At 50.7% G+C, this 124,397-nt stretch overlaps 3 protein-coding genes across 6 annotated transcripts; 2 read left to right on the top strand and 1 right to left on the bottom strand.

The window, feature by feature from the left end:
• Positions 1-12,197: 12,197 nt before the first annotated feature.
• On the top strand, positions 12,198-50,723 carry Pnpla1 (patatin like phospholipase domain containing 1). Its single transcript, XM_051152510.1, has 10 exons — positions 12,198-12,717; positions 32,831-33,063; positions 34,545-34,610; positions 35,815-36,024; positions 36,839-36,899; positions 39,741-40,403; positions 41,184-41,262; positions 43,027-43,149; positions 44,522-44,627; positions 50,406-50,723. The coding sequence occupies exons 1-10, from the start codon at positions 12,513-12,515 to the stop codon at positions 50,721-50,723; spliced, it is 2,064 nt and encodes a 687-aa protein (XP_051008467.1). The 5' UTR covers positions 12,198-12,512.
• Positions 50,724-52,852: 2,129 nt separating this feature from the next.
• Bnip5 (BCL2 interacting protein 5) lies at positions 52,853-104,830 on the bottom strand. Its single transcript, XM_051152509.1, has 15 exons — positions 104,780-104,830; positions 104,336-104,684; positions 95,019-95,185; positions 86,700-86,791; positions 63,507-64,102; positions 62,367-62,468; positions 59,918-59,982; positions 59,491-59,728; positions 58,301-58,432; positions 57,430-57,491; positions 56,966-57,215; positions 56,066-56,191; positions 55,599-55,663; positions 53,738-54,001; positions 52,853-52,937 (listed from the first exon to the last, which is right to left on the bottom strand). The coding sequence occupies exons 1-15, from the start codon at positions 104,828-104,830 to the stop codon at positions 52,902-52,904; spliced, it is 2,595 nt and encodes an 864-aa protein (XP_051008466.1). The 3' UTR covers positions 52,853-52,901.
• Kctd20 (potassium channel tetramerization domain containing 20) lies at positions 104,506-120,714 on the top strand. 4 transcript variants are annotated; one of them, XM_051153409.1, is made up of 8 exons: positions 104,526-104,588; positions 110,127-110,296; positions 114,421-114,694; positions 116,170-116,272; positions 116,606-116,726; positions 117,403-117,600; positions 118,628-118,738; positions 120,369-120,714. In XM_051153409.1, the coding sequence occupies exons 2-8, from the start codon at positions 110,146-110,148 to the stop codon at positions 120,659-120,661; spliced, it is 1,251 nt and encodes a 416-aa protein (XP_051009366.1). In that variant the 5' UTR covers positions 104,526-104,588; positions 110,127-110,145; the 3' UTR covers positions 120,662-120,714. The 4 variants fall into 4 exon arrangements, with proteins under 4 accessions (XP_051009367.1, XP_051009366.1, XP_051009368.1 ...); XM_051153408.1 differs by lacking the exon at positions 104,526-104,588 and adding an exon at positions 105,389-105,530; XM_051153410.1 differs by lacking the exon at positions 110,127-110,296 and having other exon boundaries at positions 104,506-104,588.
• Positions 120,715-124,397: the final 3,683 nt, after the last annotated feature.

Genomic DNA, 124,397 nt, shown 5'->3' with positions numbered 1-124,397 from the left:
TTCGAGACAGGGTTTCCCTGTGTGGCCTTGGCTGTCCTGGACTCACTTTGTAGACCAGGCTGGCCTCGAACTCACATCGATCCTCCTGCCTCTGCCTCCCGAGTGCTAGGATTAAAGGCGTGCGCCACCACGCCCGGCTGTTTTTATTTTTTAATTAAAAAAAAAATCTTTTGGCAGGGCATGGCAGCACATACCTTTAATCCTAGCACTCGGGAAACAGATGTGGATCTCTGAGTTCAAGGCCAGCCTGGTCTACAAAGTGAGTCCAGGACAGCCAGGGCTACACAGAAAGACCGTCTCGAAAAACAAACAACAAAAACAACAACAAAAAATATATATAATAAGTATTTTTATTATCATCATCATCATCATTGATGTCCTCTTCTGGTATGCAGGCATACATGCAGACAGAGCACTGTATAAATAATAAGTAAGTCTTTTTTTAAAAATCTCATTGGTATGGTGAAGGGGAAGGTCTTTATTGTAGATATGAAATAGCCAGAAGCATCTGGAAGAGTCCAGATCAGAGAAAGTCGGAGGCTGGACATGACCAGTGGGTTGGATCTGGCCCTGAGAAGCAAGAGCAGAGCAAAAGGGGGGACATAGAGGGAGAGCAGTCAGAGCCTAGCCAGCATAGGATTGTAAGGAGGCGAGTGGCTGGGGGAGGGAGGCCTGTGAGCTGGAGTGGAGGGGGGGAGAGGGGAGGAGGGCTTGGATGCTGGCATGGACTCTGAAGCATTTAACAGGTACTTGTGATATCGAGAGAGCCTAAAAGTCAGCATGCACTTTGGCATGCTAATAGCAAGCCACTTGTCCCTTCTGCCTTTTGGAGTTTGGAGAAATGGAGTTTCTTTTTGACCTGACATAACCACCCCAAATGTGCCACTAGCCCGAGACCATGTGTTTAAACGCATGAGCTGCTGGGGGACACTTTACACTCAAACTACAAATGGGCCATAGACCAGATTCCATTCTGTGTGGAAACATCAAGGAAAGATGAGTCAATAAATGGCCATGTAATTCTTTGCTAGCTTGGGCAGTTCCCGTCTCTGTCAGCCATCAAGGGTGAGAGGTCACCCCTAAGTGGACACATCATTTCTTTGGAGGATAAATCTGAAAGGCCAAATGGTTGGTCAGAGAAGCAAAATTTTTTTATTAATTTATTCTTATTACGTCTCAATGGTTATCCCATCCCTTGTATCCTCCCATTCCTCCCTCCCTCCCATTTTCCCCTTATTCCCCTCCCCTATGACTGTGACTGAGGGGGACTTCCTCCCCCTGTATATGCTCATAGGGTATCAAGTCTCTTCTTGGTAGCCTGCTATCCTTCCTCTGAGTGCCACAGGTCTCCATGAGGCACCAGAGTGCGTGTTAGAAGTCCAATGCGCTACCCATTGCGCCACAGAACCAGGCGAGAAGCAAATTTTGGGGGGGGGGGGCGGTTCGAGACAGGGTTTCTCTGTAGCCCTGGCTGTGCTGGAACTCACTCTGTAGACCAGGCTGTCCTCGAACTCACAGAGATCTACCTGCCTCTGCCTCCTGAGTGCTGGGATTAAAGGTGTGTGTGTGTGTGTGTGTGTGTGTGTGTGTGTGTGTGTGTGTGTGTGTGTGTGTGTGTATTTACTCTGTAAGGCAGAGCTTCACTATGTGGCCCTGGCTGTCTGAGATCTGCCTTTCCCTGTCTCCCAAGTGCACCGCTGGCCAATACACGTGTCATTTGATTGGCACAGATGCCCATTTCCCTTTGGGGTGACCTCAGGAGTGACCTGTGGGCCAGTTGTAGTTTATCCTCAGTAGATTCTGCCACCATTCCCTGAGTCAGTCCTTAAGTCTGTGCTCCCAGGACTGAGCTCCCAGGAGCTCCCAGGACAGGAGTGCTCCAGGGCACTCACTGCCCATGGTGGTGTGAGTCCACAGCTACCTCAGGGCAGTCATTGCCCACCTGTGATGACACGAGCACCGTGACACCACAGACCTGCTTGCTAGCTACTTCCACAAAGCTCACAGTTGCACATCTGGGAGCGCTGGCTGGGGAGGGGAGAGGAGGAGGTGGAGGAGGGAGAGCTGCCCTGGAGGCTGGATCCTGGCTGTGAGGCGAGTCTCTTGTGGACCACAGTGGCCCTCAGATCCCCACACCAGGCTTTTGTAGGATAGTTCACACTGGCAGTTGAGGGTAGCACAGTATCCCTTGTCCACATCTCATCTGGGCTACTGGGCTCTGGAGGGCACCAGTCCTCCTGGTGACAAGCAGTGGAGAGGGCACCCCTTAACCTCATGTCTGCATCTTCCCTTGGCTACAGGAATTTTCTTAGTTACCTGCCTCTGCCAAGCACTGGGATTAAAGGTGTGCACCACCACGCCCAGGCAAGGCAACTTATAAAGAAAGTATTGAATTGCCGGCTTGCTTAGAGTTTCAGATTGATTGATTGATTGATACAGTGCTCTGCCTGCATGTACACCTGCATGCCAGAAGAGGGCATCAGATCACATTATAGGTGGTCGTGAGCCACCACGTGGTTGCTGGGAATTGAACTCCGGACCTCTGGAAGAGCAGTCAGTGCTCTTAACCTCTGAGCCATCTCTCCAGCCCAGCACTGGGCTTTTGAAACATCGAAGCCCACTCCCAGTGACACACCTCTTCTAACACCTCCTAGTGTTTCCCAAATACTTCAACTAACTGCTGACTAAGCATTCAAATATAGGAGACGGTGGGGAGCACAATCATTCAAGCCACCGCAGCCAAGTTCATACTTAGTAGGTGGTCAGAGGGCGACCTTGGGGTCCCAGGGTTTGAACTCAGGTCATCAGCTTTGTTGGCAAGTGCCTTTACCCACTTAGTCTTCTTAGTGGACCTGATTTTTTTTCTTTAAGTTGTGTGTGTGTGTGTGTGTGAGATTGCATGACAAAAATGTGGAGGTCAGAGGACAACTTTGTGAAATGAGTTCATTCCTTCTACCCTCATGTGGGTTCCAGCACTTTCATGCTTTTACGTCTCAAGGTCAGAGCAGTTCTCTTTGTCTGTCTATCTGTCTGTCTGTCTATTGCAAATGCTGGGATCAAACCTGGGAGCATGCAAAAGCCAAGCAAGCACCCTGCTACTGAACCACCACTTCCTGTCTCTGGTTTCCCTGCCAGTTGAACAAAGCAGGTTCTACCGAGACAACAGGGCAAGGTCATCGGGCCCAAGACTGAAAAGAGCCCACTCCTGTTAGCTGGCCTTGTTCGCGTGCACACATCTCAGACAGCGGGGGTGGGGTGGGGGATGGGGGGTCGGCGAGGAAGGGCCAGGAGACTGAAGTGACTAGGGCAGGTGTTATCAGAAGGAGGGTTAGGAAGATAGGCTATGACTGGAAGCTTTGTGTGGAAGCCAAGTTCTGCAGACCCTGCTGGGACTGAGGCCACGGTGTGGGCTAAGGACAGGAACTCACGGCCTGTCCTGGGTTGACCAACTCGGGTCCCTGTGCCCACCTAAATGGCTGCTCCATGATTAAGGGAAAGATTTTTATTGGAGATAAGAGAGACTAGCCAGAAGCATCTTGGGGGAATGTGCAGGGCTGTCTCTCTCAGAAGCTGAGAGAAAAGGTCGGGGGCGGGGGGGAGGAGACTGGCCATCGTTTGGGCTGTGGGAGCAAGGATAGAAAAAAAACAAAACAAAAAAAATGGTGGGAGAGCCCTTCTAGCCATAAGGGGTTATGGTGCAGGGGAGGAGGCAGGTTAGCTGGGGTACGATGGGAAGCAGTATGGGCTGGGATCTGTAGGAGGGCGCGCCCCCCCCCCCCCCCGTCCTGGGCTGGGAATGAGACACGGTTCTACACCTCAGCTGCTTTCCCCTTGCCCGCACCACTCTGTCTTCTCTCCTTGGTGAATCAGAAACCCAAAGTCCAGAGAGGTTCTTTGTTGTTCCCCTATTTCTACTTCCCTTCTCACTTCAGGGGCCCCGGGATTATGGATTCGTGTCACCCTGCGCCTGGTTTTATGTAGTGTTTAGGGATTGGAGCTGAGGTTCCTCACATGTGCACCACGTGAGGTTTACTCACAGGCCTTCTGCCGACCCCACACCCACACCTCATAGCCCACATTTTTTTTTTTCTCTTGAGACTGGGTCTCATGTAGCCCAGGCTAGACTCAAATTCACCTCATAGCCAAGGCCAGCTTTGAACTCCTGATCCTCCTGCCTCCACCTCCCACATTCTGGGATTACAGGCGTGAGCCACTGTGTCCGGCCACAGCTTGCTTTCCTTGTACCCACAGTGACGGTCCTGCACCATCACAGTGGGTGGGCTGGCTGTGGCATGCGTGCCGAGTTCACTCCTGAGGGGGAGCAGTGCGGCCTGAGTGCGGCCTCGCTGTAGATTGAGGGCATCTGTTGCTTTCGATGATTTGCTCCTCAGAGCAATCTGTTTCTCTAGGGGAGTCTGTGGAGTCTGGGTTAGGATTTCCGCAGGGCTCAGGCAGAGAGGCCTGGGGAATACACGGTTTGTCCAAAGTGGTGGTAAGCATCCTACACCTGCCAGGAGATTCCCGTGGGGCATTGTGTTTTCCAGACTCTGCTAGATAAAACGTTGACTTGACATGGTCCTTCCTCCTCACCCTGGCTAGAGAAAGATCTGCCCCACCCCATGACAGTTTGAGTTTGTGCGCTCACCAGCTGGTGAGCGATGGACGCCATGCTGGCCCCCGGACACAGTCGGTTCTGCAGCAGTCAGCCTTGGGGATGGCCAGCAAATGCTGCTGCAGACTGTTCAGAGGGGTGCACAGGTAACTCTGGGGTGTAGCGATGGAAATGGAAACACTTTTGCCTCCTCTCTAGCCCTGTGCCACCTGTTTCCTCTGATGTCCTGAGACATGGCTCCTCTTCCTTTGAAAACTGATGCTTATGTTTTTTGTTTTCCTTTGTTTTTTTTGAGACAGGATTTCTCTGTGTAGCCTTGGCTGTCCTGGACTCACTTTGTAGACCAGGCTGACCTTGAACTCACAGAGATCCGCCTGCCTCTGCCTCCTGAGTGCTGGGATTAAAGACATGTGCCGCCATGCCTGGCTGCTTACTTTAAAAAAAAAAAAAAAGAATATAATTTTATGTGCATTGGTATACGGTGTCAGATCCCTTGGAACTGGAGTAATAGATAGTGCTCTTAGCCACTGAGCCATCTCTCCAGCCCCTGATGCTTACTTTTCTAAGACTTGGAGTAGACAAGATCTTTTTTATTTTTTATTTTTTTGGTTTTTCGAGACAAGGTTTCTCTGTGAAGCCTTGGCTATCCTGTACTCACTTTGTAGACCAGGCTGGCTTCGAACTCACAAAAATCCACCTGCCTCTGCCTCCCAAGTGCTGGGATTAAAGGTGGGCGTGCCACCACTGCCAGGCACAAGATCAATTCTTTTTTTCCTCCCCTGTTTTGCTTTTTCCTGAGTGTGGTTCTCACTGCCAAGAAGGTTACATCATCCATCTACTTTTGTACTTAGACTGAGCCTCAGAGAGGGTGAGGGGCGTGGTGAAAGTCACACAGCTGGGAAGTGGCAGAGCTGGGATTTTAAAGTCTGATTCTAGATCCCCTGTCTTCTGTTCCTCTCCTGCTCCCCACCCTCACCCCTCATCCCCCACCCCCAGTTTTCACTGTCTATCATTTTCTTTTTCTACCTTAATAAAGTTTCTATGACCTTGAAAAGGGAGACCACACTACTCCAGTCATACTCCCCACTGTCCATCTGGGTCCAGATGCTGGATGCGTTTATTAAGGGGTGGGGCATGTGGCAATACCCTCTGTGCCCAGCACACAGTAGGACAGCACTCAGCCAGGGTGGAGCCGGGCCCGCTTGCTCTCTCCTACACCCCTTCTTCTTGAAGGGGCTCAGGGTATGTCTTGGCTGGCAGTGTTTGCCTAGCGTGCTCATGGGCCTGGTCTCTCTCCTCAGCAACCCAGAAACCCCAGTGCCATGATGGGCACAGGCCTCTAATCCCAGTGCTCCACTCAGCAGATGGAGAGGGAGCCTGGAGGATCAGAAGTTCAAGGTCATCTTTTGCCTTGTAGTAAGTTTGAGGCCAGCCTGGTTGGTGCAGATGAAACCTTGTCTTAGGAAAAAACAAAAACAAATGAGACGCTTTGTTATGGTGCTGGGAAATCCTTGCCAGAACCCTAGAGAGCTCACTCCCACTGCCAAGGTGAGCAGCACAGACTTGGGGTGCCCTGGTGTGCTGTTGGTCATATTTGACCTTTCTTGGCCACCTTATGGCATGGAAGCGGCCCAGGACCTCTGACTTGGTGCCCACATCTGTCCCTGTGGCCACACTGCCTCCCAGTGGCAGCCTAAAGGCAGTTAGACAAGGGAGGATAATTCCACATATGGGCGTGCTAAGGGTTGTTTATTTGCCTGCAAAGATCAGGACGATGAGAACACACAGCCTAGAGTTTGGGGGCACCTCCCCTGCGGGTGCGTCTGAGCTCTTGTTTCTCAGAAGCAGAGCAGGCAGGTGTCGTTTCTGTCCCTGCTGTGCAGGTGGCTGTATGAGAGCAGCAAGGCAGAGCCTTGCTGACTCCATTCTGTTCCTGTGTTCCGTTCCTGTGGCTGACAGGCAGGACTGTCTAGTTGGATGCTTCAGAGAGAGCAAAAGGACTTCACTCATAAAAAGCCAGCTGTCCACGGCCGGCTCGGTGCCCTGTGTCTGCCTTGGGTGGGTATCTTCTAGGTCTTTTATTTTTATTTTGTTTGTGGAGTTACAGATGGTTGTGAGCCACCATGTAGGTGCTGGGAGCCAAATCCAAGTTCTCTGTGAGAACATTTTTTTTTCCTTTTTTAAAGATTTACTTATTTATTTTGTGTATCTACATGTATACCTGCAGGCCAGAAAAGGGCATCCGATCATGTTATGGGTGGTTGTGAGCTACTATGTGGTTGCTGGAAATTGAACTCAGGACCTTTGGAAAAGTAGTCGGAGCCCTTAACCACTGAGCCATCACTTCAGTGCCCCGACTCCCCTGTGGTTCTTCTTGTAACATGAGGCTCTTCCCAAATGCAAACGTGAACTGTGGTATTGATGGCTTCAGCTGAGCCACCTTAGAGGGACAGGACATTTGCCTTAGAACCACGGACTATAGTAGGAAATGTGTGTGTGTGTCTGTGCGTGTGTGCCTGTGTGTGCGCGTGCGCGTGCGCGTGCATTTTACACATGTGTGGTGTTGCATATTGAACCTAGGGCCTTACATATTCAACAGGCAGGTATATTTGTTTTAAAAACAAAAATTGAGGCCGGGCGTGGGAAGCAGGTGGATCGCTGTAAGTTCGAGGCCAGCCTGGTCTACAAAGTGAGTCCAGGACAGTCAAGGCTACACAGAGAGACCCTGTCTCGAAAAACCAAAAAAGGTAAAAAAAAATAAAAATCGGGGGCTGTTCTTTCACATGCTCAGTTCCCAGCATCCATGTGGTGGCTCACAGCCGGTTGTAACTCTAGTTCCTGAGAGCCCATGCCCTCTTCCTACCCCCACCCCACCCCACCCCCGACTCTGCAGGCAGAAGACAGTCACTCAGTGCACATTCATGCACTCCGGCGAGACGCTCATACACAATGTGGTGGTTTGAATAGAAACGGCCCAGCCCCATAGACTCTTGACTCCTAGGGAGTGGCTCTAATAGGGGGTGTGGCCTCTTTGGAGGAAGGAAGTGCGTCACTGTGGGGGCGGGCCCTGAGGTTTTATAAGCTCAAGTCTGGCCAGTGTGGACAGTCCCTTCTTCTGTCACCTTTGGATCAAGACGTAGAACTCTCCTCTGGCACCATGTCTGCCTGCGCGCTGCCATGCTTCCTGCCATGATGATAATGGACTAAACCTCAGAAACTGTGAGCCAGCCTCAGTTAAATGTTTTCCTTTATAAAAGTTGCTGTGGTCATGGTGTCTCTTCACAGCAATGGAAGCCCTAACTAACACACATATAAAAGATAGCTTAAAAATATTTAAAAACTTTTTTTTGTTTTGTTTTGTTTCTTGAGACAGGGTTTCTCTATGTATCTTGGCTGTCCTGGACTTAAATATTTAAAAACTTTTTGAGACCAGGTTTCATTCTGTCTGGCCTGGAAACCCTCTTGGCAGATGAGGTTGACCTCGAACTAAGCGATCTCGTTGCATCTGCCTCCTGAGAGCTGGGACTAAAGGGGTCCTCCACTATACCCAGCTTTTGGAGAGCCATGGAAGGAGAAGGCTCAGTGGGGAAACATGCTTGCCACCAAGCCTAGGGACCGGAATTCAATCCCTGGAGGCATGGTGGAAAAAACAGACCAGCTCCTTCAAGCTGTGCTTTGGCCTCTGCAAGAAAGGTGGCATATGTGTACTCCCACCTTACAATAAACAAATAACAAATTTAACAATTTGTTTAATTCTTGATTAAAAAAAAAAAAACTTAATTGGGCCAGGCATGGTGGCGCATGCCTTTAATCCCAGCACTCGGGAGGCAGGCAGATTGCTGTGAGTTCGAGGCCAGCCTGGTCTACAAAGGGAGTCGAGGACAGCCAGGGCTAACATAGAGAAACCCTATCTTTTTTTTTTTTCTTTCTTTTTTTTTTTTTTTTTTTTTTTGGTTTTTCCAGACAGGGTTTCTCTGTATAGCCTTGCCTGTCCTAGACTCACTTTGTATATCAGGCTGGTCTCGAACTCGCAACATTAACTCTCCATAAACCTAGCTCTCCATCTTCACAGTGGGTTTAACTGGATCTGCAATTACCTGGGAGACACACCTCTGGACCTGTGAGGTCATTACTGAGCAGGGAAGGCCCAGCTGCAACGTGGGTGTCCCCATGCCATGGACTGTGGGGTCCCCCTGACTTAGCAGAAAGGAGAAAGTGAGTTGGACAGCAGCCTTCACCTCCCTGCCTCCTGTCTGCAGGTGTGAGTGAGCAGCCACCCCCATCCTGCCCAGTGTCTTCCCACCGTGGATAGACCACACCCCCAAACCAGGAGCCTGCACACCCTAGGGTGCTTTTCTCAAATATGTTGCCACGGCAGTGTGAGAAGTCACTGACACAGGCACTTGCTGTGTACCGTGACGAAGTTCTATGAGGGGTGTTACGATTAAACTAGGCACAATAATATTTAAGAACTTGTGAGTCTGGGTCAGCAAGATGGCTTTGTGGGTAAAGGCTTTTGCTGCCAAAGCCAGGCACCCAAGTTCAATTCCTGTGGCCTGGGCCCTCTCACATCAATTAACAGTTGAGAAATGCCCACAGACCAAGACGATGGGGCAATTCTTTTTTTGTTCTGTTTTGTTTTATTGTTGGGTTGTTTTGTTTGTTGTTTGTTGTTTTTTGGTTTTTGTTTTGTTTGTTTTTCGAGACAGGGTCTCTCTGTGTACCCTTGGTTGTTCTGGACTCGCTTTGTAGACCAGGCTGGCCTCGAACTCATAGCGATCCATACTTGCCTCTGCCTCTTGAGTGCTGGGATTAAAGGTATGTGCCACCACGCCCAGCTTGTTTTTCTTTTAAAGACAGGGTTTCTCTGTGTAGTCTTCACTGACCTGGATTCGCTTTGTAGACCAGGCTGGCCTCAAACTCACAGCAATCCACCTGCCTCTGCCTCCCGAGTGCTGGGATTAAAGGTGTGCATCACCACGCCCGGCTCCAAGATATCGTAAGATGGATGGATGGATGGACAGGTGGATAAAATCTTCCTTCATCCAGTTTCCTCGGCCGTGTTCCAGTTTCTCAGTGTGCCTACCCACAAGCTGAAAGCCAAGTATTATCCGTGAATCACCCTGCTAATCTGGACCATCCCACATCCAAAACTGTGGCAATAGCTTTGCTGACTCACCCAGCATGGCTACCCTGTATTCCTTCCTGAGTCACCGGCCCTGGTCTCACCTCCCTCCCAGGCTCTCCAGCTGGAGCGTGCTCTGGGCCCTGTTGTGTGTTACCCCGCGGCTATGTGTCTCTCTTCTGGCCTTGCCTTTTCCAAGGACTCCAGGGCCCAGCTGCTCCAGAAGCCTGACTTTATTGGCTTTTGATAATGCTAGGCATGCCACCTGCCAGGCACTCGCCATTATCTGCTGCCTTTATAACTCCTGTTAAGTGTGGGAATTACTGCCTGGTTTGCAAACAGGCAAAATACCAATTGTACTGTGTTGGTCATAGGGCACCTAAACAGCAGAGCCGGGGAGTCAACCTGTTGTCTGACCCCAAGACCTCCTCCTAAGCCTCTGGTTCCATCACACCTCCCCTCCCGAGGAAGCCCATAGGTGTCCCTGCCCCCCATCATCTGCATCTCTGGTCCCCAGCTTCTGATACTGCAGTTCTCTCTGCTCCCCTCTTCCTCTTTACTCCCCCATCCCCACCCCAGCAATCAGTAGTTAATTACAGGGTGCCTGGGATGAGTCTCTAGTTATTTCACATTTGTCTGTGAGATGCCCCAGAAGCCTGTTAGTATCTGGTTTGGGGGAGCTGGGGGGCACGTCTTGTTCTCATTGCTCACACACCTCTGCTTCTTTAGCACACACACAAGAGCATACACACACACACACACACACACACACACACACACACACACACACAGACACCTATCAAAAAGCTGCCTTCCAAATCTGACAGTCACGTGTCCAAGGCTGTCTTCATAAGATGGAGCACTGGAGCGCTCTGTCCTTAGCGGATGCTGAACGTTGCCTTTACTGTATTGTTTACAGTTTGGGTCAAGAGCATTATCAGCGTTGGTGGGAGCTCCAGGAAAGACACTGATGTCACCACCTACAGAGAGGCTGGGGCCAACTGGGACTAGGAGGGGGACAGCTTGGTGTCTCAGTTCTAATTCTGGTCCTTCTGCCTTGTGGTGATGGTGTCGGTTGGATGGTAAAGGAGGAAGGGGCGGGGAGGAGAAGATAAAGAAGAGGAAGGGGAAGGAGGAGAGGGGAGGGTGATGGGAGGATAAAGAGGAGGGGAGAGGGATAAGGAGGAGTGGGAGGGAAGGGGGGGGAACTAAGAAAGCTTTTGCTGCCTTAGTGATCTGTAGTGACATTTTTGGGCTGTGAGGAGTCATGCTAGGCAGCCCAGGAGCTAACCCTGGTGCCCAAGCCCCTGTTCCTTACCAAAACACCTCTCTGCCCTGACCCTGATGTCCCCACATGGGAACCTCATGACCACCCCCCCATACACACACACACACACACACACACACACACACACACACACACACGGTGTTTGTCTATGTGATCATCTTGGACTGACCCAGCTTTCTCCTCTCTCTCTTCCTACACACGTAAGAGACAGCACATCAGCCGGAGAGATGGCTCAGGCCTTGATGCTTTCTGTGAGTACACAGGTTCAGTTCCCAGCACCTACATCAGGCAGGTCACAACTGCCTAGGACTTCAGGTCCAGGGCATCCAACGCCCCCTTCTGGCCTCTGGAGCAGGCACAGGGCTCGGAGGCAGGTGATGGGCAGAGAAAGGGAGATGGACATCCTGCTGGCTGGCTTATTGTCAACTTGACACAAGCTGGGAAGGAGAGGATCTCGGCAGGGGCATTACCTTCATTAGATTGACCTGTGGGCAAGTCTGTAGGGCATTTTCTTGATTGATGATTGATGGGAGAGGGCCTCGCCCACTGTGGGTAGGGCCACCCCTGGGCTGGTGGTCCGGGTTGTGAAGGAAAGGAGGCTGAGCTGTGGATAGGGAGCAAGCTGGTAAGCAGCACTCCTCCATGGCCTGTTGTTGCTGCTGCCCTGACTTTCCTTCAAGATGGACCTTAAGCTGTAAGCTGAAATAACCCTTTCCTCTCCGCGTTGCTCTTGGCCAGAGTGTTACCACAGCAACCAGGGCAAACCCCCAGAGTCAAACTTCTCGGTTACAGTTTGGCCCTCAGCTAATCCTAATGTAAGAACAAACAGAGAGGTGCTTATGTTATTATGTAAGAACTCATCAGTAAGAACTTGTTTCCAGAGTCTGGGGAGGGGTGTGGCGGGGGAGGGCGGCAGGCTAGGAAGGAGTGGTCCAAGTTACTTCTCCCCTTTTGAAAGCTGGAGCCACCCATCAGCCCGTCCTGGGTGTGAGAGGGACACTGGGCCTGGGGGTGGGGGGGATGAGGCTTGTCAGTGAGGGAGGTACAGGGTGAGGCACTGGCAGAGATTATGCAACTGGATGCTCAGGACTGTGAGGCACCGCCTCTGTGGATGAGGCCCAAAGCAGAGAGCAGGGAATACCTCACTCCGGGTGCACTCGGGATGGGAGGAGAGCGTGGAGGAACCTGTGGCAGACATGAGTTTAGATAGGCCATGAAGCCAGCATGGGGTCTGCAGGACCAGGACCCTGTTTATGACTCCTCTGAGGACTGTCTGCATTTCATCCAGGCCTTGAGGTCTCCTATAAGCCTTTTGGGGTACTTCTTAGCAGAGCTAAACAGGCCCAGGCAGTGGCTGGATGAGCCACCCATGGGTGCCTGACTGGACCGGTAGAGTTGCCACATTCCGGGCTGTTGGCTGGCAGGGAAGGAGAGACTGAACCCCGGCAGACTAGTGTGGGTTCCTCCTCCACTGAGAGGCCCTGAAGATGGATGAACAGGTGTTCAAAGGGGACCCAGACACCCCACACTCCATCTCCTTCTCAGGGAGTGGGTTCCTCTCCTACTACCAGGCTGGGGCGGTGGATGCTTTGCGAGATCTGGCCCCGAAGATGCTGGACACCGCTCATCGCTTTGCAGGGACGTCAGCTGGCGCAGTGATCGCAGCCCTGGTCATCTGCGGCATTGAAATGGGTAAAGACGGTTTTTTTCTGGGGTCTCTGAAGGGGGCTGGCTGGGGGGACTCCTAAGAGCAGAACCTATACAGCTTTGGAAAGGCTCTGGAGGACAAAGCCAGTTCCTGTCATGAGTGAGGCTGGGGGAGGCTTCTTTTAAGATGCAAAGCCTAAGAAGGTTTGAGGGGTGTCCAGGGAAGCCAGGAACAGAGGTGGTGCACAGTGTGGAAGCTTCTTCTTTGCCCTGGTGGTCCAGGGGCCACAGGGCTGACCCAGGGATATGAGCAACATAGTCCTTGTCGTAGCAGTGTACAGCACGGGCCTGGCCACTCCCACCTGCTCAATGCCAGGCTGTAATGGGGGCCCTTATGGAGCCGAGAGTTCTAGCTAGAATGTTCTAGGAAGAAAAGACAAATTAAAAAAAAAACAAAAAAAACTTGCAAATAGGAATGTCTCTTATGTCGTGATGGGAGGAGGAGGGGGAGGGGAAGGGGCATCTGTGTGAACAAATTGCAGCTGACTGGGGATGAAAGGAGAAAGGGGACAGCGTTCAAAAGATGTTCAAGGGCAGCCAGGTTGAGGAGGAGGCATCTAGGTGACACTGTATAGAGTAAGGGGACATGTGGAGAAAAAAACATTCCTGGGGCCTAGGGTGAGAGACCTGATGGGGAGGACTCGGCGTGAGGTTGGAGGAAGTGATTGAGGGTCAGATGGCCTGAGACTACAATGGCCAACTCCAACCTGGTGCTGTCACCTGTGGGGTGCTGAGTGTACCCTCAAACTGAGCCCTAGCCCTGGCATTTCATGCTGTACACACAGAAGCCAGTTGCTTAGCTTCCCGTGCCTCAGTTTACCCCATCAGGGCAACCCTCATGCTGCCCTGACTGGGGTTGCCAAAGCGTGAACTGTGTTAATAGAAGTGAACTGCTTAGTGGCTGGGGCCCTGAAGTGCTGGGATTTGCCTGCTAACTAGGTGGGTGTCTTAAGGATCCACAGCTGCTGAGCAGGTTAGGTTGCAGGGAGTGAGGTAGAAACCAGCTGAGAGACGAGGGCGGGCACTCCGTAGGCAAGGATGAGAGACTGGGCTTAGAATGTGCTAGAAGGTAGAGCTGGCTAGGCCAACTGGAGTGTCAGCTGTGGTTCTCTGAGATGTGTAACAGTAGCACACTCACTAGGTACCACTTATGGACACGGTGCTTTTTCCTTTTTAATAGCTCGTTAGAAACAATGGGACAGTGCCGGGCATGGTGGCGCACGCCTTTAATCCCAGCACTCGGGAGGCAGAGGCAGGCGGATCGCTGTGAGTTCGAGGCCAGCCTGGTCTACAAAGTGAGTCCAGGACAGCCAAGGCTACACAGAGAAACCCTTTCTCAAAAACAAAACAAAACAAAAAAAACAAAAAACAATGGGACAGTAGAGTTAAAAGTTCTGCCCATCCTGCCCCCCCCCCTCCAGTCCACACTCCCTCCCCAAGCCCGGGCAAAGAAAGGAACAATGATCCTACCAGATCTTTCTTAGGCATGGGCCCTCTCAATTGTCCCAGTTGTAACCTTCAACTACAGTGAGAGTAGTTACACTCGCCATCTCTTTTCACCCAGTGCAAAGGATGTCAGGCCTTCAGAGAGGGGCCGGGCTAAGAGTGAGCCCCTCCTGGGGCTGCACACTCCCTGCCCTGGGCTTTCCAGACCCTGCACATCACTCGCCTCTCCCTCTCCTCTGTTTTGTTTTAGACAGGGTCTCATGTAGTCCAGGCTGGCCTTGAACTCGCTGTGTAACTGAGGATGGCCTTAACTTCTGATCTGCCTGCCTCTTCTTCCCAGGGGTTACCATCCTGGACTTTAATCCCAGCACTTGGGAGGCAGAAGCAGGCGGATCTCTGTGAGTTCGAGGCCAGCCTGGCCTTACAGAGTAGGTTCTAGGACAGCCAAGGCTACACAGAGAAACCCTGTCTAAAAAGAAAATTATATATAGTCCTAATGAGTTTATGGCAAGACCTTTTAGGATCAATTCAGTTTACTCAATTGGAGAAATAAGAAACCTGCTTAGATGGCTCAGAGGTTAAGAGCACTGTCTGCTCTTCCAGAGGTCCTGAGTTCAATTCCCAGCAACCACATGGTGGCTCACAACGATCTATAATGAGATCTGATGCCCTCTTCTGGTGTGCAGGTGTACATGCAGATACAACGTTGTATACATAATAAATAAATAAATATAAAAAAAAAAAAAGAAGCCTGCTTAGCCAGCCTGAGACCCCCATTGGATCAGAGGGGATGGGAGGAAGCCATGAATAGGCCTCTAGGAGGGATCAAGGCTTAGAGTCAGCATGGCTCATGAGTGTGCTGGGACGTAAGAAGGTGTGCAGACCAATTCAGTTCAGTCATTTCACTGCCCCGTGATTTCCTTATAACCGGGATGTCCTTTGTGTCAGGTCCTGCTCTGAGTTTTTAGCGTGTTAACTCATCCAGACCTCACAACGCCTTCTGAGGAGAAAACTATTATTATTCCCCCCTTTATACAAAGAAGGAAACTAAGTCACAGGACAATTAGACGGCTCACCTGAGTTGATACGATCAGTACGTGGGAAGCCAACCAGAACCTATCCTGCAGAGTGGATGCTTGGGTTGCCTTAAGCCATGGCGCCGCTGAGCAGACGGGACTCCCGTGGGATGCTGGCTTTGTGGCTGCAGCGTTAGCACTGGGGGCAGGGGGAGTTCTTACACAGACCTGATGCAGTGAGGGGGGGGGGGCTAGAAAAATGGCTCAGAGGTTAAGAGCACTGTCTGTCCTTCCAAAGGTCCTGAGTTCAATTCCCAGCAATCACATGGAGGCTCACAACCATCTATAATGAGATCTGGTGCCCTCTTCTGGCATATAGGCATTCACGGGAGAAGAATACTATATAAATAATAAATAATAATAAAAAAAATATCCTGGGCCTGGGCATAGTGGTGCATGCCTTGAATCCCAGCACATGGGAGGCTGAGGTAGGCAGATCTCTGTGAGTTACAGGCCAGCCTGGTCTCCAGAGTGAGTTCCAGGACAGCTGGGGCTATGTAGAGAGATCCTATCTCAAAACAAAAAACAAAGAAAATTTTGTAAAAAAGAAAACAAATTATAATAATATTTTTTCTTTCAAAGAAAGAATATACTTTGGGGAGAGCATTTACTAGACAGAAGGAGAACTGACGAGGGTGCTGATCTGTTATCAGAAGCTCAGTGGAGGCCTGGCCCCAAGTCTCCATGTGCCACTAACACCAGGCCCCGGCTCAAGTCATTGCTTTGTTGACACCGGAAGCCCTGTGGTTGTAAACAACTCCAGTGATAGGCTGCTGGTGCATGGCACGCCGTGACGCATGGACGCATGAGATCCCTTCTAGACTCAAGAGTAGCCTGCCATGGCTCTTCCGTGCCATGCTAGAGGAGTCTCTGAAGTGACTGTTCAGTTTGGTCCCTAGAGATGCACAGGAGTGTGTGCATGTGTGTGTGTGTATCTGTAAGTCTGTGTGTGTCCACGCAAACATGTGGAAAACCTCAGTGTCACACTCAGAAATGCCGTGCGCCTCCATTGAATCACTCCCTCAGCCACCTGGAGCTCACCAATTAGCCTAGGCTGACTGGCTAGAGAGCCCGAGGAATCCCCCTGCCTCTGCCTCTCCAGTGTGGGACTTTCAAGCACAGCCACACATGCACACACACACACACACACACATCCATGCACACACGTGCTGCCGTGCCCTGTATTTTCAAGACACCTTTTAAAAATGGATGTAGTTATTTCTATGTACATGGGAGTTTTGCCTGCATGTCCACGTGTGCTCCAGATGCGTGCCTCGTGCCCGAGGAGCCTTGCCGTCCTCTGGCGCCCTGGCTCCCTCTATCCCCTACTTCTTTCTTCAAACCTTGCCTCCGAGCAAGGTGGCGCACGCCTTTAATCCCAGCACTCGGGAGGCAGAGGCAGGTGGATCGCTGTGAGTTCGAGGCCAGCCTGGTCTACAAAGCAAGTCTAGGGCAGCCAAGGCTACACAGAGAGACCCTGTCTCGAACAAACAAACAAAACAAACAAACCTTGCCTCTGTTATTCTCAGCCACTTTGCCCTCTCCAACATGAAAAGCCCTGCTGTGATTTAATCTGGGACCATCCCTCCCTCGACAACCATAACCCGTCTCTCCACTCACTGTGGGTTGCTTGGTGTGCTAACGAGTTAAGGTTCTTTGCTTTGTTTTTGTCTCACTCTGAAGAATTCACGGTGATCCTCCTGCCTCATCCTCCGGTACTAGATTTATTTATGAACTTTTATGGCTTTTACTGCTGAGAGGGGGTCCCTTTTGCACAGCGTTCGCTGAGGCTCAGCACTGGCATAGGAAGGGTCCGAGGGCTTCCCTGCTGTCTTGGTTTGGGTTTTGGTTTTTCAAGACAACGTTTCTCTGTGTAGCCTTGGCTGTCCTGGACTCTCTTTGTAGACCAGGCTGGCCTTGAACTCACATGGATCCACCTGCTTCTGCCTCTCTAGTGCTGGGATTAAAGGCGTGCGCCACCATGCTCGGCTCTTCTCTGCTGTCTTCTTTGCAGGGATCTTGCACACATCTGTAGCAGCTGTGAAAGTGTGTTCATTACGTCATATCCTCATCTTCCTCCTCCTCCTCTTCGTCTTCTTCCTCTTTTTGCTCTTCTTCCTCCTCTTCTTTCTCTTCCTCCTTTTTTTTTTTTCTTTCTGTTTTTGCTTTCTCTAGACAAGGTTTTCTCTCTGTAGCCTTGGCTGTCCTGGACTTGCTTTGTAGACCAGGCTGGCCTCGAACTCACAGTGATCCGCCTGCCTCTGCCTCCCGAGTGCTGGGATTAAAGGCGTGCGCCACCATGCCTGGCTTCATTACCACATATTTTATATATGGTCATTTTTGTGTGCATATAACTGGAGATCTTTCACTTCTTAAAATTATTTTTATTACATTTATTTGTTGTGTGTGTATATGTGCATGCATGAGTGAGTGCTGGTACACGAGTGCCACGTTGAGCATGTGGTCAGAGGACAATTTTCAGGAGTTGCTTTTTTTTCCTTCCACCATGTAGGTCTTAGGCCATGCCCTGGCAGAGCCTCTGTCCTCAAACCCTGACTAGGAGTGTCAAGGAAATGCAGAAATGAGAGACACACAGAGCAAAAGAGGCTGTGCTGTGCTGGCATGGGCTGGCGTGGGCTGGTGTGGGCTGGCGTGGGCTGGCGTGGGCTGGCCTATCTGATGGAGAGACTGTAGCATCCTGGGAGCTTGGTGTGTTTGTTATGTACAGTGGAACACGGAGGCAGGGTAATTGCGTACAGATAAAGCTATTACATGCAGCTGGATAAGGAGGCCGGGTTAGGTTGTCTTGGTAGGAGCAGTCTCTCTCCGCAGGGGAGCAGGCTGCAGGCTGTACATACCAGGGGACCGAAGCTGTGGTGAACATTGTCTGCACACACAGACTAGAGGAAGCCTTTGCCACTCCCACAGGCACTGGGTCCTTTCGATGGCAGTGCCCATGTCAAGAGCACAAGGTCACTAGGGATTTCACTCATTTGGGGCTCCCTCTGCTCCCCACACTCCCAGGTATGCAACTCGGGACCATCAGGCTTGGCAGCCAGCACCTTTACCTGCTGAGCACCCAGTGGGTGCTGGGTTTTGGTTTTCGTTTTTTGAGACAGGGTTTCTCTTGTAATCAGGGTTTTTGTTTTTGTTTTTGTTTTTGTTTTTTTGGTTTTTTTTTTTTTTGGTTTTTTTTTTTTTTTTTTTGGTTTTTTTAAGAAGCAAATTCTTTCAGCTCAGCCACACTTCCCTCAAAGTTGCCCCCACTCAGGACTTCACCGACTGAGCCCGCTCCATTCCTGGGGAAGCTGAGGCTGCAGAGCGTCCACCCTCTGAAGCATCCACCTCAGTCTGTGTGAAGACAGTGCTAAAGAAGCACTAAACACCCTGCCTGGTTGCCATCGGAGATGACATCATCATCTCCATGACAACCAGTGGGGTTCCAGAGCCTCTGATGTGGGCCAGAAGTGGGACACATCCTTCTCAGAGCTGAATTTCCTGTATTCTGAAAATAACTTTCTTTTTAAGGTATTTTAAGTCACATTCATTCATTCATTCATTCCTTTAGTGTGTGGTTATGGGTGCACCAGGGCGTACCTGTCAGGGTCTGTTTGGGGAGCCTGTTCTCTCCTTCCATCGCGTTGGTCTCAGGGATCAAACTCCGGTCTTTCGGCTTAGCAGCAAGCACCTGTCACCCACGGAGCCATCTTGACAACCCAAGACTAATTTCTTTTTCTTATCAAAGGATAGCTAAAGATTTGGTGGCCTGGCAGCCCCACCCCCTTCAGCTGCTACTATAGAATGGCCCCCGCCAAAAGACTTTATGGCTAGCTTTCCTATTGTCTTTTGGTCTTTGGGTTTTTTTGTTTTGGTTTTTCAAGACAGCGTTTCTCTGTGTAGCTTTGACTGTCCTGAACTCACTTTGTAGACCAGGCTGGCCTTGAACTCACAGCGATCCGCCTGCCTCTGCGTCCTGAGTGCTGGGTTTAAAGGCGTGCGCCACCGTTGCCCGGCCCTTCCTACTGTCTATGCTCCCTTCCCTGCGTTTCTCAGGCAATTCTTTTCTTGAGATAGGGTCTCAGCTAGGCCAGGCTGACCTTTGTGTAGTCAAGGCTGGCCTTGAACACACTGTCCTTCCGTATGCGACTATGCCTGGCTTTCCACCACGTAGTTCTAACGTGAGAAGTGCTACCTGGGTCCTAGAAAGGCACGGAGTGAGTGAGGCCAGCCCCTCCAGTCAGGACTGCCTTGCAGGCTGAGCAGGCAGAGGCAGGTCCGGTAGGATGTGAGGCCTCCAGCAAAGATGTGGGAGGACAGGGTGACAGAGTGGAGAAACCTGATGTCACCATCTCGGGGGGGGGGGGGTGGATTTCAGTTCACAAGGGCTTAAGGAAACAATTGGCTCTGGGACAGTGTTTGACCCATAGGAGAGCCCCTTCTCCCAGGAGCTGCCCTGTGACCGACCCCAACCACCAACGTAAAAGAAAAACTTAGCGGTGCCCTGACCCAGCTTCACCAAAGAAGAAAAAGTAAAAGAAAAACTCAGCATGGTGCAGCACACCTATAGTTCCCAGGATTGGAGGTAGGAATGCCAGGGAGTTCAAGGCTAGCCTCTGCTACATGGGGCATTTGGAAGCCAGCCTGGGCTACTGGAGACTCTGTCTCAAACAAAACAGAAGTCGGTTCACTGCAGCAGCACAGGCTTTTTTCACACCTACATTTCTGCTCTCTGAGCCACCGTGGGGAAGGCTGCTCAGGGCCCAAGCCCCTGCTTACCCCACTGGAGAAGCAGCCTGTAGGGCCCAAAGATTACAGCAGGCATTTCTCTTTTCTCCTCTAACCCCACTTAAAATAACAAACAAAAGCGTTTTGTTTTGTTGATACATAGTTTACTTGGCATGCAGCTCAAGGCCCTTAAAGTCTATTTAAGTTTATCAGGGGGTTTGTTCAGTTGGGCAGCAGTCTTCCAGTCAGTTTCAGAACCCTGTAATTACCCCCAGAGGGACCTTCCACTTCCTTGTTGTTACCTCTGCTCCCCCAAGTCCCCAGAAGTCACTGGTCGGTCACATTTAACGTAAAAGGCCACAGGTAATGTGTGTGCTAATTTGCATCTGGCTTCTTGCCCTCAGCATGATGTTATCAAGGGTCACAGGGTGTAGTATGGACCAGTCGGTGCTCCATTCCTTTTTTATGGTTGAATAATATTCTACTGGGTGGATATACCACATCTACTTATTCATTCTTTTGATGACGAACATCTGGGTTGTTTTTACTTTGAACTGCTATTAATAGTGCTTTTGGGAGCATCCCTGTCCATTAAAAATATATATAATATTTTAACGTGGAAAAAGATTGAGCACATGATTCAGGATGACTTTGCAAACCCTTACTCACATCCCCGTTTTTTAGTTGCAACAATTGCTTTGTTACTGTAGAAGGCTTTAAAAAAAAATAACACTCAGTGCTGGGGATGTGTGGCTCAAGTGGAAGACTGTGTGGCAGGCCGGAAGTGAGTTTGATGGCCCACAGTACATAAGCCAAGCACCCAGCCTTGCAGCCCCTTCACCTGCTCTCACTGCACAGCAGCAGAGCAGAGAAGCTCCCAGGAAGGGTCCGATCAGGATCACAGCTTTGGAAACGCTGAGAACAGGAGCTAAGGGATTGCGGGCAGTCCCGGTGACTCACTCCAGGGCTCATTGTGGCCTTTCTGGGTGGGGTTTAGCAAGGAAGGAAAGGCTCCAGACCAAAGCTAGTCTGACCCCAGGTTACCCTCTCTCTCCCAAATATTATCTGGCCAGGGTGTGACCATTCTGGACCTCAGTTTACCTGCTGTACCATGGAAGAGACACTGGCCTCCCTGTTGGCTCGGAGTCCAACCCAAGCCTTCTGCAAACCCAGGAGGCTGTTGGGAGAGCTGTATTGACTGGGGGCAGCCCTCTACCTCTACAGCGCACGTTCTAGGTCCCCTAAGGTCTGTGGGGCATTCTCTATAGACCCTAAGCCCAGTCGCAAGACTCCACAAGTGTTATCAAGGTGTGCACAGGTGTTGTCCTGTGCCATGTAAGTCCACATTCCATCTAGTCAGAAGGGGATGCAGACACACCTCTTCCCTCTGAGGTGGGACTTGGAGGTGACACACATCTTATTAGCCCTCGTCCATGGATCAGAACTTAGTCACATAGCCTCACGTGGTAGCAAAGGAGTCTGGGAAATGCAAGCTTGCTTTCAGGAGGTCCCACATGCAGCCAAGGAATGGAGAGCCAATTGCTGAGTAAAGAGGGGAGGGCGGGGCCTGGAGAGATGGCTCAGCGGTTAAGAGCACTGTCTACTCTTCCAAAGGACCTGGGTTCAATTCCCAGCACCCACATGGCAGCTCACAACTGTCTGTAACTCCAGTTCCAATAGACCTGACACCCTCACACCAATGCACATAAAAAAAAAAAATAAAAAAAAAAAAAGAGGGGAGGGCGAGACTAATCTCAGGCAAGGACTGTTAACGGGTTTTTGTCTACAGTATGTGAGACCCTAAGTCCAGCCTCAGCACCACCAAAAAGAAAAGGGAAACTGTCCCCTGCCTGAGACCAAGTTGGAGACTAGAGAGCCAAAGCTGTGTTGCTGGGGCGGGACGTCTGTGGTGCCCTGGGCTTGCAAGAGGCCTGGGCAGAGCTTGCTCTGAGCCCCCCTGCCTAGGCTGCCAGGGCTCTCCTGTTCTTAGCAGAAATGAGTAATTATCATGGCTGAGAGTGAGGGCAGAACAAAGATGGGCAGGAGGACTGACCTCGCTCTGCCGAGGAGCCTGACTGAAGAGAGAGATTCATGGCTGAAGGGGGCTGGGAGGCAACTTGCAGGTGCCTGGCCACATGCACAACCCAACATGAAAGTGGGGTGAGGTGTCCGCGGTTCTGGCTTCGTCTTATGGGCTTTCAGTCATCCAGGAAGGGTATGGACAGGGCCAGGGTAGAATTCTACCTTGGTACACGACCTCCAAAGATGACAGCGAGGGGGTCAGGGCAGTGCTGACTCTGAGGTATTGGATGAGTCTCCAGAGAACTTTCTAGACATATTTATTCCCTCTGTGGTAGTTCAGCATGATCCATAAGGCTATGGATGTAATTGTGAGAACATGCCTGAATTCATGGGGAGGGGTGCACATGGGTGGGGAGACATCCAAAACTGTGTCCAAAGCAAGGAAAAGGGTCTGTGACAGATGGATAAAATTCCAGGTTAGGGACCCATTCCCATGGTGACTGGCGTAAGACTATCTGACTTTTGTTTGGTTGTTTTTGAGATTGGAGTTATGTAGTTTCCAGCCTCAAATTCACTAGGTAGCCCAGGCTGCCCTTAAACTCATGACAATCCTGCTGCATCAGTTTCTTTCTTTCTTTCTTTTAAGATTTATTTATTTACTTATTATGTATACAGTGCTCTGCCTGCATGTACACCTGCAGCCAGGAGAGGGCACCAGATCACATTACAGATGGCTGTGAGCCACCATGTGGTTGCTGGGAATTGAACTCAGGACCTCTGGAAGATCAGTCAGTGCTCTTAACCGCTGAGCCATCTCTCCAGCCCCCTGCATCAGTTTCTTGAGTCGGGTTACAAGTATGATACATCACACAACACTTCAGTGTAAGCTTAAAAAATTGGTAGTAAGCAGGATTTTTTCCCCCCAGAGCTGAGGACCGAACCCAGGGCCTTGCACTTGCTAGGCAAGGGCTCTACCACTGAGCTAAATCCCCAACCCCAGGATTTTTTTTTTTAATTGTGTGCATGCATGTGTGTGTATGTATCAGAGGACAGCTTGTGGGTGTCACTTCTCTCCTTTCAGGGCTCTGGGTCTTGGGGATCCAATACCCACCACCAGGCTTAGTGGCAGGTGGCTTTGCTAATCCCAGCTAAGCTTTTAAACTCAGTTTCCCAGAATACTGTGAGGGTCAGAGAAGGGTCTGCATGGAGGAATGTTACTGCCTGTGGAACATGGCTGTTGTTTCACTGTGTCATAAGCACTATACAGGTCAGAGCTCTTTTGCGTTTGGCTGAGTGCATCCAGAGCAGCAGTAGAAGGTGTGAGTTTTCACAGAAGGTCAAATTCTGCTAATATACAGTGTGACATAGAATGTGTGCCCACCCACTTATCAATCTACTCATCCATCCATCCATCTACCTACCCACCCACTCATCCACCCACCCACGTATGCACCCACTCATCCACCCACCCACCTATGCACCCACCCATCTATCCACCCCACCCACCCATCCATCCACCACCACCCACCCTCAGCCATCCCCCATCCAGCCATCCACCCACCCACCCATCCACCCACCCACCCACCCACCCATCCATCCACCCATCCAGCCATCCACCCACCCACCCACCCATCCATCCATCCATCCACCCACCCACCCACCCACCCACCCACCCATCCATCCATCCATCCATCCACCCACCCACCCATCCATCCATCCATCCACCCACCCACCCACCCACTCATCCACCCACCCACGTATGCACCCACTCATCCACCCACCCACGTATGCACCCACCCATCTATCCACCCACCCACCCATCCATCCACCCACCCAGCCATCCACCCATCCAGCCATCCACCCACCCACCCATCCATCCATCCATCCACCCACCCACCCACCCATCCATCCACCCATCCAGCCACCCACCCATCCATCCATCCATCCATCCACCCATCCAGCCACTTACCCACCCACAACTTTATCCATCCATCTTCCACCCAGCCAGCCACTTACACATCCGCCCATTTACTCAGCTTCAACCTTATCCTGGGCTATATAAACAGACAAATGTCGTCTGGGCTAGCATTTGTGTGTGAGGGGCTGCCTGTCAGTGTGTAGGAGTGCAGGTGCATATGCATTTGTGTGCACCTGTGGGGGTTGTGTGTCAGAAATCAACCTCAGACCTGTCTACCAGTTTTTGGTTTGTTTGTTAGTTTTTTCAGTATTTCACACAGAAAACTGGGGCTCTCCAGTTAAGCTAGGCTGGCTGGCAAAGGGGCCCCAGGTACCTAGCTGGCTCCCTGACCCCAGCGCTGGGGTTACAAGTGCAGATCAGTACACTCAGCTTTCGCATGGGATCTGGGGGCCAAACATGGGATCTCATGCCTTCCTAACAAGCATTTTACTCCCTGAGACAAGGTTTCTCTGTGAAGCCTTGGCTGTCCTGGACTCACTTTGTAGATCTGGCTGGCCTCGAACTCACAGTGATCCGCCTCCCTCCACCTCCTGAGTGCGGGGATTAGAGGCGTGCACTACCATGCCTGGCTGACCCAGACTCTTAGAACTATCCATTTCCAGGAATTTCATGGGGTTTCCTGCCTAAGATGGGGCCAGGCAGTATCACAGGATTCAAGACCCATCTGGTTTCAGCTGTTAACAGTCGTGCATTTAGTTGTTTTACATAGTTGATTTCCACTTTAGATTTGCCTGGTACAAAGCCTTCTCAGGCTGAAAACTGGCCATACCAGAGGAGAGGGTCCCCACGGGCTTTCCACCAGTGACAGGGTAACTTTAAGGCAAAGTGCTTTTCTCAGTGCCTTTGCAGTGTGTGATGCATAAACCAGGGTCAGGGCCCTAGGGTCTAGCTGTCAATGTGAAGATAAACAGACTATAGGTGGAAAAGCCTGTTTGGGTGGACCACTCTCATTAAGATAATAATAACATTTATTATTAGAATGTGGTTAGGTAGTCAAGATAGACCCTCGGGAAAACACAGCTGGGATTTCAGCCTACAATTTGGAGCCAGACAGGAGCCTAAGGCTTGCTGGGATTCCGAGCCTTACCTGGGCTTCCCTGGGAATCTGCTCACTCAGGCCTCCCCAGAGGCCACCTCGCCTCAGCTTCCCCTGAGCAGTCATCTCAATACAGGGGAGAGCTGGCTGGCCAACTGTGATTGGCTAGGCTGGAGGCTGTTGCTAGGTTACCAGCCCACTGAGACCAGGGGTGGGTGTGGGTGTGTGTGTGTGTGTGCATGTGTGTGTGAGCGCGCGCGCGTGTGCGCAGCCCCGGCTTCCTTCCCAGATTCATCCCACACAGCAGGCCTAATTCTTGCACACCCAGGAGCAGGATCCAGCTACTCACGGGATCCAGGGCACCTCCATCTCTGTGTGGGGAAGGGAAGACAGGCCTGCACTTTAACCCTCTGAGTCATCTTGGGTAGCTCTTTGTCTCCTTGAGCCTCAGTGGCCCTTTTTGATTTCTGGAGTTGGCTAATTTGCTCATTATCTACATATATGCTGTGTTAATTAAGAACACTAAGGATTCTTATGCTCGCTTTGTTCTTGGGAAAGGAGTAAATATTTCCAACTTAATTAAATGACATATAGAGCCGGGCGTGGTGGCGCATGCCCTGTAATCCCAGCACTCGGGAGGTAGAGGCAGGCGGATCGCTGTGAGTTTGAGGGCAGCCTGGTCTACAAAGTGAGTCCAGGACAGCCAAGGCTACACAGAGAGACCCTATCTCAAAAAGCCAAAAATAAATAAATAAATAAATAAATGACGTACATGTGTATCATGTTATCTCTCTCTCTCTTTTTAAAATTTTTTTTCGAGACAGAGTCTCTCTGTGTTAGCCTTGTCCACTATGCCCAGCTCCTAAAGCAGGCATTTTTACCCACATTAAAAATATACAACAAAGCCAGGCGTGGTGACGCACACCTTTAATCCCAGCACTTGGGAGGCAGAGGCAGGTGGATCACTGTGAGTTCGAGGCCAGCCTGGTCTACAATGGGAGTCCAGGACAGCCAGGGCTACACAGAAAGACCCTGTCTCGAAAAAAAAACCAATGTGTGTATGTGTGCACGTGTGTGCGTGCGTGCGTGCATGTGTTTACATGTGTGTGAATTACTCCTCTCCACCTTGTGAGTCCCAGGAATAGAACCCAGGCTTGGTAGCAAATGTCTGTACCCACTGAGCCATCTTGCTGGACCGGCTTTTCCTGTATTTTGTAGATGATAGAACTGAGGTTGGATACAGGTACTCAGCTAGCTAGCCAGTGATGCCCCAGAGGCCTTCTGTGACCCTGAGATTTGAAGCAAACCTGCCTAGCTTTGCAGTTTGTGTAAGTGGTCCCAGAAGATGATGAAACTCCCTGAGTTTCTGAAACTGGGTGCTGTGGCTTCCCAGTACCCTGCAGAGACTTCCCACCTCAGCATCTGTTGCCTCCATTTCCCACTGGACTTCCTTGCTCTGAAGTCCTTTGACGCCTGAGTTGGCCACACTGGTCCATACAGTTGGGAGATACAGGAAGGAGGCTTGGGGGCTGGAGGTCATTCCTGGACATATAGTAAGTTTAGGGCTGGAGAGATGGCTCAGAGGTTAAGAGCACTGGCTGCTCTTCTAGAGAGAGGTCCTGAGTTCAATTCTCAGCAACCACACGGTGGCTCCCAACCATCTGTAATGAGGTCTGGTGCCCTCTTCTGGTGTACAGGTGTACATGCAGGCAGAGCCCTGTATACATAATAAATAAATACATCTTCAAAAAAAGAAAAGAAAAAATATAGTAGGTTTGAGGCCAGCCTGGGCTACATGAGGCTGTATGTCATGACCGATCGTGTCACCTGTCCCTGTGTGACCTCACTGCCAGGCTCTCGCTGTGGAGCTGAGCAGCAGCTCCCTTTCCCTCAGCCGTTGCTAAGCAAACACAAGCATTCACCACTGTCCTAGAGACAGGCTGGTTGGCAGAACATTGGCCCTGAAGGATTCCCAGTCTTTCCTGAGGGCTTGCAGATACGGCATCCTGACAGGCCACTGAGGAGAGAGGGGAGTCTTCATAACCCTCCCCCAGAGAACTGCTGCCTCTGAACAGAAGTATATACAGCTAGCGTGGGCTGAGTGGGGGCAGTCACCCAGTTTCTGGAGTTTCCTGGCCAGGACACACTGAGCCCACTACTTTCAGCCCCCATGTGGCTGAGGTTGGTGTCAAAACCGAGCCGAAGGAGCCTGGAGATTGTCACTACGTGTAGCGTAGAAGGAAGTTTTGGCTCACAGTTTGAGAGTGCCGTGCACTGTGACAGGGTTGTCACCGGTGGTAGGAGCTTGAAACTGGCTGGTAAGGGAGCAGAGAGTGAGGCTGGCAGCTCAGCCCCCTTCCTCCTCAGTCAGCCCAGGACCCCAGCACATGCAGTGGTGCTCCCCCCACTTGTTCTCTCTCCAGCTAACTCCATCTAGAATGCCCCTGACACATGTGCCCAGAGGCTTGTCTCTTAAGCGACCCTAGATCCTTTCCAGTTGATGACAGTAACCACCACAGAGGCTGCTGGATGGGAGAAAGTGCTGGAAAGTCCTAGACATGTAACGAAGCGAAGGCTCCGAACCCTGCAGTAGCCATGTTTGATCCATTCTTTCTTGCTCTCTCTCCCTCTGTAGCTCTTTCTCCCTCTTGCTTCTCCCATGCCTGAGGCAGGGTCTCACTGTGTGAACACGGCTGGAGAACTCCCTATGTGGGCCGGATGCACTGTGAACTTGAGGCAATCCTTCTGCCTCTACCTCTTGGGCTCTGGGGTAACTGGTATGAACTATCACACCTACTGATTGTCCACCAAAGGACATTTGTCTGACCTGGCTACTTATCCATCTCCTCCCCACCACCAGAAAAAGATAGGAAGAAAGTGAGAGGGGAGGGAGAGGCAACCAGGGACCCTAAGGAAACACGCATACGCGTGCATGCACACACACTCACACATACTCACTCTCACATGCACACACATACACACACTCACACATACTCACATAATAAATACACACACACACTCACACACACAGAAGCCAGGAGAGAAGCAATAAGAAGTAGAGAGATGAGACCTTTCAGTTTGTGCCCACATTAAGCATCAAGGAAGAATTTTAAACCAAACACCAAGCTGAGAGAAACCAGACGACCGCCCCCTCCCTCCCTCTCTGGCTGTGTCTGGGTGGTGAACAGCTGATTCCCAGACCGAACCATTTTCAGATGTAAGGACCCTGAAAATGTCAATACTATTTTCATCCTCTCTGCTGATGATCGTCCCTGTCCCTCCCCTCCCTGTCGGGTGGGTGAGCATCCACTGAGAATGAATTCTGTTCTTTCTTTGTTTTTTGTTTTTTTTGAGACAGACTTTCTCTGTATCCTTGGCTGTCCTGGACTAACTTTGTAAACCAGGTTGGCCTCAAACTCACATCAATCTGCCTGCCTCTGCCTCACGAGTGCTGGGATTAAAGGCGTGCGCCACCATGTTGGGCTACCAAAGCCACAGTTCAAATAAGCCTTCAGACTTGAAGCATGCATACCTTTGACCTCACATTCCGACGTCTAGGGACTTGTCCTAAGGAGAATAATCCAGGGCACAGGCAGAGGGTTCAGCATGGATTGTTCCTTCTGGTGTATATATATTTTAATTCATTTGTGGTTTATGTTTATGAGGGTTTGCCAGCATGTCTATGCACCCTGTGTGTGCAGTCCCCACAGTTGCCAGAAGAGGGTGCTGGATGCCCTGAAACCGGCATGGTTAGAGATGGTTGAGAGTCACTTTGTGGGTGCTAGAAATTGAACCTGGGTCCTCTAGAACGACAGCCAATGCTCTTCACTGCTGAGCCATCTCTTCAGTCCTGTATCAAGCTATTCTTTAAAATTATGTGTGCTATCTGGTTAAAGGCTATTTTTATTTATCTTTTATGATACAGTACTCTTCCAGGGGGTATGCCTGCCCGTCAGCAGACGGCCTGGCACCAGATCTCATTATAGATGGTTGTGAGCCACCATGTGGTTGCTGGGAATTGAACTGAGGACCTTTGGAAGAGCGGCCAGTGCTCTTAACCTCTGAGCCATCTCTCTAGCTCTTAAAGGCTATTTTAAAAAAGATACTATAAATTGACATTTAGACTGGGCAGTGGTAAGGCCATGCCTTTAATCCCAGCACTAGGAAAGCAGAGGCAGGCAGATCTTTGAGTTTTGTATTTGAGGCCAGCCTGGTCTACAGAGCGAGTTCTGGGACAGCTAAGGCTGCACAGAGAAACCCTGTCTTGAAAAACAAAAACACAAACATAAACGAACAAACAATAAAACAAAAAATAAACTAGCATTTAGACAGACATAGTGACACATGTTTATAATCCCAGCACTCAAGAGATAGAGGCAAGAGGATCAAGAGTCCAAAGCCATCATCCACTACACAGTGAGTTCAAAGCCAGCCTGGAATACATGAAACCCTTGGTCAAAAACAAAAGGAAACAAACATAGGGACCAATGACAGGGCTCAGTGGGTAAAGGTCTTGCTACGAAATCTGACAACTGAGGTCAAGTCCTGGAACTCACATGGCGAAAGGGGAGAACTGATTCCAGTAAGTTGTCCTCTCCTCAAGCTGTCTGTCTCACACACACACACACACCAGGCCTAGGGGAATGGTTCCGGGGTAGAGAGCTGGCTATGTAAGCACATGGACCCAGGCTCAGGTCCCCAGGAGCAGCATTAAAAGCTGACCGCAGTGGGGTGAGCTTGTGACCCAGAACTGGGGTGGGGGTTGGGCAAAGAGCAAGGGCCAGGGCCTGGGTGGCCAGCTGGTCAGGTGGAAACCATGAGCTCTAGGTTCAGTGACAGACCATGGCCTCGGCATGCACGCGTGAAGGGAAGTGTGTACACACACACACCAAAATAGTAAAAAAACTAGGTATTTATTGCCAAAGGCATATAATATATTAGGTTTAAAGTAAGTTACAAGTGTAGACTTCTTTCTGTTTTTCTGCATTTCTGTTTTTGTTTTGTTTTCTTTTTGTTTGTTTGTTTGTTTGGGTATTTTTTAGTCAGGGCCTATGTAGCCCAGGCTATCCTCAAATTCTTTTTTTTTTAAATATATTTATTTCTTATGTATACAGTGCTCTGCCTGCATGTACACCTGCACACCAGAAGAGGGCACCAGATATCATTATAGATGGTTGTGAGCCACCAAGTGGTTGCTGGGAATTGAACTCAGGACCTTTGGAAGAACAGACAGGGCTCTTAACCTCTGAGCCATCTCTCCAGCCCTATCCTCAAATTCTTGATCCTCCTGCCTCCACCTCCTGAGTACTGAGGCCACAGTAGACTTGTGCCTATGCACTTGCTTGTATCTGATTGGTTTGACATTCACCCCCCCCCCCCACATGAAGAAGAATGCTCCCAGTTGGGTGCTCCCTGTGGAGTGCTCCCCATAGGTGCTCTCTGTGACAGAAGCACGCTTTCCTGCATCACCCCCAGGCACTGCCAGTGACTCTCCAGGCCCACAGAGCAGGCTGAAGCGGGGCTGAGGGGGAGTCGGTGGGGCTGGAGAGATGGCTCAGCAGTTAAAAGCATTGGCTACCCTTCCAGTTGACCTAGATCCATTCCCAGGGCCCACTTGGCTGCTCACAACCACCTGTTACTCCAGTTCCGGGGTGTCCATCACCCCTCTGACCTCTGTGGGAATCGGCAAATGCATGGCGCCCATGACTCCTGCGGGCATGTGTATATGTACATAATAAACAGTTTTTAAACAGCTCATCTGATGGGGACACAACTGTGTCATCCCAGCTCTGGGAAGGTGGGCAAGCAGGAGCTCCAGGTCGTTCTTGGCTACATAGTGAGTTTAAGGCCAGCCTGGGCTATGTGAAAGCAATTCTGAACAGCACATGACTCCATTCTAACTTGCCTTCTGGGTGAGGCTTCTGTTCAGTGACCTGAAACCTTGGTGGCCGCCTGCTAGGTTGCTTTACAACCTGCCAGCTGGCCACCACCCTCCCTAGAGGGAAGGTGCTGATTGTTCATGCCTACACGTGTGGTTAAGGCTGAAATCAGTAAAACTGCCAGGCTTCCTGCTACCAGGAAGGAGTGGGGAAAGGTGTTCACACCAAAGTACGGGGTTCCTACTACTTAATGCAGGTGTGATCTGGGTGTGAGTGAGGGATGGCTTGGAGTCAGAAGACAAAAAAAAACAGCAAACCAACATTGTCAGACTGTGACTTCAGGCGAGACACTTTTCTCTGCCTCAGTTTCCCTTTCTGTATGCTGGTGCTCCAGCTATCGTAGAGCGGTCTCCAGGATTAGACCAGTAAGGTACAATCTGTGAACTATACAATGTGACAGGAATGGGCAGTCCTTTTGTGTCTAAATTGTGTGTGACTTTAGGCAGAGCGGTTACCTTGGCTGTGTCTGCTATGGAGTGATTGCAAGGCACTCCCTCCCCGCTTGGAAAGGCTCAGCCCTGCCCACCCATGTACAGATCTTGTTGATAAGCGCTCTGACAGAGGCGCTTATGCAACCTCGCTGGCTGGCCGCCTCCCACTGCAGAGAGCTCATGACTGCACCCATCCCTGGTGCATGACACTGACTTGAACCAAAAATTTCCTTATGAGAGATTTGTTCAAGGACCGGTGGTGTGGCTCGATGGTCATGCCTGTGTGTAAAGCCCTGAGTTCAATCCCCAGCACCAAGAGAAGACAGTATTTGTGGGGCTGGAGAGATAATGTATTGGTTAAGAGCACTTGCTGCTCTTGCCGAGGACATAGCTCAGTTTCCAATGGTCACGTCACGGGGATCCCAGCTGCCTTTAGCTCCAGCTCCAGAGGACCCATGCCCTCTTCTAGTTTCTGTGGGCGCACACACACACACACACACACACACACACACACACACACGCATGCACATCACACACAAATAAAAATAAAATTTAAAAATCTGGGCTGTGCATGGTGGCACACGCCTTTAATCCCAGCACTCAGGAGGCAGAGGCAGGTGGATCTCTGTGAGTTCGAGGCCAGCCTGGTCTACAAAGTGAGTCCAGGACAGCCAGGGCTACACAGAGAAACCCTGTCTCAAAAAGCCAACAATAACAAAAAGCTTTCAATCACATCTGTGTTTGTATAGGAATCTCATACAGGACTCTCAAACACAGCCTGGTGGCAGACCTCAGGGGTAGGGACAGAAGCTGGGGGAGCTGTTTTGCAGGGAGGTGTTTTTGTTTTTGTTTTTTGTTTTTCAAGACAAGGTCTCTCTGTGTTAGCCTTGGCTGGCCTGGACTCACAGCCATCTGCCTGCGTCTGCCTCTTGAGTGCTGGGATTCAAGAGGAAGTATCTTTTAGCTATCGAAAGTTTGTCACGTGGTCACACATGGTTAAGAAACAGGTCACCGGGTGGTGGTGCACGTCTTAATCCCAGCACTCGGGAGGCAGAGTCAGGAAGATCTCTGTGAGTTCGAGGCCAGCCTGGTCTACAAAGCGAGTCCAGGACAGCCAGCCAGGGCTACACAGAGAAACCCTGCCTTGAAAAACAAACCACAAAACAAACAAAAAGAAAAGCAGGACCCCTTTGTCACATACTGATCCTGGTGTCCGAGTCGCCTAGCTGTGGGAGTATCTGGGACTTCCTCCTTTACGGTCTGGTTCCGACCCATCCACAGTGGCAGGCTCATTCCTGAGGCCCCCCAGGCTTCTGGATCCAAGGCGGCCTCAGTGTGAGCTGTGGATGAAGTGGTTAGCAGCACTGAGCACCCCCCTCACCCCCCCCCCATTCCTGCACTGCTGCTGCCGCTGACGGTGTGTCTCCCCTCTTCTCCCTCCACAGAGGAGTACCTCCGAGTGCTGAATATGGGCCTGGCCGAGGTGAAGAAGTTCTTCCTGGGACCTCTGTCCCCATCCTGTAAGATGGTACAGATGATGAGACAGTTTCTGTACAATGTGCTCCCTGAGGACTCCTACAAGTCCGCCACCGGGAAGCTGCACGTGAGCCTCACCCGAGTCACGGATGGCGAGAACGTGGTGGTTTCCGAGTACACATCCAAGGAAGAGCTCATCGAGGCAAGGCCCTGGCTGTGCCGCCACGTGGGGGAACCGGAATAGGCCAGTCCAGCTCGCCCCCAGCCTCTTTCCTTCTTCCCTTCCTTCGTGCCTGAGTCTGGGCCAGGAGTAGTTCCACCAGAGGTGACAGAAAGAGGCCCACAACCTGCCAGACCCAGTCACCGGCCGGGTGCCTTCCGTATTGGGCCCCTTTCTTCAGCCTTCACCTTGCAGGGGGCCTCTGGGCTGAATCTGGTGCTCCCTTGAAACCTAGAGGTGGCCCCGAGTCCAGGACCCAGTGTACCCCCACTTTTTAGAAAGTATAAGGAACAGCACCCAGGCCGCCCCCTCTGTCCCAGTGAGCCTCCCTAAAAGATTGAAGTATTCGGCTGGGGCTGTAGCTCGGTTGACTGCCTGCCTAGCTCTCTCAAGGCCCTGGGTTCCATCCCCAGCATTGTAAGCAGAGGTGATCCGAAGTTCAAGGTCGCCTACCACTTAGCAAGTCTGAGGCCAGCCTGAGTTACAGGAGACTTGTCTAGAGAGGTGGGGCCGTGGTTTTTTTTTTTTTTTTTTTTAATTTTTTTAGTTTTGGTTTTTCGAGACAGGGTTTCTCTTGCAGCCCTGGATGTCCTGGACTCCCTTTGTAGACCAGGCTGGCTTCAAACTCACAGTGATCCACCTGCAACATAAATATTTTTATTTAATTTTAATTTATGTGCATTGGCTTAGGGTGTCAGATCTTGGAGTTACAGATAGTTGTGAGCTGCCATGTGGGTGCTAGGAATTGAACCCGGGTCCTTTGGAAGAGCAGGCAGTGCTCTTAACCACTGAGCCATCTCTTCAGGACCATTAATCATATTTAAAAATATTTACTTCCCAGTACCCACATGGTGGCTCACAACCCTTTATAACTACATTTCTAGGGGATTTGACACCCTCCTCTGAGCTCCACAGGCACCAGGTATGCACTCTTCCAGGGGCACTCCCTCACACTGAGGGCTGCAGGCTGCCGCCCAGCCTTTCCCAACAACTCCCACTCCTACCATGGCCCCCACAGCTCACCACACCCAAAACAGGCCACACTTGCTGTCTGCTAGTCCTCTGGCCTAGCTCCCGGATCCACCAGAATCCAGTCCCCTTGCTCTCACCCTGCCTGGTCTCTTTGGAGGCCACAGCAGCCAAGCTTGCCGCTGTCACCTCCCAGCTATTGTGCCCTCCTGGGGGGTGGCTTCTCACCTCAAGTCCAGAGCCTGGTCCAGGATAGCCACAGGCTCATGGAAGGCTGGAAGTCAGCAGAGACCCTGGATATGTCAAAGCCACCCCCCTTTTTAAGGTTGGGGCATCAGGTCTGACTAGGTGATTCAGTAGCTTGCCAAAGGCTCAGCCAAAGCTCAGGATGGGGACTGAATTGGTGGGCTGGTGGGGCTCAGCCGTTAAGAGCACTGGCTGCTCTTCCAGTAGGGGTGAGGGGCCAGCAGCAGCTCAGCCTTGTCTCTTTCCAGGCTCTGTATTGTAGCTGCTTTGTTCCTGTCTACTGTGGTTTCATACCCCCAATGTATCGGGGCGAGGTGAGTGACTGGGTGAGGCAACAGCCTGGGGCACCTCAAGGTGAGGGACATTTACTACTTGTAGTTTTCCTCTTATGGGGTGGTGGCGGGGGGTGGTGGGGGGGGGGGGGGAGCTGTTGGCCACCAGCCCACAAAGGCAGGAGAGGCGCAGGGCTTGGATGGCAGAAAGTATAACAGAGATCGACCACTCCGGGAGCCAATTCTGGGGAGAACAAAGGCTATATAGTCCTTGGGGGAGTAGGTGCCGGGCTTCCAAGATAGCTATACATAATTAGCTGAAACCAGGCACTTTTAGGGTGCTTGGTTTGCATTTGGCAGCATGCTTCTATCATATGAACGGGAACACAGCACTTAATTATCCTACAGGCGCAGGGAGGGGAGAGCTAGCAGGGAGCTGTGTAAGGGGCCATATATCAAGTGTGGCTAGGGGCATCTATGTCTAAAGACAGTCTCCAGGTGAGGTCAGGCAGAGAGCCGGAGGCCCTGCTGGGGAGAGGGAGTCCTGCACCTAATGCTCAGAGCGGCTATCTGGATGGGGAGCACTGCGGCCTCAAGCAGCAGGGTCCTTCCAACAACTACTCAGAATTCCTAATGTAGGTGGATGTCTAGGTTTTTAAGGGGAACCTCTTCCGGTTAGTTCAGGCTCCTCTCTAGACCCACTAACCGTGTCGTGTACCCAGACTCCAAGGCGTGCCGGGTTTTCCCAGAAGTCAGTGCACAGAATACAGACCCCAGAACACGGGGACCTGAGACCCTGACTGAAGGGAGCTTCTGGGCCATCTGGGACAGTGGTCACAAGTTTTCATGTGCCCGAGAGTAACTCAGAGGACACTGCCTCAATAGATGTGGGCAGGCCAAGGTTCGGCGCCTCTGGCTGGCCTCAGGGGCCCTGTGAGCAGACTCCTAGCTACAGTCTGATGAAGATGTAACCTCTGGCCCAGACATTCCGCTCTTGTGGCCACGCCCTTTTCAGGCACAGCTGTTTATCTCTTGTTTCGGTTGCTAGATGGGCCCAGGGCCTTAGATTGGGAGTCCTGGGGCCGCTATGGACACAGCAAGTGACCCTGGTCCACACTACCCCACCATTTCATCTTGGGACCCTCCACCCACGAGGCTGGTCCCAAAAGCTCTTGTGGCCCTGCTACCCCCCGGCCCCGGTGCCGCTCTGGCCTCTCTGGCTGAGCGGCTCTCTTCCTCCCTGCAGAGGTACATCGATGGTGGCTTCACGAGCATGCAGCCCTGCGCCTTCTGGACCGACTCCATCACCATCTCCACCTTCAGCAGCCAGCAGGATATCTGCCCGAGAGACTGCCCCGCCATCTTCCACGACTTCCGCATGTTCAACTTCTCCTTCCAGTTCTCCTTGGAGAACATCACCCGCATGACACACGCACTGTTCCCCCCGGACCTGGTGGTGAGAGAGGGGCAGGGTGGGGTCCAGAACAGATGGGTCCTTCGTTTGGGTCTTTCCCCTCAAAAGGGTCTAGGGTTTTGCCATGCTTAATGGATTGCTTAAAAAAAAAAAAAAAAACCAAACAGGGCCAAAGATGTGTCTCCGTTGGTAAGCATAAAGCCCCGGGCTCAATCCCCAGCACGGCACAAACCGAGCACAGTAGTACCATAACCCCAGTACTGGCGAGGTGGTGGCAGGGAGTTAGAGGTTAGCCTGGGCTACATGCCAGCCTATCTAAAAACAGCTGCAGCAGAATCTGTGGTTGGCAAAAGCCTAAATGTCTCCCATTTATCCCCGCCTCCCTCAGAAGCAGCTTTGTTGGCACACCTCGCACGCACCCCTCCCGACATCCTCTGCAAAGATACCATTACTGTCCCTATTTGACAGGTGAAGAAAGGAAGGCTGTGTTGGGGTGGCTACAGCTATACAGCCAGTGAAGGGTAGCCCCAGGATTTGAGCTGAAACCCCAAGCTACCCTTCCTATGGCCCAGATGTGTGGTCTCAGGTTTCCGGAAACATCCCACCCTCTCCCACAGAGGAGGCCGGTGATGCTCTGGGAACAGATGGCCAACATGCTGACAGGCCCACCGGTACCATGTCAGCCATTGGGTAGACCAGAGCGGAAGGAAGAGTGGGGAGTACAGCCCAGGGCTTGCTGACACAGCCCTGGGTGGGAGGGGCAGGGAGAGTGTCAGCTTGTAGAGCCTGGCTATGGGTGGGACAGTGGCTCTCTTGATGGCTGCAGCCTGGCTCATGTTCCTGTGTCATCACCTAGGTCCTGCAGGAGTATTACTATCGGGGATACGATGACGCTGTTTCGTACCTTCGGAGGCTGAGTGAGTAGCTGGGGCCTGAGGGAGGAAAGGCACGGAGTGTGGTGGGGATGGGAATGGAATTCTGGGTAAGGGACAGTAGTGTCCCATAGCTGTAGCCAAGGAAGCTGGGTAAGAGGAGAGAGACCCTGGAGCCTGCGCTGCCCAAGGTTGGCCACTGTGCCTGTGGGTTGACAGGTGGGACAGTGGCTTGGATAACTTTAAACACATATTCATGAAATTAAAGTCAAAACCAGGGCTGGAGGTGTAGCTCAGTTGGTGTTTGTGCACAAAGCCCCAAGTGCAATCCCCAGCACTGCATAAGACAGGGGTGGTGTATGAGTTAATGCTGGCACTCCAGTCCAGAAGTTCAAAGCCCTCCTTGGCTATATAGCTTCCTCCAGGCCAGCCTGGGCCGCTCAAGTAGATGGGACTAGTTACATTTGTGTGACATAACAATCAGTGTCCTATGTTGATCTGGGAAGGGGCCTGACCCGTGTCCCCTTTTGCCTTTATCAGAAATACAAAGACTAATCGATTAAACTCCATGAAGGCGTAGCAAGCATCTTTGGGGAGAGATATGAAAGGCTTGTCCATACTTGGGGTTAACTCCTTAGGATGGGGTTTCCCAGGGCCAAGGGTGCTGACCTGACGCTGCCCGAGCTTTTCTCCACTGGGTCTCACTGTCTTCTGGGTAGATGGATAATATTCTGTCATAATTGTACAGAACACTTGGCTTCATGCCTTTGAGTTCCAAGCATTCCTTATTCTGATTGGATATATATATATATTTTTTTTTTTTTTTTTTTTTTGAGGAAAGAAATGTTTTGGGGGTGAAACTAAGGGTTGAATGATATTTTCTTACTGAATAACTAAATATATATACTAGAAATACATTCTTTCTTCAAATTTGCTTCCTCCCCTCTCTGGCCCCCGTATCCTCTCCTCCTGTTTTCTCTTGGTCCTTACTCCTCTCCAGGCATCCAGGGACTTGGGAAACAGAATGATACGAGGGAGACAGACAGACAGACAGACAGACAGACAGAGGCAGAGACAGAGAAAGAATAAGAACGAGAGGTAGAGAGACACAGGCAGACAGACAGAGAGCCGGAGGCACAGAGACACTTGGGTTCTCGAAACAAGTAGTCCCCCGCCCCACCCCCAAGCTCTGTGTCCCTGGAAAAATCACTTCTTCTGAGTCTTGTTTCCAAATTTTTTCCTTTTGGTTTTTCGAGACAGGGTCTTTCTGTGTTAGCCTTGGCTGTCCTGGTCTCGCTTTGTAGATCAGGCTGGCTTTGAACTCACAGCAATCCGCCTGCCTCTGCCTCCTGAGTGCTGGCATTAAAGGCCTGCGCCACCACACCTGGCTAGTTTCCAATTTTGGAAAGAAGGGTTTCTACCCTAGCTCCTGACCCTTTGGGGGTGTTCAGTAACTAGTCTCCTGGGGCCTCAGTTTCCCCGGTCTGTACAGGAGGAGGCAATGAGAGTGAGTGCCTCAGAGAGTTTTACTGTGATTTCGAAAGGTTTCTCCCAGAGCCTGGAGGAGGAGGGGATTGGCCAGTACCCTTTGGCCCCCAGCTGGGGAGCCCTCCGCTCTCTCTGGGGTGATGGTGATTGTCAGGGACTGAGGTTGGTAAGATCCAATGACTTGATACCATTTCTTCAGCCCAGGCACTCTCCTCTGCACCCGAGTCACACCTTAGATAACCCTGCAGGTTCCCAAATGTCCCCTGCAAAGGAAGCCCCGCTTCTTCCCAGGCTCCTTGTGATGCACACATACTCCGTCAGGTGGCGCCAGCGCACACCCACGAGTATCTCCCTCCCTCCCGATTTTTCTACTGGCACCGGATGTGATAAGGAGGAGCTACTGGGAAATTCTTGCTGGTACCTAGAGCTACACTGAGCCCCCACCCGCCTCTTGGAAGCACTCAGATTGCTCTTTGGTCGGTTGGGGGTGGGGGATGGGGTGGGGGAGGTGAGGAGAGGCACTCATCACGTCCAGAATGGTGCCTCCCCTGGACCCCTCATCCTATTTCCCCTCCACGCTCCTTGCAAAAGCTCTCAGCCACCCAATGACTCCTGCAGCTGGGAAGCTACCGCCTCCTTGGCGTGGGAAAGGAGAGGTGGGAGCTGGAGACGCCAGTCTGCACCCAGCTGTGCCCAGCAGCCCCCCTCGCTCCGATAAGAGCCTCCCACACAAACACTAACCATCAACCCCGTCTTTCTGGAGAGGCTGGGACTGGGGCTCCGTTACAGCACTTGCTTACCACGCATAAAAAGAACTGTTTAACTTCCAATACTTTATAAACCTAGTAGGGTGGTGCATGAGGTAATCCCAGTACTGGGGAGATGGGAGCAGGGAGGGTAGAAGTTTTAGGTCATCCTTGGCTATATAAGTTTGAGATCAGGCCAGCCTGGGCTACATAAGACCTTGTGTCTTTAAAAAAAAAAATTTTTTTTTAAAGATGTATTTACTTATTATGTATACAGTGCTCTGCCTGCATGTACACGGTACGCCAGAAGAGGGCGCCAGATCTCATTATAGATAGTAGGGAGCCACCATGGGGTTGCTGGGAATTGAACTGAGCACCTTTGGAAGACCAGCCAGGGCTCTTAACCTCTGAGCCATCTCACCAGCCCCTCCCCCCCCCCAAAAAAAAGCCCTTTTATGACCCTCCACCGTCCCTCACTTCCTTATAGCCCCACCCCACCCCACCCCCCAATCTTCTTGCCTTAGCTCCCAAAAGCCAGGGCAACACTGTGCACACCATGGCCCGCCGTGTATTGTATTTATGTAGATTTTACACACATATCCATACTAGACTATGTCGACTCTGGACTCTGATTTGCTGTGGTTTCTCCTAGACGCTGCGTACCTCAACTCTCCCAGCAGGAGAGTGATTTTCCCGCGGGTGGAAGTGTACTGCAAAATAGAGGTCGCCCTTGGCCACGAGCCCCCAGCTCGAAATCCCCCAAGCCTCCCAGCAGCGAGGGGCAGCCCTCAAGACTCCTCCCACCACCTACGGGAGACTCCCAATCAGGACAGAAAGGACAGCCCAGCATCCCCATCAACGCAGACTCCACCCGAATCCAGGTGCAAGGGGTTTGTGGAGTCATCCATGTCACCAACAGTCTCTGAATCCAAGCAACCCCTTGCATCGCCAGTGGCCCCTCCCCAGTCAGGCCCAGTAATGAAGCCTGGGCCGTCCACTGGCCCCAGTGACATTTACCCAGTAAGTCTTAGAACTCTAAATCTGAAACTCGGAGTCAAGGATGACCATCAGCTGGACTCGGCCTCTGACCACCAAGGCACAAAAAGCTTGCCCCCTGTGTCACACATCTCGCGCTCGGCTGCAGACCCACACAGCTCAAAGGCTGGATCCTCAGTGCCTGAGTCCCCTCATGGGTCTAGACCGATGCTCAGAGCTTCCCAGGAAGCCACTGCAGCCAGGGCAGCCCCAGAACTGCCACCTTCAACACCTCCTGCCCCACCACCTGTGGAGGAGCTGGGCCCAGAACAGCCCACAGGTATGACCCTCCCTGCTCTGGCCCTCAGACAAGCAATTAACAACACATCCGTTCCTAAGGGCAGGGCTGGTGATGTTATCTATCCCCCCGCCCCCCGCAGCAGCCCCCACAGGGGGATTCTGACAGGCCACTTGTCTGTGGGTGTCCTGCCGTGCCTCATAGCTCAGCGCCTCCCTCTGGCAGCAAAAACTCCTCAAGAGGCTGGAGAGTCACAAGCAGTCGCTGCTCTCCCAGAGGACCCGAGTTCAGTTCCCAGGACACTGGATGGCCCACAACCACTTGTGATCCTCTGCTGGGTGCTAATGGGTACCTGCACTCTTGCACACACCTCTATTTACACAACTAGAAGTACGTCTTTTTTGTTTTATTTTGTTTTTGGAGACAGTGCTTCTCTGAGTAGCCTTGACTGGCGTAGAACTCACTCTATACCCCAGGCTGGTCTCAAACTCAGAGATCCACCTGCCTCTGACCCCTGAACACTGGGGTGAAAGGAGTGCTGCCATAACCTCTGGCACCCTGCTGGTTTGGTTTTATTTGTTTTCAGACAGGGTTTCTCTGTGTAGCCTTGGCTGTCCTGGACTCACTTCATAGACCAGGTTGGCCTGGAACTCACAGCGATCCTCCTGCCTCTGCCTTGAAGACTGCTAGGATTAAAGGCGTGCACCACCACACCCAGGCTGCACCGTGCTGTTGTTAAACATACTCACCATTGTTATTTGCAAAAAGCCCCAGTCCCCAAATACTGCCCTTACACTTCCTGTGTGTTTACTCCTGCTGCAGGGCCTCCCGCCTCTTCACAGCTGACAAGCTCCGCACCTCCAGGGACCAGGAAGGAAGCTCCCCACAAGCCTCTGCTGGTGTAAGTTTCTCCCTTCCTCAGGACAGTCTCACCTTTGCTTGGGGGAGGGGCCCAGCTCTAAGGGACATTTTGAACCTGCCTATTGATGCGGGGGATGCCAAGCCTCTGCCTCCCTCCTGCACACACTGGGTACATCCTATTGTAGGGCAACAGGAGCATGTGCACTGCAGGTTCCGGGTCTTATTTTGGGTCAAGCCACAGTTGGAAAGGTCTAACAGGTGGATGCGCCATCCTAGCCTTAGGTAGCCCCTGATGGTTTGAAGCTGGTGCGCTGGTGCGTGGCTTTAACCCCAGCGCTAAAACCTTGAAGTGAATTAAAAAGGGGGGAGGGCTGAGCACCACGCATGCTCGCTCGCATCGTTCTCTGCTCTTGACTGTGGGTGTGGGGACCAGCCGCTTCAGGTTCCTGCCGCCCTGACTTCCTCCCAGTGATGGGCTATGTCACCTGGAACTGTGAGCCATGTAAACCCTTTCTGCCTTTAAGCTGCCTTTGTCAGGGTGTTTTACCACAGCAACAGAAGCCGCAAGCTCTCCAGTATTGTCGCTGCTGTCATTGACAAGCCCGGAGATCCATAGGGTTCCCCACCCTCTTCTGCCCAACTCCCACCTCAAGACAGGGTTTCTCTGTTTAACAGAGCCCTGGCTGTCCTGGACTTTCTCTGTAGACCAGGCTGGCCTCAACTCATAGAGATCTGCCTGCCTCTGCTGGGATTAAAGGCATGCACCACCACCACCACCACCGAGATCTGTAGTTTTTAAGAGATCCCTAAGAACTACATTTCCCAGACTCCCTTGCTAGTTGGCTAACAGTTGGAATGGCCAATGAAAGATCAGTAGGGGTGGGGCAGGCATATATTGACACCCCTCCACTTCAACTTTGTCTCACCACACAGCCCAGACTAGTGCTGAGCTGACAAGCCTGTCTTTGCCTTCTGAGTCCTGAGATTATAGGTACATGTTACCATGCTCTTGAGTATTTTTCCTTGGACAGACATTTGTCTTTTTTTTTTTTTTTTTTTTTTTAATTTTAAGAGACAGGGTCTCTCTGTGTAGTCTTGTCTGTCCTGTACTCACTTTGTAGACCAGACTGTCCTCAAACTCACAGCGATCTGCCTGCCTCTGCCTCCCGAGTGCTGGGATTAAAGGCGTGCACACTATGCCCGGCTTGTCTTTGTTTTACACCAAGCTTATTAAGATGTATCTGTGTCCCCCATTGTGATTAATTTTATTTCCACAGCTGTGTGTGTATGGCTGGAGAGACAGCTCAGTGGTTAAGAACATAAGCTGTTCTTCCAGAGGACCTGACCCAAATTCAGTTCCCAGCACCCACATTGGGCAGCCCACAATGGCCTGTAGCTCCAATTCCAGACGATCTGGCACCCCCTATTTTGGTCTCTGTGAATGCATACTTACATGTAGACACAACACACACACACACACACACACACACACACACACACACACACACAAATAAACCTTACAAAACCCTTTTATAGTCTGTGTGAGTTAAAATATATAAAGTATATGCATTGTCTGTTATTTTAACCTCTTTCCAGCTATGTCTACTAGGTGAACATTTGGCCTTGTTTGGCCTTGGCCTGGTTATTGTGCAGATACATAATTAATAGATAATTAATCAGAAGTGTTTGCTGGAGAACACCAACCTTGGCCAGTGCCACTGGATCTCCTGAAGTTACGCAGGACTCAGATGGTGGCACCCACTGTTCAGGTCATAACAAACACATCCTCCGTCTCTCTGCCCAGGGAGAGTCCTGCTGTGGATTCAAACACGGCAAGAAAGATTTTCAAGAAGAAACAGAAGACAAACGCCACCAGAGAATGCTTCCAGAAAAACCCGAGGACCAAGAAGCCAGTGAGCAGAGTGCAGTAAGTGCCTAACGCGTGTGGCAAGTGAACAGAAAGTCCCGCTCTGGCACACAAGCTCGGAGCTCATGGTTAAAGCATCTAGGCTCTGCGTCTCCATTTTCTGACCTGCAAAAGAGGGGTGACCCCACTCATTAGTCTGTGAGGGTGCAGCACAGGCCACCTGTGAGGGGGAAACCATTCAGAAGATACCAGGGGTCAGGGTGGTATGGATCCCCAGAGGCTTGCTAACTACTGCACAGCTTCTGTATTTGTTTTCTTGAGCAGAGTAGCCCAGGTTGCCCTAGAACTCACCATGTAGACCAGGCTGGGCTCAGACTCACTGCACAGCTGAAGCTGACTTTGAACTCTTGGTCCCCTCCTGCGAGTGACACCATGTCTAGCCTATGTCATTCTTTTGCCAGCAACCACCTTACTGGTACAAACAGAAAGTTGCTTAAGACTATTCCTTAGTCTGTTTGGCAGAGATGTCTGTAAAATCTTTTGACGCTTACTTACCTGTTTGTGTTTGTCAGAGGTCAGAGGTCAGAGGTCAACCTTCTGGAGTGGCTCCGACCTTCCCTGTTGTGGGTCCCTGGGGCTGAACTGGGGCTGGCAGGGTTGGAGGCACATGCCTCTATGCACTGAGTGTCGCACGGGTCCTGTACTTGTTTTCACATTCCTCTTGGGTCCAATAGCTTGTATTTTATTCAGCTGTCAACTAGACACTCTCCTTGGGTAGATGCTGGGACCCTCCTGCCTGCTCACAAGTGCCTACCTAGAGAGTAGCACGTGACAGAGGAGTGGAGGGATCTGCCTGTTTTTGGAGGGCCAAGGTCTGGGGCTCCCTCTGTGATCACTGTGTCCATGGCAGCCATGATGTTACCTGGGGGCTGGCCTAACCTGCCAACTCTTGAGTCCAGTTGGGACTCCCTGGGTAAGGAATTGTGGTTACCACAGAAATAAATAACTTTTAAATTAAAACAACAACAGCAAAACCTATCTGTAAGGGTGTGGGTCTAAGTGCCAAGCTTACCTCTGAGGTGGGCTCTGTAGGATCTTCTTGTGATTTGCCAGAGAGGGCAAGCAGCCACCCTGGGGTCACACAGCAGGTGTAGTTGGGCTTGAAATGCCAATTGCCTTTTTTTTTTTTTTTTTAAAGATTTATTTATTTATTATTATGTATACAGTGCTCTGCCTGCATGTACGCCTGCAGGCCAGAAGAGAGCATCAGATCACATTACAGATGGTTGTGAGCCACCATGTGGTTGCTGGGAATTGAACTCAGGACCTTTGGAAGAGCAGGCAGCACTGTTAACCACTGAGCCATCTCTCCAGCCCCCTCCAATTGCTTTTATTTCCCCTCACACATGTCCCCTTGGCATCTCGAATGCAGGTCTGCTCCCCGCCCGCTTGACTTTCCTGGACTCCCCACTTCCAAGACACTTTGGGTCACCTACAAGCCTCATCCCAGACGGATGCAAGAATACAGCTGCCCTGAGGTGAGGAGTTCCTCCTGGTGTCACCCAAGAGCGGCCCTGCCTCTCCTGTCCCCGGAGGCTGTAAGCACCCTGACCGTATCATCCAGATGCATTTCTGCCTTCCCTCCCTTCCCCCACGGCCAGAGTTAACTATGTCCGCTCTTTGTGCTTTAGGACAGCTGGGAAGCTGGGTGTGGTGACAGACGGATGCAACCATGCACGCACGCACGCACGCACGCCTTTAATCCCAGCAGTCGGGAGACAGAGGCAGGTGGATCATTGTGAGTTCGAGGCGAGCCTGGTCTACAAAGAGAGTCCAGGACAGCCAAGGCTACACAGGGAAACCCTATCTGGAAAAACCAAAAAAAGGACAGCTGGGAAGCCGGGTGTGGTAGCACACACCTTTAATCCCAGCACGCAGGAGGCAGAGGCAGGTGATCTCTGGGTAGTTCAAGGACAGCCAACAGTACATAATGAGTCCCTTTCTCAAAAACCACAAAGAGAGAGCGAGGGAGGGAGAGAGAGGGAGAGAGAGAGAGAGAGAGAACACGCACAAAGCAGGCAAGCTGCGATGCTGGAGGACCAAGGCAGAGGCTGGTGTTTAAGGTCAGCTTGGTGTACTTGGCAAGGTCCAAGTCAGCCAAGATTCTATCTCAAAACAAAATAAGAAGAGAGCTGGACAGAAGTTACATTGATTTTGTTAAGACAGCCTTTTGTTGTTTTTGTTTGGTTTCTGTGTGCAGCCCTGGCCGTCCCTGGACTCACTCTGTAGCCCAGGCTGGCCTGAAACTCACAGAGATCTGCCTGCCTCCGCCTCTCAGGTGCTGGAATTAAAGGCGTGCACCAGCAAGCCTGGGGCAGCAGTTCTTAACCTGTGGGTCTTGACCCCTTTGGGGTTGCATATTACATATCATGCACACCAGATATTAGCATTATGAGTCATAACAGTAGCAAAATTAAAGCTAGAAAGTAGCAACAAAAATAACTTTACGGTTGGGGGTCACCCATCATGAAGGTCACATCATTAGGAAAATTGAGAACCACTACCCTTTGTCCCAGCACCCGGGAGGCAGAGCACGGGGATTTCTGAGTTCAAGGCCAACCAGGTCTGTAGAGTTCCAGGACAGCCAGAGCTACACATAAAGCCTACCTCAACATGCCCCTCCCCAAAATAAACCCAAAACAAAAAGAAGACCATGCCCAATTAATCATTTATGAACTGAATAATATTTCAAACACCTTTTTCATCACTTCCAAATAGGGAATCCCCTTTGTAGAGCAACTGACGGCTCTGGGATAATAAAGTGAACCCCTAAACCTGCTTTTGGAACAGTCCTAGATCCCTGGTTTTGATCAAGTGCAACAAAAGCGGTGCTGGGAAGGCGGTCTGGGTGGAACTAAGGCTGGGGATGTGCGCGGCGTGGGCGCTCCGAATGACGACTCCTTGTCCTTTCTTAGGGAGTGCGTGGACAGAACGCCTAGGCTGGAGTAGGAGAGACTACATTACCCAGGAGCCTGCCTGGCTCCAGCCTCCCGCGCAGGCCCGTTGGGCCCCCTCAGCCACGCGGCGGTGCAGAGTGTTTTTTTCCTCATCTCAAGAGCCTTCTGCTTCCAGTCTTGTTGCCCTCCCACCTAACACACAGACGGCGACTCAGGGTCCAGCTGGGAGGAGGGACACAGTTCTGTCTTTGCCCAATTAGGGGCAAGCATACATCCTGGCCGTACTTCCTGGCTGCGCGTGCTAAAGCGCATCCTGTGCAGTTGGGCAGTCGACCTTTACAGATGTGAAAACACGGCTCTTGCTCTTACACCGTCTCCTTGTCCCTCCGTCCTCCCAGCTCTGGGAGCTCCTCGGGGGCTCTAGGAGCTGCTGCCGGGGAAGCTCGCTCTGGGCAAGGCTGCTTCAAGGCCCAGGAAAACCTGAGGAACCGGGTTGTGGGTCAGCGTGCCTTAAACTGCAAAATTGTAAAGAATGCAGGCAGCAGCCAGGCATGGTGGCGCACGCCTTTAATCCCGGCACTCGGGAGGCAGAGGCAGGTGGACCGCTGTGAGTTCGAGGCCAGCCTGGTCTACAAAGCGAGTCAAGGACAGCCAGGGCTACATAGAGAAACTCTGTCTGGAAAAAGAAAAAAGAAAAAAGACCGCAGGCAACAGCCACTCTCCTGGAGAGGTTGCAGGCCTTTCACTGTGCACTCCTTTCTGCGGGGAAGGTGTTCCCACTGTGTCTCTCAAGTGTGTGTGTGTGGGGGGGGGGGGGGACGGGGGGGGGACGCTGCAGCTTGGGAAATACAAAAGCAGCCAGAATCACAAGCAAAGAGGCAGCCAAAAAGCAAAGAAGTAAACTTTAATGTGCATGCTAAGTACTGAGAATTCTGTGTAGCGGGGGAGTCAAAATCCAAAATAATAATAGCAACAACAACAATAATAATTTTAAAAGGCAGGGCGGGGGAGGAAGGGCAGGGACCTGAAACTCAAGAGGGAAGGGAAAAGTGGCCAGTCTGCAGGCTCTTCCAGATGCCTCTGGCTTTTCTCTCCCTCACACCTACAGCAAACTTCCCCTCCACAATGTCCTCATTTCATTCAGACACGCGGCGGCAGAGAATGGCCCCTCCCCGCACCCACACCCGGGTTTATTCACACGCAGCCTCCCGGACTATTGAAGGAGAAAGAGGCCGGCCCAGCCTCTGTCCGCCTCTCACCCTGCCATTCACAGGGTGCTAGGGAGCAGGTGGGAAGTCCGGGCTCACGAACAGCTGGCCTAGGACCCCTTTGTTACTGCGTCAGCACGGAGTCACCCCAAGGAGAGGACACTGGAGGAAGAGCCAGAGAGAACCCGGGGCGTGCACTGGGAGGCTGGTCCCACTATGAAGCAGGCTCTGACTGTCCTGGATGGGGCCTGGTGGTGGCCATCTTGCCTCTACTGCAAGGGAGAGGAGCAGCTATTTTGTCTCCACTGGATGGGGCAAGTGGGCGGCCATCTAGCTCCTGAGAAGATCCAGATCCAAGGTTTGGAGAGGAGGCTCAGTGGTTAAAAAGAAAAAAAAACCCAAACTGTCAGGCAGCTCACAACCGCCTGTAGCGCCAGCTCCATGATATACGGTGCCCTCTTCTGGTGTCTGTCGGTACTGCACTCATGTACATCATTCCATCACCACCCTCATACTTAAAAATAAAATATTTAAAGGAAACTGTAGCAGGGTGTGGTAGCGCACACCTTTAATCTCAGCATTCAGAAGGCAGGTAGATCTCTGTGAGTTCGAGGCCAGCCTGGTCTACAAAGGAGTCCAGGACAGCCAAAGGCTACACAGAGAAACCCTGTCTCGAAAAACAAAACAAAAAACAAAAACAAAAACAAAAAAAAGCCAGACGTGGCAGCACATGCCTTTAATCCCAGCACTTGGGAGGCAGCTGGATCACACTATGAGTTCGAGGCCAGTCTGGTCTACAAAAGTGAGTCCACGATAGCCAGGACTGTTAAACAGAGAAACCCTGTCTCAAAAAACCTAAAATATAAAAATAAATAAATAAAGGAAACTGTGTACAGTTGGGTGTGGTAACACACATTTGTATTCGCACCTCTTGTTAGGCAGAACAGAACTAGCAGAATTGAAGGCCAGACTAGACTATGTATAAGATTGATTGTCTTAAAATAAAAATATTGGGGCTGGGCGTGGTGGCGCATGCCTTTAATCCCAGAACTCGGGAGGCAGAGGCAGGCAGATTGCTATGAGTTTGAGGCCAGCCTGGTCTACAAAGTGAGTCTAGAACAGCCAGTACTACACAGAGAAACCTTGTCTTGAAAAACCAAATAAATAAATAAGTAAAATAATAAAAATATTAAGGAAATGCCTTTAATCTCAGTATTCAGGAGGCAGAGACAGGTGGATCGCTGTGAGTTCAAGGCCAGCCTGGTCTACAAAGCGAGTTGAGGACAGCCAAGGCTAATACAGAGAGAGACCCTGTCTGAAAAAAAACAAAAAAATAAAAATAAAAATAAACAAAGAAATAAGGAAGGAAGGAAGAAAAATAAACTATGGACAACAGGCTCTTGACCCCTGTTTCAAAACTTTAGTCCCTGGGGCTGGAGAGATGCCCCAGAGGTTAAGAGCACTGGCTACTCCTCCAGAGTTCCTGAGTTCAATTCCCAGCAGCCTCGTGGCAGCTCACAACTTCTGTTCCTGGGATCTGACCCCGGAACATATGTGCAGGCAAAACACCAATGCACATAAAATAAAAAATAAATCCTTCAAAACTTTAGTTCTTGTACTGCCTAAAATATAGCTATCAGGAGGTCACCAAGTGGCAATTAAAAAATCAAAACAAAACTTGATATAATTATAAAAAAAAAAAAAAAAAAGACAATTTTATTTTTATTTTTTGGTTTTTCAAGTCAGGGTTTCTGTGTGTGGCCTTGGCCATCCTGGACTCACTTTGTAGACCAGGCTGGCCTCAAAGTCCCAGTGATCCACGTGCCTCTGCCTCTCAAGTGCTGGGACTAAAGGCGTGCCCCACTACCGCAGGGCTGTATTGTTAATATGTATAATGCTCTGCCTGCATGTACACCTGCAGGCCAGAAGAGGGCACCAGATCACATTACAGATGGCTGTGAGCCACCATGTGGTTGCTAGGAATTGAACTCAGGACCTCTGGAAGAGCAGCCAGTGCTCTTAACCACTGAGCCATCTCTCCAGCCCCAAGAGAGCAATTTTACTTGAACTAAATGAGCTAAAAGTAGAATGGATGCTTCTGACTTGAGACTGGCCCCACCTGAAAGCCCAGGCCTCCTACCCTCATCCTGTCACCCAGCCCATCGTGCTTGCCATGAACCTGTGTGGCCACCAATGGTCTCCAAGGTTAACAAGACTCAGTCTGCCAACCAGGACTTAATACCCTGCCCCATGGCCACAGCATGGTGGTGCACGCCTTTAATCCCAGCACTTGGGAAGCAGAGGCAGGCAGATCTCTATGAGTTAGAGGCCAGCCTGGTCTACAATGTGAGTCTAGGACAGCCAAGGCTACACAGAGAAACCCTGTCTCAAAAACAAAAAACAAAAATAACTTTAGACGTCTACAAACTCTGGCACACACCTTTAATCCCAGCACTCGGGAGGCAGAGGCAGGGTGGATCGCTGTGAGTTCGAGGCCAGCATGGTCTACAAAATGAGTCTAGGACAACCAAGACTACACAGAGAAACCCTGTCTAAAAAAAAAAAAAAAAACCCACAAACTCAAACGTATTAAAATATCAGTCCCAGGCTGGAGAGATGGCTCAGAGGTTAAGAGCACTGTCTGCTCTTCCAAAGGTCCTGAGTTCAATTCCCAGCAACGACATGGTGGCTCACAACCGTCTATAGTGAGACCTGGTGCCCTCTCCTGAGGGACAGGCACACATGAGGGCAGAATGCTGTATAAATAATAAAATTAAATATATGTACATATATATCAGTCCCTTTAAAATAGCCAATCTCTTAAAGTCTTCTAAAATTCAAAGTCTTTCAACTGTGAGCTCCAGTAAAAATACTTTCTTACTTCGAGAGGGGAAAAATCAGGACATAGCCACAATCAAATAAAAAATCAAACTTCAACCATCCAATATCTGGGATTCACACACAATCTTCTGGGCTCCTCCGAGGGGCCTGGGTCACTTCTCCAGCTCCGCCCTCTGTAGCACACAGCCCTCCTCCTAGGCTCCGGCTGTGTCCACTCCACTGCTGCTGTTCTTGGTGGTCAGCCATGGCACTGGCATCTCCCGAGCAGCTGGGACCCCTTGCTGCAACTGGGCTGCACTTTCACCACTAGCCTCTCCTGGGCTCTCTTGCTGGTGCCAAGCATCAGCATGTCTGCATGACCCCTTCAGTCCTGGGCCTTCAACTGCCATGGCAGCTGTACCTTCACCAGGGACCTCTCCTGACCTCTCACAGCGCCAACCCTCAGCTGTCAGCTGTTCTCCATGACCCCTCATGCCTTCCCAGCCAGACCCACCTGGGTGACTCACACTACCAAGTTCAGCTGCTGGTGCGAGGTACAACCTTGGACACCTCGGAGTCGCGGTTTCTCTGTGCTCTCAGAAAACACTTCCCGGAAGACTTCACCTCAGTGACGCTGCTCTTTTCTTAGTCGCTGCTAACTTCTTGGCCCTGGCCGTCCAGCACCAAGGTTTCTAGTAAATTTCCCAGCAAATCACAGCTTTCGCTTTAGCCGTTCTGGTCGCTTGTTAATCACAGCTGGTTCCTCATCCCCAGCTGACCAGAACCACAGGCTCTTAATTTGAAATAACAAATGGGCTGATAGAGTCTTAAAAGTTCCCTCTGAAATGTCACAAGCCAGGCTTCCCTGCATTGCTCTCAACACTCTTCCCCACTCCCACAAAACATCCCACTAGCTTCTAGCCCAAAGCTACATAGCCCTTCTACAACCCTCCCCAAAACATGGTCAGGTTTGTCACAGCGACACCCCACTACGCTGGTACCAACTTGTCTTAGGGTTTCTGTTGCTGTGATAAGACACCATGACCAGAGCCGGGCGTGGTGGCACACGCCTTTAATCCCAGCACTCGGGAGGCAGAGGCAGGCGGATCGCTGTGAGTTCGAGGCCAGCCTGGTCTACAAAGTGAGGCCAGGATGGCCAAGGCTACACAGAGAAACCCGGTCTCGAAAAACAAAACAAAACAAACAAACAAACAAAAAAAAAGACACCATGACCAAAAAACAAGGTGAGGAGAAAAGGAGAAAAGTCATCTTACATTTCCATATTGCTGTTCATCACCAAAGGAAGTCAGGACAGGAACCCAAGCAGGACAGGAACCTGACAGGAACCTGGAGGCAGGAGCTATGGAGGGTGCTGCTCACTGGCTTGTTTCACATAGCTTGCTCAGCCGGCTTTCTTATAGAACCCAGGACCACCAGCCCAGGGATGGCACCACCCACAGAGGGCTGGGCCCTCCCCCATCAATCGCTAATTGAGAAAATGCCTCACAGCTGGATCTCATGGAGGCCTTTCCTCAACTGAGGCTCCTTCCTCTCTGATGACTCCAGCTCGTGTCAAGTTGACACGAAACCAGCCAGTACAGACAGGATGAAGACGGCACATGTGTCCTAGGGCGTGGGGCTCTCGGGGCAGTGCACACCTGTGCAGCTATCTGAAAACCACCAGGTGTGACAATGATAAAGTAGCCTAAAGGTGGAGGCACACATCTGTAGTCTCCATGCCACATACAGAGGCTGGGATGTGGGACTCAGAGTCAGACAGTGGTATGGGCTACAGAGTGAGATCTTTTCTACACAAAAAAACAAGTATAGACCTAACACTGGATAACTTCTAGGATCTTCATAAAGGCCAATAGGATTCTGGGACACTAGGGGTCCCCCTAATCTACAGATCATCCCAGGCTCCTGTTGGGTGGGGTCCAAGGAGTTCTCAGGGGTCAAGCATTAAACACTATTTGGTCAACTGAATAAGTGACATGTGACAGAGACCCGACAGTTGGAACGCATGTGCATGTTCCTGTTGGAGACCGAATTAAAAACAAAACAACTATTTTCCAAAACAAAGACTCATTTATGGTGGGGTGTGGTGGCACATGCTTGTGATGTCAGCACTGGGGAGGCAGAAACAGGAGGATCCTTTGGACTCTCAATATTAGACAAATCTGCTTGGTGAATCCCAGGCCAGTGAGAGACCCTGTCTCAAAAAAACAAGGTGGATGGAACTGGAGGAAGATGTGTGAGGTTGACCTCTGCCTTACACTCACCCCACCTCATACACAGAGACAGACAGACGACAGACAGACAGATAGACGACAGACACACACACACACACACACACACACAGGCACGCACGCACGCAGAGAGAGAGACAGAGACAGGCAGGCTGAGAGACACACACACCAGCTAAAACTCATGGATCTGGCAGGTGTCAGCCTCCTTCGTGGGTGGTGGCGGGTTAGTGTTGAGAGGGTGAGATGGCAGACTGTGAAGAGGAAGCCTTTCTTCAGCTTCACAAGATGGAGTCTGCACTCCTAAACCCCATCCCAGTCCCACCCCCAACACGGCCTCTGGGTCCAGCTTCCAGGAAGAAAGCGTCCTCAGGCAACGCTGAGTGCACCGACAGTGTCGTCCATTCTTGTCCCCAGGGGTGTTAGGAAGCACAGACCAGCCTGCAGGGTCTGCGGGGTTTCCGGGCCATCCTGCAGGGTCTGCAGCGTCTCCCGGCCATTCTGCAGGCTCTGCAGGGTCTCCAGGCAAAAGCTGCCGACCGCTGGCGAGCCCAAAAGAACTTGGGTATGAGATGCGGCCTTCAGTCTGGGCTCTGCCCATCCAAACTCGCGATGTCCTGAGAAGGGGGCAAAGGCACAGCCCAAGTCAGCAGGTCCACCGTGCAAGCAACGAGCTCCCTATCCCGCCATCCACCCATCCACGCCCACGCTAGGTCCACTAGCCCTGGCAGCTCCCCGCTCCACCACGGCCCCCAGTCCTCCTGCCTCATAAACAGTCTCCAGAGCCTTCAAACTGCATCTGCCACCTCCCGGAGGCCTCCCAGGACCAACTGGCGCCACCTGCCTCCACCGCGCGACCTTTGACACAAGACTACTGCTTGGTTCTGTCGCTGTGTTTAGAACTGTCCCAGAAGACTGCAGCAAGGAGGTGGCATTTGAAATGAAGCCCAAAAATTCTGCTGAGGGGCCAGGAAGATGGCTCAGCAGGGAAAGGCACCTGCTACTAACTCTGACAAGCAGACTTCTATCCCCAGAAGCCACACAGTAGGAGACAGCCAATTCCCAAAAGTTGTCCTCTGACAACCTGGCACCCACATCTGTGTGCTGTTGCACGTGCATACATGCAATAGATACAATTTTAAAAGACTTTTTTTTTTTTTAATGTATGGGTGCTCTGTCTGCATGTACTACTGCAGGCCAGAAGAGGGCATCAGATCCCCTTATAGATGGTTGTGAGCCGCCATGTGGATGCTGGGGATTGAACTCAGGACCTCTGGAAGAGCAGCCAGTGCTCCTAACCACTGAGCCATCTCTCTAGCCCCTAAAATAAAAAAATTTTAAAAAGTCTGCTTGAGCATATCAGGAAACTCAGAAGATCCCATTGGAAGATCTTTGTCATTCCCCCTCTGCCTCTCACCTGCTGTGCCTTCCTGGATAGGAAGTGTGCGTAACTGTGTCCTTTGTATTGGCCTCTGGACTGCATGAGGGTGCAGATGGCGCAGCTGTGGTTGGCGGCAAACTTGTTAAGTGAGCCAAAGGCACACGGTGGGGGTCTGCTGGCGTGGCTCCTGCCTTCCTCCGAGAGGCGGGCCTTCTGTCTGTCTAAGGTGGCCACCAACTTCCTGAGGGAGGCATCTGAGAACTCATTAAAGAAAAGCTTGAAGCTGGGGTACTTCCGGATCTGGAACAAAAGTGGGGGTTGTCAGTGTTGTCAGCGCTGCCAGCAGGGGGTCCTTCACACCCAAGCCTACTCCCTCATATCCTGGGTGAGCACCCTTTCATTAAACTCCTCCACCACCCCACCCTAATTTCTACAAGATATGGTTTGCAGCTGCAGGGTAAAGCAAAAAAAAAAAAAAAAAAAAAAAAGCAAACAAAACAAAACACACATGCACATGTAACTGGTACTGCACAGAACTTGTCACTCTGAGCCTCAGTTTGGCTATAAAAAACGAGGGTGACCAGATCCCCCTCTCCAAAACGGTTGGGGGTAGAATAGAAACAGTCCATGCAAAATGTTTAATGGATTCTTTGCCCCACGCTAAGGTCCTTCTGGCCAGATTGCTCTTCTTCGTATCTGGACATAGCACCTGGGGTCTCTTGGGGTTGGACCCTAAGACAAAGACTTGGGTCCCGTGTGACTTGCGATCCTGGGCATGTGGTAGGGAACGGGTGGAAAGGTGGCCCAGAAGGCATGATGTGGGGATGCCTCTTGGCGGGAGGGAGGGCTGGGGTCTATAGGCTCTCACTCCCAGCAGACAAGGTGGAGGCCGCTCTCAGGGAGTACACATGGTACAGGGGCTTTGGGGCGCTGGGTGGTGAGATGCAGATGCCCCCGGGGCTAGGAGCCACCTGTTTCTCTAGGGGTCAAGGGCAGGAGCCCATGTGAGGGGCAGGATAAACCACAAGCATGAAGGAACTGGGTCTGGCTGAGCTGCTCTGCCACAGTGCTGCAACCGAGGGAATGGACCAGGCAGCAGGATCTGAGGGGTCGCAGGGCGCAGGTCTTGAGGTGCTGGGGCTTTGGGTTGGAGCAGCCCCTGGTTGGCAGGGGAGCCATTCATGTGTGTTATGAATGTGTGTGGTGTCTGTGTACATATGTCGGCCAGGGGGATGTCCTGTGTCCCTGCTCTAGGGCTCTGCCTTACTCCCTTGAGACAGGGTCTCTCACTGACCCTGGAGGTAGATTGGCTGCCATTGTGCCCCAGTGATCCTCCTGTCTCATCCCTCAAACGACTCTGGGCTTTCAGGAGCATGAGGCCATGCCTGGTTCGGGATTTGAACTCGGGCTGTCGGCTTGCTCGGCAAGCACTCTTCCCCACTGAACCATCTACCCAGCCTGCCTGCATCCTATTATTTTATTTTATTTTTTAAATATTTATTTATTTATTATTATTTATACATATTCTGCTCGCATGTGTGCCTGCCCGCCAGAAGAGGGCGCCAGATCTCATTGTAGATGGTTGTGAGCCACCATGTGGTTGCTGGGAATTGAACTCAGAACCTTTGGAAGAACAGATAGCGCTCTTAACCTCTGAGCCATCTCTCCAGCCCCATCCTATTATTTTAAGCCAACATTGTCTTCGCCTGCCACGCGTGAGTGTTCTCCGAATAGGCGCTATTTGGTCAAGCAGACATTATCCCTATTTTGCGGCAGAAGAAACCAAGGCTCAGAGAGAGAGAGAGAGAGAGAGGTGCAGGGACACAGCCAAGGTCACTGGGAAGTGGGGCTAGAACCCAGGTCTCGGAGGTGGGAATACAAGGCCCCGGTCTCTCACCTGCCTCCCTAGCTCTCTGTCCACCTCTTGGAGACGTGCCACCAGCTTATGGATTATCAACTCCTCTGAGAGAAGAAAAGAAATTATGAGAGTCTGTCCCCAGTGACGCCCGGCTAAGCCATGGCCCTTTTCAGTGCTGATTTGGGTTAGGCTCGCTAAACTATGTAGGAACCCACAGAGAGAGAGGAAGGCCATCACCAACGGTCGGCAGCTCAAATTGGGCCACGGTAGAACCATTTACACCAGTGAAACTGTCCAAGGCCCCTAAAGCCTTGTCTATACCTCTGCCTAGCAGCCCCATTTAAAGAGTACACCAGTGGCCTCTGTCCTCACCACAGGGTCTCTGGGAAGGGATGGGGGGGGATGTCAGCCACCTTCTCCGCTCCTAGGAGCATTTCCTGCCTAGCCTGGGGCATGCAGAAGAGGGGTCGGCAGAAGCTACCCCGGTGGGCACAGGGTGTACTGACTAGATTCCAGGGCTTCCTCTGGTGACAGCTCCTCATCTGCTGTGTGGCTTCCGGCCTGGAAAGGTTCTTCCGGGGACCCAGCTGGCCCAGCTCCTGCAGCCTCCACCTCCTGGAACTCCAGGCTCTCTGAATGGGATTGCAGAAAAATGGATGAGTTTGGCATCTGTCTGTCTCAGTCCTCGGGGAGGTGCCAGTCCCGCCAGACTTGGGAGGGGGAGTCCCAGTGTTCCCTCTCTGCCCTCCACCTCCCCAAAAGACTGCAGTTTAAAGAACACATGGACGTGCCTCTGGCTCCCACCCAGCAAAATCACCTCTCCTTAAAATACGCAAAACTCGGCCCAGTCTGTCTGAACTTCATCTTACCCTGTGTCAAACAGGAGTCTTAAGACAGGCCTGGCGTGTTAAATGAGATAGTACTCTATTTGTGGTATATACAGCAGGTGCTGCATAAGTGCCAGGAAGTCACTGTATACCCCTGGTCCTCATGCTCGAGTATGCAGTCAGTCACCTTGAAACCCTGGTCTGTTTCTCTTAATGTCCCCCTGATGATATCGGACAGGCAACGACAGATCTAGCAACGTCCTTGGGGGTTTGTGGCGGTTGTTGGTTTTGTTTTGTTTTGTTTCGTTTGTGTTTTGTTTTTCAAGACAGGGTCTCTCTCTGTGTAGCCTTGGCTGTCCTCAGAATCACTCTGTAGACCAGGCTGGTCTCGAACTCACAGAGATCCTCCTTCCTTTGACTCCTGAGTGGCTGGCAATGCCTTTGTTTTTAAGAAAGGGAACTCTGAGTTCTTTTGGTGGGTGCCCTGCTGAAAATCGGCCCCTTCACCTCCCATTGCTCCCAAAGCAGAAAGCGGAAGTCAAAGCTTGAGGTTACCATGGTAACGCCCCGCCTGCTCACCTGGGCTGCTGGAGATGGAAGCTCTGTGGCCAGCGACGCACATGGGCAGGAAGCTGTGCTTCTTGGACTGTCGGGCCTCCGGGCTGGCAGCGTCCAGGGTCCCTGAAGCCTCTTTTCTCTTAGACTCCTTGGAGCTGTGTTTCCTGAGAGAAAAGGCTCTCCGGAGGTTGCCTTTCTTCCCTCGCGCCTTCACCTTGCCGGCTGGGGCTGGGTTTTCTCCCGCCTCCTCCGCCTCCTGAACTTGAGCTTGCTATAGGGAGGAAGAGAGAAACCGAGTCAGGGCCCTTGGCCTTGAGAAGGTCAAAGTTGAACAGTGGCCTAGAGGGTGTGGCCCAGCAGGACAGGTGATGGCCTTGGGTGCTGAGAGTGTCCTCTGGAGGACATAGGATCAGAGCTTAGACTGAAGCATGGGCAGGTGGGTCCTCCCCCTCAAAAGCAGGATAGTGGGGGAAGGGCATCCTTACCTCCTCGGCCTTCTGTTCCTCTGAACTCTGCAGTAGGGCCAGGATCTTCCGCCTGAATTCTCCTAAGAAAAGGACAGGGTTCCTTACAAAGGCCTCTGTGGTCAGGGCCAGGGCCTGGGCGGCACACGCCAGCCTTTCTGCGGTTCGCTTATTTTCCTGTATGTTCCGGAGTACAAGCTTGAGTCTCTGTGCTTTTGAGGTAAGGACCTTTACAGGCCATGCTATCTCCCCAGCAGCGCCCCCTCCACACACACCCTCCCCTAGGTGTTTAAAGCGTCTCCAGGTTGTGTAGACCTGGACAATAATATTCCACACCCAGGCCTGGCTCTGCCAACAATAAACCAATAACTGTGGCAATACTTCCTCTTCTGTGCTCCCTTCCTGTCATCACCCCAATTCTCAAGCCAGCCCCACCTGACAGCAGTAACAGCGAACAGTAGTGACCAGGACCTGTCTGCTGACAGGCCTGCCCCATAGCCCCTCCCACCCCTATGCCCCCACCCCGCCCCAGTGCTTTTTCCGACTGCCATTTAGTTAGAACTTCTAGTAACTCTCTAGAGCCATCCTTGCAAAATGAGAAAACTGAAGTGTGAGGGGAGAGGGGAAAGGGGGGTGCTCTGGGCCCCTGATGTCTCCATAGCCTGAGACCTCACACAGGGAACTTGTGAGGGAGAGGGGAAAGGGGGGTGCTCTGGGCCCCTGCTGTCTCCACAGCCTGAGACCTCACACAGGGAACTTGAAACAGGCCTAGGGCTCCCTGTCTCTGCAACAGTCTCCCTTCTCCAAATGGCAGAGTCAAGACAGGTTTTTTTGGGGGGGTAGTAGGGGATGGGGGGGGGAGGAAAGGTGTCTGAGGGGGCAAGGAACTAACTGGATTCCGAGGCCCTGTCCAGCGGAGGCTTCTCGGAGGGTCCCTGACATCCAGCTGGTGTGTGGAGCTCAGAGGGATGTGAGGCTCCATCATCTATAGACAGGACCTCGTGGGATCCGGGTGCCTCTGAGTCTGGAAGGCAGAACGGCAAGTAAGTGTGTGTGTCGGCCGCACCCAGCCGCTGGCCCTGAGCCCGGGCAGGCGCCAGTGTACCCCGCCCTCGGCCTCTCCTAGGCTACCGTGAGCTTCATAGCTGTGCCAGGTCTGGGGCTCTGTTTGGGGACCCAGATCAAGCTGCCTTTCCTTGGCTTCTCTGCCCTTCCCTCTTTCCGTGGGGTTCCCTTACCTACCCACCTGCCGTTCGGATGGTCCACTAGGGGGCAGTAGATGGCACGAGTGAAGGCCCACACTCTAAACTGCCTTGCATGAGAATCCCTCCTCTAGTGACCCTAAATCCATGCTCTCTAAGCCAGAAATTCTCCAGGCAATGACATCCCACATGGCCAGCCCCCATCAACCATGATGTGACCAGCTCTCCTCCCTCTAGTGCCACACAAGCTGGGCACAGGTGCCCGAGCCTAGAGTTATAGCACTCAGGAAGTAGAGACAGACAGGCAAGGTCATTTTTGGCTACATAAGTTATTTTGGGACCAGCCTGGGCTACATGAGACCCTGTCTCAAAAACAGACAGACAGACAAACAAACAAACAAACAACAACAAAACAGGGCAGTGTGCGGAGAGATGGGTCAGTGGTTATGAGCACCTGGCGCTCTTCCAGAGGACCCAGGGGTTTGATTCTCACAAGGTGGCTCACAGTCATTTGCATGCGGTGCCCTGATACACATGTAGGCAAAACAGCCACACATATGTTTTTTAAAAAAATGTAGCTGGGAAGCCAGACCTCTTGTCTCCAGTTCTATTATGAAAACATGCCCAGTCCAGCTGCAGAGATGTGTGGGTGGCTGAGGACCTGCACACAGCCCCTTCAGGGTCTTAGGGGGGCTGCCTGCACCCCAGTGAGGCCATGTGGAGGTAACAAACTTCCATTCCTTCTCCATCCCCAACCCTCCCCTACGCTGCTCAAGGCCTAAATGGACATCAGAACAAAGCTGGCCAATCCCAGCCCTGGGAAGATTCCGGGGATTGGAGGCCGCAGCGGTTGCTATGGGAACTGCTAGAGCCAGCTCACCATGGCTGCTGGAGGTGGAAGCTGCCCGGATGTTAACACACAGCGGTAGAAAGCTGGGCCTCTTGGGCCGGGTTTCTGGGCCAAGCGCAGCGGCTGCACCCGCTCTCTTGGGTTCCTCAGGGACAAGCCTCTTGAGGGACAAGGCTCTCTTTAGGCTGGATTTCTTCTCCTGGGATTTCTTCCTGGGGGGCGGCGTTAGCTTTTGTGGCGCCACCTCTGGCTGAGGGACTTGCGTTTGCTGTGGGGAGGAGAGGGAAACTGAGTCAGACCCGTGACCTTGAGGAGAGGGGAAAGGCAGCCCCAGACAGGGATAGTCCAGAGCCGGGGGTGGCTTCAGGAGCTAGGGACTGGGGCTAATTGGGAAGACTACGGCACGAACCCGGAGCTGCAGCAGCCCTCCAAGTGTTGTCTGATGCCTGCGTCTCACCTCTTCTTCCAATTGGTCTCCGGCTTTCTTGAGCACCTCCACTATCCTCCAGATGATCTCATCCTCTGCAAAAGAGCACGGGTGAAGCCGGGCGTGGTGGCGCACGCCTTTAATCCCAGCACTCGGGAGGCAGAGGCAGGCGGATCCCTGTGAGTTCGAGGCCAGCCTGGTCTACAAAGTGAGTCCAGGATGGCCAAGGCTACACAGAGAAACCCTGTCTCGAAAAACCAAAAAAAAAAAAAAAAAAAAAAAAAAAAAAAATAATAATAATAATAATAATAATAATAATAATAATAATAATAATAATAATAATAAAAAAAGAGCACGGGTGCCCCCACTCCTAAGTACACAGATGGTATTCAGATCTGGACCCCGACGGTGGGTGTGGCCAGTCTGGATCACTTGGGGATCCAGAACAGCTAGCTCATTAAAGGGTTGCGAGGGAGAAGCGCCACCCCGCCAGACCCTCTCCCCCCAACGCCCCACCCCCACTATCCTGAGTGAGAGCTGGCCAAGTCACAGCAAAGTGTTTTTCAGGCAAAGTATGACTTTTTATTTTTTTTTAAGTTTATTTATTTATTTATCTACTATATATAGTGTTCTGGTTGCATGTACAGCTGTATGCCAGAAGAGGGCACCAGATCTCATTAGAAATGGTTGCGGGTGACCATGTGGTTGTGGGAATTGAACGCAGGACCTTTGGAAGTTAAGAGCCAGTGCTCTTAACCTCTGAGCCACCCTCTCCAGCCCCAGAGTATGATTTTTTAATTTCTTTTCTTTTTTTGTTTGTTTGTTTTTTGTTTTTTGTTTTTGTTTCTCTGTGTAGCTTTGGCTGTCCTAGACTCACTTTGTAGGCCAATTTGGCCTCAAACTCACAGCAATCCACCTGCCTCTGCCTCCTGAGTGCTGGGATTAAACGCATGAGCCACCATACCTGGCCTCTTTTTAGATTTCTTAATTAATTTTTACACTTTATTTATTAGGGAGAAGAGAAGCAGCTCACACGTGGAGGTCAGAGGTCATCTTTTGGGAGTCCGTTCTCTCCTTCTATTATGTGAGTCCGAGGAATCGAACTTGGGTCCTCAGCTTTGACGGACCATGCCTTTACCCTCTGAGCCATCTCTCAGCCCAAAGCATGACACTGTGTGCAGGGATTTAAGGCCTGGTGCCCAGGAGCTCAGCCTGCCCTGCTAATGGAGTTTCACAGCTCTGGGAACTTTGAATTGGTGATGGATGGATGGCTCAGGGCACCACTAGCCCTGTGAAATGTGAGTCAGAATCTCTACTCAGAATCTCTCAGAGGCTGTCAAGACATCCAGCGTGGGACAGGAGTTTGGAATGTTCCTCAAGGCTGACTCCCAAGTCTTCCAACCCACATAATAATGGGGGAGGGGGGCAAGAAGGGAGGGGGGATGGTCAGTAGAAATGACAGGTTTCCAGCCTAAGGCACAGATTACACTGGCTGGCATGTCACAGGCCATGGTGGACCTGCCACCCCGCCACCTCCACTGCAGCTCAGCCAGGGACATTTCCTAGTGTGGCCACACTGCCTTACACAAGGGTGGTGTGCCCACCTCAGTAGCTGTACTCCAAAGGTCCGTTTGCACAAAAAAGACAAGCAGACAAAGAGTCTCTGTCCCCAGACCAGCTGCCTGCAGGGCTTCTACCCCTCACCCCTGCTCTCTCGCAGTCCCTCCTGCCTTCCTGTTTCCTGACACAGCCTACAGTTCTCTTTCCTCTCAGGTGAGACAATGGTAAAGTAAATGCCTTACAAATTGGCCACATAAATGCCTTGCACATTCTGTCTTTTAAAATGCAGCCATTCTTTTTAGAGAGTAAGATGAAAAGGGTATTGTTAGGGGGCAGTGGAGCGGTTCTGATTGTGTGTGAATGTTTAAGTCTATGGAGAGGAAACTTCTTTTTATTTAAAAAAAATTTTTTTTTTTTTAACTCTGTGTTATCTTGGCTGTCCTGGACTCACTTTGTAGACCAGGCTGGCCTCGAACTCACAGAGCTCCTCTTGCCTCCACCTTCCCAGTGCTGGGACTAGAATTGTATACCCCCACATCCCCACACCCCACTTATGCAATGCTAGGGATCCAGTGCCAGGTTTGTGTCTGCCAGGCAAGCATTCTACCAATGGAGCTATGTCCTCTGCCCGTCTTCTACATATTTTAAAATAACATTTTAAGAGATTGAAAGCAAAATTGTTCCCACTGACACGGGGGCAGGAGCGCTTGCCAGCAGCCTTTCCGGTGCCTCAGCCTCGCTCCCTGTGAGATTCTAAAATAAGTCCACAAGGCCAGACGCAGTGGAATGGGCAAGGAAGATCTGTGGGTGCCTTGAGACTCACCCCGCTAGGTCTCAGTGGTCACCCAGAGTAACCCCTCTAGTCTGGTGCAGCCTCCTACCCATAAGGAAAGACGGACCCCCGGCCATTTGGACTCACGGTCAGGCTTCTGAGGGCCCTCTTCTGACGGGGGACTATCTGCGGAGTCAGCATGGCTTCCTTCAATGGGTAAGGCCTGAGGGAGTTCAGACTCTGGTTCTCCTGGGCATCAAATAAGAGCAAGCAAAAGCCTCATTTAGTGACTTTCCTCTGATTCTGTTAACCTGCGCGCAGCATGAACTCCACAGAGTGACAGGCCAGGCAGCCATCACCCCCCAAGCCTCACCCCAAATCAGAAACTGGCCAGGATTTCCATGTGAAAATGGGGTATCTCGGGCCAGGCCTCCCCCTTCCCACAGGCTCTTTCCCATCATAGCCATAGTGTGGCTATACACCAGGGCCTCCAGCCCGCAGCTGAGGCCTCTGGGAGCAGAGGAGACTTCACACTCCACACCCACAGCTACAGGGACGCTTGGGGGGGTGTGCTCTCCCCTTCTCCTGGAGGAATCAAAGGCTCCTGAGGCGGCCACTGCAGAGTCCAGCGTGGCAAACTTGCTGTTTTGTTAGCTTTGTTTTGTTTGTTGGTTTTTCAGGACAGGGTTTCTCTCTGTAACCCTGGCTGTCCTGGAACTTGCTTTGTAGACCAGGCTGGCCTCAATCTTAGAGATCGGCCTGCCTCTGTCTCCGGAGTGCTAGGATTAAAGGCGTGCGCCACCAGGCCCAGAAGCAGGTTTGTTCTTGACAGAGCAAGGTCTAGACAGAGCTCCTAGCAGGCACCCATAGGCCAGTGCAGCAGTGGGAGATCAGCCACCTTCCACCCCAAGTCTCATTGCGCTTAACACCGACAACTGTGCACCAAACACTTGACCATGAGACAGCAATTGTTTTCCCTCTCTCTCTCTCTCTCTCTCTCTCTCTCTCTCTCTGTGTGTGTGTCTCTGTCTGTCTGTCTGTCTCACTCTCTCTCTCTTTCTCTCTCATGGGTGGGTGGGCACATATTAGGTCACCAGCCCTAGGCCACGCAGCATGTGGAAAATGGCGGCACCTCTCTTGGTGGGTTGATCTCTAGTGCCCAGCTGGTCACCCTCACAGAAAAGCCCCCACTGGCCACATCTGATCTCAGTTGAGGACGTTTAGCAAACGAACTTAGAGCACCCTGGTCCTTGGGATGGAACAATGGAGTCACCCTCGTCTGCTCACCCCCGCAGATCAGCCCCAGGTCTGCCTCCTCCGCATGTGACATAGCCAAACTGGGCGGCGTGTCCTCTTGGCCCTCCACTCCTGCGTTCTGGGATGCAGGAGGCTCTTCAGCGGCCGGCTTCCTGTGACCATGTTTCTTGCGGCCGGTCTTCTTTTCCTGGGATTTCTTCCTGAGGCCTGGCTCCTGGGCTGACTCAGGGAGCTCGCTCCTCTCAGCTTTCCCCTTGGACTTCCGGCTAGCCTTTTCTCTCGGCTCCTCCATCCTCATGAGTAAGAGGTTCAGGAATATTCTCACCCAGCTCTGCTGGGCCTGCCTCAGGGGTCTCTCTTTCTTGGTGTCTTCTGGGGACCCCTGGTCACTGGGGAGAAGCTTGCTCCCCTCTCCGGGAGGGAGAGCAGCAGTGCCCTGAGCTTCTGCAAAGAGAGGTGGGCTCCCGGAACCTCTGGCCCGGTCGCTGGCTGTCCTCCTGCGGCTGGGCCCGGAGGGGCACCTGGAGTTAGAGGATTCAGAGTCCTTCCTGGGAACCTGCCGGTCCAAGGATTGCGCTCTCTTATCTGCTGGAAGCTTCCGTGGGCCCTTCCGGGTCTCCACTGGGCTACAACCAAAACAAACAAGTCCCTCAGGAGATTTCAGTCGAGGACTGACCCCTGCCTGCCTGCATTAGTGCACCTCCCGTCACTTTGATGCCACCGTCTCCTGGTGACTGGTGATGCTTCCCAAAGCTTCTGCCTTGCTTAAAGCCCTCAACACCACCACAGGGAAGGAGGTCACAACCCCCACTTTCCAGAGAAGGGGACAGAATCAGATTCTCCAGCCAGTCGGTGGCATCGGCATCGCTGGCATCAAGTGGCCCTGGTCCTGCTATCGTAACCTCTCTCCCTCTCTCCCTCTCTCTCTCTCTCTCTCTCTCTCTCTCTCTCTCTCTCTCCAGATGATTTTGGGTTTGTGACTCTAAAATGGCTAATTTGTCAAAAGACCTTCATCCCAGCAGAAACAGTACCCTCACACTCCTCCCCTTGCACTCTGGTGTGGTCGGACCGAGACTCAGAGGCCAGCACCGCAGAGCACAGAGAAAAGCCAAACACCAGGCACCAAACACCTGAGTCCTGTTTACATCCGTCTGAAGGCTCAGGAAGAGCCAGGCTGTTCCTATTGCTCCAGAGCTGTCACAGCCATGAGGGGAGCCAGGGGCTTCTGGGTACTGTGACCTCCCTCCCTTCTTCCCTCCCTCCTTCCTCCCCACCCCACCCTCCTTCCCTGCCTCCTTTACTTTGCTGTTGCTCTAGAGAGGAGTTCTCATTACTGTAGCCCAGACTGGCCTTGATCTCTTGGTCTTGCCTCAGTCTCCTGAGGTGTACCACCACACCTGACCTGGCCTGTGTCATACTGAGGCCAGCAAGCTGTCCTGTCATCTATGTACTTTCCTATATGTAAGACTTAAGTTGCTAGCACTGGGGCATGCTAGGCAACTGTTCCACTCCTGGGCCACACTGCGGCCTGCTCTCCCTCTTCCCCCTATCTATCTTTTTTCTTTTCTTTTCTTTTCTTTCTTTCTTTCTTTTTTTTTTTTTTTTTTTTTTTTTTTTGGAGACAGGGAGACCTGGCTGTCCTAGACTTGCTTTGTAGACCAGGCTGGTCTCAAACTCACAGAGATCCGCTTACCTCTGCCTCTGAGTGCTGGGATTATAGGGGTGCACCACCGTACCTGGCTTATCATTTGTTTTTGTTTGTTTGTTTGTTTCATTTTATTTTTAAGACAGAGTCTCTATGTAGTCCTGGCTGTCCTCGAACTCAATATGTAGACCAGGCTGGCCTCAAACTCACAGAGATTCCTGCCAAGTGCCAGAACTAATGGGTGCATGTGTCTGTGGTGAGTATGTGCATGTGAGTGCATGTGTCCACAGTGTCCAGAAGAGGGTGTCCAATCCCCTGAAGCTGGAATTCTAGGCTGTGGTGAGTTGCCCTGTGTGGGTGCTTAGACTAGATAGATAGATGATAGATAGATACATAGATGGATGGATGATAGATAGATAGATAGATATAAATTTTTAATGTCATGAGCTGGCAAGATGGCTCAGCAGTTTAAAGAGTGTACTGTTCTCCCAGAGGGCACAAATTCTGGTCCCAGCACCCACCTCAGATGGCTCACAACTGTCTATAACTCCAGTTCCAAGGGGATCTGACGTCCTTTTCTGCCTCCACCAGCACACACACACACACACACACACACACACACACACACACACACACAAATAAATAATAAAAGTATGCATTTCCATCATATCCTTTGCTTTTACCAAATAGTTCATTTATCTTAAACGTATTCTACTGATAGTTCTAACTCTGAGGCAAAAAAATAAAAAAGAAAAAAGAAATCTGGAATTGGGCTGGTGAGATGGCTCAGTGGATAAAGGTGATTGCTGCCAGGCTTGGCAATCAGAGTTCAATCCCTGGGACCCACATGGTAGGAAAGAGCTGACTCTGAAAAGTTGTCTTCTGAGATTGACCTAGTGCCATGCATGAATATACACACGCGCATACACACGCACGCACACATGCAAGCCTCTGTCTGGGGTAGGAGAACTGGACCCCACAGCACTGCCTGCTGTCTCACATGGAAAATCCTGAAGGAAGTGAGGATGTCGGGCCAGGAGAGGAGGTGACTATTTTGAGAAGCAGCACTGGTTATTTAATGTTCCTTGAAGGGAACATCTGGGCTGCCTGCACCTTACATGGAAACTGCAAGTTCCTGACACCCCAGAGGCCGGCTGCCTTCCTGTTGTGCCTCCAAAGCACAGCTCTGAGTGGATGAGGGAAAGGAAAGATGTAGGGAAACATTTGACTTTGCTCACCCTCACTGCCTTTGGCTCTTACCACCCACGAGCGATGCCTCTGCCATCCCACTTGGTGCCAAGGATACAGTCCTGAACAAGATGCCACGTACATCGGAAAGAGAATGTTCTGATAGCACAGGAGTCACGACTGCCTTTAGTAACATATAGGCTCAAGAGAAAGCAGATTTAGGCCAATGGAGTACCTGAGTATATTAATTAGATCAAAGGAAGTTGGGCCAGAAATATTGTTCAGACAGTGGTCAGGGCTTCTTTTAGCCATGACTAGCTCCCTCAGGCCCTGCGGTTTCTCCCCTGAGAGGGCTTGACACCAGGGGTCTACCCCCACCTAGCTGGAAGAAAGGAATAGCCATCTTTTAAAAAGGGGGCCGTTGCCATGGAAACCGTTTCCCACTGCTGTAGAAATGAGCTCAGCATCTCTCTCTTGCTTGCTACTTCACCACACTCATACCATCCCCACAGTGCTTTCCAAGTTTCCCAGGGGAGGACCACTCCAGGGTCCCCAAAGACCTCCTGACACCAAGCCCAGAGATCTCTTCTGACTCGCCAGCCTCCTGCCCAAGGTCCTGTCCTGGCCTTTGACCTCCTGGCAACTCTTTCCAAGTGGCCTCACTTCTACTCTCCCCTGACCCTCTGCCTGCTCCTTCTTTGTAATGTTCTAGAAATGCTGCTCCCAGATCTGAGTCAGGGGACTGAAAGATTGTGGCTGGCTGGAGTGGGTGAGCCTGTTACCTGAGAGTGACCTCTCTGTGGACAGCCTGTCTTCCCTGAGAAGACAGTGACCCACGCCCCCAAATTACACAGCCATCGATCTTACTAAGTGTTCTCAGCATGAAAGTTTGCCCGTCTAGGAGTCATTATGGATGACTTTCTCTCTCTCTCCTTTTGCCTGTTTTGTGCCCATGTCCCAGCCTAACTGTAGGGAGGTCCTGCACAGGCCCAGACCAGGAGCCCAGACACAGCGGCTCAGCCACACGTTGCATGGATACCCAACCACTTGTGTAAACACGCTTGTCGCCATGGCTGAGAGCAGACCTCAGAACAAAGTTCACCCTAGCCAGAAATGCCCGGTGTTGTTGTTAAAAGATGGCCTAACAAATGTTTATTATTAGGCTACGCGGGGTGGGGTCGGGGGCTGATACACCTAAGATAGGAAAATGGCTACGGTGACTTATTTCACAGCCACAAAGGACCAGAGAAGTCACACTGCGCTGGCACAGTTTTTCCCTTGCACAAGGCTGTGTGTGGCGTATTTTCTTTCTTTCTTTCTTTCTTTTTTTTTTTTTTTTTTGGTTTTTCGAGACAGGGTTTCTCTGTGTAGCCTTGGCCATCCTGGACTCACTTTGTAGACCAGGCTGGCCTCGAACTCACAGTGATCCGCCTGCCTCTGCCTCCCGAGTGCTGGGATTAAAGGCGTGCGCCACCACGCCCGGCTCAACATGGCGTATTTTCTAAACTGAACTCTGACCTCATTACATTTGCCTGGCCTGTTCTCATGCCACAGTGTTTTTCCTCTTCCACACCTGTGGGCATTTAACACACACACACACACACACACACACACACCCTCACAGACACTATGGCCGGCCTGCAGGAACACATCATGCACACTGTCAGCCTGCACTAACTCAGAATGCCCCAATACTGTCTCCGTGCCGAGTGTAAGAGGCGGAATTGCACGGCCAAGCTTGCTGCTGGCCAAGCTCAGTGTCTAAGATCCATAAGGGATGGCTGGCCAGAGAGTCCCTGCTGTCCTCACCCCTGGCCGGGCAGGTCCTGGGTGAATATGAAACAAACAAACAATTATAGACAAACCCACTTGTGGGCCCTCCTTTCGACTCTGTGATCGTATTGACTCTGACAGCGCCCTGTGAATCAGTTCGTCTGGGAGAGGAACCATGGTCCTGAGCCAGTGACACATGGTCAAAGTCCCAGAGCTGGGAGCCGAGAGCTGGCACCCCACACACACCCCGCACACACACAGTGACTGTGTAGTCCCACGTCTATAAGTGTGTGTAGGGGAATGGACACCTGCACCCCACACACAAAGATTATGAACCGAGAGTGGGCCTCACAGCCACAAGGCCAATGGCTGTGTGCTGAGCTCATGATGTCTCTCTTGGGCCCATGCCGCCCACAGCTGTCAGTCACACTCAGAACCTTCCAAGTCAGAGCCGGGAGATGCTAAGTACAAAGGCATCGTCCTGGTCTTGCGCATGGGTACAGCCCCTTCACAGCTCCTGGGAGACCCATGAGCCTCCTTCAGCTCACCTGGGAGGGGAGATGCACCTGCTCTGTGCCACGGCCCCATTTTTGTGGGGTTCTTCTTGCGTTCCTACAGTGCACAGGCACTGCAAAGTGCTGAGCCTACCCCGTAGCGTGGGAACCCTCCGGAGCCATTGCCCAAGGTGCTCCTGTAACCTCTGAGGGCCTCTTCCTGCAGACAGGCTAGGTCTGAAGGGACATCCACCTTGGGCTCAGCTCTGCGGTCGCCTCCCTTCACAGAACTGAGAGCCAGCCACCAAACCCCTTGTATTCCGGCCTTTCACCCCAACTACCTTAGATTTGTTTGTGATCCCTGAGTCCCTCGCACCTGAGCACCTTTCTCTGATGCTCCCCAGCCAGTCTTTGTATATGTAAACATCGTGGGGATCAGGGGAAGACACAGGTGGGCAGCCCCAGAACATGGTGGCAGGTTAGCTGGGCTGACCTGTAGCTCAGTGAAAGGAGGGGGCAGCTTGCCTGGTCCTCAGGCACCAGGAACCAGTCACTTAGCACCCATGTTCTGAAGCACGGAAAATTCTCTTCTTAAATGTGTGTGTATGTGCTGGTGTATGGTGCGGTGTGCATGGGTGTGTGTGTGTGTGTGTGTGTGTGTGTGGTGTATGTGGGATACCACAACACTCATGTAGAACTCAGAGGACTCATCCTTTTTTTCTTCCTTTATGTGGGGTCCCAGTGGTTGGACGTCAGGCAGCAGATGCCATCCTAAGCCATCATGCTGGCCCCAGCTCCATCTTTCTAAAAATAAGAAAACAGATCCCAGCACGACCAGCAAGCTAGGAGCAGAGCCGGGTCTGGATTTGGTTCGATTACTCTGTGCCTAGCTTCCTTTCGGGACCCTGGAATACCCACTCACAGCCCTGGTTCCCAAGGAGAGGTCGACCCACCTCAGGCCACGGAAGTCTCTGCCGTCCCCGGACATCCCTGGGCTGGGATTCCTGGAGCTGGGCATTTCTCCTTGTCAAGTAGAAATCCTTGGAGGATCAGGCCCAACACCACCTCCAGAGAGAAGCTGCCGTTGTGGCTGGCGACGTTCAGAGGGGCTTTGTATATATGTATATATATCTCATGGCTTCCCAGGAGCTGAGCTCACAGGTAGCCAACCAGAGGGCAGGGCTGGCCAAGCGCCCCACCTGTCGCTGCCCGCCCAGGGTGCTTCCCCCTTCTCTGGCCTGTGGCCAAGATAGGAGCTCTACCCGGGAGAGAGAGAGAGAAGGAAAACCATATGGTTTCAGTTGACAACTTCCTTATTGTACCTGAATCCCAGAACGAAACCAGTGCTCAGAAACCAGCTTCATGACTGGCCTGCGCATGACACTGAAAGCAAAAGCTTTATTGGAAACGCTGAGGAGGAGGGCACGGCACCTCCATGCCCTCCCTTGGTCCTGTCTGAAGACCACTGCAGTTGGAAGGAGCTAGAACAGGCCGTGGACGGGATGTGTGCAGTGCAAGGCTGGAGACAAACCAACAGTGGAAGCCATGTGTCCAGACTCTTCTATGCAGAGTGGGGTCACCATGAACTTTTCTTTTTGTTATTGTTTTTCATATTCGTATTTGTTTTTGTTGTTGTTGTTGTTGTTTTGTTTTGGTTTTTGGTTTTTGGTTTTTGGAGACAGGGTTTCTCTGTGTAGCCTTGGCTGTCCTGGACTCACTCTGTAGACCAGGCTGGCCTTGAACTCACAGCGATCCACCTGCCTCTGCCTCCCGAGTGCTGGGATTAAAGGTGTGCGCCACCACCGCCCGGCTCATATTTGTTCTTTGACAATTTCATACATATATACAATGTTTCTTGATCATATTCCTGCTCAAATCTCCCCAACTGTTCCCCTCCAGACCTCACCAACATGTGCCCCTCCCACTTTTTTCCTTAACCTGTTGAGTCCATCCAATTAACTGCTGACATCATGTCCAAAGGCTAGCGCCATCCTAGAAAAGTGACTCCCTGCCCCACCAGCTATCAGTTAATTCCCAGCAGCCACCTTCTCAGTAGGACTTTCTGGGACTTTGCTTTTTTGAGACAAAGGCCTGCCTGACTGGCCCCTGTCATTTTATCCTGCCTGAAGACAAACAAGCAACGAACAAGCCCTGGGGGCTGGAGAAATGTCGCAGTGATTAAGAGCACTGGCTGCTCTAGCAGAGGACCTGGGTTTAGTTCCCAGCACCCATGTGGTGACTTAGGATCATCCAGCTGAAGGGGATCCACTGCCCTCTGCTAACACCAGGCATATATACACATATACAGGTAAGCCCAGTACTTATACACAGAAATCCCTAAAAATGTGCTTTAAATACACATGGGCATACACACAGACACACACACACACACACACACACACACACACTTTGACCAGATATAGTGGCACATTCTTTTAATCTCAATACTCTAAAGGCAGAAGCCATTAAAAAAAAAAAAAAGTTATGGGCTGGAGAGATGGCTCAGAGGTTAAGAGCACTGGTACTCTTCCAGAGGCCCTAAGTTCAATTCCCAGCAACTACATGGTGGCTCACAACCATCTATAATGTGATCTGGTGCCTTCTTCTGGTATGCAGGCAGAATACTGTGTACTTAATAAATAAACAAATCTTTAAAAAAAGTTTTTTAAGTTACAATGATTAAACTATCTGTCGTGTGTATTTTATCACATTGAAAAGAAGCCAATAGGACTGGGAATGGTGGTGCTGACTGCCTGTAATCCCAGCACTCAGGAGGTAGAGGCAGGCGGATCTCTGTGAGTTCGAGGCCAGCCTGGTCTACAAAGCGAGTCTAGGACAGCCAAGGCTACACAGAGAAACCTTGTCTCAAAAAAACAAAAGAAGAAGGAAGAGGAGGAGGAGGAGAAATGGGTAACTGGGGGAGGGGAGCTCCTGAGCTGGAGAAGTTTAGCATGCAGGGCTGGGTGAGAAGAGCCAGGATGCCAGCACGGACTCTGCAATGTGTAACAGGTAGTTGTGGTACTGTGGGAGCCAGGGGTCCAGCATGGGCTCTGGTATCTAACAGGAACCTCAGACAGCCGTTTGTCGCTTCTGTCTGTGATAAGAGGGCGGCCCCTTTGGTAGGTAGCTTCACAAGTTCTCGAGGAATGCTGACTTTTGTCCAACTGCCAGAATTTGGACCAGACAGGAAGTGGAGAGGGAAGGAGAAAGGAAGGGAGGAAAGTAACAGGGGGATGAGGGATGGAGAAAGCAAAGTACCCAGAACCCTCCTCTGCTCCCTGAATGGCTATAGCAGCTTAGGTGGTCCTGGCTGTTTCTAAGCTTGGTACCAAGTGGTTTCTCTTCACTTGGCTCTTCTCACTCGGTGAGAGCCATGACCTCTCACTCTCAAGCCCAGGACACCACTGTGGATGCAGAAGAGGACCAGCCCCAGGATTTACATAGTGCTGTCCCACGCTGATGCTTCTGGGAGCAGAAGCCACATCGACTCAGAAAACCAGGTGTTTTGGTTTTTGGTTTTTGGGTTTTGGAGTCCAGGCTGTCCTGGACTCTTTGTAGACCAGACTGGCCTCAAACTCACAGAGATCCACCTGCCTCTGCCTCCTGCATGGGCCACCACCACCAGGTGTTTTTTAATGCTAATGCCAGCCACCAATGCTGTGCTGCAGCAGGTCCACTCCTGGGTACCAGTGCCACTGGATGCGCCCAAGCAACACTCACGAGAATGTGTTATCAGCATAATGTATAATGGCCAACAAATCTTAAATACCCAGTGAGGAAAATGACAGTATATTCACAAATAGAATTCTCCCCCCCCCCTTGTGGGCATGCGCCCTCTTGGTGGCATGGCTGTGTGACCCTGAGCGTGGGACACCCAATAACTTGGTCTTGAGTTAAATGGAAGAGCCCTGTTTCAGGAACAGTGAGTGTTGAGGAACAAAGCTAAGAAAAAAAATTTCCCAAGTGACGCTGGGAGTGTGGAGCGCTGCTACCCATAAGTCTATCCCCATTCTGACAATGGAATTTGCATACAGAAATAAGGCTAGGCCCCTCTGTAACCTCAGAGCAAAGGGCTAACTGGCGACACGCCCTCCTAGCCTTTCCCTAGACTCCTCAGATTCAAGGTCCAGCCCTCACTGGGTTCCATAACTCAACCAGCTTCATCATCCAATGTCTCCCCATCTCCTCAGTGAGGAAGACCAAAGGGCAGCGAGTCACCCCACACTTCTCCTGCCCAGAGGTTTCAGGGTGCTCCTTCCATAGTGAAGCACATTGCCTCCCAGCTCCCTGCCAGGCTCCCCTGCCTCAGGGCCGAGCCTTCCCCTCCCCGGCAGGGGCTTCCAGAACTCCCTTCCTTCAGCTGTTTGTGGGTGTCTGGGCTTGGCGTTGGCAAGCTGGCCAGAGCTGTGCTTCAACCCAACAGTCACCTGCAGGGGACCCAGTGGTCCCAAAACCAAGGGGAATTTTCCAAATGTTCACAGTATTGGTCAGGCCTGTGCTTCAAGCCTTTCCACCTGTGACTGGTTTGTTGTAGGCTCAATTTTCTTTCTTTCTTTTTTTTTCTTTCTCCCCCGCCCCCAGACAAGGTTTCTTTGTGTAGCCTTGGCTGTCCTGGACTCACTTTGTAGACCAGGCTGGCCTTGAACTCACAGCGATCCACCTGTCTCTGCCTCCCGAGTGCTGGGATTAAAGGCGTGCGCCACTACACCCAGCCCAACAATTATTTTTTATTATGAACTTATTTACCTACTGTACCTCATTTATAACCTGACTAACCTAAACAAAAGGAAAAGGAGATTAAAGAACACAAGAATGAAACCTTCTGGGTATCAGTTCTGGGGAACAATTCTCCTGGCGTAGTCAGCAGGATGTCTTCTGCTGGAACCTGGAGCAACCAGAACCCGGAGCCTCAGCCGGAGCCCGAAACCCTGAAGCCTTCCCTCTATCTCTTCTCTCTAGGAGCGTCTCGAAGTGAAGCGATGAACAGCCAAAACTATCCCAAGTCTCCAAAGATGCCCCTTCCTGTTTTTGGCTCACATTTATATCTCCTCTCAGAATTTGTTCAAGGATGTTTTTCATCTGGTAACAACCAATCTCCCCCACACGGTGGCTCAACCTCTAAGGGGATAAACATCACCTGCTCTCTCACAAGTCTGTCATCCCACACTTGTGATCCAAACGAAAAACATGTTTATCTCTTCTTCATCTCCCCCTTTCTATTAAATAAAATAAGCTATATACAACAAAATAATTATAAGAATTATCCAGTAAGTCATATTTACAAGGGCCAGTCCATTTGTAGGTGACAATTTTTAAGAAATTATTCCACTATCTAGCCTATGCTACTGAGTCTTATCCTAATGTCCAAAGTTGTTGTTTGTTTTTTTGTTTCATTTTGTTTTTCGAGACAAGGTCTCTCTGGGTAGCCTTGACTGTCCTGGACTCGCTTTGTAGAACAGGCTGGCCTCGAACTCACAGAGATCCTCACCTGTCTCTGCCTCCCAAGTGCTAGGATTAAAGGCGTGCGCCACCACGGCCAGCCTGGTTTTTAATTTTTTAAAACTTTTTTATTTAAAAAAAATTTTTTTTGAGCTGGGCGTAGTAGTCCAGGTTGGCCTGGAGCTCACTGTGCTGCTGAGGATGGCCTTGTGTCCCGAACCCTCCTGCCTCCACATCTGAGTGCTGGGGTTAGAGGTGCGCATACCACGCTAGCCTATGTGCTGCAGGTCGTGGAACCCAGGGCTCCGAGAAAGTTAAGTCCTCTACCAACTGAGCTGTAGTCTCCTGGGAACCTGCCCTGCCTCTCTGTCCAGCCTCCTTCCTAGGGCCCAGAGAGCCAAGGAGTTGCTTTTCCAAATGCTTTGCTGCTGGAGTTCCAGGTGTGACTTGGCGTCTGGCAGGAGTGCTGGCCCCGTTTTCCAAGGAAGGTAGATATGAAATGGGGGCTTGTTCCTGAGTACGGGCACGGGTAAGGAAAAGTCGTCTATTCTCAGCCACGCGCCAGGACACAAGTCCCAGTGGTGCTCCTCTGTCGGCAGCGCGGCTGTGATGGGTGAGCCGGGCTGCCTCATGCTGGAACCCCATCTGCGACCTTGCCATGGAATTCACCCCATGACTTTGTCAGCCCGTGGGATTAGCTGGAACCCTTTCCACTTCCAGCAACTGAAGCGGGCTGATTCCAGTCCACCAAGGTCACTTATGATAAGTGAAATCAAGTGACTTGGGAGAACAACACACTGCAGCTGTGACTCAGACTGTTACGGGTTTCCCAATATTATTTTAACCAGCTGCCTCTTCTCTGGAGACCATTTACAAAGCGCACAAAGTCTAAACCTGGTGTGCCAGGCTGGCCTTGCCGTGCCTTACAGCGCAAAAGGAGGGCTGGCGGGGGTGGGGTGGGAGGGTGGGAGGGGGTAGGGGAGTGGGGTGAGGTGTCCTGGCTAACTTGATGCTCATCTTTTCTTTTTCTTTCTTTCTTTCTTTTTTCTTTCAAACAAAACAAAACAAAACCCAAGGTCTCTAATAGCCCAGGCTAGCCTCAACTCACAGATTAGCAGAGGATGACCCTGAACTTCTGTCTCAGGCTGTCCAACCATCCAGAAGTGACTTCATCTTGTCTCAGTTAGACCTGAGCTTCGAAGCAGCAATCCCTCTGCCTCACGCCAGGCAGGGGGCACCTCTCTCCTTCTGGGAACTGGGACTGACAGGGAGAAATGGCTTGGGAGGAAACTTGAAGGGCACCAAGCCGTCATGGGACTAAACACAGTGCCTACTCCTCACAAAGCAGAGGCATCCCTCTCCAAAGTGCGGGAGAGAAATCCCAACCCCAGCCAATTTCCGTAGGAAGAGCTGTCAGCTGGAATTGCAGGAAGTGCCCTGGGGATTGATTTAAGGGCTGGGAGAGAAGACCAGACACCATGGTGTTGTACTTCAGCTCCCTACAGAGGGCAGAGGGCAGCCACCATCATCTCCCCTTAGAGCAGCCCCCTGGGACTAGGCCTGGGGAGATGGCTCAATGCTTGAAGAGATTTCTGTGCTCAGGGGAAAGCTGAGGGGACTGGTTCACTGACGCACAAAACACTGCATTGGGCTAATTTATCACAGAGAAGCCTGGAAGGGAAGAGGCCCGGGATGGAGACAGTTGGGTGGGAAATTGAGAGATAAATGTCAGGCTGCAGCCCCAGATTAGCTCTGTCCTGGGCCTGAGGGAAGAAGAAATCTGTATCTGAGCCCACAGATGGGCAGCCAGAAACCTCAGAGAAGCAGCAGGGATGTTTGCCTCTGAGTGCGTCCGTTAAACAGATTCCTAGTGTGCAGCCTGCTCACACCACCCATGGGAGGCCAAGACAGCTGGAAAACTGAGACCCAGGGACAGACAGGCAGTGCATGCAGAAAGACTAGGAAAGTAGAGAGCCCGTGGACAGCGACATTGGCTGCTGTCAGAGTCTGTGTCCTCCGTGTGGGAAGATGCTGCCCATGCTGGACCCTGCATCCTCAACCTCCTTGTGTGGGTCACAGCAGGAAAGAGGTGGCTCTTTCATAGTAGGCCACTGAGAGACTCCACCAACATGTGAGTTTACAAGGAAGTGAGTGTGGGTGTGGGGAAGCAGCCAGTGACAGCAGGAATTGTCGTTATCCCTAAATGGTCCAGGACAGGAGACACTTGGAAAGACTGTGTGGATGGGGCAGTGGACAGGAGAAATTGAGTCTTTTTGCGGGGAGGGGTTGGCTGGGTTTCTCTGTGCAGCCCTGGCTGTCCTCGAACTCACTCTGTAGACCAGGCTGACCTTGAACTCAGAGATCCACCTGCCTCTGCCTCCCATGGGCTGGGATTAAAGGTGTGCACCACTTCACATGGCAAGAAACTGAATCTTTTTTTTTTTTTTAGATTTTATTTATTTTATATACCAGCACTCTGTCTGCATATACGCCTGCACACCAGAGGAGGGTGCCAGATCTCATGATAGATGGTTATGAGCCACCATGTGGTTGCTGGGAATCGAACTCAGGACCTGTAGGAAGAGCAAACAGTGCTCTTAACCGTTGAGTCATCTCTCCAGCTCAAGACACTGAGTCTTCATGAAAGGAGTGTGGCCGGGCGTGGTGGCGCATGCCTTTAGTCCCAGCACTCGGGAGGCAGAGGCAGGCGGATCACTGTGACTTCGAGGCCAGCCTGGTCTACAAAGTGAGTCCAGGACGGCCAAGGCTACACAGAGAAACCCTGTCTCGAAAAACCAAAAAAAAAAAAAAAAAAAAAAAAAAAAGAATGCTTTAAATTAAGAAAGGAGTGTGGCCAACCCGTGGGAGCCCTTGAGGAGAAGAAACTGAAAACAATAAACACTTTGCCCAGGGTGGTGCCTGTCGGAATCCACAGGGAGCCAGAGGCCGCTCACACCATCCACAGATGACCCCCAAGCTGAACGAAGAGCGGCAGAGGCAGTGTCCATAGGTAGTAAGTCCACCTAGGAGAAAGGCGCTTGTTGGGCCACACACTGAATTCCAGTCACAAACAGAGACGATAAAGCCCTCTCAGGCTGCCCAGTCCTCAGAGGCTCCCTTCCCCTACCTGCTGGCAGCCCTGAACAAACTTCATGAGGCTGAAAATCAAGCATGGGCCTGCCTGAGACAGCCTGGCTTGGCTTCATCTGACATGGCCCTCAGGTGACAGCGTGAAGGTGGGATTCTGGTGTGGGCATGTCTCCCTGTCTCCCTGTCTGACAAATGAGCAAGTCAAGAGAGACCTTCCTGCTCAAAATAAAAGCACAGTAGCCCAGGCTAGGCCAAGGACGACCTGTGAAGGAGAGAGAAACATGTTTTTTGTTTAGCTCACATGTGGGGGGATGAGAAAAAGACTTGCGAGGGAGCAGGTGATGTTTATCCCCTTAGAAGTTGAACCACTATGTGGGGGAGATTGGTGGTTAACCAGCTGAAAAACATCTTTGAACAAATTCTGAGAGGAGGTATAAATGTGAGCCAAAAACAGGAGGCGGGGCCTTTGGAGGCTTGGGGATAGTTTGGGCTGTCCGTCACTCCACTTTGAGATGCTCCTAGAGAGAACCACTGGAGGGAAGGCTTCAGGGCTCCGGGTTCCGGCTGAGGTTCCGAGTTCTGTTTGCTCCAGTTCCAGCAGAAGAAATCCTGCTGACTACGCCAGGAGAATCGTTCCTCAGAACTGACATCCTTACGGTTTCATTATTGTGTCCTTTAATCTTCTTTTCCTATTGTTCAGGTTAGTCGGGTCATAAGTGAGGTGCTCTTGGTTAATAAGTAATAAAATAATATTTGCTAAGAAAATTGAGCCTACAGACCTTGAGCTTGTTTGTATTCCTTTTGCCCATACCTCTTGAGTGCTGGGGTGGCTGGTCCTTAAGTGCCAGATGAGAATTCTACCAACCGGGCCACATCCAGCCCTGTTTCTCTGTTTCCCTAGAGGCCACCTGCCCTCGGCTCAGGTCACACTGGCTGTCAAAGTCCTTTCTCTCATTTTATGACTGATAAGGCTTGAGTCATTGAGTCACCCTCTGTCAAGAAAAATGTAACCTTTGCTGCAAATGACTTTCAAGCTCACAGACAGCTGGGTGGGCGTGGTCTCTTCTGAGGTTTTCAAGGGTCCTGGGTGTCCACAGGATGCTGGACCCTGGAGCTCCACACTCTCAACTTCCCCCTATCTGGGGAGCCTCTGATGCTGGTGGGGGTTGATCAGCTAGCCAGGTGCCTCAGCGGCTTTGTGGTGATTCACAAGCCACGTGCCTACCACACCAACCCTCCACCCTGCCCCAGAGCTCTGACGGGCACCCCCATCCCAGCCCCAGACTGAGAACCTCAACCTTGCCTTACTGGAAAACAGCCTCTTGCTCAGAACTTCTGGGATTTCAAGGGTCACAACAGTAGCGGAGTGGGGGGGGAGGGGAGAGGAGGGGAAAGGGGGAGGGGGAGGGGGGACTTTCCAGGTGCTCCATCTCCAGCTCTGTTTCCTTGATCGGAGCATCATCAACTGTCTTTGTTTATTCATTTGTGCAGGAGACTGAAGGAGGCTCTGCTGAGTTACACACACCCAGCCCGAGTTTGGGGGATTTTTTGTTTTTGTTTTTTGAAACTGTCTCTGTATGTAGCCCAGGCTGGCATCAAATTTGCATTCTACGTGCCTCAGTCTCTCAAGCACTGTTTTTATAGGTCCAGGTCTGCAGGACTATTTAAGAAACTTCGTGATCTCGGTCAATAGAGCTAGCTTGTGACTTCCCACTGGGGAGGGAGGGAGCGAGGGAGGGAGGGGAGACACGGCTACAGAAGGTGGTCGTGTCCTGTGTGTCGTGCCCCCCCCCCCTTTCTGACCACAGTGCATACTCTCGGTAGGACCAAGTTTGACTAGTTGCTATGGAAACAAACAATAGCATCTGTCACATGGAGGAGGACTGACACCACAGGCCACGTGATAGGGGACAGGGGCTGCGTGCAGGAAGAGCTGACGCTGGTGGAGACCTGTAGGCCACTATTTTCTTACAAATATATTTTATTATGAACTTAGGAACTAAGCGTACATCACTTATAACCGGGCTAACCTAAAAGATAGGAAAAGAAGATTAAAGAATACAATAACAGCCGGGCATGGTGGCGCACGCCTTTAATCCCAGCACTTGGGAGGCAGAGGCAGGCGGATCGCTGTGAGTTCGAGGCCAGCCTGGTCTACAAAGTGAGTCCAGGATGGCCAAGGCTACACAGAGAAACCCTGTCTCAAAAAACCAAAAAAAAAAAAAAAAAAAAAAAAAAAAGAATACAATAACAAAATCATAAGGATATCAGTTCCAAGGAACAATTCTCCTGCCGTAATCAGCAGGATTTCTTCTGCTGGAACCTGGAGTAACCAGACCCCGGAACCTCAGCAGGAGCCCGGAGCCCCGAAACCTTCCCTCGAGTGGTTCTCTGTAGGAGCGTCTCAAAGTGAAGCGATAAACAGCCAAAACTATCCCAAGTCTCCAAAGGCCCCACCTCCAGTTCTGGGCTCATTTATATATCTCCTCCCAGAGTCTGTTCGCGGATCTTTTCAGCTGGCAACAATCAAGCTCCCACACGAGGTGGTTGGTCTTCTAATGGATTAACCTCACCTGTTCTCACACAAGACCGTTCTGATCCCGCACTTGGGATCATATTAAAAACAGCTTTATCTTTCCTTCAGAGGCCCACTGCTGCCTTCGCGGAGCTTTGTGCCTCTGGGGGACATGACACACATGGCTAGCTCTGACCCTTAGCCCCATAGCATTTCCTTGGTTACTCATTCCTCCTGGGTTGCTTCTCTGGTCCTACTTTCTCTTTCTTCCTGTTTCTCTTTGTTGCTGCTGTTTCGAGATAGGGACCCTGACTGTAGCACAGGCTGGTCCTCTTGCCTCAGCCTCCCCGGTGCTGGGCTCACAGGTCTATCTTACCTCGCCCACTCTGTCCTCACTGTCTGGAACAGTGCCTAGTATATAACAAGTGCAAATAAACAAGTCGCTTCACTTGAAGCTTCATATGACCAGCAGAGCAGAGGAGACACGCACTTTACAGAGACCGGAAGGCAGGTGTCCCCATAGCGACTAGGAGATGAGGGAAGACCCAGTCCCCCCGATGCCTACACACAGGTGGCATCTCTCACCTCATCCATGGACGCTTCTCTTCACTGAGATGCCTGTCCCTCCAGGGCCTGGAGTCTTCCTACCGAGCTTGCCTGGATTGAAGAGTTCAGCTCTGGACCGCAGGCTGCCATACCAACACAAAGGGGCTTTGCGCCACCTGGTGGACATGACTTTAAACTGCAGGCCTCTCCTTGAAGAGCGAGTGTCCCTCTATCCGATGTCCGGCATCCTCCTGTCGCTGCATCCACTGCCCTCATCCCTCTTTTGGGAGTCCTGCGACACTCATAAAGGCCATGTTCCTCCTCTGGCATCTCCCAAGCAGAATTCCCAGCACCACCTGGACCCCTATTGGCTCCTGGAAACCTTATTGGGCCCAAGACAGCTGCTTTGTTTTTCCTACGTAAGCGAACAACACTGTCCAAGCCAAGGTGCAGGCCGATTGTACGCTCACCATTATATACCATACAACGTAAGAGCAATTAACTTGCAATCCCAGGGACTTTTCTTTTTTCTCAGAAAGAATAAAAGAAAAACAAGGGGCTGGAAAGATGGCTCAGCAGTTTAAGAGTACTGCCTACTCTTTCAAAGGACCCAGGTTCAGTTCCCAGCACCCACATGGCAGCTCATAACTGTCTGTAACTCCAAGGTTGGACACCCTCACACAGACATACATGCAGGCAACACACCAATGCATATAAAATAAAATAAAAAGAGAGAGGAATGGGAGGATACAAGAGATGGGATAACAATTGAGATGTAATATGAATAAATTAATAAGATATATTTTAAAAAAGAAAAGAAAGAAAAACAAAAAAAACCCAAACAAACAAAAATTGAGTCCAGGGCAGCTGAGCCTCCTACCCTCTGCAGCTGGTGAGAAGTGGAACTGTATGGCTGCCTGTGCTCTGACATCAAGAGTTGTTACGGGGAAGCAAGGAAAACATTCTCCACTCCTCAGAGAGGGTGTGCGTGCAGCTCAGTGCAGTGGGGGCCCTGGTTTGCTAAGGGTAGGTGCAGGCCTGGAGTGGGATGTTCTGGGGTTCTCTCTGTTGCTGGCATGAAGACCACCAGCAAAAGTAATTTGGACAGGAAAGGGTTTATTTGGCTTACATGTTTCTGGTCACCCTGTGGGGGAAGCTGAGGCAGGCACCTGGAGGCAGAAACCTGGAGGCAGGCACCTGGAGGCAAGAACTGAAGCTAAGACCACAGAATAGTGCTGCCTCCTGGCTTTCTCTCTTTATGCCTTGCTCAACCTGCTCTCTTATGCAACCCAGGACCATCTGCTCAGGTGTAGTGCCACCCACAGGGGACTAGTCCTCTCACATCAATCACCAATCAAAAAAAAAAAAAAAAAAAAGCTCCACACCCCAACCCAGACATGCCTACAGGCTGATCTGATTGATGGAAGCTTCTGGCTTCGTGACAAAAATCTAATCAGGACTTGGAGGCTGGCATGTGGAGTGGGGGCAGGGTGGGGATGAAGACAGAGGTGGAGGCACAGTATGTGCAGATAAGGGTCTCGGGCTGCCAACTACACTTTTATAAGAGTTGTAGTTGGGCATGGTGGTGCACGCCTTTAATCCCAGCACTCGGGAGGCAGAGGCAGGTGGATCACTGTGAGTTCGAGGCCAGCCTGGTCTACAAAGCAAGTCCAGGACAGCCAAGACTACACAGAGAGACCCTGTCTTGAAAAAACAAACAAACAAAATAATAAAAATAAAATAAAATAAAAATAAAAAAAGAGTTGTGTGCATGGTCCAGGTCAAGGGGAGGTCCTGGTTGCTAAGCTAGTTCCTACGCACCCTTTTACAGAAGCTCTGGGAAAACATTTGAATAAAAAGCCGGGACACTGTGGTGAGGAAATGGAGACCGAACCAAAGAAAAGCTTTGCTGTGGTTTGGAAGTTCTGGAACCTTTAAGGGGTGGGGCCTAGTTGGGGTCATGGGTCATGGGTCATAGGTCACTGGCCATTGGCAGTGCTCCTCACTGCAGACTGTGGTACTTCTTCCTCCTCCCTGGGCACACCCCAGTACTAGGGGACTGGTTTTAGCCCACCTGCATCTGTTATGATGTGCTGCCCACCACCAGAGGCCTGAAAGTGACATCTCTGCCCAACCACAGACCTGAATGACAAGACAGCGAGCCAGGCTAAGCCCTTTCCCCCCTCTGTTACCTCAGGCTACCCTCACGGTTGTGAAAGACAGCTGTCACCTCTAGAATCCTCCTTGACACAGATGGGCCACCGACATCAGCATGGCCTCCTACAAGAAAAGCCCAAGACATGGCAGGGCCGGCAGGGTGAAGGAAGTACTAGAGGAGCTGGAGAGACCGCTCATAGGGCCGGGCGTGGTGGCGCACGCCTTTAATCCCAGCACTCGGGAGGCAGAGGCAGGCAGATCGCTGTGAGTTCGAGGCCAGCCTGGTCTACAAAGTGAGTCCAGGCTAACATGGAGAAGCCCTGTCTTGAAAAACGAGAGAGAGAAAGAAAGGAGAGAGAGAGAGAGAGAGAGAGAGAGCGAGCTGCCGAGACTTGCTGGCTCTGGGTTCAGTGAGAGACTGCCTCAAAGTTTAAAGTGGAGAATGACACCCAATACACATAAATGTGTACCCGCATGCACGGGAGCCCTGCACATGTGCAAACACAGATACTGCGTGTGCACACGCACAGAGACACACACACATATGCACAATTCACACATATACACACTTGCTGTGAATTCAAGAAACCCTGTCTCAAAAAAACAAAAACAAACAAAAGAAAAGAAAAAAAATAAGATCTTTTAAAATAAATAGGGTTGGTGGTAGTTCTCGTGTGTTTTCTTTCTTTCTTTCTTTTTTTTTTTTTTTTTTTGAGACAGGGTTTCTCTGTGCAGCCTTGAATGTCTTGGACTCATTTTGTAGACCAGGCTGGCCTCGAACTCACAGCAGTCTGCCTGCCTCTGCCTCCCGAGTGCTGGGAAAAAAGGCGTGTGCCACCACGCCAGGCTCTTAAGGCACAGACTTTAGCACTGGCAGTTTGAAGCTCTTTCATGAGCAATCTCCATATGTACACCTGTGGTGCCAACCCTGGGACCAAACTCTAGAAACTCCCAGAGCCCAGAAAGCTCTTGTGTCCTTTCCTGTGTCACACAACACACACAGACACACACAAACTAATAAATAAATAAATAAAATCTAAGAAAATATAAAACAACAAAAAATTAAAGTTAAAACATGAATAGTACCACCTGGCGCAGAGGAATGTGCCTCTGGTCAGTGACATGAATTAATTACCTGTGTCTCGGTTGCCCATGATGACCAAGTGAGGCTGATGACAACAATCACGGATTGAGGTCACTAAGGGTTGTCACGAGCTGCGGTGACACCATCAAATTAAAGAGCAGTGTCCGGCATCAAGGTACTTTCCAAGATAAACAGACTAGACAACGCTTGTTAAATGCCTGGCACGGGCCCAGGGCATCAGGGCATAGCCAATGCAGGCCAGCGCTGCGGCACCTCTGTACTCCCCAGAACCTCCCACAGTCGGTTACAGCCGGAACCAAACATGGGCTCCCCTTCCCATAGTTAAAACTCCCCAGGGTTCATCGGACACCAGTCCAGAGACAGCTTTCTCTCTCTTAAAACCCTTTTTGTGTGTGCATGTGTGTGTGTGTGTGTGTGTGTGTGTGTGTGTATGGTTTTTGTTTTGTTTTGTTGGTTTTTCCAGACAGAATCTCTCTGTGTAGCCTTGGCTGTCCTGGAACTCGCTTTGTAGACCAGGCTGGCCTCGAACTCACAGAAACCCGCTTGCCTCTGCCTCCCGAGTGCTGAGATTAAAGGCATGCGCCACCACGCCCGGCCACCTTTCCTATTTTTAAGGATTGATTTTTACCACTTTAATGTTATATGTGTGTGTGAGTGCACATCAGTATAGGTGCCTTTGGAGGCTGGAGATGATGGGTGGCCCCAGCTGGAGTTATAGGCAAGTCCAAGTCGTGAGCCACCTGTGACTCTTGGACCTCAGGCCCTCTGGAGTAGCTTCCACCATGGAGCCATTTCTCCAGCCCCCTTTTTTCTTTCTCTTTTTCTTTTTGAGACAGCATCTCCTGTAGCCCAGGTTAGCCTTGAACTTGCTGCCAAGAACATATGTCTGAAACATAGATGAGCAAACACCTTCGTGTCCTTCCGTGTCAGGGTCTGTTGGATGACCTCAAAGCCACGAGGTTGGTCCCAAGGTGACCGTTGCAGAGTGGAGGACATCCCTGAGAGGCGGAAGCAGGAAGTTGACAGAGGGCTGGGGAGCTGCTGAGCAGTGAGGGCACTCGCGGCTCTTGCAGGGGACCTGAGTTCGGTTCCCAGCTCACAGTCACCTCTCACTCCAGCCTCAGGGGGTCCAAGACTTTCATCTAACCCCCACAAACAAACACCAGACATGCATGGCACAGCCCCCACAGACACAAACACTGAAATATGTAAATCTTTGTGGTTTTTGTTTGTTTGTTTGTTTGTTTTTCAAGACAGGGTTTCTCTGTGTAGCCTTGGCTGTCCTGGACTCACTCTGTAGACCAGCTGGCCTCGAACTCACAGGGATCTGCCTGCCTCTGCTCCCCAGTGCTGGGATTAAAGGTGTGCGCCACTGTGCCCAATAAAATAAGTAAATCTTAAGAGAACTAAGCTAGAGGCTGGAGAGATGGCTCAGCAGTTAAGAGCACTGACTGAGTTCAATCCCAGCAACCACATGGTGGCTCACAACCATCTATAATGTGATCTAATGTGCACTGTATACATAATAAATAAATAAACCTTTTTTTTTTTTTAAAGAAAAGAAAAGAAAATTAAGATAGCCGGGCTTGGTGGCATATGCCTTTAATCCCAGCACTTGGGAAGCTGAGGCAGGTGGATCTCTTTGAGTTTGAGGCCAGTCTGGTCTACAAAGAGAGTTCCAGGACAGCCAGGGCTGTTACACACAGAAACCTTGTCCTGAAAAACAAAAACAAAAACAAAAACAAAGAAACAAAAAAAAGAAAACTAAGATAGCACCACCCACCTCCTAAAAAGGAGTGCTAGGGAGGGAGGAGGGTAAGAGAGGTGCACCCCAGGAAGGGCTAGGCAGAGCAGTCACGTGGGGGGGGGGCGGGGGTAGGGGGGGAGCTAAGGGGGAGAAAGGGGCAGGCTGAGGGGCGAGGGGTGCAACAGGTAAAAAAGGTGGCCACAGGGCCAGACCTGGTCAACAAGTGGGCGCCAGCTCACTTAGCTGAGGCTGGGACACTGGGGAAATTTCTGCATCTTGGGGTCCCTTGACATACACTACGCGCTGGTGTACGGTGTTAGCCGTCCTCCTCCGTGGGGTTCTGGGGCGGGGTGGGGGCGGAGCCGTACCTTCTGATGTAACTGTGCACACTCAGATTCCTAGTGTCAGTCCCAGTTTGCTTTGATAAATGCATAGGGTGGGACCCTTTCTATTTTTAGGATCAAGTTATCGGTCTGTTCCTCGTGAGTGCTGCAAGGCAGATGATGTTGTTTACGTGTCTGTCGCCAAAGTGCAGCGTCACTCTGCCTCTGTGTTTACACTCCAAGAGGAGTCAAATGCTGCTTGTGAAATGGGGTCACCCAGGGCAAGGTAAAACCCTGAGGGTGATCCCTAGCCCAGAAAGATCACGAACATCTTCCGCCCCGCCTCTGCCTCCCCGGGCTGCCCCGCCCTCTGCCTCCTCTGCCTCCCTTCCCTACTGACCCGCCCTCCACCCACCCCTCCCCCACCCCGTGTCCGTGCCTGCTTTATGTGGTGTTGAGAATCCGAGCCCAGGGCCTCACACGTGCTCCACAGACCCCCACCACCACCGAGCTATGCCCCCCCCCCCCCGACCTCCTCCTCCGCTGGCCTGCTGGCTGGGGATTTCCAGCTGGCCGGCTTCCAGCTCCTGAAGCTGTCTGGGCAGAGGCCCGAGCTAGTGAAACCAGGAGAGCTGCTTGGCACAGCTCAGGGGGTGTCCCTAAAGGAGTCCCCCCACTGTCTGGCACCCTGAGCAGGGCCGGATGAAGGGCTACGTCCCTCCTCTGTGTCACTCTCCACTGCTGCTTTGTTCTCTGCTCTGGTGACCCTGGTTATCAGTCACCACGGTCCTTTTTCATATGTCACCGCGATTCGCGACCCTTGTAGCTTGGTTCCTACAGACTTTGCTGACGGCCCTTTTTTGGTCACGTCATATTTAGTTCGTCCCCTGTGTGGGAAGTAGGGCATTCGAGGTGCTTCTCCGGGGATGGTGCTCTAGGAAAAGAGGCTTGGGAGCACCCCCACACCAAGTGCACATACTCCAGAAAACACCAGCTATTATTTGTATTGCTCAGGCACCCTGGCTTTCAATAATAAGACGGTGTCAAGCCTTTGTCAGTCTGAAGGGATGGACTTAACCCCGAGCTTCACTGTTATATATCTGTTTCCAAGATGTCGAAGACAACATGGGAGTACAAGAATTCTCTTACTGGGCACTGGCGAGACGGCTTAAGAGCAGGCGTTGCTCTTGGTTCCCAGCACCCACGCCGGGGCAGCTCTAATTCCAGCTCCAGCGATCCGATGCCGTCTTCTGCCTCCTGCTCGTACATGTACAAACCCACAAAAATGGGAGCCTGAGGTGCAGGAGGGGGTAGGGTGGGCAAAGAGTGTAAAGGTCAGAAGTGTGGGGAGCTGATAGTTTTTGTCCCAGCCATCTGCAAGAAGTCCCGCCTCTGTCTGCTGTCGGCCATTTGCCTACTTATTTAGACGTACATGGGAAAGTCAGCCAGTCACCGTGACCTAGTTTCTAAAACAGTTACATGTTTACGAAGGGTCTCAGACATGTCAACAAACGTGAGTCATGGAAGCCTAGACCACAGGCTCAGTTTCAACTGGAGCCCTGCCCACAGGCCCCGCCCACAGGCCCCACCCTGTTGTCTTGCTTCTGGATCCTGAGGGCTCCAAAGAAAGCCCCAGCTGGCACTGTGAGGCTGTTTTAGCTGCACTAGCTCCCCTGACCCCGGGCATGAGGTGACAAGGACACAGACACAACTCTGCATGGTTGGCCTAAGAGTGGATAGAGCCCCCAAGGAGCGTTGTCACCACTCTAGAGGCAGTGGGACCTGGGAGAATGGAGCTGGCAGATGAGATGGACTAAAGTCAGTCGCAAGGAATAGCTAACTCTCTTCAGAGCCTCACACAGAGTTCTAGCTGTATACAATCACGGGGACAAGCCACACGTGGCAAAGCCCTGCCTTTCCACAGAGGCATAAAGCATAGTCCAAACACCTAATTGAGGAACAGCAGCAAGCAATAATGAGTAATCTGAGGTAGACTCTCGCCTGTCCGCTACCCACCTCCCCCCCCCACCCTCCACCCCCAGGGAGCAGGAAAATACATTCCAAGAACACTGTGTTTTGAGGATAGTAGCCACAAGACTCCTCTTGCTTTCTCAGTGTGTTCTCTCAGGGCTTAGCTCTCTTCACCTGACCACGTCTGACAGAGCGTCACCCAGGGCATGCTCTCAGCTGCACATACAGTTTGCACAGGCAGTTGCCTTGTCCCTGATGGCCTGAGAACGCTTTCCAGATTCCCTCCGTGTGTCCATCTTTCTTCCCCAGGCCTCACCAGTGTTTCCAAGGCCTGCTTCTAGGACATCCATCCCAGGCCGCTCAAAAGATGAAAGCCATGTCTCTCTAGAGAGGCGCAAGAGGCCTGGTGGTCATCTCCCAGGGGCTCACTGCTTCCGGTCAACTCCAGGAAGACCTCATTCCTTCAACCAATGTTTAATGAGCTAAGCTTGAGATTGGTCTTACAGAAATATGGTGTCCAGCAGCCTGGCCTACAAAGTGAGTCCAGGATGGCCAAGGCTACACAGAGAAACCCTGTCTCGAAAAACCAATAAAAAAAAAAAAAAAAAGGTGTCCTGGAGCTCCTGGGAGCAATCTAGGAACTTGAACTATTATTATTCTTAGATGTCACGTTAAAATTTCTATGGGGGTGGGGGCTGGAGAGATGACTCAGTGGTTAAGAGCACAGACTGCTCTTCCAGAGGTCCATCTTATCATAAGTGACCTTGGTGGACTGGAATCAGCCCGCTTCAGTTGCTGGAAGTGGAAAGGGTTCCAGCTAATCCCACGAGCTGACAAAGTCATGGGGTGAATTCCATGGCAAGGTCGCAGATGGGGTTCCAGCATGAGGCAGCCCGGCTCACCCATCACAGCCGCGCTGCGGACAGAGGAGCACCACTGGGACTTGTGTCCTGGCGCGTGCCCTTCAGGGGTACAAGCAGGCAGAGCAATGTATATATAATAAATAAATAAATAAATTTTTTTTTTTAAAGTTCTATGGGGCTGGAAGGATGTTTCAGCAGTTAAGAGTGCTTGCTGAACTTGCAGAGGACCCCAGTTCAGTTCCCCGCACCTGTGTCAGGTGGCTCACAGCCCTAGGAGATTCAGTGGCCCTCCATGGGCACTGCACTCATACATACATACAGAGACATGCATAATTAAAAAATAAAATCTTTTTAAAAATTCCATCCTTGTGTTTTTAGTAAATAATCAAAATGTTTCTTTTGGGGGGGTGTTTCAAGACAGGGTTTCTCTGTGTAGCCTTAGCTGTCCTGGACTCACTTTGTAGATTAGGCTGGCCTCGAACTCCCAGTGATCCACATGCCTCTGCCTCTTGAGTGCTGGGGTTAAAGGTGTGCACCACCACCTCCACCCGGCTGCTTTTGATTTTGAAACCACATGAATTCCTATTCAAAGGATTTCAAAATGTATCTTTTTAAGATTTATTTATTTATTATTATGTATACAGTGCTCTGTCTGCATGTACACCTGCAGGCCAGAAGAGGGCATCAGATCACATTATAGATGGTTGTGAGCCACCATGTGGTTGCTGGGAATTGAACTCAGGACCTCTGGAAGAACAGTCAGTGCTCTTAACCTTTGGGCCACCTCTCCAGCCCTCAAAATGTATCTTAACTGTTATTTTATTCTGTGTGCCTTCATGTGTATGCACAGCAGGGACAGGACAACTTTCTGGAATCTGGTCTCTCCTCATGTGGGTCCCTGGGATTGAACTCAGGTCCCCAGACTTGTTGGCAAGCCCCTTTACTGGCTAAGCCATCCGGTCAAGCCAAGAGATTAACAAGATGGAGAACGTTTTGCTTTGGAAAGACAGGGGATGAGTATATGTATACCAATACAAGCAGAAATATGTGAATCCCCCCCTCTGCAAGAGAGGCACACAGAGGTTTTGTGCTCAATAGAATGTTTATTTCACTTTTTCAAAAAAGTAGCACTACATATTAAAACCTCAGAATGTGCACACTCAGAACTTGTAATGACTAACTAACTTGCATCTAGAATGAAGAGAACAAATCCACCCAGCTGAGCCTTCCCGCAACAAAAAACAGTAATGGGTGTAACAGTAATGGGCGTCCCTGACCAGCTGGAAGGTGGACTTGCCGCGCAGACAGGAGGCACTTTGGAGAACACGGGGCTGGAGAGATGTCTGCGGGCCTCAGGGCTGAGGGATAAGGCTCAGGCAAGGCTGGAGGGAACCTCAGAGGTGGGCGTGGGGTGGGGGGCGTTGGCCGGCGAAAGAATGGAATCAATGGGAGCAGAAGGTAGGCCTGGAACAGGTGCTGAGTCCAGCGTGGAAGGGAAGGTGGCTGGACCAGCGCTCAGGTCTGAGGACAGGAGACCCACTTCCTCCCTTCCTCCCAGCTTTGCACGGAAGGAGCTGGGGCCCAAGTTGACCAGGGGAAGTTAGTTGGTCCTCGATGAAGATCCAGACATAGATGACAACTACAGGACCAGACGCTGTGGAAAGGTTCGCATGGGGCCACTCGCGATGTCCTTTGTGTGCCCAGGCCTCCCAGGCCCCTGACTTCTCGGGCTGCCCTCACCATCCTGTCGATCCTGGACATCCAATGAGCAGTTCAGTGAACCAGCGTAGACGCAGACCTTTAGTGGTGGGAGAGGAAGGGGTTGGAGAGGGGCTGGCCCCCACAGTGCCACTCCTGCCCCTCGAGAAGCAGCTGGAGGGCACAGCTTGTCTGTCTGTCCTTTACAGCAAATGGTTGTTCCAGAAAAATCGCAGCAGCACCTGACCTCTCATGAACAGCAGTGCCATGAATGGAACCAGCACGTCCCCGACTTCCTGTGGAAGATGCTGTGTAGAAAGACAGTTGTCTTGTGGGTTAAGCTGCTGATTTGGGGCTGGCAAGATGTCTCAGCAGAGAAAGACACTTGCCAGCAAGCCTAACTTACAACAAGGAGAGGACCAACTCCTGCAAGCTGTCCTCTGACCTCTCCACCTGAGCATGTCCCACCCCCCCCCCTATCCCACCCAATCTCTAACGCAGACAAAAGGAATTGCAAGTTTAATATCCTACAAGATATTAACTCAACCCAGCCCACAGCTAAGTGAGCTACTGAACGTGACCAACTGGCTCCCATAGTATGTTCATGTCCACCACAACCCTTGGGACACTTGCGCATCCTGGCCATCAGATGCACAGATGAGTGAGGAGCAAAGACCAATCCTAGCACAGCTGGGAGGGACAAACGCCCCAGCACTGTCTGTGGGAGGGGTATGAGGGAAGGCTTGCCACCAACACAGACCCATGGGCCTCTTTATGGCTTTGTCTCACTCAAGAAAAGGCCAGGGATGTTGGCCCATGCCTGTCACCTCTGGGGAAAGTTAGGGCAGGAGGCACATGGGGTTTTGGGGAATCCTGGGCTAGGCAGACTCCATTCCCAAAGGAAAAGCAAAGAGTTAGCTGAGCAAGGCTACGGGCTCAGGAGGCAGAGGCCAGTGGATCTCTGAATTTGAGGCTAGCCTGGGCTATAGAGTAAGTTCCAGGACAGCCAGGGCTACAAACAGAAACCTTGTCTTGAAAAACCAAAAGGGGGCTGGAGAGATGACTCAGTGGTTAAAGGCACTGACTGCTCTTCCAGAGGACCGTGGCTCAAATCCCAGCACCCACATGGCAGCTTATAACTGTCTGTAACTCCAAGATCTGACACCCCCACATAGACATACATGCATGCAAAACACCAATGCACATAAAATAAAATTTAAAAAGAAAAACAGGCTGGGCGTGGTGTCACACACCTTTAATCCCAGTACTTGGCAGGCAGAGGCAGGCGGATCGCTGTGAGTTCAAAACCAGCCTGGTCTACAAACTGAGTCCAGGACAGCCAAGGCTACACAGAGAAGCCCTGTCTCGAAAAACCAAATAATAATAAGAATAATAACAAAAATCTAAAAAGAAAAACCAAAAGGAAGAGCAGGCGTGGTGGCACATACCTGTAATCCCAGCACTCAGGGGGCAGAAGCAGGCAGATCACTGTGAGTTTGAGGCCAGCCTGGTCTACAAAGTGAGTCCAGGAAAGCCAGGGTAAAACAGAAAAACCCTGTCTCAAACAAACAAACAAAAAAGAAAAAAAAAAAAAAAAAAAAGAACTAGGAATGCAGCTAGCTCATAGAGCACTTGCCTGGGATGGTGAGACCCTGTGGTCAATACCCAGTGTGTGTCCGGAGGAAGAGCCCATCAGGTGACATAAAGGGCTCTGTCACCCACCTCTCTCTGATTATATGTTTTTCTTTGGGTTCGGTTTTGCTTTTATCCTTTTTAATTTTTATTTTATTTATTTATTTTGGTTTTTCAAGACAGGGTCTCTCTGTGTAGCCTTAGCTTCCTGCCTCTGCCTTCAACTACTTTTCCTTCCTGCAAGGCCAGATTTACTGGGCTTCTGGCCACTCTTCAGAGGAGATGACCACTCCTGCCACTGGGGCTAAGTGGACTTCACTCACACACACACATACACACATACACACACACACACACACACACACACACACACACACACACACACATCCCATCTTGGATGGTCTTACTCAGTTTTCAGTGAACCTGTCCTTCATGCTTCTTGGAGCATCTACATTTCTCTGCTTAAGATTTTTAAAACTTATATGGGTATTTTTAAAATTTATTTGTTATCACTATTAATTCTGTCTATGTATGAGGGGATGTGGGTACCTGCAGAGACCAGAGGTTACTGAATGCTGCTGGAGTTACAAGTGGTTATGAGCCGCCTTGTGTAGGTTCCGGGGGTTGAATTCAAGTCCTCTGGAAGGGCAGTACATGGGTTTTGTTTTGTTTTGTTTTTTAAAGATTTATTTATTTATTATTTATACAGTGTCCTGCCTGCATGCCAGAAGAGGGCACTAGATCTCATTATAGAGAGTTGTGAGCCGCCATGTGGTTGCTGGGAATTGAACTCAGGACCTTTGGAAGAACAGCCAGTGCTCTTACCCTCTGAGCCATCTCTCCAGCACCTTTATGGGTATTTTGTCTGCAGGCATGTCTGTGCAGCACTTGCACGCAATGCCTGCTGACACCAGAAGAGGAAGACAGATCCCATGAAACTGCAGTTGAAGCTGTGAACAGCCATCTGGGTGCTGGGAACTGAACCAGATCCTCTGGAAGAGCAGTGCTCTTAGCCATATCTCCAGTCCCCAGCAGGTGTCACTCTTAAGGCACCACCTCCTTTTCCTCCTGCCTTTTGCTCCCAGACACTTCCTGCTATCTGGTAATTACACTCTTCATTTGCTATTTGTCTCCGTGGGAAGCTGTGAGGTCAAGCTTTAGTCTCTTTTGACCACACCTGTACCTTTGTGTTTTGCTCCTGGCACAAGGCAGGAGCTCCTTCATGACAGATGACCAGATAAGCTAGTGACCAGATCAATTAACGGAAGGCCACCAGCAACAGAATAAGGAATGTGGACTTAGTTCTGCCAGTAACTGAAAAACAAGGGATTTTGACCTTTCTGTACTTGACGTCAGTTAGAAAAACTCAATGCCCATCCCCCTGCAGCACACAGCCATGAGAAAAACCATAGAGTTCTCAGTCTGTAAATCACCAGTGTGCCACTCAGCCACTCCACTGGGTGCCTTAGGCAGGCTGTGCCAATCTGTCTGAAATTCAACTGCCTCCCTCGTCAGGCCCTGCAGTAATTCACAGTGCTGTTGAGACGTACTGGAAGCCTTTCCATTCTCCGAGCAAACTCTGACTTCTCCGTGGCGTTACTATATAACTCAGATCCCAGGGAACAAAGCAATGCCCAATCAGGATAATTTGGTTAAATTTAAAGATTGTGGCCCCAGAAGGACAGTTCCCAGTCCCCAGGAGGGACCCACAGAGGCACAAAGATCCTCATTACGCTAAGAGGCCAGAGTGTGATGCTACTGGGGTTGTTTTGTTTTGCTTGAAACAAAATCTCAAGTAGCCCAGGCTAACCTGAAATTCCCTGTGTAGCTGGGGACGGCCTTGAGTTCCTGATCCTCCTGCCTCTTCTTCCTGAATGCTGGATTACGGGTCTGAGCCACTACCCCTGGCTTCTAAGTATGGTATTCTAAAACTTTCTATGTGTAGAAATGACATGGCCTCGATTTGGGACACAGGAACAAAAACTATATAAAATAAACATGCAGGACAAAAACAAAACCCCACATAACTAAATGCAAACAGATGTTATTTTAAGATGCACAGAACACTTGAAGATGCTTGTTTAAGTGAAAAGAACAAAGTGGGGGGGGGGGCGGGGAAGGTGGCTTGTGAGTCCCTTACTGGACAGTTTTAATAAGCTTTTCTCTACACAGCTCCACGAGCAGCATGGCCATTTGATTGATAAACACCAGAGGCAGATACAAGTGTCACTGAGCCAGATTTGAAACCATTACAGTCGCTTAAGCTTTGAAGTAGGCGAGACTTCACCATTTTAAAGCCAAACCTAAGAGGTTAGTTTTGTTTCTAGACAGGGTCTTACTATGTAATCCTGACTGACCTGGAACTCCAAGTGCAGACCAGGCTGCCCTTGAACTCACAGAGATCCACCTGCCTCTGCCCCCCACCAAGTGCTGGGGTTAAGGTGAAGCCAGACATGACGGCATATGTCCCTGTTGACCCAGTACCTGGGAGGCAGAAGCAGGGTGACGGGCTGCCAGGTCTACAAAGTGAGTTCTTGGCCTGAGTTACGAGCACTCGGGCGGCAGAGGCAGGCAGATCACTGTGAGTTCGAGGCCAGCCTGGTCTACAGAGTGAGTCCAGGACAGCCAAAGCTACACAGAGAGACCCTGTCTCAGAAAAAAAAAAAATGAAAGAAAGAAAAAAAAAAAAAAAAAAAAGGAAAGAGAGAGAGACACACAGATGGGGTTGGTGGTGCCTCCTTTTGGCTTCTGAGGTATTATTGGGGCTTGCCCTTCGGGATTTGACTCCAGGGTTACAAAATTTTGAAGGAAAGGTTGGGCGTTGTTTACATTAAGACAAGGATGTCAGTAGAAGCAAGGGTACTAATTAAGGAGCCTAGATGGATCGAGGGGCAAGAAGGTGGCTCCAAGGGACAGCACCTCACCCCCACTCACCCCTGCTCCTGCCATGGGGCCTCTGTGACCACTCTCCACTACCAATCTGGGGGAGCACTAAGCTTGCTGCGGGCTTCATCGCCCCCAAGGGTGCAGGCAATACCATCAGCCTGCCCTGGATTCTTTTACTATCTCTCGCTGACACCAGTGGTGCTGCCTTGTTTGTCCCTCTACCTGACACAAGCTATAGAGTCGCTGGAGAGGAGGGAGGCTGGGTTGAGAAGCACCTGCTGTTCTGAGATGCGGATGATGAGCATCCTTGGACCACCGTGTGTGAGGTATAGCTTTGAGACCAGGTGCTGGCTTTTACCTCCAGGGTCATAGCTTGCAGGTACAATGTGTGGTGAGCTAGACATTAATTCCCGAGTTCTCATCATTTCTGGGTACCCTGGCTGCCTGGCAGCCGTTGATCTCTCGCCTACCTGGCCAGGTCCCTGCTGGGGACTCGGGGGTCTTACCTCCTGAATCATCCTGTGGTTGACACTGTCCCCAATGCGTCTCAGCTGCATGGTCACCGTCCAGGTTTCTTCCGGTTGGTGACGGTTCTGGCCGGTGTCGTTCTCTTTAGGCTGAGAAGGTGGACTGTGACCTGCAAGGACAGAGGCGCTCAAGAGACAGTGGTTGGCTTTGCAAAGCCGCCTCCAGCAGCTCAGAACCGTCTCAGCTAGCGCCGTGTGTGTGTGTGTGTGTGTGTGTGTGTGTGTGTGTGTGTGCGCGCGCGCGCGTGCGTACACTGGCACACAGGCTGTGCGTGGCATAAGCAGGTTTATTCCCTCTTCCCTTCCTATGAATTAGGGGTGTGGGTCAAACCACTTGTAAGGGTTTGACAGGCAGCAGCAGCTAGCAGATCTTATGGTGGGCCCCGAACGACTGGATCAGAACCTGTTTTTGTTTTTTGTTTTTCATTTACTGTCTCACCCAGAGAGACCTGCAAACTTGCTTTCAGCACCCACAGACCGCTTTTAAGCAACACAGAGTGTCAACGTCTCATGGAGCTTTGGGAATCTTGTAAAGAATAAAATTCAATAAAGAATCCCCAAACCAGCCGGGTGTGGTGGCGCACGCCTTTAATCCCAGCACTTGGGAGGCAGAGGCAGGTGGATCTCTGTGAGTTTGAGGCCAGCCTGGTCTACAAAGTGAGTCCAGGACAGCCAAGGCTACACAGAGAAACCTTGTCTCAAAACAAAACAAAACAAAAAAACAAAAACAACAACAACAAAGAATCCCCAAATGTTTCAGGAGTAGGGAAGAGATGTAAACTATGGCTGCGGGGGCTTGAGGGATGGCTTAGCGGTTAAGAGCACCGCCGCTTCTCATGGCGAACCAGGGTTAATTCCCAGATCCCAGATGGCAGCTCACAAAAGCCTTTAACTCCATTTCTGGGGGGATTTGACGCCCTCTTCTGGCCTCTCCTGGCATCACACACACACACACACACACACACACACACAAACACACACACACACAGTGGTAGACAGATATGCGGGCAAAAAAGGGCTACTGTGGGCGTGGTAGCGCACGCTGTAGTCACAGCACTGCAGGAGGCAGAGGCAGGCGGATCTCTGTGAGTTGGAGGCTAGCCTGGTCTACAAAGTGAGTCCAGAACAGCCAAGGCTACACAGAGGAACCCTGCCTCGAAAAATAAAACAAAATAGTAGTAGTAGTAGTAATAACAACAACAGCAATAATAATAAAGTTAAAGTGGCTACTGACTGGACGGGACTTCGGTGCCAGACTCCCAAGGCCAGAATTTCTCAGAGAAGCACTTGGGTTTTTACACTGTTCCGTGGGGCTCTCAGCAACCTCCGCCTTACCCCTGCTGCAGCCCGGAGGTTCCTGCTCCAACCGCTAAGAGGCCCACGCTCCAGCCAGCACTTCCGTATAGATCACGTGGCCCCCACCCCAAAGGAAGTACCAAGGCGGAGCTCCCTCGCTCCCTCTCTCCCTTACCTCCCTCCCTCGCTCCCTCCCTCCCTCGCTCTCCCTCCCTCCTTCTCTTCCTTTCTTCTACCTCCTCCTCTTTACTAATTTTTTCAGTCTTCCTTTTCCTTCTCATTTTTCACTTTCTCTTGTCTCTTTTTAAGATGCATTTTCTTTTTAATTGCGCACGCGTGCATGAGTGCGTGCGTGCATGCGTGTGTGTGTCTGTGTGTGTGTGTGCGCGCGCGATGTGTGTTACAGGTGGATGCTGGGAACTGTTCATCTGCCTTCTTTCAGTTTTGTTTTAGTATTTTCCAAGACACGGCTTCACTGCATAGCCCAGGCTGGCCTTGAACTCATAGAGATCCTCCTGCCTCTGCCGCCAGAGGGTTAGGATTAAAGGCGTGCGCCACCACCGCCCTGTTTCATCTCCAGTCTTAACCTCCGAGCCCTCTAGAATTTACAAGCGCCTTTACCCACTGAGCCGTCTACCCAGCCTTCCTGAAGACAAAGTTACGGAAAGGTGAATGCGCACTGGTGCGATGGCAGACACCTTTAATTCCAGCTCTCAGGAGGCACAGGTAGGAGAATCGATGAATTCTACGCCAACTCGGCCTACACAGGGAATCCTGGCTGGATAGAGTTACAAAATAAGACAATGTCCAAAAAAATGAAAAATTTTTTTTTGGTTTTGCAAGACAGGGTTTCTCTGTGTAGCCTTGGCTGTCCTGGACTTTCTTTGTAGACCAGGCTGGCCTGGGACTCACAGCGATCCACCTGCCTCTGTCTCCCCAGTGCTGGGATTAAAGGTGTGCGCCACCATGCCCGGCATCACTGAAGTTTTTAAATTAGTTTTTCTCTCCAATGGTTCAGGGCTAATAGAAACTATGAGACTTAGTATAGAGAGGCAGTTGGGTATTTTTTGCAAAGAGAGGAGCGAGTTTACCACTTGGAGTTAATTTTTATTTTTAAAGAATTTATGATTTGATTCTGAGTATGTCGGGTGCAGTGCCCTTAGGGGCCACATGAAAGAGGATTCTAGTTTCCTTGGAATAGACTCTATTGAGGATAGTGGCGGGACCAGACCCAGTCCTCTGCAAGAGCAGCCAGTGCTCTTAACCACTGAGCCATCTCTCTAGTGCCTCGATTTGTTTCATTTTTTAATTTTTTTGGTTTTTCGAGACAGAGTTTCTCTGTCTAACAGTCCTGGCTGTCCTGGATTCACTTTTGTAGACCAGGCTGGCCTCAAACTCAAAGCGATCCTCCTGCCTCTGCCTCCCGAGTGCTGGGATTAAAGGTGGGCACCACTAGGCCCGGCTTTTTAGCGCCTTAATTTTTAAGCAGTGTCCAAGTTTATGTTCCCAACACCAATTTAAATAAAGCACAAACAAAGTGAAATATTCATCTGAGCCTGCCGCTAACCCCTTACCTCTGTTCCTTGGCATAGCTGGGACTGGCCGTCAGCTGACAAGTCGGGTCAGGTACGTCTCCCGAGCAGTTGTTTTCCCAGTGGTGACTGGTAACAATTTGTTACTTTGAAGATTGTACTCAGAGCTTCTTTAGGTTTCTAAACAATGCTACCGTGTGAGGGGTTTGTTGTTTTCCCTGTTGGAAAATACATCTTTGCTGGGCGTGGTGGCGCACGCTTTTAATCCCAGCACTAAGGAGGCAAAGGCAGGCGGATCGCTGTGTTTGGAGGCCAGCCTGGTCTATAAATCCAGTCCAGGACACAAGGTTACAGAGAGAAACCCTGTCTTGACCCCCACCCACCCCCGAAAAAAAGGAAAGAAAGAAAGAAACAGCCTCAGTGTGTTAAGTGAACAACCATGCTTTAATATGAGTGACTTTTTCCACAAACATGACAAACATGGGTCCTGTCCGTGGTGGGTACCCTTAAGTGGTTTTCTTTTTTTGTACATTTTATTTCATATATACATTGTTTTGCCTGCATGTATATGTATGTGCACCACATGGGTTCAGCGCCCTCAGAAGGGAAAGAGGATGTCAACTCCCCTAGGACTGGAGTTCCAGATGGTTGTGCCTCCATATGGGTGCTGGGATCTGAACCTGGGTCCTTTGAGCGAGTAGTCACTGCTCTTAACCCCTGAGCATCTCTCCAGCCCCCTTAGGGTAGTTTCCAGTTTTCTTTTCTGTTGTTGCTGGTTTTTCTTTTTCTTTTCTTTTTGTTTGTTTGTTTTTGTTTTTTGAGACAGGGTTTCTCTGTGTAGCCTTGCCTGTCCTGGACTCACTATGTAGACCAGGCTGGCCACGAACTCACAGCGATCCGCCTGCCTCTGTCTCCTGAGTGCTGGGATTAAAGGTGTGCGCCACCATGCCCGGCTTTGTATAGTGAGTTCTAAGCCAGCCTGGGAGGCCGTGCGTTGAGAGAGACCCTTTTGTCATTGCTCACCAAGGCAGCTGCCACAGCCCCAGTGACTAGAACTCAAAGAGAAGCAGGCCAACGGTGATTCCCAGAGTGGGGTTGGGGGGGCTCCCACCTCAGGATGAGGGGTTCAGACAGCCCCTCATGCTGTACCTGGCATGTGTATCTCTGTGTCTCTCCAGAAGGCACCGCCACAGCTGCCCATTTCTAGAAGGTTCCATCCCCAGCAGGCTTGGTCGCCACAAGCTCCATGTCCCATCCCTCTGCCAGGGAGATCTCCATGGGATAAAAAGCCAGGGCCCAGCACCTTAGGGTGATGTCTGCTTCAGGTCTGGGGTATCAGTCACATTTGTTTGGGGCGAGGTGGGGGAGCACGCTGCAGTTTATCCTCTTGAGAAGCCACTTGACACACTTGCCCAGAGAGATGGCTCTGTAGGCCTCAGCAATGCCTGCCCACTTGCGCAGGGTGAGCTAAGGCCCCTGGGCAGCAGTGGTCCAGGTGCGCAAGTCCTCCTTCAGGTCCTCACAGGCGGATAGCGTGTAGGCAGAGAGGAGATGCTGCTGGGGTCCACAGCACAGTGGATCAGCCACTGCAGGGTGTGAGCCATGGCTCGCTGTGGTTGTAATGACCCAACAGAGTCTGCGGGTCCCTATGACACTCCAGGGAAGCCTGCCGCTCCACGTGGCATGGTCATGGCTCAGTGACTGACACCTGTGAAGCTTCCCCGGCTGGGTGCTGGGACATTGCAGGGTGAGGGCTGGGGACAAGGGCTAGGTCAAGGCCTGGGTTACTGAGAGCAGCGGGGGGGGGGTGGGTGGGGGCATGGGCAGTGCACAGAGCCCCCATAAGCGTACGCAGACCTTGAAATGGCAGTTCCTCTCTGGGGACTCCAATGCTGTGGGTATGTGGACCCAGTGGCCCTGAGTAGCTTTCGGCAGAGTGAGCACGACATTGGGAAACCAGGGTTCCCTTTTGTGAATTAAGTCCCCAGAAAGTGGCTCCAGGACCATTTTATTAGCATTGGAGGAAAAGCAACAACAACAAAACCAACAAACAAAAAACAGGGCATCCGAGTTGTAAATTTTCACAACTGCGGGGGGGGGGGGGGGGGGAGAGGAAGGAAATTGTGGTTTTGAGTTAGGGCCAGCTATGGAGGTCACAGCTGCAGAAAGGTAGGGGCAGGTGTTGTTCCAAAAACCAGTGGTGAACCCTAGATACCAGGGCAAGCAAGATGGCTTATAATTGGATGTATACTCAAAGAGCTGGAGGCGGGGGTCGAGTGGGGGGGGGGGGGGGGAATGCATCACCCCCTCCCCTGCTCTGCCTCCTTCTTCTCCACTGGTCTCTATGCAGCTCTGGCTGTCCCAGAAAATTCACTGCGTACACCAGGGATGGTTTCAAATCCTAGAGACCCACCTGCCTTTCCCTTCCAAATGCTGGGATTAAAGGGTAGGCTGGGAAAGTTACATTTTTGACTTGTAAAAGCAAGCAGGCTTAGCAATGGAAAAAAACTGCCCTTGGGCCTTTGGTGGTAGAGGATTTTTTTTTTTTTTTTTTTTTGAGAAAGGGTCATTTGTAGCCTAGACTGGTCTTGAACTTACTATACTGTAGGGTCTGGCCTTAACCTCCAGATCCACCTACCTTCTACTGCCTCAGTCCTGGGGTCCCACAGTGAAGCCCAGGTCTCTTAGGATGCAGATGCTTCCTATAGTGCACGTGTTAGACATGACATTTTCGACAGAGGAGAGCAAGTGATCTCCTCAAGGACCTTGAGCTGCTGAGGGGCAGAACTGCTAAGCCTCAGCGGCAGCCTGCTAGAGTTCACATCTGCCTTCTTTTTGAGACTGCTCAAATCCCCATAACTGTCTGTTGGTAAAGACGTTTTGTTGTTCCAGGATTGGGACTTATTTACTTAGAGACAGGGTCTTGAGTATCCCAGAGTGGCCTCAAACCCAGTAGGTAGCCAAGAACTTTGTGGCCTCCTACAGTGGCTCTGAACGGCCAAAAGCCTGAAGTTTACTGCCGCTAGTCCTAGTTTGACAAATGTTCAGTTGAAAGCTTGCAAACTTGCTTTCCGGCTGCGATGCAGTCTATTTAAAACTCGTATAAGGTAGGTGATGGAGAGATGGCTCGCACTTAAGAGCGCTGTGCTGCTCTTCCTGAGGACCCTAGTTCAATTCACAGCACCCATGTGGTGGGTCACAGTTGTCTGTAACGGTAATTCCGGGGGATCTGGTGCCCTCTACAGGCACTGCAGGCACCTAGTGCCTGCATAGACATACATGTCTACACATAAAATAAAAGGAAAAGTAATTTAAAAATAAACAAATATTTCAAAAAGCATATACAACCACAATTGACTGGGCTATATTAAAAAAGAGAGACCCGATGGGTGTGGTAGCACACGCCTTTAATCTCAGCACTCGGGAGGCAGAGGCAGGCAGATCGCTGTGAGTTCAAGGCCAAAGTGGTCTACAGAGCGAGTCTACACAGGGAAACCCTGCCTCAAAAAACCAAAAGAGAAAGAGAGAGAGTGAGACAGACTGACAGACAGACTGACACAGACAGAGAAAGGAAGAAACTCATATAAGGTAACAGCCTTCCCAGTATTCAGTATTGGGTTTGAGAAGAAGAGCATTACATGCACAGACATGAGCTATTGTATGTAGCTGGCTCATGGCCGGGACTCGAGGGAACTAGTAACGAGAGCAAGGAGAGATAAATACTTACTCTTTTACACAGCCTCCAACAAAGCCTGGGGAACTCATTCCACGTTTCCTGCCTTCCCCTTTTCAACTCCCCACAGGCCTTTGGCTTGCAGAGTTCAGCTCGATTCCGGACGCTCCAGCTGAGCACCCTGTGGGCTCCTGACCAGTCGACACTCAGAGCTCATGCCCTCTTCAGAAGTATAATGCTCGCCCTGTTTGTAAGTTGCTCTCCGGGCTACCCTTTGTCACTGGAAACTCATCTTTTTATTTATTTATATATTTACCTATATCTGACTAATTTTATGCGTATGCCTTTGGCCTGTGTTCGTGCAGGAGTCCATGAGGGTCAGACGAATCATCGGATCCCCTGGGACAGGAGTTACAGATGGTCGTGAGCAGCCCTATATGGGTGTTGGGAATTGAACCCGAGTCCTCTGCAAAAGCAGCCAGTGCTCGTACTGGCTGAACCAACCATCTTTCTAGCCTCTACCTCATATTTATATATATATTTATTCTTTTATTTTGTTTTGGTTTTGGTTTTTCGAGACAGTGTTTCTCTGTGTAGCCTTGGCCATCCTGGACTCACTTTGTAGACCAGGCTGGCCTCAAACTCACAGCGATCCGCCTGCCTCTGCCTCCCGAGTTCTTTTGTTTTTTGAGACAGGGTTTCTCTGTGTAGCCCTGGCTGTCCTAGACTCACTTTGTAGACCAGGCTGGCCTCGAACTCATAGAGATCTACCTCCCGAGTGCTTGGATTAAAGGTGTAGGCTACACCACCTGGCAATCTGGTTTTGTTTTCTTTTGTTTTTCTTTCTCTTTCTTTCTTTTTTTTTTTTTTTTTTCCGGTTTTTCGAGACAGGGTTTCTCTGTGTAGCCTTGGCTGTCCTGGACTCGCTTTGTAGACCAGGCTGGCCTTGAACTCACAGTGATCTGCCTGCCTCTGCCTCCCCAAGTGCTGGGATTAAAGGTGTGAGCCAGGACACCTGGCTTTGTTTTTGTTGTTGTTGTTGGTGGTGGTTTGTGTGTGTGTATGTGCATTTATTTTTCTCTTTAAATAACTTAACTAGACTGTTTGGCCAGCAAGCCCCAGGGGTCTTGTAGTCTCTAGAGCTGAGTGCAAGCATGTGCTGATGCACCTAGCTTTCGGCAGATCCAAACTCAGGTCCTCGTGCTTGCAAAGCGACCATTTCACCAGCTGAGCATGGTGGTAAATATGTGTGATTTTAGTAGTCCGGGGGTTGAGGCAGGAGGATTGCCACACAGTATGAGTCCAGCCTAAGCTACCTAGTGAGTTCCAGTCCAGCCTGGGTTATAGAGTTAGACTTTGCCTCTATATAAATGAGTAACAGGAAAAGTAACGTGAGAACTGGGGCAGTCGGCCTGGTTTGGCATCCTACGAACACTACCCGGTCACTTAATAGCCTGGGCCACTGCTTGTTTATGTCTTGTTTTCCTTATGTAAATCTGGATAATAAAACCTCCCTCCTGCCGGGGGTGGGGGGATGTAGGGGAGTGGGGGGATGGGGTGGGGGTGGAGGTGGGGGACAGTGGTGGCACATGCCTGTAATCCCAGCACTTGGGAGGCAGAGGCAGGCAGATCGCTGTGAGTTCGAGGCCAGCCTGGTCTACAAAGTGAGTCCAAGACAGCCAAGGCTACACAGAGAAACTCTGTCTTGGGGAAAAAAACCAAACACACAAAAGCCAAAAACCCGTCCCTCCCTTGGTTGTTTAGAATATTTAAGGGTTGTAAAACATCATGAAGAACATTCAATGTTCTATAGTATTTGCTGGCAGCGCAGGGGTGATATTTTAGGTAATGTAATAAACCCATTCACTGAATGAATCAGTGTAGCCTTTTCGAATCCGCCATTATGAATAGTCTAAGTCCCAGGCCTGCCAATCTGGCTTTAGAAAGAGTTACAATCTTAAATATAAGTATAGCTCGGAGGCTTGGTATATGAGGATACAGTTAAAGCAAGGGGTTGGGGATTTAGCTCAGTGGTCGAGCGCTTGCCTAGCAAGCGCAAGGCCCTGGGTTTGGTCCTCCGCTCTGGGGGGGAAAAAAAAAAGACAAAAAAAAAAAAAAAAAAAAAAAAAAAAAAAAAGCAATAGGTGGGGCATGGTGGCGCACCTCTTTAATCCCAGCACTTGGGAGGCAGAGGCAGGCAGATCGCTGTGAGTTTGAGGCCAGCCTGGACAGCCAAGACTACACCATGTCTGATCTGGTGATATGAGATTTAATCAAAAGGCAACCCTGTTAATCTTTTTTTTTTTTTTTAATTTTATTTTTCGAGACAGGTTTCCCTGTGTAGCCCTGGCTGTCCTGGACTCATTTTGTAGACCAGGCTGGCCTTGAGCTCACAACGATCCGTCAGCCCATACAGAAAGAGAGCAGGGGATGGGGAGAGGGCAAAAAAATGTTAACAAACAAAACCTCAAAAGACCAAAACACCAAAAAAGCCTAGTCTGTTCAATTGTTGTGACTGTGTAATCAACCGGTCTGGTAACTTTTTGGAGTTCAAAAGCCACCAGACTAGATGAAGCCACTTTAAATAGTGTGACATCTAATGTGACACCTGAGGTGGCCAGAGATGACCGGCGTCATCTTTCTACCCATTTGCTTCTAGGAAGTCGTGTTTGAATAGCAGATTGCTCCCTGAAGCTCAAAGGTTGGGAGAGAAACTATTTTTTCCTTTTCATCCATCTCTTGTTTTGTTTTCGTTTCACCGTCTCCCGCCGGAGCCCGTCCACGACTGCAGCAAGCGTCGGCGGCGCGCACCGCGGACCCGGAGGACCGCCTCGTACGCGGCGTGGGCGGGGCGTCCCGCTCGCGCGGCCTTCCCGGCGTGCCCCGCGCGGAGGGGCCGGGTGACTCAGCCGCGTAGCCGCGGCCGGGGCGGGGTCGCGGTGGCCGGAGCTCGGCGGGTCCCGGGCGGCGGCGTCGGGGCTCGGGGAAGGAGGGCGCGGCGGCAGGCGGCCGGTGAGTACTGGGCCGGGCGGGTGGGCGGCGCGGGCTGATGATGGCGGCGGGCGCGACGCTGCGGCCCGCGGGACCCTGCGCGGGCTCCTCCCGGGCCTGAGGAGGAAGGGGAACCCGGGCGAGCGGGCCGACCTCGCGGGGCCACCCGTAGCGCAGGCTGGGCAAGGTTGGCCGCGCTTCCCCCCGCCCACCCGCGAAACTCTGGAACCTTCTGTCGGGTCCTGTCGCCCCTCTGTCGTCATCCCAGGCTCAGTGCAGATAAGAAGTTTACGTAGCAGACGGCGTCGTCAGGTTTGCGCGGTCAGAAAACCTCCCCCCTTGCGGGAATTTGTCATTCTTTCTGAACATGCCTGGATTGGGCCGACTATTTGGAAGTAAATCCTTTAAATGGGAAGTCAGCGAACGAACTAACAAGGCAAACAGGGCACTCCGACCAACTTAAGAAAATGCATTTCTAAGCCTTTTCTACGGTGTCGTTTGCTGATAGGCCATCGGTTACCTAGACGGCTACGGTTTTTTTTTTTTTTTTAATGGTCTCCCAAATAAAGTGTTGGAATAGTATTGGTTGTGATGAATCTTGAATTAAAATGTCAACCCCATTCCAGAAGGACGAAACCAAAATCTTAAATAGCAGTTCTGAAACGCGTTTGCTCCTTTAAAAGGTTGGAGGACCCCTTAGCACGGCTTCCAGAAGCTAATTGTAGAAATCTGGAATGGGCCCCTGAGTCCGCAGTGTCAGCAGGCAGCGACCCCCTCCCTCGGCCTGCACTGGGACGGCCTGGGAAACCACAATTAGCTTGGCCTGAGGATTGTAAGAACTGTCGGTGGCTCCTCTGTTTTTGTTGACTTCTCTCCTGCTCACAACCAGTCAGCAGTTAAGAAGCCCTGACTCCGGAAGGCTGTGTGGGAAAGGATAGTGTGTTCTGGAACGCTGACATCAGGGTAGGATATGGCTTTCATACATATCCTGTTATTGCCTTGGTGGCAGAAAGATCGCTTGTATCTGGCTAACCTGCCCTGTTTGTTTCCGGAGCCTGTTTGCTGGGATCATCAGAGCGTGAGAGCAATGCGGCCGGCCGTTAGGTCCTGTCCCTCTCCTTAGCTCTCTCAGGCCGCCTCCCCTTAGTACCAGCCAGTGCCCTGCAATTCCCGTAGCCTGGAGGTCTCAGAGTCTCTGGGCTGTACCCGCATCAGTAGGTATGCATGAGGTTTTACTTATTCTGCAAAATCAGTTCACTCACTGAATATCTGAATACTGTCTAGTTTATGCAGAGCACTGGAGTAAGTCATTTTATAAACAGTATCCCAAATATGGCCCAGAAGTCCCTTGCTCTCTGGCAGGTTGGATGACCTCCGCATCTGCCAATGTTTTTTTCTACTTCTTCCTGTCTCTTAGGATAGACTCCGCAGGGGAGCTTAAGGTTAGCCATGAGGTTTTGGCCTTTTTGGACGTCTGGCTTTACTTACTGAAGGGTTTGTTGTTGTTGTTGATGAGTTACAAGATGGTGTGCCTTTCTGTAGCCAGAAGCTTCCTGATTCTTCTGGTGCCTTCCACCTGCCTCAAGTCAGACCCTCCTGGAGCTTTTCCGCTAATTGGAGTGAGAAGTTGAAGAGAACTGTTGGGTGTTAAGTGATTTAAGCTGGGAAACCTAGAGTCACTGAAATGCGAAGCTTAAAGGAGTCAGGGACCCTGTTACAAGTTTCCCTGCTACAGCCCTCTCGTCTTTCAGGGTAGGTAGGGATGGGACTCAGTGGTACGGTGCCCACTTGGCATGTGTGTGAGCCACTAGGTTTGTGCCTTAGTGTACTCTTCTCCCTCACCCCCCAAAACCAAGAGTCTGAGAGACGTGATGGTAGGAGGGTCCCTGGTCCTTGCCTGCTGCTCTTCCCCCTCCGTTATCTTTTTTGAATTTTTTATTTATTTTTATTTCATGTACATTTGCGTGTTGCCTGCATGTATGTCTGTGTGAGGATGTCAGATCTTGGAGTTACAGACAGTTGTGAGGGGCCATGTGGGTGCTGGGAACTGAACCCGGGTCCGTTCTCTCTTAAATGCTTCAGAGGGGAAAAGATGCAGAGAAATAAAACGGTGAAGAAAACGGACAGACTTTCCTATGGCCACAAAGCCAGTATTATGAGAGGGGAAGGAAAATGTGTTCATAAACTGAAGAGGGACTAAAGTCAGTCGTGGAAGCTTGGAGTAAGCAGTAGAAACCGACGGCTGTGGTACGAAGCTCAAGAGGGTATTAGCTCATTATCGTTAAGAGATTCACTTTAGAAGATGTTTAGTAAAGATTGGGCTTTAGAAGGTCATGTATGCGCTGGGCATGGTGGCACACTTGGGAGGCAGAGGCAGAGGCAGGCTGATCTGTGTGAATTCTGAGACCAGCCTGGCCTACACAGTGAATTCCTGGACAGACAAAGCTACACAGAGAAACCCTGTCTCAAAAAGCTTAAAAAAAAGAAAAAAGATGATGAATTTTGCCAATCACACTATTTGATGTTGGAATTTTCTTTATGATAATTGTGACTAAATTACTAGGACTTTTAAGGCTAGTTTTCTGTTCATCCAAAAATTTAATTTCGCCATAAGTTCTATGACAGCCAGCCACCAGTCTCCAGGTTTGTGATGCTAGTCATATTTGTGTTCATGATGCAGCTTGAGGGACTGGGGAGATGTGAGTCCAGCTCTCTAGCACCCACGTAAACACAGCCCGGTGTGGAGTATATGCCTGAAGTGCAGACAGCAGGGTCCGTGGGCACGTTGACCAGCCAGTGTGGACAGTCGGTGAGCTCCAGCTTCGTGAGAGACTGTCTCCAAATAGAAGGAGGACAGTGACAGAGCAAGATACCAGATGTCAACTTCTGGCCCGCACAAACACACATTGACATGTGTGCCCCTCCCTCCAAAGATAGAGGTTGGATGTCCCACACCCAGAATGCTGTGCAGCAGCAAAAACCTTTTGAGAGTTCACTTTTTTTTTTTTTTTGGATTTGGAGGTATTGGCATATTTGTGGGTAGGACTTAGGTCATGAAATTCATTTGTGTTTTATATGCATTTGTGTTCTGAAGCTATTTGATGTGTGTGTGTGTTTTTTTTTTTTTTTAAAACAGGGTTTCTTTGTGTATCTTTGGCTGTCCTGGAACTCATTCTGTAGACCACGTTGGCCTTGTGTGCCACCACACCTGGCTTTATGTGATTTTGTTGTTTTGTTTTTTGAGACAAGGTTTCTCCGTGTAGCCTTGGCTGTCCTAGACTTGCTGTGTAGACCAGGCTGGCCTGGAACTCACAGAGATCCACCTGCCTCGCACCCTCCACCCCCGACCCCAGTGCTGGGATTAAAGGTGTGCGCCACCACTCCTAGCTGCACTTTTTTATTGCATCAGTCTCTGTAGCCAAGTAGGCTAAGCTGGCTACCCAGTGGGCCCTAGGAATCTATCTGCCTGTCCCTGCCACCCCAGCACTGGGATAGGACACACAAACATGCCTACTTTCTTAGTGTGGGTTCTGGAAATCAAACTCAAGTCCTTACGCTTGCAAGACTACCACTTCACTGACTGAGCCTTCAATTTTTTTCTTTCCTTCTTCTTCTTCTTCTTTTTTTTTTTTTTTTTTTTTGTTTTTCGAGACAGAGTCTCTCTGTGCTATCCTTGGCTGTCCTGGACTCACTTTGTAGACCATGCTGGCCTTGAACTCACAGCGATCTGCCTGCTTCTGCCTCCTGAGTGCTGGGATTAAAGGTGTGTGACTATTTTTTAAATCAAGTTGTTTATTACATTTATTCTGTGTGTGGGACACATGTGCATGCTTGCACTATATTTTGCATGTGGAGGACAGAGGACAGCGTGCAGGTTCTTTGCTTCTTCCGTGTGGTTCTGGGAGCAAACGTTGTTAGCTTGGACAGCGCCTTTGCCTGCTAAGCCCCCTTAATTTACCAGTTGAACTTTTGTTGTGTGTGGTACCTGGGGATAGCACCCCAGCTTTGATGTGTTCGTTTTAAGTAAGCTCTCTCACTCACACCTTTAGGGTGGGGTCCCCACTGCTAGGCTTTGTTGGGGTGGGGTCCCCACTGCTAGGCTTTGTTGGGGTGGGGTCCCCACTGCTAGGCTTTGTTGGGGTGGGCTCCCCTCTGCTAGGCTTTGTTGGCTTTCTCTCCCTGAGACAGAAGCTCACTGTGCTCTAGCCTTGCCTGGAACCTGGGCTCCTCGTGTGCGGTTCCTGTGGGACAGCACCCGGGTTTTCCTTTTCTCTGATTCCCACCCTGGCTTCTTTTCTTAGCTAGTCTTTGGGACTGATAAGGCATCTGTGGGGAAGATATTTTGTTGTCTTTTGGCTCTTTTCGAGTGGGTATGATGAAACTGTAAGTCATCATTGTGCTGGGCTCATCCTGACTCGCACTTGCTCACCTGTGTTGTATTTTGTCACTCAGTTGAAAATATTTCCTACATCCTGCTGTGTTTCCTTTTTTCTTTTTTTAATCCCAGGTTATTCTGGAAGAGGAAAGTGGTAGGAATCAGGCTTGCTTTAGTTTTCCTCGTCAGTCTAGAGGTCTACAGTGTACTTGTGTGTGTGTGTGCATACACGCAAGGGACTGTGGGCTGCTTGTGGGGAGAGGTGACATGGTAAGCGTTACAGCCAGTGTGGTTTCATGGTGGCATTTAGGGACGTGCGTAAGAATAAGATAGAAAGGAGAACGTAAGCAGCACAGTCCCAAGTTTGCTTGTTTTATTAACTTATTTGGATTAGATGTTCTTGTTTTTGTCTGTGTGTGGGTGTGTGCATGTCAGTGTGGACGGCTGTGGGTGTCAGAGGGTATCGGGTCGTCTAGAGCTAGAGGTAGGTGAGCCACTCAGTGTGGGTGCTGCAGACCAAACTCAGACCCTCAGTGGGAGTCTGCTGCATTCTCAGCTGTGCAGCTCTCCAGCTCTCTTTGTTGTTACTCCCTTACACTTTCCCCACCCCCCTTCTGAGATGTCCCGGGGTCCGAGAGTGGAGGTTGCTATAAATGTCATCTCCACAGCTGAGCACTTGCTGTTGCTGGTTCTTAGCACTTGGAACAGTTCTGAGCGCCTGTATTAGCCCCACTCCTGTAGCGCAGCTTTATGGTTGTGATTTCTGTATGCTTACTAGTTACAGGCAAGCATATGCCGTTTTAAAAAACATAGGCAGACTTTCAGCTATTGAACTTTTCCCCCACTTCTTCATTTGCGGCGTGAATGACACCAAATTATATCCCACCGCTTAGTATGTAGACTCCATATTGTATAGCCCCGCATGGTGGCACATACTTTTAATCTCAGCACTCAGGAGGCAGGCAGATCTCTGTGAGTTCAAGGATAGCCAGAGCTATGAATAGAGACCTTGTTTCAAACCAAAGCAAACCAAATGTTCCCAGTAAAAGGTGCACCAATTCGTAGTGGGTGGTAAAAGCCATCTGTAACAGCGGTGGACCGAGATGACTTTACCAACCACTGCAAACCAGTCCTTGGGAACCTGTTTTCTGACTTCTAAATCATATGTATTCCTTGTCTTCCAGGCTTCCTTTCTGACTAAGAATGAATGTTGACCAGGGCAGTGATGGCGACAGGGCATTGCAGCCAGAGCTCAGCTGCCTAGGAGATGAGACCCTAGCTTCCACTCAAGAGAAAGAAAGCAGCATCTTGGTGTCCTCTAGTCTCACTTACCCCCTAACTCCCAGGGATGAAGGTACAGCGATGGGGGGCTTCTCACACCCAAACATCTTGTACCCGGGAGGATGCAGACTCTTAACCTGAGCATGTATTCAGCTAATTGGCTTAGCATGCCTGTCAAAGTGTATCCAGCTGTGTCCATCATAGAAAACCTCCCCTCAGCCCGGCCTGTCCACCTAGCCTGAGGGTGTAAGTTTGGAGTCAGGAGACAGATTGGCCTTGCTCTGGTCCTTACCGACTGTAATGTGATGAGACCCTCACTCCTCGAGAGCTCTGCTTGTAAATAGAGTGGACAGAAGTGTTCATAGCCGCCCTTCCTCAGAGGGCTGCTGGATCCAGACGGTATGGGCAGGCCAGCTCCTGATAAGCTGTTGTGGGCAGGCCCTTAGGTAGAGCCTTAACCATGGCCAACTGGCCTGTGCACACTGTAGTCCAGGCTCTTGAACTCAGAGCAGCCATCTTGCCTCTGCCTCCTGAGAACTACGATGACAGGCATGCAGCATCATGCCTCACTCTCAGAGGACCTTAATTAACTTTTTGCTGTTGTTATTAAAGTGGAACTTGGGTTTTTGGTTTGTGTGTTTGTTTTTAAGATCTATTTATTATGTATGCAGAGTCTGCTGCATGTATGCCTGCGTGTCAGAGGAGAGCACCAGATCTCATTATAGATGGTTGTGAGCCACCATGTGATTGCTGGGAATTGAACTCAGGACCTTTGGAAGAGCAACCAGTGCTCTTAACCTCTGAGCCATCTCTCCACAGGCCCCCCCCCTTTTTTTTTTCCTTTTTCTTTCTCCTTTTCAAGACATCTGTGTAGCCCTGGCTGTCCTGGACTTGCATTGTAAACCTCAAAGTCACAGAGATATGTTTGCCTCTGCCTCCCAAGTGCTGGAATTAAAGGCATGCGCTACCACATTCAGCTGTGTTTTTTGTTCTATTTTTGTTGAGAAAAGGTCTCAGGTAGCCCAGGCTGGCCTCACACTTCCTAGGTAGCTGACCTTGAGTTTTTGATCCTCCTGCCTTCACTTCCACTGTGCTGAAGTAGGACTGAAGACCAAACATAGGGCATGCTAAGAAAATTCTCTACCAACTGAGTTAATAAAGTTTTATTCGTGTTGTAGCATGCACATTTTCTCAGGAGCTCAGAGAACAACTTTCTGGAATGAGTCCTCTCCTTCCGTCTTTACATGGGACTCAAACGCAGGTTGTTGGGCAACATGTCACTGGCTTCCCATGCATGCACTTCTTAGAATCTTAAGTAAACAAGTCTTTAGTGTGTAGACAACTTCCTCTTTTCTTAGAGATAAACAGGAAGTGTGCACACTAAAGAGATGGGCGTCCTTGTGTATCTAACACAGCACGTGCCAAGGGTGGCCTGTTGCAGGGCCCATGTGTCTTGCCCCGTCGTGTACTTTTTTGATACTTACATGCTGGTCCTCAGTGCCATGTAAACCACATGTGGCGGCGCACGCCTTTAATCCCAGCGCGAGGGGAGGGGAGGGGAGGACCACAAGTTCCATGTAATTCTCAGCATCAGCGTTAGTTTCAGGGCAGCCCAGACTATACAAGACCCTGTCTCAGAGTTGGGGAGTGGAATTTTAAATACATAATTTAAAGAAAATAGCTTTTTGGTGCTAGGACAAAAAGATGAGATCCTGAGAATAAGTCCCAATGCCACTGGCGCTGGGACGTTGCTGCGGACAGCAAGTCTGGCAGTCCCAAAGCTGATGTTGTGCTGCGAGAATTCACTGTCATGAAGTGAGAATGGTTTGTTCTGTGATTTCTAGGAAGGGTAATAAATTAGGTTAGAAACTTCCTTTCATTCTTCCTGGCAAACTAAAAAGCAAAAAAAGGTACCAGGTGGGCAGTGGTGGTACACGCTTTTAATCCCAGTACTTGGGAGGCAGAGACAGGCGGATGGCTGAATTCGAAGCCAGCCTGGTTTACAGAGTGAGTTCCACGACAGCCAAAACTAGACACAGAGAAACCCTTTCTTGAAAGACAAAAAGAAGAAAAAGAAAAAGAAAAAGAGGGGCTGGAGAGATGGCTCAGAGGTTAGGAGCACCGCCTGCTCTTCCAAAGGTCCTGAGTTCAATTCTAGCAACCACATGGTGGCTCACAGCCATCTATAATGTGATCTGATGTGCTCTTCTAGTGTACAGGTGTACATGCAGGCAAAATACTGTATACATAATAATAAGTAAATCCTTTAAAGAAAAAAGAAAAGAGAAGAAAAAGGAAACAAAACCACCAAAACAAGCTCGGTGCTATGGCTCTTGTAATCCCAGCACTCCAGAGACAGGTGGATCTGTGTGAGTTTGAGGCCAGCCTGGTCTACAAGGTGAGTCCAGGACAGCCAAGCAGCCAAGGCTACACAGAAAAATCCTGTCTCAAAACAACAACAAACAAGAAACAAAAAACAAAAAGCAGCTTTGGAGACTGAAAATTTAGCGTGTGAAAATTGAGTTTCAGCCGGGCGTGGTGGCGCACGCCTTTAATCCCAGTACTCGGGAGGCAGAGGCAGGCGGATCGCTGTGAGTTCGAGGCCAGCCTTGTCTACAAAGTGAGTCCAGGACAGCCAAGGCTACACAGAGAAACCCTGTCTCGAAAAACCAAAAAAAAAAAAAAAAAAAAAAATTGAGTTTCAGCACACAGTGGTAATAAGTTCCTAAAGTACAGACAGCAGCGCTGGGGCTGTAGCTGAGCCTAGAGTAAGTGGAACACAGGAACTTAACAGGCACAAGGCCCTGCCTCCCATCACGGCTCCCATCCTCAGCACTGTGTGACTGAGTGCGCTGCCACATGCTCTAATCGAGCACCTGGAGGTGGAGGGAGGAGATCGATCAAAGGCTGACTTCAGCTACACAATGAGTTTAAGGCCAGCTTGGGCCACATGAGACCATATGGGGCTAGAGGGAGTGCTCAGCTAAGAGTGCTCCCTACTCTTCCAGAGGACTTGAGTTCAGTTCCCAGCTCCTATATTGGGTGGCTCATCACCACCATAACTCCAGCTGCTGGGGAACTGACTTCCTTTTCTGGTCTACTTGGGCACTTGCATAATTTACACTCACAACCCACAAACACTGAAAAAAGATCTCAGATAAAGAAGCAGAAGAGCACAGGAGATGTGAGAGTGTTATTTAAAGATGGAGATGAAACAGAAGAAAGCAGTGACTGCCTTAGAAAACCAGCTTTTCAGAGACTGGCAGGAGACTGCTGGGCCACCACATGTCACCATGCAAGCCCTGCTCTTCTGTCTGCTCTTTTATCTATCTATCTATCTATCTATCTATCTATCTTTTGGTTTTTCGAGACAGGGTCTCTCTGTGTAATAGCCCTGGCTATCCTGGAACTCTCTTTGTAGACCAGGTTGGCCTCAAACTTGCAGAGACCTACCTGCCTTTGTCTCCTGAGTGCTGGGATTAAACGCATGAACCACCATGCCCAGCTCTGTCTGGTCTTTTTCACCATGTTTTGTTTACTTTAAAATTAAAGTTGCAGCCGGGTGTGGTGGCAGACGCCTTTAATCCCAGCACTCGGGAGGCAGAGGCAGGTGGATCAATGTGAGTTCGAGGCCAGCCTGATCTACAAAGAGAGTTCCAGGATAGCTAGGGCTATTACACAAAGAAACCCTGTCTCAAAAAACATAAATGAATGAATGAATGCAGCCAGGCGCAGTGGCTTTCCAGGATCCTGTCTCAAAAATGGGGGAAAAATGCATTTGCTTTAAAGTTGTGGGCCTTTCGGCCTCCGTATCTCACACACGCATGGAAAGAAGTTACCTAGATCCAGTGTGAGATTCTAGGGGTTTTTCTGGGGTTGGGGTGTGAGGCTGGTTGGTTAGGTTTGGGTTTTCAAGACAGGATTTCTTTGGGTAACCATGGCTGTCCTGGAACTCATTCTGTAGACGAGGCTGGCCTCGAACTCAGAGATCTGCCTGTCTCTGGCATTCAGGTGTCTAGTTTTATTTTATTTTATTTTATTTTATTTTTTATTTTTTTTTTTTTCTAGTTTTATTTTTAGTTTACTCTAGGCTAGTGTTTCAGCTGTGAGCACCTGTGGCTTTAGGTTGTCTTAGAGCAGACATTTTTCTCTAGACTTTGGCCCTTTAGTTACTTGGTCTTTTGTCTCATCTTTCAGACCTTGTACTTGACTGTGCCCCTCAGCCAGCAGGCCTGCAGGCTCCTCACATGATGCCACTTCCTGAAGACAGCAAGGCCTCCTGCTTCCAAAGTGGGAGCAAGCGCAGCCACGAGCCCTTCATTGTTGCAGAGAGATTCGGAAGCAGCGCTGTAGGCTTTGGAGGTAGCTCTCACTCCCAAGCCCCAGAGAAAGTGACGCTTCTTGTAGATGGCACGCGTTTTGTGGTAAACCCTCAGATTTTTACGGCTCATCCGGATACCATGTTGGGAAGGTAATGCATTGTCTTCTGAGCACACGCACTCTGTTCCCTAGGAAGCTGCACCGCAGTGCACTCCTGACTTTCCTGCCTTTATGCTTCTGTGGGAAAATTGGTGGAAGCCGGGTGCCTTTGTACAGCCAGATAAGGAGCATCCACAAAGAGTCACAGGAGCTGCTGGACCTTGTCCCGCCCTCTGTAAACACTGCCATGTTCACTTGAGCTGCAAGGGTCAGCAAGGGTCGGAGATGCTAAGTTGAGGCCTAAGTCATTTTCTTTTTCCCCTCTGAAAAGTAGTATTAGAAATAATCCACATGGTACAAGAGCAGTGATGCCATTTTAGAATAACTTTTGCCTCCCACCCATTTCCAGTTTGGTTTTGGGGTCTTGGGGAGGCAGTTAGCAGTACTGGAGATTGAATGTGGCCTGTCTTGCATGGGAAACAAGCACTTTATTGAGCTAAAGCCCTGGACTGTTGTCAGTTTATTTTTTCTTTATGTAGTTGTTCTGCCTGTGGCATGTCTGTAGTACATAAATGTAATGCCTGCAGAGGCCGGGAGAGTGTTGCAGGACCCTGCTGTCTGAGGTTGCAGTCCTCCCAGTCTGGGTAGCCTTTCTGAGCTGGACCCTAGATGCAGGGAGGACCCCCTCTCCTTGGCAGGGCCTCTGGCTCTCTGCCTGACTCCATCTGGAGAGTGTCTGTAGACGTAGATGCCCCTAACCACATCTGCTATGTGGCCTTCGACACAGCTCCCAGCTAGCTCTCCCCTCCCTGCACCTATAGGATAATTAGGTTCTCTGTTCCCACTCATATGATAGGACCGTGCTGCCAAATGCAAGTCAAAGCACCCCTGGAGTGGTCCCTAGCCTTAACCAATGCACACCTATCCCGTGAACCCGCACCCACTCCCCAAGGACCATATAGCCTTTGTTCACCCTATAAAGTTGAGCTATCTCGATGAAGTGGTTCCCAGAGGTCATTTCTGTAGTACTCTCCGGCCTTCCGAGTCCTTCTGCTTCCTAGTTCCTGAGGACCCATGGCCAGTGACCCCAGGAATAAGGGAGACCCACCGGAGAGGAGGTCAGATGTCTGGAGTTACAGATGGTTGTGAGCCACTGTGTGTGTGCTAGGAATCTAACCATGTCCTGAGAGGGTTCATGGTGAGAGCAGGCCTCCTTGTTAAAATTGTCACAGTGCAGAGAGATTTCCACTTGTCTGAAACCCATGACAAGTTGTTGGGCAGTGGGAGGGCCCCCAGCTTCCTCTAAAGTTCCAATACAGTTGCTTCTGTATTGTGTCTGCTGTCACAGGCGCTGCTTCCTTCTTTCCCTTTTTTTATGAAGGCATTTCTGAGGGGTGCATCAGGCCCCATGCTGTGCTTCTAAGTTATGCTGCAGGAGAGTGAGGTAGTGCTGTATGGGAGAGGAAGCGAAGAGCTGCCTCTGCAGAGCCTGCTGGGAACGGGAATGATGCTGTTGGTGTCTTTCAGGATGTTCGGACCGGGGAGGGAATACAACTTCACAAGGCCCAATGAGAAGGGGGAGTATGAGATCGCAGAGGGGATCAGCGCCACTGTGTTCCGCACAGTGCTGGTATGTAGTCTTTGTTTCTTTTCTGACCTCCACCGTGGTATGCATGCTTGCATGGTGCACCCTTACACTGCACAGCTGTGTGACTGACTTTCGCTGAGGTCTGGTGTCCAGTTGTTGCCTTTTCTTCATTTTTCCTGCATATAGCTTCTGAGCCTTTTCATGAGCTCAGTCGGTGGTCTAGCTCTGGTTAACCTTAGGGAGACAGGAGCCACTTTGTCTTCTGATGAACTGACCAGTTGACTCCAGGGTCCCACCACCTCAATAGAATTAGGAGTGCATAGGGTTAGAGGGGTCATTTCCATGAATTTCTTAGCCCTCATTTCTCCTTCACAGGATTATTACAAAACTGGCATTATCAACTGTCCAGATGGCATCTCTATCCCAGATCTTAGGGACACATGCGACTATCTCTGCATTAACTTCGACTTCAACACTATCCGATGTCAAGATCTGAGTGAGTACGGAGCAGCTGTCAGCCACTCTCAGCCAGTGCACATTCAGTGTGCTTAGAAGTAAAGGAGTGTGGGTGGAGGTTGAGAGCCACCGCAGAGGTAGACATCTGCTGACTAACCATGACCTCTCTTGCATCAAGGGATTGTGGGGAAGTGGGGTAAACAAAAGAAATCAGCTGGGGACTGTGGCTCACAACCATCCTTCTAGCACTCTGAAGGCAAGAGGCCCACCCTAAATTTAGGGCCAGCATGGGCTGCCGAGGGGTGCCCTGTCTCACAACAAAGAGGCAGGGGCTGCAGCTCAGTGGATGAGTGCAAGCCCAGCTCCGAGCCTCTGGGTTCCATTCTCAGCAGAAAGTAAACAGGCATGGTGAGACATGTCTGTGATTTCACTGCTCACGAAGTGGAGGCTGGAAACGAAGTTAGGAAGTTTAGCTGGGCCAACCAGGCCCTGAGCTCTTGCTTCCCTTTGGGGTAGGATCATGGTGTCACTCTGACAGGAGGGTATGAGTGTCAGTGAGGAAAGGGCCATGGGAAAGGCAGGTGGCAGGCGGTGCAAGTGAAGCCACTCGTCTTCAGGGTGCTCTTCCCTGCTGTCCTGAGATAGCTGCAGTTAGTCTGCATGCTGCAGCGCATGTGTGGACAGGAAGCGGGTTTATTCTCCTTTTCCCTGCCCAGGTGCTTTGCTACACGAGCTGTCCAACGATGGTGCCCACAAGCAGTTTGACCACTACCTCGAGGAGCTGATTCTGCCCATCATGGTGGGCTGTGCCAAGAAAGGAGAGCGAGAGTGCCACATTGTTGTGCTGACAGATGAGGACTCCGTGGACTGGGATGAAGACCACCCCCCACCCATGGGGGAGGAGTATTCTCAAAGTAGGAACCCTTGCGGGGCCCCTAGAACCCATGCGGACACCACTGATAGCTGGGTGTGGGCACAAGCTCCTGCAGGGCACTGCTCCTAACCTCTAACCTCTGCTGGGCTTCCCCCCCCCCCCCCCCCCCCCCCCCCCCCCCCCCCCCCCCCCCCCCCCCCCCCCCCCCCCCCCCCCCCCCCCCCCCCCGATGGTATTGTCAGATTCTGAAGTTGTTGATTAAGTTCTCTTCAGTTTCATTAAGTCTTGCTGGATTGGTAATAATTCAAAACTTAAAAAGTAGGCTGTGAGGTTGAAGAAAACACTTGGCATGCAGTGGCAAGGGCCCAAGTTCAGATCCCCAGGACCTGGTATAGCGCGTGTCTAATCCCAGCTCTCTGATGAGACGGGAGCCAGAGCCAGAGTTCCTGGAACCTCATGGGCCAGCTAGTCCTGGAACGCGCAGCGGCGGACAACAAAGCAAGGTTGCAGGCAGAGACTGTGAGCCCAGGTTATCCTCTGGCTTCCACGTGCATGCCGAGGCAGAGCTCACCACACACACCGTGCGTGCACCCTTTATAGAAGGCCGTGCACTTAAAGGAGTTTCAACCCTGGGTTTTGTTTTGTTTTGTTTTGTTTTTTGAGACAGGGTCTCTCTGTGTAGCCCTGCCTGTCCTGGACTCGCTTTGTAGACCAGGCTGGCCTTGAACTCACAGAGATCCACCTGCCTCTGCCTCCTGAGTGCTGGGATTAAAGGTGTGCGCCACCACGCCCAGATCACCAGAGGTTTTATGTATAAATACATGATAACTTTTTAACAGTATTTTTGTACATATACCTCTATAGTATATATTCCTAGACATAAAATGTCAAAAGCTTGGTGCTTTTATAATTTTGGTAAGTGTCGCTGCAAGCCAGGGTGCTGGGGTTGGCGGGGGAGGGGCTACAAGTTGGATGCCGTCATGGGTTACGTAGCTCCCTATTGGCTGTCATATAATCACAGTCCTTCTGTGGCTAACCCCAGGTTTTGTCGGCTTTGTCTGTTTCAGTTCTTTATAGCTCCAAGCTCTACAGATTCTTCAAATACATTGAGAATCGAGATGTTGCTAAAACAGTCCTAAAGGAGCGTGGCCTGAAGAACATTCGCATTGGAATTGAAGGTACTAAAGTCTTGGCCTGCACTGATGGCGCACGCCTGTAATCCCCGCTCTTAGGAGGCAGAGGCAGGCGGATCACTGTAAGTTCGAGGCCAGCCTGGTCTACAAAGCAAGTAGTCCAGAATATCCAAGGCTACACAGAGAAACCCTGTCTCGAAAAACAAAAAAACAAAAAAACAAAAAGGAGTGGGAGGAAAGGGTGGATCTTTGACTACAGCTTATTCTTCTGGCCTTGGTTTACAGGAGCCCTGAGAACTGGCACACTTAAAACCCACTCACTGAAGGGCCCTGCTTTATTGTTTTTCCTCCAGTTGAAATGGTGCAGTCCGACCCTGAGTGGGCCCTCAGCCCTGGATACAGAACTCTGGGGTGAATTCAGCTGGCCCCTGGGCTCACTCGGGCAAGAACATGTTTCTGGATCTAAAATTATTCTTTTGAAAAACAGGCCAGGCGGTGGTGCATGCCTTTAATCCCAGCACTCAGGAGGCAGAGGCAGGCAGATCGCTGTGAGTTCGAGGCCAGTGTGTTCTACAGAGTGAGTTCCAGGACAGCCAAGGCCACTCGGAGAAACTCTGTCATGAAAAACCCTAAAAATAAAAAAATTTGTTAAAAAGAAAGAAAAGAAAAACAAAGTTTAATATTGTTAGATTTCTAGCTGTGTTGGTGCAATCCCAACACTCAGGAGGCAGGGGAAGAAGGATTTCTGTGAGCTCTAGGCCAGCTTGGTCTGCATAGCAGTTTCCAGGCCAACACGTGATAGAGTGAGACTCTTGTCTTAAACAAGACAAACGTTGAGATTCCATTTTCCCTGTGAGGCTGTCTGGAGAGTGACTTGTGTGGGCAGGTGTTGCTACAGCCTGTGCCCTGTGCCTCTCTCTGCCCACAGAACTCAGCACTGCACGTGTCTGGCTCAGGAATTTTAAGTTAGAAGAAACTTTTGAGGTAATTGATCAGCCTTTCCTGTTCACTTTGCCTTGTGGGAAGGCCTGCAGTAGGGGACACTTCTCTCCCTGGGCATCTGCCAAGTTGTTGTGCTGGGAACACTCCAGATACACAGAGCAGGCTGTCCCCTCCCTGCCTCTTCTGCTGCTTGTCTCTGGGAGCCCCCTCTGGGTATTTGACAATATTTGTAATTCATTCATTCATTCTTTCCTTTTTTTTTTTTTTTTTTCCCCATTTTTTTTTTCCGATACAGGGTTTCTCTGTGCGTGTATGTCCCTGGCTGTCCTGGACTCGCTTTGTAGACCAGGGATCTACCTGCCTCTGCCTCCCAAATACTGGGATTAAAGGTGTATGCCACCACGCCCAACTTTATAATTTTCTTTATAATTTCCTTTTCACTTAACCATACCTTTTATAAAACATTAGTAAGATGATGTACCTGTGTCTGGTGAGGTTGTTTCCAACAACTAAATGCTCTTGAAGTTAGTAAGTGGTCTTTCTGCCCTTGCCACTACAAGGGGAAGTCCTTGTTGCTGCCCACCGACCAGTCCCTTCTAGGGGCAAAGGGGCCTTGGGAAGGCACTGGTCACCTGCCCCAGCTTTTCCTAAAGCTGTCTTTGGATTTGGAAGTAGATGCCAGAGTGGTTACAGTCTGCCAGGAGTATGAGCACAGCATGTTTTCCCATTGCAGGTTACCCTACCTGTAAAGAAAAGATTAAGAGGAGACCTGGTGGGCGGTCTGAAGTTATCTACAATTACGTGCAGCGCCCCTTTATCCAGATGTCATGGGAAAAGGAGGAAGGAAAGAGTCGACATGTAGATTTCCAGTGTGTTCGCAGCAAATCCCTCACTAACTTGGTGGCTGCTGGAGAGGACGTCTTGGAAGACCAGGAGATAATCATGCACCACCCACCGCAAGTGGACGAACTTGACCGGCTAAATGCCCCACTCTCTCAGATGGCTCCGAATGACTTCCAGGATTAGGGATAAATGGGGTCTGCCCATTGCCGGAGCTCTTCTCTGTGTGGATACCCACCAACCAGGCCTCCCCATCCTCCTGTGGTTTCTCATCCTGAGGAGATGCTTGCTCCTTCTGTTTCCCTCTCCTCTGAGTTGTTAATGTGCCCTTTTCTGGGTCTGCCTCTGGCCAGGTGAAAAAGCTTTCTGGTAATTAGGTGACCAGCTTTGCCAGACCTGGCAAGCAAACGTTTGGGTCTGGTGCTGTTGGCTGAATCTTTGCATAACTGCAGGAGAGGAAGTAGACTGTTGCCTCACACTTGGCACAGCAGACCGTTCCTTTATACCTGTGGGTGGGTGGGTTTTGAATCAGACAGATTGCTTAATAGCAAAAGGACCAAACATCAAAGAAGCCAGCCTGTGCTGGGGACTGGTGTGCCCTGCTGAGGGGCTGTGCCAGGTGGTGAAAGACAGGTCCAAGAGCTCAGGCTCAGCTCTGCTTTTCACTGACCCACAAGATAGGGTCTGTGGCAGGAAGAGAGTGACCCCACAGTGTACTTGTGCAGCCTGAGGCTTCATTGGGAAGTGACACTTGGAAATGAGGCGGCAACATGGCTCCAGATCAGGCCAATGGGACCCTCTGGTGGGAGGCCACAGTACTCGCACTTAGGGGACAGCTCACTGCTGTGGGTGTGGTAGCGGACCTGGTACCTTGAAGGTGAGATTGGCTTGGTACCCTGCTCTGAGCTCTAGGGAGAAGGCATTTGTGGTGAGCTGGACAGGAATCCTCACCTGTGTAAGCACTGCCCCAGAGCGCACACCAGGACAGTCACACTTGTTTTGTTTTGTGGGTTTTTTTTTCCCCCGAGACAGGGTTTCTCTGTGTAGTCTTAACTGTCCTGGACTCAATTTGTAGACCAGGCTGACCTCAAACTCACATTTATCCACAATACTGTTACTCCCAAAGCCAGGGCCAGGCCTTGTCATGCTGTTTGATCTGATCACTGTCCCCTTCCTCGGACATTTCCACGACTGTGCAGAATCAACCAGACAGCAGTGTCTGGTATTATCTTACTTCCTGGTAGAAGTTGACCTTTGAGTTGGTCCTCCACCCTGAGCATTTTCCCATCACAGGTGGTTCTCGTAAGCTGTTTCCATCAAGCTCCTTAAAGAACATTGCAGTCTGCTCCCATAAGATGCATAGCACACTACTTAAAGGCAGAAAAATCAGGTTTGGAAGCCCTCTCTCCAGGATTGAGGAACATGAACATGAGCGTTCTTAAAATAGTGTTTTCTGTGCTAGTGGCAGCATCACAGTGGGAACTGGTACAAGATCGTCCTTGCTCAGAACTGAAGGGTAACTAAATAGCTCAGGTTTCTGGGGTGGCAACTGGTGTCTTGGTGAGACTGGAGGCCAGCGTCCAGAATATGGGCTGAGGCTGTCTTATTCACAGCCTGCTTCTGAGAGTTGATTGGCTTGTGTCTGAGGTCAGCTTTGGCCTGGACTTTGGTGCTACATGTTTGCCCACTGGCAGCTGACGAGCCTAGGCCCTGAGTGAGTGGTGCTTCCTCTGCTTCTCAGTGTCCATTGCAGTATGGTTGTGTGTCGGTGCTGTGTGTAACGTTCAGGTGTAAACACAGTCCTTTCTCTGTTCTTTGTAGTTCACTGCCTTTGACCTTTTATGAACTAGGTCTTAAATCCACATGTTGTGGTTCCAGGCAATGGAGTTTGACTAGGAGGCAATCTAAAGGCTGACCCAGAGGCATTGGGGGTGGTGACCAAAGGAAAGGCTGAGGACACTTGTGGAGAGGGATGCTGTTTTTTGCATCCTCAGCCCCACCCTTGCCTAAATACCAATGTCATTGTAGTTTGTTGTCTCCCCCCAGTCTTGCCTGCTGTTCCAGGGTTAGGACGTTCTTTAGTGGTAGGACCTTGCAGGATCAAGGGCTGGGTTACACAGTCGTTTTTGGAGTTAGTTGCTGGCTATGTGAGTGGGAGGACCTCTCTAATAAAAAAAATGGATTTTTGGCTCCGTGTTTTCTAAGTGCTTGAACAAGTAAGTTGGGCTATGTTCACAGACAGTCTTGTGAGAAAAGGGACTATGCAGTCTCAGAGCATCTAAGCAAGATAAAAGATGAGCCTGAAGCTTGACTGTTCAGCATGTCTTTGTACCCTGTGTAGCTAGCTCATCAGGACAGGAGGTGGCAGGAGAACAGTGTTGGAACATCACAAATTGGGTGGTGGAAATATTTGCAGAAGGTAGGAGAGACTGAGTACAGTAGCCAAAGCTACTTTAACCGGCCCCTCAGGAAATGCTGTGTGATGTCTTGAGGTGCACAGGCCTGAGAATGCTGTGCAGGAAGCCCAGGACAGGGCATCCTTTCAGTCAGAGCTGTGCGTCTTAGGGAAAATGTATGTTCACAGCACAGGCTTCAACTCTGTGGTTCAAGTTGGGTTTTAGTGGTGCATTTACTGCCGTCTGCATCTTCTGAGGTAGGCACAGGGAGCACAGCAGAACGCTGCCACCTTCCCAGGAGGCAGAGCCATTCTTGTGTCTGGATGGCATCATGGAGAATTACATTTTCTCCTAAGGGCAAATGTGTATAGATTTTGCCCCTTACTTTGTATTTACTTTTGAAGTTGCACTTGTTCACCTACCAGTGTTTACGGAATCCTGTGTATGGGATGCTTTTTCTATAATAAAGTATTTTTATTTGTGTCCTTTGGCTCCTCCCTCCTGGCCAGTGCTGCCTTCATGAGTTCATAGTTGCCATCAACCAAATGTAGAATCAAAAGCTCAGGAGACCACAGACCTCCGTGGACTGTGACTAGATTAGGTGGAAAACAGTGACCAGGTCTGCAGGGCCTCTGGCTCTTATTCCCGTCTTGGCCCTATTCTGGACAAGTTCAACATGAAGTCCTTGCCTCATTTAGCAACAAGCCCACCCCACAGATATCCAGGACACACAGCCTGGTGGGTCAATTTTTTGCAAGACATTGCTTGCCCTCAGCTGATGCTCACTGGGACAGTGAGAATGGATCTCTAGTCCAGGTCACTTGGGAAACCAGCCAGAACTGGACTGTTTTACTGAGAAAAGTTCACAGAAGGCTTTAGGAGTCTTATGAACCAAATCAGGAAGGAGGTGGTATTCCTGGCTAACTCTGAATAACTCATCACAAGAGGAGGCAGAGCAAAGGTTAAGACCCTGGTATGTTTGGATTGTATTACAGTTGGAAACTTAAGGGGATCTTAAAACAATGGGACAAACTTGGAATTTGGCAGCAAGGGAGAAAGCTCAAAAGGAGGTCAAGACACAAAAAGGTCTTCCCTGATGCTAGTATGGTTTCTATGTGGGACAATGAAGACGTTTTACAGATGGGACACACAGCAGCTAGAGTGAGCTTGAAGTGAACAAGAGGAATGCAGCAGTGTGCCCGTGATCAGCTGTCCTAAGTCCTGCTAACAGAGTTTATACTTAGCTACAGTGGAGGCAGCAGTCCCTCAGCTGACCAGCAGTATAGAGCTGCAGAACACCCACTTAAATGCTGTGTGGGCAACAATCTGGAAACTGAAAAAACATTGTGGAGCCTGCTTTCTATGCTGGCATTAGCTTTCATAGTTGGCCATTTCAAGGAAACATGCTAAGAACTGAGCTCAATTGAAAACACACGGGTCGGGCAAAAGCACCGCCTGCTCTTCCAAAGGTCCTGAGTTCAATTCCCAGCAACTACATGGTGACTCACAACCATCTATAATGTAAC

The sequence above is a fragment of the Acomys russatus genome, chromosome 11 (assembly GCF_903995435.1).
Source record: "Acomys russatus chromosome 11, mAcoRus1.1, whole genome shotgun sequence".
Lineage (NCBI taxonomy): Eukaryota > Metazoa > Chordata > Mammalia > Rodentia > Muridae > Acomys > Acomys russatus.
This window is presented reverse-complemented; position numbering and strand designations above follow the sequence as displayed.

Excerpts from the sequence above, each read along its gene's own strand:
- Pnpla1 (XM_051152510.1), top strand. The coding sequence starts at position 12,513 with ATGGATGAACAGGTGTTCAAAGGGGACCCAGACACCCCACACTCCATC. Across the intron at positions 12,718-32,830 it reads CATCTGCGGCATTGAAATGG|AGGAGTACCTCCGAGTGCTG; the intron begins GTAAAGACGGTT and ends CTCCCTCCACAG. Across the intron at positions 40,404-41,183 it reads GGGCCCAGAACAGCCCACAG|GGCCTCCCGCCTCTTCACAG; the intron begins GTATGACCCTCC and ends CTCCTGCTGCAG.
- Bnip5 (XM_051152509.1), bottom strand. The coding sequence starts at position 104,830 with ATGACGACAGAGGGGCGACAGGACCCGACAGAAGGTTCCAGAGTTTCG. Across the intron at positions 62,469-63,506 it reads CCTGGGGCTGATCTGCGGGG|GAGAACCAGAGTCTGAACTC; the intron begins GTGAGCAGACGA and ends TTTGATGCCCAG. Across the intron at positions 55,664-56,065 it reads AGAGGAAGCCCTGGAATCTA|AGGAGTTGATAATCCATAAG; the intron begins GTCAGTACACCC and ends TTCTTCTCTCAG.
- Kctd20 (XM_051153409.1), top strand. The coding sequence starts at position 110,146 with ATGAATGTTGACCAGGGCAGTGATGGCGACAGGGCATTGCAGCCAGAG. Across the intron at positions 117,601-118,627 it reads GGGGGAGGAGTATTCTCAAA|TTCTTTATAGCTCCAAGCTC; the intron begins GTAGGAACCCTT and ends TGTCTGTTTCAG. Across the intron at positions 118,739-120,368 it reads CATTCGCATTGGAATTGAAG|GTTACCCTACCTGTAAAGAA; the intron begins GTACTAAAGTCT and ends TTCCCATTGCAG.